Genomic DNA, 144,179 nt, shown 5'->3' with positions numbered 1-144,179 from the left:
CCCCAGCTGCAGCATACTGCCAGGTTTTCTACAGTGATGAGGAGGAAGGGGATGATGAGGTCACTGACTCCACGTGGGTGCATGATAGGAGAGAGGAGGAGGAGGCACATCTCTAATGAGGCAGGATGCCCTCCAGGGGCCAGCTTAAGGGCAGCACACCGACTGCATCACAACGCAGAGCTCCGCATGTGCAGGACGCTGCTGTCTCTCCGCGTTATTCCAAAAGTTCTTTGGTGTGGGCCTTTTTTGAGACGAGTGTATCAGATCGCACCGCTGCTATTTGCAACATATGTCGCAAGCGTATCTCGTGTGGCCAAAACATCACCTGCTTGGGCACCACATGCTTGACCAGACATATGGCGACCTGCTATGCAGTTCCTTGGCAAGCATGCCTCAAAGACCCACACCAAAGAACAAAGCGGATCTCTCCTTGCTCCTCATCTGCTGGGATCTCCAACCCAACTATACCTTCAGTCCTCTCTGAAGCCTGCACTGATAGGACTGAAGGTGTAGAAATAGGTGTGTCACAGCCAAGTACTCTACTATCGGAACACCGACTCCAGATTGTACCAGGCAAATTTCCCTGCCCCAGCTGCTGCAGCGCCGAAAAAAGTTTTCTCCCAGCCATCCACATGCCCAGCGGTTGAATACTAGCTTAGCTAAATTGCTAGCACTTCAACTGCTGCCTTTAGATAGATTCTGACCCCTTCCGTGAGTTTGTGGAATGTGCGGTACCTCAGTGGCAGGTTCCCAAATGCCACTTTTTCTCACAGAAGGCGATTCTGGCATGTGGAAGGCAATGTCAGTGGTAAGGTGCATATTACCGCTGACTCATGGTTCAGCAGGCATGGACAGGGACGTTACCTATCTTTCACGGCGCATTGGGTGACTCTGCTGGCAGCTGGGAAGGATGCAGGACAAGGTACAGTAGTGTTGGAGGTTGTTCTGCCACCACGCCTCCAAAATGCTACTACTGGTGATTGTGACACACCTCTCTCCTCCACCCCCTCCTCTTCTTCCTCTGTGGCCTCTTCCTGGGCTGATGTGTCCTCGGAACCAGCGGTGCTCCGTAGGCGTTCAAGGGGCTACACAGGTATGCAGGCAAAGAGATGCCATGCGGTGCTTGAGCTGGTGTGCTTGGGGGACAGGAGCCACACTGGATCAGAGGTTCTGTCAGCTCTGCAGGGGCAGGCTCAGAGGTGGTTGACGCCAAGCCAGCTTGAGCCAGGAATGGTGGTTTGCGACAATGACACAAACCTCCTATCTGCCCTGTGACAGGGACAACTGACCCATGTGCCCTGTTTTGCTCATGTCCTTAACTTGGTGGTGCAGCGGGTCTTGCGCAGGTACCCGGGCTTACAGCATGTCCTGAAGCAGGCCGGGAAACTCTGTGTGCATTTCTGACGGTCATATAATGCCAGTGCTCGGCTGGCAGACCTCCAAAAGGAATACAACCTGCCCAAGAACCGCCTAATCTGTGACATGCCCACCAGGTGGAACTCTACGTTGGCCATGCTGCAGCGGCTGCAAACGCAGCAGAGGGCCATCAATGAGTATCTGTGCCAATATGGGACCAGAACAGGGTCAGGGGATATTGTATTTTCCCCCCACGCCAGTGGGCCATGATCAGGGATGCATGCATTGTCCTGTCACCATTTGAGGAGGCCACAAGGATGGTGAGCAGTGACAGTGCATGCATCAGTGACACTGTCCCTCTTATCCACCTGTTGGAGCACACGCTACGTGGAATAATGGACATGGCCCTTGAGGCAGAACAGAGGGAGGAAGAGGAGGACTTCCTTACCTCTCAAGGCCCACTTTATTCAGACAGTGTTCCTGCTTGCCTGCCTATCACACAGGAAGAGGAGGAGGAGGAGGAGGAGGAGGAGAATTGTTTCAGCATGGAGGTGGAGCCTAGCACTCAGCATCAGTCTTCAAGGGATCAATTTTCTGGTGTTTTCATATTAATACCACAGGCAGTGGCTGATCAGCAAGTATTTTCACTTGGTGTACTGTGTCCTCTGCACAGTGTGCACCTAAAGTTACATCAATACATTTGCTGGTGTTCTCATATTAATACCACAGGCAGTGATCTGCAAGTATTTTCACTTGGTGTACTGTGTCCTCAGCACAGTGTGCACCTAAAGCCACGTGAATACAATTGCTGTTGTTATCATATTAATACCAAAGGCAGTGGCTGATCAGCAAGTATTTTCACTTGGTGTACTGTGTCCTCTGCACAGTGTGCACCTAAAGCTACATCAATACATTTGCTGGTGTTCTCATATTAATACCACAAGCAGTGACTGATCAGCAAGTATTTTCACTTGGTGTACTGTGTCCTCAGCACAGTGTGCACCTAAAGCCACGTGAATACAATTGCTGTTGTTGTCATTTTAATACCACAGGCAGTGGCTGATCAGCAAGTATTTTCACTTGGTATACTGTGCCCTCTGAACAGTGTGCACCTAAAGTCACGTGAATACAATTGTTGTTGTTCTCATATTAATACCACAGGCAGTGGCTGATCAGCAAGTATTTTCACTTGGTGTACTGTGTCCTCTGCACAGTGTGCACCTAAAGCTACGTCAATACATTTGCTGGTGTTCTCATATTAATACCACAGGCAGTGACTGATCAGCAAGTATTTTCACTTGGTGTACTGTGTCCTCTGCACAGTGTGCACCTAAAGCTACGTCAAAGTATACATACAAATACATTTGCTGCGCATGCTCAGAAGCAAGTTATGAGATGGGAGCGCTCATTCTGGTAAAACTACCGTTCATAATAGAGTAAGCACACTCATCACGCTGTAACAGACAAAAAAGCGTGAATTGTCTTTTACTAACACAGAATCAGCTAAAGTAGCCCAAAGGCGAATAGAACTTCCCCTTTAAAGTGCCATTGTACGTGTTGTACGTCACCACGCTTTGCTAGATAATTTTTTAAAAACAATGGTGTGTAGGCAACATTTTTTTTAATGATGAAGTTGGGAAAACTTTGTTTTTTAGACATGCTGAAAAACAAAGTTTTCTTTCATGCTGAAAAATGATCGTGTGTACGTGGCATTAGGCCCAATTTTTCTGCCTCTGTTTAACCACTTCCAGACCGCCGCATGTATATGTACGTCGGCAGAATGGCACGTACAGGCACATTGGCGTACCTGTACGTCCCTGCCTAGACGTGGGTCGGGGGTCTGATCGGGACCCCCCCCGCTACATGGGCGGTCGGATTCCCGCGGGGAGCGTTCCGGGATGACGGCGCGGCTATTCGTTTATAGCTGCCCCATCGCGATCGCTCCCTGGAGCTGAAGAACGGGGAGAGCCGTATGTAAACACGGCTTCCCGGTGCTTCACTGTGGCGGCTGCATCGATCGAGTGATCCCTTTTATAGGGAGACTCGATCGATGACGTCAGTCCTACAGCTACACCCCCCTACAGTTGTAAACACACACTAGGTGAACCCTAACTCCTACAGCGCCCCCTGTGGTTAACTCCCAAACTGCAACTGTCATTTTCACAATAAGTAATGAAATTTAAATGCATTTTTTGCTGTGAAAATGACAATGGTCCCAAAAATGTGTCAAAATTGTCCGAAGTGTCCGCCATAATGTCGCAGTCACGAAAAAAATCACTGATCGCCGCCATTAGTAGTAAAAAAAAAAAAAATAATAAAGCTATCCCCTATTTTGTAAACGCTATAAATTTTGCGCAAACGCAAATTTTCGATAAACGCTTATTGCGATTTTTTTTTTACCAAAAATATGTAGAAGAATATGTATCGGCCTAAACTGAGGGAAAAAAAATGTTTATATATGTTTTTGGGGGATATTTATTATAGCAAAAAGTAAAAAATATTGAATTTTTTTCAAAATTGTCGCTCTATTTTTGTTTATAGTGCAAAAAATAAAAACGATGTTTTTTTTTTATGTTTTAGGTGATCAAATACCACCAAAAGAAAGCTCTATTTGTGGGGAAAAAAGGACGCCAATTTTGTTTGGGAGCCACGTTGCACGACTGCGCAATTGTCTGTTAAAGCGACGCAGTGCCGAATTGTAAAAACCCCTTGGGTCATTTAGCAGCATATTGGTCCGGTCCTTAAGTGGTTAACAGGGGCATGTAATTACAATTTTTGATGCAATACCTTGCAGCAGGGCTTATTGCTGCGCTCCAACTAGAGTATCTGTGAGGGGTTGCAGTGTTATGGCACCAGCACCAGTGCCTAAGGCCTAATTTTTCTGCCCCTGTTTAACAGGGGTGTGTAATTAACATTTTTGATGCAATACTTTGCAGCAGGGCTTATTTCTGCGCTCCAACTAGAGTATCTGTGAGGGGTTGCAGTATTGTGGCACCAACACTAGTGCCTAAGGCTGGGTTCACACTACTACACTACTTTCATCCTACTTTGCTCTGTGTTCAATGTTTCCCTATGAGAGCGTCTTGTAGCGTCCTACACAAGTCGGTCTGACTTTGAAAATGCTCCCTGTACTACTTTTGGTCCTACATTGATCCTACTTCAGGCCCATTGAATATCATTGAAGTCGGACCAAAGTAGTATCCTGTTCATGAAAGTAGGATGGATGTAGGACCAATGTAGGATAAATGTAGGACCAATGTAGGCTGGGTTCACACTACTACACACCACTACCTGAGGCTGGGTTCACACTACTACACTACTTTCATCCTACTTTGCTCTGCTACATTGGTCCTACATTTATCCTACATTGGTCCTACATCCATCCTACTTTCATGAACAGGATACTACTTTGGTCCGACTTCAATGATATTCAATGGGCCTGAAGTAGGATCAATGTAGGACCAAAAGTAGTACAGGGAGCATTTTCAAAGTCGGACCGACTTGTGTAGGACACTACAAGACGCTCTCATAGGGAAACATTGAACACAGAGCAAAGTAGGATGAAAGTAGTGTAGTAGTGTGAACCCAGCCTCAGGCCCAATTTGTCTGCCCCTGTTAAACAGGGGTGTGTAATTACAATTATACATCAGACAGGAGGCTCATATCTTATGCATTATCTTTCTTTAATAATGCCCATAGCAGAAATACAGTAAACATTTATTGTAACTTAAAAAATTCAAAGAACTACCCTTCCCAGCAGTCCCTGGGCCAGTGTAGCCCCTCCCAGACCGTAGCCTATATAAGGGACTGTCTGAGGTAACCTATTCCTCTTTCTTTCTGCTCATAGCCAGAACTCAGATAAGTACATTACTCTATGTTTATAATTTTTATGTAGGCTTGCTTGTTATTTGGTTATCAGCAGCCTTTTTAATTTGTGTAGATCCTAATGTCACATCGTCTTTCCACAGGGTGCTGGGGATCCCCCCCCCCCTCCCACCCCGGCTTTTATTACAGCTACGGAGGTTTTTCCCTCCTCCGCTATTCCCTTCAACTTCCACCTGTATCTGTATATACCCTCTGATCCCCTCAGACCTTCATCTGTGTGTTGTTCTATCAACCTTCTGTCTTATGAAGCACAACTGATATTTCTAAAAATGATAAACGTTTAGTTTTTGCTGTATGCTTTTCCCACTTTGCTATCTGTGCCACCCGTTTTGTAGAGAACGCGGTTTCCTCTGATGTGTACATCTTACAGTCATTGGGCTTCTTTATTTGTTTATTTTACAATATACCGCTGCTTTGCTTCTTTTGTTTCCCCCCGGTGCGCTCTGCACACTGCTCGTTTTCTGACTGGAGGTAGGACAGCGCCATTTTAACATCTCGGCGCCTTTTTTCCTACCTCCCTTCTTCTTCTCCTCAGAGCGTCTCATCTCTGAGGGGGGCGTGGCGGTGAGGATCTCCCTGCACCAATCGCGCTATTGTCGCAAATCGACGGCGCCATTGCTGCGGACCTGTCCTGGGGACCCCATCCTCCGTGTGCTAGACCGTCTCTCCCCATCGCCGCCACGCCAGGGTGCGGGCGGCTGTATGGTTGGAACTCTGTGTAGATCTCACTGATCTATGCGAATCACGTTAGGCCGTAGTCTCGCGAGACTACGGCCCCGAGCCTCACGTCTAGCTCCCCTTGTGGTGGGGAATATCTCCCCTCATCTAACTTCTGTCACTCACACCTAGCTGGTGGGGAATTCCTCCCCTCCCCTGCTTCTGTCACTCCTTCACCTTCAGTTACATTAACATCAGTTCTTGTTCTGGGAATTTATTCCCCTGTAGTCTATTCTACATATAATGAATATATTAATACATGTAAATAAATAATAAATTTAAATAATTATACGAATGAATAAATTATTGACTTATTAAATAAATATAAATAAATCAATGAACATAAATGTCTATAAATAAATAATTTAAATAAATAAATATATAAATATATATAATAAACAAATTTAAAATATAAACTATTAAACTATATATATAAATAATTGAATAAATAAATACATATATATATATAAATAAACAAATTATAACAATAATTGAATGAATTATAGAAATTACTATACAAGTTATAGTACATAACTTCCATATCTTCCTGTGCTGCACGGCCGTGTTGTCCGCAGACAGCTGACTCTTCTCCTGTGGCTGGCGACAGATCCTTTACTCCCTACTGGTGCCACTGAAGTGGTGGACGCAGCCCTGGAAGGCCCTACCTACCTCAGTGCTGCACTGGTTCCTGAGCTGGTCGGTAGGTCCGTCCAGACTACCAGGGCATCGGTTGTTCCAACCCACATGCACCCCTATGTCCGGATCTCCCGGCAAGGATATAACGCCCCTGAGTAGGGCATGGCGTCCCGTATGCGCCGTCACATTAATGTGGCCTCCGTCTCCCCGGCAGGGGAAGTAATTAACATGCCCCAGGCAGTACCCTCCCAGGACTGCCGACCCATTGACTCCCCGGCAGGGGAAGTACATAACATGCCCCAGGCAGTACCTTCCCAGGACTGCCGACCCACGGACTCCCCGGCAGGGGAAGTAAATAACATGCCCCAGGCAGTACCCTCCCGGGCCTGCCAACCCACTGCCTTCCCAGACTCCAATCGACCCCGAGCCTCGGGGAGATGCACATGCAGAGGCAGCGATCCGCTAGACGGACTGAGCCAGACTCCTCGTGGACTCTTCCAGAGTCGTCCGCGGAGTACGAGGCGGCTAACACCTTTGAGTCTGAGGATGAAAATGATGATGATAATGATGATTATGTGAGCAGTGGGCACATGGCGCTCCATGACGACGCCAACCCTAGGTCCCAGAGTAAAACCTTATTGGACTCTTGTGGAGTACCATTTTCGATCAGGAGGTGATTGGCCACCCACACTCCGGTGACTGGGCACCTCTACCTGAGGTGATCCAATAGATCGAATGCTGGACCCGGAGATCGATCGGTACGCTAACCGGACAAGTTGAGGGTGGAATACTCACCCTTCCATTACCAAATACGGTGGTGCTCACTCCAGAGGTGGATCCCATAATCATTCAGTATTCCAGGAAGGGAATAGAGAGGGCCTTTGGGACCTCACAATACTGGGTCTTAGATCTCTGGACCTATCACCTAACCCTACGCCTTAGTGAGCAGGCTACCGCCTCTGTAAGCCGGTTGACCTAGCACAATGGGATCACGCTAATTGATGATATCTTTAAGACGGTAGGACAAATGGAGTTATATTACCAGGCATATACCTGGTTCACCATCCCATTCGGTTTTTCAAACCTAAACACCGTCCTAATGGACAACAGGTTGCTAGACCTTGGACCAAACAGCCGATAGTAGGGATGGACCCGCTCTCTTTGAACTTCCTCAACAACATCTTCCCGATCAGGAAGAAGAAAGGCGGTTTTTCGTCCGGTGGGAGCTTGAGAAATCTCACCAACTTACTGCCCTGTGGAACAAGGGTGAGGTTGAACATCTACTTGAACGACCTACTTCTAATGGCTGGTTCCCCTCGCCTAGCGAGCGAACACGCCTCCTGGATGGTCGGATCGCTTCGCGATCTGGGACTCCTCATAGATCACGAACACCTATTATCTCCCCATTTCAGGAGATAGAGTTTTTGGGGTTCTTGGTGGACACCAACCGAGCGACCCTTCGGCTACCCATACCCAATTAGCCGCCATCCGCAAAGACATCAGTATCATGCTGGGCAGCAGCGGGTGTCCTTACGCGGACTGACTCGCTTAGTCGGCCTGTTCCCGGTGTCAATCCAGGCCACTCTCCAGCCCCTCTTCACTGTCGAACCCTCCAGAGACTCGAGACTCTACATCTTCGCTAGGGGCTTCGCTATACAAACTAAGTGAAGCCATGGTGGACCTACGGTAGTGGTTACGTCATGCCGTCAAACGGAACGGCGAGACATTTTCAACTCCTCACCGGATTTTGTCATAGGGTCGGATACCAGCCGCCTCGGCTGGGGTGCTCGGTGCAGTCCCTCGTCCTCCGGTAGGACGTGGTCCGCAGAGAACCCTCGGCTGCACATCAACACGTGCACCCCTGACGGCCTTTTTTGCCATCGGAAGTCTGTTGCCACGCACGTCCATCTGCTGTGTGCTATTGCGTTCAGACAACGTACCCGCAGTCCGGTACATCGATCGCTTGGTGGGCCCCTGATCCAGAATCCTAGCAGATCTAGTAAGACTTCGGGCACTTCTGCCTGGAATGCAACATCGTCCCGATTGCGGGATATGCCACAGACTATCCCTATAGGGTGGCAGATTGGATTCTCGTTACCTGACCGATTCCAACGATTGGCGACCGCACCGGTCAGGGTCCCTGATCCTCGCTCACTTCGCGGATCCTTCTCTATGGACCTGTTCGTTCCCCGTATCAACCACCAGTTTCCGCGCTCTTACAACCGGAGGCGCACCATGTGGACGCCCTCCACCAAACGTGGTCACAGGGGACACATTACGCGTTCCCCTGTTCCCGGTGACCCTCAGGGTCCTCCTTCACTTAGCGAGCCGGAGGGCATCAGTCGTGCGGTTCACTCCGTGGTGGCCGACGCAGCCATGGTTTCCCCTCCTTCTGAGGATGACGGTGGAACTCCCCAGGTTGTTTCCTCATTCCCCCCACCTCCTCGCTGGTCCGAACGGGGATCTGCACCCTCTACTCACGAAGCACATCCTACCTCTCCTCACATGGTTAGTATCGGGGTTCCGGTCGCAGACTACGACCTTTTGGGAACAGCTAGGGATTCCCTGCCTTGGACTGGGCCCCGGGACTAGATCGGCATCTCGATCTACCTGGGGACTCTGGGTTACTTGGTGTGATCAACGACGGGTAGACCCCGTTCAAGCGCCAGGGTCTGTAATAGCCAATTATCGGGCGGACTCTTTGGATCCGTTGGTGTGTCAATTTTGAAGGCGTTAAGTTTAAATCGCCCAATGTACCAGCACACTTGGGATTTTTCCAAGGTCATGATCATGTTCTCGGGCTGGGGGACGTTGACACTCTGTTTTGAGGTTACTGTCTTTCGAGCTTACCGTCTTCTTGTATCTGATTTCCATCATCGTGGGTCAGACGTCAAGGCTTTGGACATATCCAGGCGTCATTCCTCGCCTCAGAGACTCAAGTCTTTTTCCGTCGTGCGTTGGACCAGACGGTACTTCGATCGGTTTTCTACCCGTTCTTCCCCGCACATCCACAACTGTATGTGGTCCGCTGTCTACAGACTTGTATGTCCTTGACAGCCTCGCTGCGATCTTCGCAAGTCTTTCAACTCCTCGTTTCCTACGTTAATCCTCTCTTCCCGGTTTCCTCTGTGACTTACTATAGCGGCGGACTGTTGTCAGCGACCGCTTTTCCGCCAATCCCGCTTTGAACAGGAGGTACACATATCTATGTCAGTGTTGTGGATTATTTTGATTGTTATTGGTCATATGCATTGTTATAGCTTTGAACTTGCATAAGATATGAGCCTCCTGTCTGATGTATAATTCGAGATTTTCCTAGCTTGTGACGGAAAATATTAATTATATGAAGACAGGAGGCGAGTATCTTCCCTCCCAACCCAACCCTGTCACGAGGTTGTCTCTCTCTCGTTCTAGACTGATGAACCACGCACCCTGCAAGTCGGAGGCTGGTACGCCCCGGGAGTTCGTTTTCACTATCCCCGTTGGGATTGCTGTCCGTTTCGATCCATGGGTTTAGTTCACCGCAGATGGAGGTTCCTACTGTGTTCCAGATCCGGAGTCGGGATGCCGTTGACTGAATACGTTGGTCCATGTTCTGGAGGACAACTGACCGGTCGGCTCCGAATGGTTTGGGTTTCCTATAGTCCCCGTTGGGATGAAGCTGGTCCGGATGAAGTTGGTCCGTGTTGGCCTTGTCCTTCGTTTCCTCCAGATTCGGATGTTGTGTTCCGGTCGGAAGGTTCCCGGCAGCCGCGGAGATGTCCAATTGGACTTTCGGTTCCTGTTTACACTAATTCGCATGAAGAAAGAGGAATAGGTTACCTCAGACAGTCCCTTATATAGGCTACGGTCTGGGAGGGGCTACACTGGCCCAGGGACTGCTGGGAAGGGTAGTTCTTTGAATTTTTTAAGTTACAATAAATGTTTACTGTATTTCTGCTATGGGCATTATTAAAGAAAGATAATGCATAAGATACTCGCCTCCTGTCTTCATATAATTAATATTTTCCGTCACAAGCTAGGAAAATCTCGAATTATTGATGCAATATTTTGCAGCAGGGCTCATTAGTGCGCTCTAACTAGAGTATCTGTGAGGTGTTGCTGTGTTGTGGAACCAGTGCCTAAGGCCCAATTTGTCTGCCCCTGTTCAACAGGGGCATGTAATTACAATTCTTGATCTAATATTTCACAGCAGGGCCCATTCCTGCGCCCACCAAGAGTAACTGTGAGGGCTTACAGTGTTGTGGCACCAGCACCACCACCACCACCACCAACAACAAAGGCCCAATTTTTCTGCCCCTGTTCAACAGAGGGGCGTGTAATTACAATTCTTGATCTAATATTTCACAGCAGGGCCCATTCCTGCGCCCACCAAGAGTAACTGTAAGGGCTTACAGTGTTGTGGCACCAGCACCACCACCACCAACAAAGGCCCAATTTTTCTGCCCCTGTTTAACAGGGGCATGTAATTACAGTTTGTGACCTAATATTTCACAGCAGGGCCCATTCCTGCGCCCACCAAGAATAACTGTGAGGACTTACAGTGTTGTGGCACCAATGCCAGCACCAAAGACCCAATTTTTCTACCACTGTTCAACAATGGCATTTCTTGATATAATAGTTCACAGCAGGGCGTTCCATCGCCCACCAAGACTAACAGTGAGGGCTTACAGTGTTGTGGCAACACCAACACCTAGGGTCCAAATTTCTGCAGAGTATATACGGCAGGCCCCTACTTTCAAACATCCAACTTACAAACGACTCCTACTTGCAAACGGAAGGAGACAACAGGAAGTGAGAGGAAATCTACCCCTAGGAAGGAAAATTCTCTTCTGTAAGAGGTGTCTCCTGTCCACTAATGCTTTATCACCAATCCTTGTTTCACAAAAAAAAAAAAGAATTTTCGAAAAAACATTTGTCATTGGGACAGAAAGTGAGATGCAATCTTCTGAACAGATGCGCACAGACAGCAAAACAAATGTTACAGGGGTGATGACTCTTCTCTATGTTTTCCAAAAAGCTTAAAAATTAATTTTTTGGCTGGAGCTACACTTTAAAAAAGTACCAGTTCAAAATTACAAACAGATTCTACTTAACAACAAACCTACAGTCCCTGTCTTGTTTGCACCGCCTGTATACTGCTGTTCAAAGTGTATAGGGCCAAAGGGGCTGGCAATGACCTGGGCGGAGGGGGGGGGGGAAACCCATGCTATTTTTCTCAATGATTTTCATCCATATTGCAGGGACCAGACATTACATTAAAGCCGCAAGCAGTTTTAAATGACTTTTTTCCTATAGTAATATCATTTTGTGCAGGGACAGTTCTAAACACGTGCCACTTCACAGGCATACTATAGACACCCAGCAGATACGATATTTAAAGGAATTAAAAAATATGTTTTCACCTTAACCACTTGACTACTGGGCACTTAACCACTTAAGGACCCATTCATGCCGATATACGTCTGCAGAATGGCACGGCTGGGCACAATCACGTACCTGTACGTGTCTCTTTAAGCCCAGCCGTGGGGTTGTGAGCACGCCGCCGGCGGAGCACTCGCGACCCGGTCCGAAGCTCTGTGACCGCGCCCGCAGGGACCCGATCGCCGCCAGCTTCCCGCGATCGATCACGGGAGCTAAAGAACAGGGAGAGGTGTGTGTAAACACACCTTCCCCATTCTTCATTGTGGCAGTCTCAGTGATCGTCTGTTCTCTGATATAGAAAAAGACGATCACTGATGTCACACATCCAGCCCCGCCCCCTACAGTTAGAAACACATATGAGGTCACACTTAACCCCTACAGTGCCCCCTAGTGGTTAACTCCTAAATTGTAATTTTCACAGTAAACAGTGCATTTTTATAGCACTTTTTGCTGTGAAAATGACAATGGTCCCAAAAATGTGTCAAAATTGTCCGATGTGCCCGCCATAATGTCGCAGTCATGAAAAAAAACGTTGATCGCCGCTATTAGTAGTAAAAAAAAAATATTAATAAAAATGCAATAAAACTATCCCCTATTTTGTAAACGCTATAAATTGTGCGCAAACCAATCGATAAACGCTTATTACGATTTTTTTACCAAAAATAGGTAGAAGAATACATATCGGCCTAAACTGAGGAAAAACATTTTTTTTATATATATATTTTTGGGGGATATTTATTATAGTAAAAAGTAAAAAATATTGAATTTTTTTCAAAATTGTCGCTCTATTTTTGTTTATAGCACAAAAAATAAAAACCGCTGAGGTGATCAAATGCCACCAAAATAAAGCTCTATTTGTGGGAAAAAAGGACGCCAATTTTGTTTGGGGCCACGTTGCACAACCGCAAAATTGACAGTTAAAGCGACGCAGTGCAGAATCGCAAAAAGGGGCAAGGTCCTTAACCTGCATAATGGTCCGGGTCTTAAGTGGTTAAACCCACTTAATAACCAGACCAACTTTCAGCTTTCGGTACTCTCACATTTTGAATGACAATTACTCAGTCATACAACACTGTAACCAAATGAAATTTTTGTCCTTTTTTTCACACAAATAGAGTTTTCTTTTGGTGGTATTTAATCACACTTGGGTTTTTTATTTTTTGCGCTATAAGAGAAAAAAGACTGAAAATTCTGTAAAAAAATGAATTTTCGTTCTTTAGTGTTAAAAAATTTAGCAAATTAGTAATTTTTCTTCATAAATTTTGGCCAAAATTTATACTGCTTCATATCTTTGGTAAAGATAAGTACAAATTGGTGTATATTAGTTGGTCTTTGTGAAAGTTATAGAGTCCACAAGCTATGGTGCCAATATCTGAAAATTGATCACACCTGAAGTACAAATACCCCCCAAATGACCCCTTTTTGGAAGGAAGACCTTCCAAGGTATTTAGAAAGAGGCATGCTGAATTTTTTGAAGTTGTCATTTTTTCCCCCAATTCTTTGCAAAAAACATTTTTCTTTCTGTAGCGCTACCTCCTCAGGAGCCGCTGATTGTTTTGGGATTGGCGTAATAAGTTACCTCTATAAGATGTCTAGGGGTGAAGGTAGTCAGTAGAGCAGTAATTGAATGTCCAGTCTGCAGGTGAAGTTTTCTGAATGCTTTATTTCTTGGTCCAACACGACCAACATCAACTTGAGGTAGACAGAAAAGGTTGATGAAATAAAGTAACTTAGCAGGTATCAGGCTTTGGATAAGGAAAAGCAGTCCTGCTCTTCTACAGCTGTAACGATACGTCGCCACTCTAGCCAGAGTGGGTGAAGTGCCCCCAGACAGACCTCTGCCACAGGCCTGGCAGCCAGGGTGTCACTTAAGGTTGCTGGGAGGAACAAGTCTCTGCCACCGACTTGGCTCTGATTAAATTAGGATGCCAGATGAAACCTCTGCCACAGGCTCAATGCTGACAATGTGAACAGCAGAGTGAATCCTTCCAATAGATCACGTCAGGGTCACCGGTTGACAGTGCGAGTGTACCTGTCAATGTCCGGTCACCAGATCCCCGATGGTTCGTTCAAGCCCTTTTGGATAACCTGCCTCCGGGTTCTCCTCAAGCCGATCCCCCACCGAACGGCATACAGCCTGGGATCTCCTCAGTAGAAGTGGGGACCCAGTAAGTCACTGGGGCTCCTTTGTGGCACCAGTCGCTCCAGGCCAGGAGGGCCCAGAGTCAGGAACTCCGCGTTGCGCGCGACCTCAGGCCAGGTAGGCCATAGTGGTGGGGCCCGCGATGTGCGCATACCCTAAAGGTGGGTGCCGCACCCGGAACCAGGAACCCGTGAAGAACACAGAACAACGGCCTCCGCCACAGAAATACCCTCTTCCAGCATGCACAGCGAGGCCCAACTCCTCTCATTGGCTGCTGGGAGGAAGCGGCTCCGCCTGGACCTCTCTGGCGCCATCTACTGCCCAGGGATGGCACCACATCCCTGAACTGCAGACTGACCCACAGAACAATCCTGAATTTGGCGATAGCCAAATTTAACAAAATTAAGAATGAGAGCAACTTATCTCTCTCATTCTCCCACTAACTTTAGCGTTGTGCCCTTTCTGAAAGTAAAGGGGGCGCTACATTTCTTTTCTTTTTTTTCTCACTAAATATTAGCAGGTTATTTCTAACACACAGCATATGCATACCACAAATTACATGGCGATACCACATGTGTGAGACTTTTACACAGTGGGGCCACATACAGAGGCCCAATATGGAGGCAGCACCTTCAGGTGTTCTGGAGCACCCAGGCCAATTCTGACATTTCTCTCCACAATTTATTTGCTAGAAAATTACATAGAACCCCAAAACATTATATATGCTTTTTTAGCAAAGACCTTAGAGCAGGGGTGCCCAACCAGTGGCCCGGGGGCCACATGTGGCCCGCGGAGCCCTCTGATGTGGCCCTCGACCTCCTGCTCTGGGATGGCAGGTTGGCAAGCCCAGATCATGGGTTACCAACCTGCCACCCCAGAGCAGCAGTTTTTTGAATGAAGCCGCTGGTAGAGGAAGCAAGTGGCTGCGGAGCAGAGCCACATAAGCCGATGCTTCCTGTATATTGCCGGCTCCTGTCACAGGTGGAGTGATACCAAAATGCACTCCGCCTGGGACAGCAACAGCCAGCGACACCTGAATGGAAGACGGTTATTAAAGGTAAGTTTACTACTAAATTCACAGTATATATGGGTATCTGCAGTGGTTACTGGGCTGCTTTTAAACTGATCCGCAGGTGCAGTGCAGCAGCGGGTTACCCGCACTGAGCCATAGACTTCTGTTATTACCTGTTTTCGAGATAGATGTTCTCCCGCCACTTCCGGGTATGGGCTGCGGGACTGGGCGTTCCTATTTGATTGACAGCCTTCCGACCGTCGCATACAGCGCGTCACGAGTTTCCGAAAGTAGCCGAACGTCGGTGCGCAGGCGCCGTATAGAGCCGCACCAACGTTCGGCTTCTTTCGGCAACTGGTGACGCGCTGTATGCGACCGTCGAAAGGCTGTCAATCAAATAGGAACGCCCAGTCCCGAAGATCATACCCGGAAGTGGCGGGAGAACATCTATCTCGAAAACGGTAAGTACGGCATTGGTTTTAAAAAAAATACCCGTTTCTGCTCCCCTTAATTAGCCTCAATCTAATGTTAAAAAAAATTTTTTGGGTGAACTCCCGCTTTAAAAATCCCCATAGGCGACGCTTTAAATATTTTTACTGGTTATATGTTTTTAGCTACAGAGGGGGTCTAAGGCCAAAATTATTGCTCTTGCTCTAACGTTCGCAGAGATACCTCACATGTGTGGTTTGAAGGTCGTTTTCATATGTGGGCGGGACTTACGTATGCGTTTGCTTCTGTATGCGAGCTCATGAGGACAGGGGTGCTTTAAAAAATATATATTATATTTTATTGTTCATTTTACTTTATTTATTTTAGTTTGACACTTTTTTCCACAAAAATATTTTTTTTGATCACTTTTATTTCAATAGGAATAAACATCCCTTGTAATAGGAATATGGCATGACAGGTCCTCTTTACAGTGAGATGTGGGGTTAATAAGACCCCACATCTCACCTCTAGGCTGGGAAGCCTGAAATAATAATTAAAAAAAAGATCCTGGCTTCGATGGTAGTGGTGAGTCGGTAGAAGCACCGGAGGACTGCGGGGGGGCGTCCCTTCTCGCCTCTCGTAAGAACGATCAAGCAGTGTAACAACCACTAAGATCATTCTTATGGTGTAGGGAATCGCCGTCTGAAAAAGCTGATATCTGAATGATGCCTGTAGCTGCAGGCATTATTCAGATATCCCCTCACAAAGTCAAGGACATCATATGATGGCGGGCGGGCGGGAAGTGGGTATTGCAGAGTATTGCAGCTTATTGCGGAGTTGTGTGGTGTATTGCAGAGTATTGCGGAGTATTGCAGAGTATTGCTGGGTATTGCGGAGTATTGCTGGGTATTGCAAAGTATTTCTGGGTATTGCGGAGTATTGCTGGGTACTACAGAGTATTGCGGGGTATTGCAGTGTATTGCGGAGTATTGCACAGGGTATTGCAGAGTATTGCACAGGGTATTGCACAGTATTGCACAGGGTATTGCAGAGTATTGCACAGGGTATTGCAGAGGGTATTGCAGAGTATTGCACAGGGTATTGCAGAGTATTGCACAGGGTATTGCAGAGTATTGCACAGGGTATGGCAGAGTATTGCACTGGGTATGGCAGAGTATTGCACTGGGTATGGCAGAGTATTGCACTGGGTATTGCAGAGTATTGCACTGGGTATGGCAGAGTATTGCACAGTATGGGCAGGGATGGCTGGATCTGTGACTGCAACTGTCACAGATCCCCAGCCCATAGTGCTGCTGCCTCCGCTCTCCCCCCTCTCCTTTCACACTGTGCCGATCGGTACAGAGAGGGGAGGGAGGAACCGGCGTCATCACATGATGCCGGTTTGTTTACAAGTGATCGCTCCGTCATTGGACGGAGCGATCACGTGGTAAACGTCCGCTATTAGCGGCGATTTACCGTGATCCTTTGGACCCGGCGGTCACAGAGACTGCCGTGTGCGCGCCCCAGGGCACGTGCGGGAGCGCGATTCTGGGAGGACGTTATATAACGTCCTTCCAGAGTAAAGGAACCACCCTGCTGCCGTTGTTCGGCAGTGGGTGGTGGTTAAGTGGTTAAACATCATTAAAATCAAATCATCATTAAAAACAGCGCATCAATACCGAGATACAGAGTCAAGGCTTACATTCAGGGTACAGGATCTGCTTCCGAATTTGCCGTGGAAGTGTTGCCAAGCCAGCATGACCAGACCTTTTAAAACTTGTTAGGACACCCCCTGTTGGTGTATGTAGCTTTATAAAATGGTAAACTAGCATTCATTAGGCCTTTCCAGAAAGGAATGGTAGGAGGAGCGGGTTTCTTCTAGTTAATAGTAATGGCTTTATGAGCGTAAAACACTGGTAGATTAGTATATTAATAAGTGTTCTTCTTGCCAATGTGGTCGTTAATTGTTCTACCAACCCCAACAAACAGTATCTAGCGTGTGAAAGAATTCTCCAGGTTGATACGGACATCCAGTTCAGGGCTGGCTGCCACCATCAGCTACCCATATATGTGAGATGCAGGCTTCTTTAAGTTTTGCACTCAGAGAATGGATTCCAGCAACGAGTGTGAAAAACAGACCAGCTGGCCCAAAAACTGGCATCTGAAGGCATGGGAAACCTGAAGGTATCTAAAGTAAAAAAATAATTAAAAATGTAGACCAGGCTTGTGGGTCTGGGACAGTGAAAAAATATGGGAGGGTGATATTAAGCCACAAGGGGGTATGTGGATAGAGGGTGGTAGAGGGGAGTGCCTGTATGTCTTCAATCACTTTCCAGACCGGAGAAGTTGTACGCATAGAGGGCTAAGGGGGTGAGGGGACTTATTACCTCTGAATAACAGGACCCATAGGGCCTCTAGGGATTTGACTATTGCTATTTACAACACTACAGCTGAATTTGTGAGGTCAGGCTGCAACCACCAATGAACCATTACCGATGTCCCGCCCCTTATGACATCCATCATGCACTGGGCAGGAAAGTCATAAGGGGATGGGCCTCCATATGACATCACCTGGTGACCCCCTCCCATGCCAATAAAAGTATTGGCACACCGCACACCTAGCACTAGAGCGGGAGAGAGCGTTGCGTCAACATCGGAAGAAGAACAGAGCGAGAAGACCCGGCAAAAGAGCGAGAACACATCGGAGAAGACCCGGCAGAGGCAGAAGTTTGAAGCCGTTCATAAGTAAGAGTCGTTCGTAAGTCGGGTGTTCGTAAGTCGGGGAATGCCTGTAGTGATAGCGCGGCAGTACCCACCACAGCTTAATATTTATGTTTTATTAATTTGTTATTTGTGTTGTTATTTGCTTTTGGGGTTAGCTGCATTTCTTTACATTCAGCTCAATATCCCAAATGTTGGGTTGTCACCAGAACAAGAATAGAGGGTAAATTTCAAAATGTGAAACTAGTTGCGAGTACAACCAGGGATTTCTTTCACTTCCTGTTCCTATTGTGGCTATAAGGAGAGCCCCCCTTTTTATTTCTCCTGTATACCAGGGGTCTCCAAATTATGGCCTGCGGCCCGGGCCACAACCAGCCTGATTTTATCAGCTAGGGTCAGTGTTTTATCCTTAAAGTGGTTGTAAAGGCTTAAAGTTTTTTACCTTACTGCAGTCTATGCATGAAGGTAAAACACCCTTCTGCATGCATTCCCCCCCAAATACTTACCTGTGCCCGATCTCAATCCAGCGATGTGCATAAGAGCTGAGGTTCTCCTGGGTCTTTCGCTCCTGATTGGCTCAGATACAGCAGTAGGAACCATTGGTTGCCATCAATCAGAGCCATTGAGGAGAAAGTGTGTGTGGAGGGCTGAGCTGGTTCTGTGTGTCTTTTGGACACACTGAACCGGCTCAAGAGAGAGCACACACGAGTGCCCCAATAGCAAGCAGCTTGCTATGCAGCACTCGGCAGGGGATGGAGTCAGGAGCGCCAGCGGGGCACCTGAGAAGAGGAGGATTGGGGCTGCTCTGTGTAATATCATTGTACAGAGCAGGTAAGTATAACATGCTTGTTATTTTAAAACAAAACAAAAAAGGCTTTACACTCATTTTAATATGCACAGATTGAAGGGTCAGCAAAAACTGGTCTCTGCTTTAACCTCTTCCTTTAAAACAGGGGACTCTGCTGGGAACCCTGCTGTAATTGGGATCTGATGTAAGAGGGACTCTGATGAAGACAGTGATTAAGGAGGCTCTGATGTAAGGGGAAGCTCTGAAGTGAGGGGGACTCTGTTGGGGACCCTGATGTAATGGGGACTCTGGTAAGGACCTGATGTAAGGAGATTCTGATGGGGACTTTGATGTAAGGAGGGATTTGAATTAAGGGGACTCTGATGGAGACCCTGATGTAATGGGGACTCTGGTGGGGACCTGATGTAGGGAGATTCTGATAGGAACTTTGATGTAAGGGAGACTCCTATGTAATGAATGAATGAATGAATGAAAACTTATATAGCGCAACACATGCGAACTTAATCGCCTCTGGGCGCTTGTTGTTCCTGTCTCCTTTGGTATCAAAAGAGATGAGTCTTGATCTTTCTCCTGAACGCCAAGTGGTTCTCCTCCAACCGAATGCTGGTTGGTAAAGCGTTCCATAGTCTAGGCCCTTGGACCGCGAATCTCCTTTCTCCTTTGGACTTGTAGTTGGTAAGGGGGTCTCTGATGTAATGGGGACTCTGGTGGGGACCTGATGTAAAGGGGACTTTGATGTAAAGGGGCTCTGATGTAAGGAGGGCTTTGAAGTAAGGGAGACTCTGATAGAGACCCTGATGTAATGGGGACTCTGGTGGGGACCTGATGTAGGGAGATTCTGGTAGGGACTTTGATGTAAGGGTTACTCCTATGTAAGGGGGACTCTGGTGGGGACCCTGATGTGAGGGGGACACTTACAGGGACTCTGATGTAATAGTGGACTTTGGTGGGGACCCTGATATAAGGGGGACATTAATGGGGACCCTGATGTAAGAGTGGACTCTGGTCGGGACCCTGATGCAAGAGTGGACTCTGGTGGGGACTCTGATGTAGGAGTAGACTCTGGTGGGGACCCTGGTGTAAGGGGGACACTAATGGGGACCCTGATGTGAGAATGTACTCTGGTGGGTACCCTAATGTAAGAGTGCACTCTGGTGGGGACCCTTATGCAAGAGTGGACTCTGGTGGGGACCCTGATGTAAGGGGGACACTAATAAGGACCCTGATGTAAGAGTGGACTCTGGTGGGGACCCTGATGTAAGAGTGGACTCTGGTGGAGACCCTAATGTAAGGGGGACATTAATGGGGATCCTGATGTGAGAGTGGACTCTGATGGGGACCCTAATGTAAGAATGGACTCTAGTGGGGACCCTGATGTAAGGGGGACATTAATGGGGACCCTGATGTAAGAGTGGACTCTGGTGGGGACCCTGATGTAAGAGTGGACTCTGGTGGGGACCCTGATGTAAGAGTGAACTCTGGTGGGAACCCTGATGTAAGAGTGGACTCTAGTGGGGACCCTGATGCAAGGGGGACAGTAATGGGGACCCTCATGTGAGAGTGGACTCTGGTGAGGACCCTGATGTAAGAGTGAACTCTGGTGGGAACCCTGATGTAAGAGTGGACTCTAGTGGGGACCCTGATGTAAGGGGGGCACTAATGGGGACCCTCATGTGAGAGTGGACTCTGGTGAGAACCCTGATGTAGGAGATGACTCTGGTGGGGACCCTGATGTAAGAGGTGACTTTGGTGGGGACCCTGATGTAAGAGTCGATCTGGTGGGGACTCTGATGTAAGTGGGACACTAATGGGGACCCTGATGTGAGAGTGGACCGTGGTGAGGACCCTGATGTAAGAGTGGACGCTGGTGGGGACCCTAATGTAAGAGTGGACTCTGGTGGGGACCGTGATGTAAGGGAGACACTAATGGGGACCCTGATGTGAGAGTGGACTCTGGTGGGGACCCTGATGTAAGAGTGGACCTTGGTGGGGACCCTGATGTAAGGGGAAAACTAATGGGGACCCTGATGTGAGGGCGGCTTAAAATATAGATCACGATTCTCACACGATTCTCGCAGCGTATCATCTTTCACATTAAAAAAAAAAAAAAAAATTGGGCTAAGTTTACTGTTTAGTTTTTTTTCATTGAAGTGTATTTTTTCCCAAAAAAATGCATTTGAAAGACTGCTGGGCAAATACAGTGTGACATAAAATATTGCAGCAATTGCCATTTTATTCTCTAGGAATTTTCTAGCAAAAAAATAGGACCCAGCAGCCTTTGACCTTAGGGTATTATATCCTTCCTTCCAGGAGAGACTAGGCAGAAAACAGCACTTTAAGTGTTAAAAACACTTTCCTCAGTACAGCTCCTCCCAGGGGGCGTGGTCCCCCGGGTATAACCCACACTCTGCCTCAGCAGCTCCAGTTCGTAACAAGCAGTACAAACAAAAGGAGGGGTGGGTGCTGTGTCCGTCCATGAACTCAGAGAAATGGATTTTACGGTGAGTACAAAAATCCTATTTTCTCTTCCGATCATGGACGGACACAGCAGCCTTTGACCTTAGGGACGTCCCCAAGCAGTGTCAAAAAAATTAGAGGGGTGGGAAAACAAGCCAGCAAACCAAGCTACACCCCAAACAAAAACCGGAGTTTCTCAACAGAGGAACCCCAACCTTAAACTGCCGCCTGTAACACCTTGCGGCCAAAAGAGGCATCTGAAGATGCACTCACATCCACCTTGTAAAATTTTGAGAAGGTGTGGATTGACGACCAGGTCGCTGCCTTACACACCTGTAACACAGAGGCTTGATGACGGAAAGCCCAAGAGGCACCGATTGCCCTGGTCGAATGCGCCGTAACCTGAAAAGGAGGCACCCGCCCCTTCAGGGCATAGGCCTGGAGCACAACCTGTCTGATCCAACTAGAAATGGTGGCCGAACGAGACCGCCAGATCTTTTTTAGGACCACTCACTGACACGAACAGTGAGTTCGACTTCCAGAACGGAGCAGTAGCAGATAAGTACACACGTAAGGCCCGAACCACATCCAGGGAATGTAAAGTGGCCTCCTTCTGGTTTTTCGGCCGAGGACATAAGGATGGTAACACAATGTCCTCATTAATGTGAAAAGCCAAAACGACCTTTGGGAGAAAAGATGGCTGCGGCCGCAGCACCACCTTATCCTCATGGATGACCAAGTAGGGAGCCTTGCAGGACAAGGCCACCAGTTCAGACACCCGTCTGACTGAGGTAATTCCTACCAGAAAAAACACCTTCTGTGACAGAGTCAACAAAGGGATCTTTCGAATGTCTCCAAAGTGAGCTTCTTGAAGCACCGAGAGGACTAAATTCAGGTCCCATGGGGGCAGTGGAGGACGCACAGGAGGGGCCACATGCCAGACCCCCTGCACAAACGTACGCACCAAGGAGTGCGCTGCCAAGGGTCACTGAAAGTAAACAGCTAGAGCCGAAATCTGACTCTTAACCGTACTCAAGGCGAGAGCCTGATCCACTCCACGCTGCAAGAACAGCAGAATCCGGGACACCACGTATGTACGGGGGTGCCATTTCATCCCTTCACACATAGAGATGTAGGCCTTCCACGTACGATGGTAAATCCTTCGTGAAGTAGACTTCCGTGCACGCAGCATGGTAGAGACCACCGAGCCAGACAGGCCCCGGTCCTTCAGTACCTGGCTCTCAACAGCCACGCTGTTAAAGCCAGTGACTGTAAAGCAGGGTGGAAGATCGGACCCTGCGACAGAAGATCTTCTCTCAGGGGTAGACGCCAAGGGGCGTCTGCCACCAGACGCACCAGGTTCACGTACCAGGAGCGGCGCGACCAATCTGGGGCAATCAGGATTGTTGGAATCCCTTCGGCTTCCACTCTGCGCAGCAGGCGAGGAAGAAGCTTCAGAGGAGGAAAGGCGTAAATTAGGCGATAGTGACCCCAAGGTGCCACCAACGCGTCTGACGCGTCCGCCCACGGGTACTTTGACCTGGCCACGAACCGTGATACCTTCCGATTGAGACGGGATGCTAGAAGGTCCACGTCTGGAGTGCCCCACTTTTGGCACAGACTCTGAAACACCTCCGGGTGAAGTGACAACTCTCCCTGGTCTAGTGTTTGGCGACTTATGTAGTCGGCTTGCCAATTCTTTACTCCCGGGAAGGGACACGGCCGATAGAGCCGGAACAGACCTTTCGGCCCACCGAAGGATGTGCGCGACTTCCATCACTGCAGCTGAGCTCTGTGTGCCTCCCTGATTGACGTACACCACGGCCGTGGCGTTGTCGGACTGGATCCTGACCGGTCGGTCCTGCAGATCCAGGGACCACCTGGCAAGGCACAACTTGATTGCTCGGAGCTCCAGTACATTGATTGGAAGGAGGGACTCCTCCTGAGTCTAGTGCCCCTGGGCTGATTGGGTGCCCCAAACGCCCCCCCAACGTCCCATGGCACGGCAGAAACGACTTGCTGGTCCGAAGCACCGGAGATGTCAGCCACCACACCAGGGAGGACTTGACCAGATGACTCATCTGAATCTGGTAATCCAGAGATGAAGGGAGCTTGTCCCAACGTGACAAAATTTCCTTCTGTAGCACCCGGGTGTGGAATTGGGCATACGGAACTGCCTTGAAAGAGGCAACCATCAGACCCAGAACCCTCATGCAGAATCGAAGAGATGACCACTTCTGGGTCGACAACTGCTGCACCGCAGATTGTAGTGTCTGAAGTTTCTCCGTTGGGAGAAAAACTCTCACGGCATCCAGGACTAGCCCCAGGTATTCCAGTCGCTGAGACGGTACCAACACTGACTTCTGGATATTCAGAAGCCAGCCAAACTCTCGGAGAGTCTGACACGTGATAGACACGTCCTCTTCTAACTCTGAGCTTGAGGAAGCTCTCAGGAGAAGGTCGTCCAGATATCCTACGATAGCGATCCCACGTTGCCTCAGCAGGGCCAGAATCGGGGTGAGCACCTTGGTGAAAACCCATGGTGCCGAGGCCAGGCCGAACAGGAGGGCCACAAATTGAAAGTGGTCCTCCCCGATCGCAAAGCGCAGAAATCTCTGGTGCTTTGTGCATATGGGAACATGTAGGTATGCGTCCATGATATCCAAGGACGCCATAAAATCCCCCTGATGGAGCGCTGCCACTACCGAGCGAATCGACTCCATGCTGAATTTTTGCACTTTGACAAAACAATTGAGGGCCTTGAGGTCCAGGATTGGACGAACCCCTTCCTTCTTGGGAACTACAAACAGATTGGAGTAAAACCCCTGAAATCGTTCCATCGAGGGAACCGGCACAATCATTCCCCTGACCAGAAGATCCTGGACAGCCCCTGACTGATCCTTCCGGCGATTCGGAGGAAGCTGGAGGTTGGAAGGAAAAAATCTGTTTGGTGGACAAGAAAGAAACTCTATCTTGTACCCCGAGGAAACCACTTCGCAAACCCAACGGTTGGAAAGAAGAGACCTCCACCGAGCCGCAAATTCACGAAGCCGCCCCCCACCCGAGACACGGGCGGGGGCAGACCTTCATGCGGAAGCAGGTTTGTCCGCAGGCTTGTTAGGCTTGCGGTACCAGGTGCGCTTCTGCCCTGCAGCGGGGGTCTTAGCACCTTAAAAACTTTTACCTGCTGCACTGCGCGGGCGAAAAAAACACTTGGGGGTAGTAAAGGAGGGCCCTTGCTTACGGCGAGGCTCCTTGCCCTTCCCAGACTGTGGGAGCAGTGTGCTCTTACCACCTGTGGCATCCTTTATGATGTCATCCAGGGACACCCCAAAAAGCCGTTCACCCTTAAAGGGTAAATCCACCAAGGCCTTCTTTGAGGACTGGTCCGCAGACCAACACTTCAGCCACACAAGGCAATGTAGTACCACCGCGTAGGCGGAGGCTCTGGAGAGCAAAGGGAGCGTATCCAGGGCCGACTCACAGACAAACTTCAGGCCCTAAACCAACTGTTCAGCCAGGTCCACACAGGTCTCAGAAGCATTCTGCGCTTCCAGCTCCTGTAGCAAGAACTTTGCCCGTTCGGTAAGTGTCTGCGGCACCAGAGTCCCGGCCAAAACCGGTCTTACTGCCGAACCCACTACTGTGAACATGGAGCGGGCCACAGCCTCCACTCTCCTATCTGCAGGGTCCTTAAAGGCGGGAGCCCCTTCCACAGGCAACGTGGTGGCTTTGCTCAATCTGGACATGGGAGGGTCCACTGACGGAGGAGAAATCCACTTTTTTTAAAAAGTCCGCTACAAAGGGATAACGGGTCGCAAAGTATTTTGGAACAGCAAAAGCCCTCATCATCTGACATGACAGAACCAGAGCCAGACGCAATAGCAGGGCCTGATTCTGTGTCAGAGACATCCCCAGAAGCAGGCTCAGGGAGGGGGCGCTTTTTACCCCCCTTCTGGCCACTTGTCGCTTCAATCCTGGCGAGAAATGCCTCAAGGACTGCCGTCATAGCCTCTACAGAGGCGGCAGGGGCACTAAAGGTTAACTCAGGCATTGTTGGGGTAGAAGCCTCTGGTTCAGGTTCCATGGTACCCAACCGCTTATGCCTCCCTAGCACTGCAAGGCAGAAAACCCACCGGTCACCTCCCGGCTGCAAAACAGAAGGCAGGGGACCCCCAGGGAACTCACCACCCCACCCGGTTGCAGTGTGAGCTGAAGCAAAAATGTATAAGAAAGAACCGGGACGGCCGCACTCCAAAAATAAAAATTTGTTCCTTTTAATAAAAACTGGTCACAACATGGATGTCACAGCAAAAAATCAGGAAAAAGGGCTAACGCGTTTCACACTCTCAGTGCTTATTCATATCTAAGCGTTTGGACCCCAAGTGTTTGGACTCCACTTTGCAGTTCTCTGGGACCTCTGAGCGGTAAACTTTCTTTCTTTTCCCAGTGTGAGCTGAAGCGCTGAGAAGTGCTGAGAAGTGCTGGCTGCGCTGTCCCTCAGGAAGTGATTTGCGGGCTTTTGCTGCGCTATTCCAGGCACTGAGGCCAAGACTTTTCCAAGATGGCCGCCGCATGAGGTAAACAACAGCATGCGGGCCACAAGAAAATGGCCACCGAGCTATGTAAACCGTGTCCGCGGCAAAATGGCAGCCATACACGTTTTAAAAAAATACAGTGACACAGCAAAAACACGGCCCAGCACATACAGCAACTCCCCTAACGTAAAAAACAACAGCACCTCACAGTACACAGTCCCCGGTAGTGATAGAACCCCAGGAGGGCCCCCCCCCCTTACAGCCACCACCCAGCATGGGGAAGGAGGGAGAGGAAGGGAGAGAGGAAAGCAGGGTGGACCCTCATTCGACCTCCCCAGGGAAGCGCCAGCCATACCATCTTGCCAGGGCAAGGGGCCTACTTACCCGTCCTGCGACCACCGGCTGGAGGCATTCCCGGACAGAACCAACGTCCGCTAAACGGCATGGCTGTCGGCCAGACACACTGTGACAAGGCCATAGAGACCGGTCATATGTGTGCCCTGGAACATGTAGTTCCCCGGCCAACCCTGGAGCAACGGGGCATGTCGTGGACGACCCAGAGCTGAGCTGAGGGCCGGCACACGCTCGATGGCCGAACATGGGGGGACTACAAAGATTGAGATCCAGCCTGTCACCCAGTCGGCAGTTGATAGTAGACTTCAGAGTCAAAAATGCAGGAACAAAACAAAATAAAACGAAAAAATCTCAAAAAAATTCCAGAGTACATGGACTCCAGAAGGCCATGTCTCTCCTGACGCTAGGCAGAAAAAAAATGGAGCTGCTGAGGCAGAGTGTGGGTTATACCCAGGGGACCATGCCCCCTGGGAGGAGCTGTACTGAGGAAAGTGTTTTTAACACTTAAAGTGCTGTTTTCTGCCTAGTCTCTCCTGGAAGGAAGGAAGGATATAATACCCTAAGGTCAAAGGCTGCTGTGTCCGTCCATGAACGGAAGAGAAATATTGATTTTAACTTAAGAAACAAGTGTCAGAAAAAGATTTGGACTTTAAGTGGTTAAACTTCCTGCATTTACTCAGAAGTTTGCTCTAAGAAGGAAGTTAGTTACAATGTTTCATGTTGTTACAAACTTGTAATGAGGACCCTGATGTAAGATTGGACGCTGGTGTGAGTCCTGATGTAAGAGTGGACTCTGGTGGGGACCCTGATGTAAGGGGGACACTAATGGGGACCCTGATGTAAGGGGGACACTAATGGGGACCCTGATGTGAGAGTGGACTCTGGTGGGGACCCTGATATAAGGGGGACAGTAAAGGGACCCTGATGTAAGAGGGACACTAATGGGGACCCTGATGTGAGAGTGGACTCTGGGGGGGACCCTGATGTAAGGGGGACACTAATGGGGACCCTGATGTGAGAGTGGACTCTGGTGGGGACCCTGATGTAAGGGGGACACTAATGGGGACCCTGATGTGAGAGTGGACTCTGGTGGGGACCCTGATGTAAGGGGACAGTAAAGGGACCCTGATGTAAGAGGGACACTAATGGGGACCCTGATGTAAGAGTGGACTCTGGTGGGGACCCTGATGTAAGGGGGACAGTAATGGGGATCCTGATGTAAGGGGACAGTAATGAGGATCCTGATGTAAGGGGGACAGTAATGGGGACCCTGATGTAAGGGGGACAGTAAAGGGACCCTGATGTAAGGAGGACACTAATGGGGACCCTGATGTGAGAGTGGACTCTGGTGGGGACCCTGATGTAAGGGGGACAGTAATGGGGACCCTGATGTAAGGGGACAGTAATGGGGACCCTGATGTAAGGGGACAGTAATGGGGATCCTGATGTAAGGGGACAGTAATGGGGACCCTGATGTAAGGGGACAGTAATGGGGATCCTGATGTAAGGGGGGCAGTAATGGGGACCCTGATGTAAGGGGACAGTAATGGGATCCTGATGTAAGGGGACAGTAATGGGGACCCTGATGTAAGGGGGACAGTAATGGGGATCCTGATGTAAGGGGGACAGTAAAGGGGACCCTGACGTAAGGGGGACAGTAATGGGGACCCTGATGTAAGGGGACAGTAATGGGGATCCTGATGTAAGGGGACAGTAATGGGGATCCTGATGTAAGGGGACAGTAATGGGGACCCTGATGTAAGGGGACAGTAATGGGATCCTGATGTAAGGGGACAGTAATGGGGACCCTGATGTAAGGGGGACAGTAATGGGGATCCTGATGTAAGGGGGACAGTAAAGGGGACCCTGACGTAAGGGGGACAGTAATGGGGACCCTGATGTAAGGGGACAGTAATGGGGATCCTGATGTAAGGGGACAGTAATGGGGACCCTGATGTAAGGGGACAGTAATGGGGACCCTGATGTAAGGGGACAGTAATGGGGACCCTGACGTAAGGGGGACAGTAAAGGGGACGCTGATGTTAGAATTATGCCTGTAATAAATAATAAAATAAATAAGGGATGAAGGGGGTGTTTTTGTGGTGGTGAATGTTAGTAAAATACACTATATGGCCCTCATGGTGAGAAGCCTGTAGTATACTATTATCACAGAGAATAAAAGTCCGTTTGGAATGATTATTTAGGGTTCTATCATGTCATATAACACCAGTTACCTCTCTATCACATTAAACTTGGATTTGTGGTTACGTATAAATGGAGTGTGAAGCCGTGTGTGGTCCCTCATCCTCCAGCCATGCTCTACAAGCCATATCCCACAGCAGCTGCCCGCTCAGACGGCTGGAGTATGCGAGAGGCGCGCCCCCGTGCCCGGCTGGAATATTCCGACAACAATGGGAGCATCAGGCGGGAGCGCGCCTCCTCCTCCTCCAGCTGGATCGAACTTCAGAGTTCGAATGGGACCGTCTCGGAGGGGGGCGGGGCCACGGCACTTTAGTGAATGGGAGGTGTGGACGGCGGAGTGTATTTGTTATTACATACTTCCTGTGGTATATTTATGAGGCAGGATTCCATTTCCGGGAGCAGATAGCAGCCCGTAGCTCCCCTCCCCTGTCTGTATGTGTATATAAGATCACCGACTGGGCGGAGCTGCGGGGAGAGGGGACCCTGTCTAGGTTATTACACCCCTCCTCCTCCCTCCCTACAGACACACTCAACTGAGAGGTGGATGGGGGACACCTACCCCCCCACCCCCCCACTACAGGAGATTGATATCATCGCTCTATGATTGTCCTCCATATCAGCACAACTTATTAGACACTTCAGACACAGCACGTCCTCCAGGCATTCCTATGGAGATCCATCTGCAGGTAGGTACCCTGCTGGGGGTGGGCTGTGGAGGAGGAGGAGGAGGGGGGGTGTTATATATTACTTCTCTTATTACATGACCTATTTAAGCTTCGCCTGTATGAATGAAGCATAGAGTGGAGTGTGAGGAGTGCTAGCTCCGGGGACTAGTTCTTGTGACGTCATCGGCATTAGAGCATGAGCCTCAGTTTCAGCACCACGGGGCTGGAGGATGACTGGAGCCCTGCTGTGTGTGTCTCATTGTGTCTAATGGGTCCACATCATCCTATACACAGGATCCAGACACTCACAACTTCACTACTACTACTACTTGTCTACTACTTCCTCAGCCCTCCTTCATGTCTCCTCTAACAAAGAGGCTGCCTGTCCTCCATACTGCTCATATTATATAAGGACCTTCTACTCCTACTGACACTAAATCATATCCTTATCCTCCAATAATAATAATAATGATAATCCTCCACAAATAACCCACCAACATCCTCATTAACCACTGACCCTACAGAAGATTTTACCCCCCCACTTCAGGACCAGGCTATTTTATTTTTTTTGCTATTGGGCACTGCGCTACTTTAACTGGCGATTGCGCACTCATGCAACACCGTCTAAAAATAAAATGTATATATTTTTGTTTTACACAAATACATTTTTTTTTGGGGTGGTACTTGATCACCACTGGTTTATTTTACATTTTTTTTATATATTTATAAAAAAAATATATAATAATAATTAAAAGACAAAAACAAGTTTATTCTTTTTTTGGTTATTGTTATAAAATTTAGCAAATGAATAATCTTTCTTCATAAATTTAGGGTAGACTTTAGTCTACTACATTTGTTTGGTGTATATTATTTAGTCTGTGTCATATAAACGATACCGCCTTAAAGTGATACTAAAGGTAAATTATTATAAAAAAAAGAGGTTTATACCTACGTGCTCTGTGCAGCCATATTGCACAGAGCGGTCCCTTACCTCCTCATTGGCTGTTCTCTGGGTGCTCTCCACTATTCCTTCGGGACAGTTCACGTCATATAAATGCAGTCAGGATGCGTTGCAGATGCTTCTCTGCATGTGCATTTTTGATGCGTTCCAGTGCGTTTTTTGATGCAGTCCGTTGCACCCCCCCTTTTTTTTTTTACGGTCAGTTCACAGCATAGAGATGCATTCTAGAAGCTTTTCTGTATGCATGTTTTTGGTGCGTTGCAGTGTGTTTTTAATGCGTTTTTTGATGCAGTGCATTTTTTCTCCTGCTCTTTTTTTTCTTAACCTTAACGCGGAATTCCACCCAAAAGTGGATCTTCCACTCATTTGTCTCCCCCCGCCCATCTCTGGTTTGGGGGGGATCTGATACCTGACAGGTATCCTGTGCCCACTTCCGGAAGATCTCACTGTGGCGAATTACGCCAGCAGCTCGGCTTCCTCCCTCCTCCTTCCCCCATCGCCAGGCCAGTAGGAGAGAGGAGCGGAGCAGAGCGCATTCGCAGTAGGGTTTCAGGCGTGGAGCTGTAAGTACACTGTCGGGTACCCTTACCCTCAATGGTGGTGGCAGCACCCGACAACTGATGGAAACATCGTCTGGGGTGCTGACATCGCTGGCCTCCAGGACAGGCAAGAGTCAAAATACTAAAAGTCAGCAGCTGCAATATGTGTAGCTGCTGTCTTTTATTTTTTGCAGTGGTGGGCGGACCTCCGCTTTAAATAAGGACATGCATGTTCGAGTGCATCTGGTGCGTTCCAGTGTTATTTTGGTGCGTTGAGGTGCTTTAGACCCCTTTCACACTGGAGCGGTTTGCAGGCGCTATTGCGCTAAAAATGGGGCCTGCAAACCGACCCTAAACAGCGGCTGCCGTTTCATCAGGCTGAAAGCCCCCGAGGGCTTTCACACTGGAGCAGTTTGCTAGGAGGACCACTCCAAAAGTCCTGCTAGATGCATCTTTGGAGCGGTCGTTTGGCCTCCTGGCTCTTTTTTTAACATCCTCCAATCCACGGGGATGTTAAGGAATGAGCCTGGATGCCGGCCGAGGTTCGGAGATTTCTGTCTGTAAGGATTGCGCCTGCGCAGTCCTTACAGGAACCATCTGGATAGGGGAACCATAACGACAAGTCACCGGCAGTATTTACCCTTTTTTCGGCTGCTAGCGAGGGTTAAAACCGCACCACTAGCGGCCGAATATCGCAGCAATTCCGACAGTATAGTATAAAAATAGCGGCGCTATACTGCCACCGCACCTCCTGCCCCAGTGTGAAAGATGCCTTAAAGTGCATTCCGGTGCGTTTTTGATGCATTGTACAGCATTCCAGTACAGTCCAGTGCAGGAAAAATGCAGCATGTTCTACTTTGTTTTCTGGAACTTCAAGCACCGGTGTGAGCTATGCCATTCAAAATCATATAACCTACTTTCCAGGCAATTTTTATGCAGAAAAAAAACATACTGGACTGCATGTGGTGTGAACTGGCCCTCAACTCTAAAGTGCTTTTGGTGCGTTTAGGTGCATTTCAGTGCAGTGCCTTTTAGAGCGTTCCAGTACAGTCCAGTGCACGAACAATGTAACGTGTTTTTTTTTTTTTTTCTGTAACCAGGAACTGCAAGCACCGTTGTGAACTATACCATTTAAAACCATATAAACTACTTTGCAGACATTTTTGTTGCACGAAATAAAATGCACTGGACTGCATATGGTGTGAGCTGGCCATCAGACAAATTTATATCTTTTTTTTTTTTTTTTTTTTTTTTCATTGAAATAGAGCTTTGTTTTGGTGGTATTTGATCACCACCATTTTTTTTTTTATCTTTTGGGATATAAATGGAAAAAAGACCAAAAATTTTGAGGAAAAATATAAATTTACTTTCTGCTATAAAACATATCCCATAAAATCAAATTTCTTCATGAATTTAGACCAAAATGTATTCTGTGCATGTCTTTTGATAAAAAAATCCCACTAAAGGGCATATTGATTGGTTTGTGTGAAAGTTATAGCGCCTACAAACTATGGGATGGATACTGGAATTTGTGTGTATGGGGGGGGGGGGGGGTTTCTACTAATGGCGGAGATCAGCAACTTATAACAAGACGATGCGCAGCGGAAAATCTGACACTAACTGACGTGGAGGAGAACTGACTGACACTGACATCACCAGTGACATTATTACAGTGAACAGTAATAATACTATACACTGTCACTGTACTAATGACACTGACTGGGAAGGGGTTACCATTCAAGGAATATCAAAAGGTTAAAGTGTTACTAAACCCAGGAGGACCCTGCATTCACTATATCTGGTCTCCCACGGTACACATGGAAATGCAATAGTTTTAGTAAATATGAACTGCTACATACCTTTTCTCATCAGCAGTATGACTTCTTATGACAGTCTTATGACTTCTATAATTGTCTGGGTAAATCTTGTTCATTTTACATTCACTGTCCAATGAGGCTGCAGGACCCCTGACCCTCTGTCTGACAGTGCTGATTGGCCTTGTGCTGATCACATGCACTCCCAAGAAAAAAAAACCTCTAGCAATACACGCCAAATTGAGCATGTGCGGCTTGTCCCCTAGCCTCTGTTGTATCAGGAGATGGATTGGGGACAGTGGAACAAGGGAAGGATCAGAGGAGACAGGATGAAACAGCCTTTTTACACAATTCAGATGATTAACCCCTTAGGTTCCACAGTGAGTATAAGAGGCATGCTTTACTGCACTGTTGTGGGTTTAGTAACACTTTAAAAGTGTAATGTGTGTAACGTGTGTTGATCTTTACTACAGATCTGTTTCTCATCAGCCATGAGAAACTGAGAGATTGCTCCCTCGGTACAGAGATAAAGAACAGTGGTAAACAACACAGAGCTCTGGGCTGTGATTGCCCACAGCCGATCAGCAGATTCCAGGTGTGAATCATTGGCCGGGACTTGCTGACAGGCTCCCACTGTGTACAATCCGCACTTGTTTTGTGAAGCGCTGCGCAAACTGTCTGTGCTATATAAATCCTGTATAATAATATATCCCAAAAGGAAAACACCTGCCGTTGTAACTGCTTATAAAATGTGAGCTGGAGTTTGGCTTTAATGTGTTAGTGTATTCAAATCTGCTAGTACATCTAACGCTACCCTTGCCTCGGACTGACAATGCTGCTGGCAGCTGTGCCTCCCGTTCTCATTCATCCAGAGTGGTGTCTGTATAATACAGGACGTATGTTACAGGGCATCCATAGACACAATGCCAGTAAGCCATGCCCTCGCTCCCTCCTCACAGGAGTCTGCCTGACAGCAGGAGGAGCCATAGGCTACTGTGAGGCCCTGTACACACGAGGAGACATGTCCGATGAAATCGGTCCGCAGACCGTTTTCATTGGACATGTCTCCTGGGATATTTTGGTCTGATGTGTGTACACACCATCAGACCAAAATCCCTGCGGATAGTGAACGCGGTGACGTGGCGGTGACTGTGACGCGGCGACGTACGCAAACCAGGAAGTTCAATGCTTCCACGCATGCGTCCAATGAATTCGACGCATGCGCGGGATTTCGGTCCGCTGGTTAGACGTACTAACCAGCGGACATGTCCGACGGACAGGTTTCCAGCTGACAAGTTTCTAAGCATGCTAAGAAACTTTTGTCTGCTGGAAACCTGTCTGCTAGGCCAGGAAACCTGTCCGCTAGGCCGTACACACTGTCGGACATGTCCGCGGAAACTGGTTCGCGGACCAGTTTCAGCGGACATGTTCGGTCGTGTGTACAGGGCCTCAGTGTCTCCTGTGAGACCAGGAAGCGAGGAGAGTGGTGCTGCAGCCTGGACAGTGCTGGATTAGTGAGAGGGGATAGGTAGGTGTTTAGGGATGGGGGGTTGTTAGGATAGGTGTTTTTTTTTTTTTTTTCATCAGAGGAGTTGGGAGTGTTTACCGTAATGCAGAAAATGTATTAAGTAAAAAAAAACAAAAACATTTTGACTTTGGGACCCCTTTAAATTACTGCTGCTAAAGAAAGACAGTAAAGAGGGTGGGCTTTAACCTCCCTGGCGGTAAACCCGAGCGTGACTCGGGGTTTTGGTTTTTCATGTTAGGATCGGTAACCCCGAGTCACGCTTGGGCTGGACGTGCAGAGTGTGCAGCGGCGCGGCTTACCTTCTCGCTGGATCCACAGGCAAGTTACTTACCTTGTCCCTGGATCCAGCGATGCCACCCCGCTGTGTGAGCGAGCGGGACCTCCTCGCTCGATTCACAGTCTCCCCGTGTGCCGCCGATCTCCGTTCCCTGCGACGTTACGACGCACGGGAGCGGAGAACGGCGCCAAATTCAAAAAAGTAAACAAACACTTTACATACAGTATACTGTAATCTTATAGATTACAGTACTGTATGTAAAAAATACACACACCCCTTGTCCCTAGTGGTCTGCCCAGTGTCCTGCATGTACTTTTATAAAAAATAAAAAATGTCATTTCTGCCTAAAAACTGTAGATTGTCCAAAAGTGTCCCTTTATGTAAAAAATGGTTTTAGATCAGCTAGAAAACAGCGATAATAAATTATAATCACTTGCAGAAATGTGCGATAGCGATTTGTGGGGAAATTCGTCATAAAAAAAAAAAATAATGACAGTGACAATTCTGCAACTGAGCACATTTCAGTGATTTTGAGTTGATTACATTATTGAATAATTTTTATTATAATTATATTATTATTTGTTAAAATTATTTATAATTATTTATTATATTATAATTTATAATTTTGTTTTAAAAAAAAATCATACCCGGGATGCCTACAAGACTCTTGCTTTGTCAGATTTAAGTGAGTTATTTCTAAAAATGACAGGCCTACATTATAAAACTCCAAATTTCCTTGCAAAATAATTGTACCGCTTTTGGTACGTAATTCCAGACAGAATCATACCGCCAGGGAGGTTAAGGTCCACATGCCACAGATATGCATCCACAGACAGCTCTCAATCTCAATGATCAGTTGCTGGCAGGACATGCTCCTGATGACATTGTCACTGTCACAGCCAATCACAGTGGTCAAATTAACAGGAAGTACACGCCGACCCCCCCTCCCCCTTTTTAAGACCTGCTTAAAGGGACACTGCAGTAGGATTGCACTAGTTTCAGTGCGAAACGCGTCAGCAGTCATGTTTTATTTTATTTTGCTGTGACTTGTAGTGCTGTCCTTCTTTTAATAAAAGGCTACCATTTGTTCAGAGTGCGGCTGTCCAGAGACAATCTTTGTTCCAGCATTGGGTTAATGGCTTTGTAATATATTTTGCATGAAATAGTTTCTGAGGCCTCGTACACACGACCGAACATGTCTGCTGAAACTGATCCGCGGACCAGTTTCAGCGGACATGTTCGGTCGTGTGTACGGCCGACCAGACAATTTTCCGGCGGATCGGACAGGTTTCCAGCGGACAAATGTTTCTTAGCATGCTAAGAAACATGTCCGCTGGAAGCCAGTCCGTCGGACATGTTCGGTCGTCTGTACGACTTACCGGACATGTCCGCTCGGCCGAAAGCCCTCGCATGCGTCAAAGTGATTCAACGCATGCGTGGAAGCATTGACCTTCCAGGGTCGTGCACGTCGCCGCGTCATCGTCGCAGCGACGGTGCGGCCACGTCACCGCGTATCCTGTCCTCGCGGATTTCGGTTTGATGGTGTGTACAACCATCAGACTGAAATCTTCGAGCGGACATGTCCGATGAAAACGGTCCGCGGACCGTTTTCATCGGACATGTCCCCTCGTGTGTACGAGGCCTGACTGTTTTTCGGCCTCGTTGTAATGTCTATGGTAAGCTCTTTAACTTGCACATGATTGGATGATGGAAGTCGGCAGAGCTTTGCCTCATTTTCTAAGCTCTAAAGCAGTGTTTCTCAACCTTTTTCAGTCAAGGCAGCCTATAAAATTATAGACAATCTCAATGCACCCTTTAAAATTCTGGACAATCTCGAGGCACCCCATTCTAAAATGTAAAAAACGATTCTGTTAGCTTTACATACTTCAGCAACATCAACACACGCAGGACACCCAATGTTAGAGGTGAATTTTTTTCTTCCAAAGCAAATACTTTTCCACACTGGTACTGACTAGTATTCTAATGTTTCGCCTCTCCTTCAGTTTCTCTCCATCAATCAGCTAATACGACCCCAGTGCTGAGGGAGAGGGGCATAGAAGGGTCAAACATGGATGCTGTGGAGGCAACAGACTTCTCCTTATTAACGGATGAGGTCATTAGTTGCTAGGATGTTATTGTCTAGAAAGTCGTAATGGTGAATAATGAAAACCCATGGCTAAAAGGCAGGCTTGATCCACCTGTTGGCTTGTATACAATTTTAGGCATTTTGCCAAGGCACCCCTGAAGAAACATCAAGGCACCCTGGTTGGAACAGGTGTGTTTTTGCACCAAATCACTTTATAGAGGAACTTCACTGGTGTTATGCACAATTCACATACTCACATACCCAGCCAGCAAATCTAGCATTGTCCTGTTTTCATCCCCCACGTTCCGTTGTTCTATGCTGCCATCTTCTTTCCTGGCATTATCAGGAGCCAGCTACCTCTTCCCGGCTCAGGCAGCCAAGCTCCCTAATGACACAACACTAGCTTCACCCTCCTCCAGCCACAGAACATGAACATCCTGGGGTCCCCAAAGACTTCAGAACCTGTTGGCAGCTTGGTCACTGTGCTGAGCAGAACACTGTAGCCAACTGACACATTTATGTGTTTAGGTTCACTTGCCACATTCATTCATATGTGTGTTATACTGGCAGAAAGACCCTAATCCTTCTGATGGAGACTCATTTACTAAATAAGTTGAAAATATTCATACAATAACTTGTGTGACTGTTCAATTCAATGGATTCTTCATGTGAAAAGCCAATTCCTGTTTAACTAGTTTCATCTGCACATGATTGGAAAGCTTATATGGCTATTCACACAGATTCTCAACCTTTTTAGTAAATCAATCTCATTGTATTAGGTGCCATTTGTTTTTTTAAATTTGAGAACACTCATATTTATCATGCAACACCAATGATTTTATTAGTTTTACTGCAGCTCATTCACACAGGCAATAAAAACTTGTAGCCGGATTCAGGTAGAGCGGCGTACATTTGAGCGGGCGTAGCGCAGCTCATTTGCGCTACGCCGACGTAACATAGAGCGGCAAGGCCAGTAAATGGGCCGGCATAAGCCCGCCTAATTCAAAGTAGGCAGGTAGTGGGCGTGATGTATTAAAATGAATCGTAACCCCATGTAAATGAATGGCCGAACGAACAGCGCATGTGCGCGCATGCTCAGAATCACGTCGCATATACTCCCTAAGATACGACGGCTCAATGCGTTCGACGTGAATGTAACCTACGCCCAGCCCCATTCACGTACGACTTACGTGAACAACGTAAAATACGACGGCTGTTCTGTCGTCCATAACTTTGCATGGGTTGCGCCACCTATAGAGGTGTTTTATCTTTACGCCGGACATACGCCTTACGTAAACGGCGTAGCTTACTGCGACGGGCGCAAGTACGTTCGTGAATTGGCGTATCTAGGTCATTTACATATTCGACGCATAAAACAATGGAAGCGGCCAGCGTAAATATGCGCCCAAGATACGATGGCGTAGGAGACTCACGTCGGTCGTAGGAAGCCAAAATTCAGGCGTATCTTGTACTGTGAATTAGGCGCATAGATACGACTACGCATCCGTGGACTTACGCGGCGTATCATTAGATACGTTGGCGTAAGTCTTTGTGAATCCGGGCCATAGCGTTTAGCTGGTTTAAACTGAAAGAAAGATTGTGACTAAAATATGATCCCAAAGTACTTGTGTTTATGCGTGTATGTGCATAAAATCTGCAGACCTACACATGTAGCTCTGCCAGCAAGACCCTTACTTTCATGCAGAAAATACGAGTCTAAATGCAGCATTTTTTTCTGCCTGCAGGAATGAGCCCTACAGTAACGCGGGAGCCTCCCTCTTGCGGATTTCGCTTTTTCAGCGGAGGATCCCAGATGACAGGTCCTATCCACTCCTCTCTATGGCGGCCTGTCTGTTTGCATCCGATCCGCCAAACGGATGGAAAATAGGCCCACCGTCCGTCTGGATTTAGCGGGTAGGATCAGATTGGATGTCGATGGATGTCAGCGGACATGTGCCGCTCCATAGAGGAGACTCCAAGGTCCAATCAGGTCTGCCTAAAAAACTGGTAGGTGGACCTAATCGGAAAGCCCATGTGAAAGGACCCTAAGTTAGAGAACAAGAGCATTTTTTTCCCACAATATTTTTATTGAGAAAAAGCTTTGCATACAAAAAAAACAGTAAACAGACATCAGTAGTGATGAATATCATAAACACAGGTCATCCAAGCCACAATCAAGTAGGCCCAGTATATACCATAAGCAGACAAATAATACCTAAGTTAGGTTGTCAATATAATAATACATTCCACTAGGAAGATTGGTGAAGGTAAAACCACCAGCACTCAAGAGCCTATGGAACAGGCAATGTGAAATCCAAAAGATTGGTAAAATGAAAAATACAGTAATCGGAAAAAAAAATTGATTCGATTAAAATTTGACCCACCAGATGGGCAAAGAACAGTAATAGGCAAAATGGAGTATAAGAAAAAAAAAAAGACATGATGGAAGCAAGAGAGGAGAAGAGCAAAAAAAGGGGGGGGGGGTAAAAAGGGGGAGGGGTGTGTCCCCCCCTCCCCTTGGGGTGTCCGTGGCGAACACGGGCAAGCACGATGAAGAATCTACGAATCTAAAAAACACAAGGGGCGGAAAATTGACAGGAACTGAGCTAGCCAGCGTTGCCAAATTCTCAAATTTGTCCTGAGTATCTACAAGTATCGCCGCAAAGGAGCGTAATATTTGCCATGTAGCTTTGTGAAATAGATTGTCTTGTCTCAGAGGGAATGACTGTTTTTGGAATACAGCAGAGAGCCCTGGTTCACACTGGTTTTGCCGTTATACAGGTTTTGTCTAAAAATATACAGTAGAGCCTATCAGGCAGGTCTTAATTAAAGCCCCATTTCATATGTAGGTTGTCAGCTACTGGTGGATTGAATAAAGGTTTAGGATTGGAATTCTAATGAGATTGCAGTCTTGATTTGGCTGATACGATTATGGCTTTGCAATTTCACATTTTGGTTATGCTTTGCTTAGGGGACGTGACATATGAAAGCATGCTGATCTTCTCATTGAGATTAGTTGTATCAAAGTATCAAAGCAAGATCATGTGAAAACTGCAAAGAGAAAATAAACGATTCATCTCCCTTCAAATGTAACTAAATTAATTATGTAAATTATAAACAATGTTCTGTTCAGAAATCAAGGTATGCATATATATATATATATATATATATATATATATATATATATATATATATATATATATATATATATATATATATATAATTTTTTTTTTCAAACTTAGGTGTGAATACAGGACTTTTGGTGTGCAATTTCCCTTTGTGCTGGTAACCTAATCTGTCTTAGATTCCAGACTTTCATAATAGAGCTGTAAGACAGGACAGATACTGAATGTTCCCTAGACAGGCCAAGTCAGATTTCACGATCGGAAAAGAGAAATAGCTAGTAGAAGTCTCATTCAATAAACGTGTTCTGTAATGTTGGAGACGATTCGCACTTCTTCAGTTCTGATCGATGTAAGAAACGTATACCAGCATTCATAGCCTTTTTTAGAATAGCAAAATCAATTTTTTTATGATCTTATTTAACCACTTCAATACAGGGCACTTTCACCCCCTTCCTGCCAAGGCCAATATTCAGCTTTCAGCGCTGTTGCACTTTTGAAAGAAAATTCTGCGGTCATGCAACACTTTACCCATGTGAAATTTTTATAATTTTTCCAATCACAATTAGAGCTTTCTTTTGGTGGTATTTGATCACCACTGGATTTTTTTATTTGCTAAATAAATAAAAAAAGACCAAAATATATTTAAAAAAAAATGTAAATAAAGTTTTCTCCTTCACTGATGGGAACTGATGAGGTGGCACTGATGGGCACTGATGGTAAGGCAATAATATGCTGCACTGATGGCCATTGATAAGCAGCACTGATACGCAGCAATGATGGGCACTGGTAGGTGACACTGATTGGCACTGATAGGTGGCACTGATGGGCAGCAATTATTGGTGGCACTAATGAGCACTGATGGATGGTACTAGTGGGAAATGATGGGCACTGATAGCAGTAGTGAGGAGGCACTGACCAGCATTACTGATGGACATGGATTGACATCCCTGGTGGGCATGGATTGGTACTCTAGGTGGGTACTGCTGATGGGTCTGCACTAATAATCAATGCGCTGATTATCAGCGCAGACCCCTTTGTCGGGAGAGCCACTAAACGTCTCTCCTCTACTTGCGCCCTGTCAGCACGAATAGAGGAAAAGCGGAAATCCAGTATTTTTTTTTGCATGCTTTCTTTCCATATAGAAAATGAAGAGTTTACTAAAGTGACAAATTCTTGTAGGACAGGATAAAAACTCAAAAGTAATGTCATGTGTAGTGTATTTGTATTGTATTTTCGAAAGACAACTGTGCTGTTTAAACAAAAATCGTAGGATCCGATATCGTACGAGAATTTTTTGTGCTTGTCCTTTCGGATAATATTGGATGAACTGTCGTGATCAGCTCTCGAAAGCTGTGTATTAATGATCAGATTATCATATGATTGCTTTTGAAAGTGGTATTTTTTGTACAATTTTCTGATCGTGTGTACAAGCCATAAGGTCCCTATCTTACATGCGCACACGTAAACTAGGGCCAATTTAGACAGGAGCCAATTATAGTGATTATAAATGATCACCTAGTAAAACAACCCATTCAGTTTCAAATAGAAAGGAAAGGCAATATATTTTTGTATAGATATAGAAAAATTATAAATAACTTTTTTTTTTTTTTATAAGTGATCACATTTCCTCTGTTCTCAGCTGCATAAGAGCTGAGGGGAGGAGAAGCAGCAGCATACAGCTTCCCAGTGGATGGCTGTGCTCCGGGGGCTTGTGAGGACTAGTCTGATCATTGGAGGCTACACTGAAGCCTTGTACACACGACCGAGGAACTCAACGGGAAACACATCGTTTTCCTCGTCGAGTTCCTTGTTAGGCTGTCGAGGAACTCGACAAGGCAAGTTTCTCCATTCCCGTCGAGGAAATAGAGAACTTGCTCTCTTTTTGGCTCGTCGAGTTTCTCGACAGTTTCCTCGACGAAAATGTACACACGACCGGTTTCCTCGGCAAAAAAATATCTCCCAGCAAGTTTCTTGCTGGTTTTTGCCGAGAAACTCGGTTGTGTGTACGAGGCCTGAGTTGCCAGCATAGATAGAGAATTGACCACTGTGTGCTCTCCTGCTTAGTGTGGTCAGTGTTTAATAGGAAAGCAGAGGGACTAGCAGGAAAACCAGGGATTTCACATAAAGGAAGCAATACAAAGAGAACAGAAGACTTTCTCATACAAGATACCATAGTTCAGCAGGCACATATCAGCAATATGGAGTGTTGGGGTAACAAATGCTTTAACCACTTAAAGACCGGGCTTTTTCTGGCACTTTTTGTTTAACAAAAATGTAACAAGCAGGTTTCATTGCTAAAAAATTAGTTAGAACCCCCAAACATATTTCTTTTTTTTTTTTAAAGCAGAGGCCCTAGAGAATAAATAGGTGGGTTTTGCATTTTTTTTGTCACACTGTATTTGCATCTTAATGCAATAAAGCACAATACATACCCCAATTTTTTGTAAAATATAAAAGATGATGTTATGCAGAGTAAATAAATACCCAACCTGCCGCGCGTTACATTTTTTTTTTTTTTACACTGTTACTTTAAAAAAAAAAAAAAATGTCTTGATCACTTTCATTGCTGTCACAAGAAATGTAAACATCCTTGTGACAGCAATAGGCATGTAGCAGGCACTGTTTATAGAGGTATCTGGGGTCCCTTCTCTGCACCTCCAACTGGAGGACCTCCGAGCGCTGGAAGTGACTGCTTTCTTTTATATTGAAGCATGGAGTTACACCTTGCATTTGAAAATGTTTGGTAAATAGTTGCTGAAGCAACCTGCAGACCAGATATAGAGACAGCACTTTAGTTAGACATTACAGTGCTAACATATGAAAAATATGGTAAATGTAACATTTTGTGATGTGTATAGCATCTGCTTGGTTTTTACTTATCATAATAACACTTTCCCTGGAATTCCTGAAGATCGGCACAGGCAGATTTTGTGTGTCTCTCATGCGTTCTAAAAATGGTGCCGAATGCGCAAAAATCACATACCTGTCTAGAACTTTTAGAATTCACCTAAGACACTTTTGCGAAATCTGTCTAAGACAGTTTTTTTCTCTGTATGCCAAAATAGTTGGTCTTAATTAGCTCCACTTTTACATTTGGTGCAATACAATGTAAAAATTGTGCATTCAATGCAACAAGATGTAAAAGTATTGCATTCAGTGTGACACAATGTAAAATTGTTGCATTCAATGCGACACTATGTAAAATTGCATTCAATGTGACACAATGTGAAAGTGGCTCATTTTAGAACTACTTGAATTTGGTGCACAAATTGCTGTCATAACCAAAAGTCATGCGTCATGAATTTTATACAATACATTGCCAAGAAGGATTAACATAAGAAAATTAGCGCAACAGCTTTATTGAGTCTCCCCCCTCCCCTTGAGTTTAAACATTAATCAGGAAAACAGGTTAATTTTTTTTTTTTTTTAATTAATCTTTTTTTATTTTAAAACAAAATAATACAATACATAGTACATAATACAAAAGCGATAATACAACCCGACCATCACAATCCTACTTATTATTATACATCCCCTATTAGGCATATATCTCTTTCGTTCATATCTCCCCCCCCCCCCCCCCCCCCGGAATCCCGGGAAGGGCATCCAAGAAAAACAAGGACAACAACAAAACACAAACAAAGAAGGAGAAAAAAAAAAAAAGGAAAGAGGAGGAAAAAAATAAATAAATTAAGAATCAGGATTTTCCTTTCCACCAACCCCTCTCTACAGTCCTGTATAGCCATACACATATCCCTTTAACATTCCCGGTCTTCTCGATCTTCTTCTATAACGTTCGACCAGACCCTCCTTAGGCCTCTCCTCTGGCGTCCGTATAGGACTTCCAGGGTGTCCACGTTCTTAAATATTTTTCCTTTTGGTATTGTGCTGTCAGGACTAACTCTTCTAATTTACTTATTTCTTTAACTCTACCTATCCACATCTCCACTGTTGGTGGGCTTGATGACTTCCACTTCTTCGTTATACATGCCTTTGCAGCGTCTAAGAGGTGGCGTATGATTGTTTCCCTGTAATCTTTCTGATATTTGATTTAAATGTAGAAGGTAGAATTCTGGGTCTTCCGGGATCTCGTGTTTTGAACAGAGCTGAATAGCTCTTTTAATCTCTAACCAAAAACTCCTCAACATAGGGCAATCCCAGAATATATGTAACATCATTCCTTTGGTTTCCTGGCACCTCCAACATTTATTGGTTACCTCTGGGAAAATTTTATTTAGTCTTTCTGGTGTCCTATACCATCTCGTAAAGATCTTATAATTTGTCTCTTGTATTCTCACGCAAATTGATGTCTCGTGTGCTCGCCTATATATACATTGACACTGTTCCGGACTAAATGTCTTTTCTAGTTCTCTTTCCCATTCTTGAACGCACTTTGGAGGGTGGACTCCTGATTGCACTAGTAACTCATAGCTTATTGAGAGAGTATGTGATAGCGTTCCTCTTTCATTACACATTTTCTCAAACCTCATGAGGGGTCTTTCGAAGCTCTCAGGATTCGGCAAGGTATTCAAGAAATGGACCATCTGAAGTGCGCTCCAGAATTTTAGACGAAATACCTTTCCTGTTTCCATCAGTTCCTCTATTGTTACCCATCTCCCCATTTGGATATACCTCGCTACTTGTGTGCACTCCCAATGGGAAGAGGGGGTTACCTATCACTGGGTATAATGGAGAGGTCCTAGGCTCAATACCTATCATAGGTAGTACTGTTGCGCAAATCCTCACCGTGTTGCCCACTATCGGATTTTTGTTTGTTTCTTTTGGCGACGAGGCAAACCACCATGGTGCTCTTTCAAGGGGTATTTTATATTGTGCCTGTTCAATTTGTACCCATAGTTTCGTGTCATAGACACGAAACAGGTTAATTTCTATGAGCAACAATCAATTTTATAATTTTCTTGCAGGGTACCTGTACTTTAATATAGACTTCTATTAGATCAGGCAGTTTTGATGCATTTTCTGAAAGAGCACCAACCTTCCTGCAAGTTTATAGCAAAAGAGCAAGTACCGGTAACCCGCACAAAATCACTGCGCTGCAAGGAAACCACACTGGAGCAGTGAAAAAGGGCCTTACCCTGTGTTTTAGCATGCTGTGCATACTAGCTCATTATGCCTTTTGTCTTGCAGGGTTTTTTTTTTTAAGTGGGTTTACTTTCTCTTTAATGTTTCCAAACACTGCTAAAAGGGGTGCTTTTATTGGTGCCTGTGTCTCTGCAGAAAGAACTTTTTCTTACTTCTGTCCCCTCTTAGGCTGGCTTCACATCTCCACGTTGTGGCAACCTGTGGTAAAGATGCACTATATTGCATGGTCGGTGTACATTGCAGTACCATTAATTATTGATGGCATTAAAAGGCACTACAGTGTATTGGGTTGTGGCGTGTTGGCAGCCCATTCAAAATTAATGGTCTGTGTTAACCCAATCCATGTATCTCAATGTATCCTTTCTATATATGCACAGTACATGGGGCAAGCGATTGCAGCCCCCCCCCCCCCCCTCGGCCTACCTGTAGGTCACCAGGCATATTAGTGCAGTGTGGTGAAGGGTGCAAGGTACCAGCACCCAGCACAAGATGCAGCAGCTGAGTCTGCAGGCGGAAGAGGGAAGTGGGACAGGGGAAGCGGGCAGAGTTCAGGACAGGGAGAAACCCGGAAAATTAAGGCTGCTGGTTGAGGTGCATATCTTCCTCTATACTGACAAGTGGAAATCTACTGCTCCACTGATAATCTACTGCTCTACTGATGGAAGTTCTGAGGTCAGTATGAGACGTGGTCATATGTGTTAAGTGTACTGAAATGAATGGTATAGTGTACCGAGTGTATTGAAATAAATTATGCCTGTGTACAGGGAAGTGCATGGCGAAGTTTAACCATTTAAAGACCAAACCTTTTCTGACAGTCGTTGCTTACAAGTAAAAAATCATTATTTTCTGCTAGAAAATTACTTGGAACACCTAAACATGTTATATTTTATCAGAGACCCTAGAGAATAAAATAATCCACTTTAATTAAAATAAAATCGAAACATTAAAGTTAGCCCAATTTTTTTGTATAATGTGAAAGAAGATGTTACACCATGAGAATTGTGAGAGAATTGTGATCTTTATTCTAAGCAAAAAAACTGTGATTCTCATTTTAGCCAGAATCGTGCAGCTCTACATGGAAGTGTAATTTTTGTCTGCTTCTTTTCTCCTCTGCTACCAGCTTGAATCATTTCTGCCAAATTTTCATGACACCAAGAGAAAGAAGGTGACAGGGGAGGGAGCCCCAGCACATGGCCTGTGATTGACAGCCTCAGCTCTGTTTCTATGAGCTATGTGAAGGGGGGAGGGGGTGTCCCTTCCCTCCAATCAGCTCCCAGAGCTATCCCCACTGAGCGTTACAGTCTGTAACTTCAGCTCCCCACCCTCTTTTTTTTGACAGCTAAGACACTTTATTTTTATTTATTTTTGGACTTTGAACAGATGTAGAGAAAACTGAAGATAAACAGGTACATGTAGGAGGTTTTGTTTCATCTCTGTATCACCTAAGGCCAATCACTTCACTGGGTATATGTGAGGGTTTACAACCACTTTCAGTCATCAGGAATCAGTGAGAAGCATGCCCCTTTTTTACACTGTTGGCAATGGAAGAATGCAAGCCTTACAGTGGAAGTCAGAATGCTACCTGTTCAAGAAGCTTAAAAGATCATTGGTGTCCTGTAGCTGGCACTGGACCCACAACTATGCAGGCACCATCAGAGATAAGGACAATCAGCCACTGCTGAAGGAACCCCTAGTAACCTCTTGTGGAACCCTGGTTGAGAATGGCTGCTCTAGTGTGTACTTATTATCACAATAATTATAATGTGGACTATTTATTGTGTTTTACACTTTTAGTTGTGTTCCTAGTGTTATGTTGAACATCACTGGCAATGTGCCATTGTGCATTTCCCAACAGATGGGTTACATTACACATTTTGGCATGTACTTTCACTTTTTCTTCATGCAGATGGAACTACATGATACTTTTCCCTTGATGGTATGCCAGGTGCACTGCTGCACAGTAGCATTCTGTTCTGTATGCTGGCTGATTTTACACTATCTGTTTTCATTCTGTATGTATTGATGCTGCATCGAAGCACTTTTTTGAGATGGTGGATATAATTCTCAGGTCTTCTTTAATTCTCTGTGTATGGATGCTGCACAGTAGCACTTCTCTTGTTTGGTAAACTAGGAGTAATCCCCCCTAGTGTCTGTTATTATCATAGTAATTATTTAGATGGTTGGATTTTGTTGTGTTGTAGTTTTAGTTGTGTGTTTTGTGTTTTATATTGCTTATTACTGGATGGTAGCACGTTGTATTTTACCTGCATGGAGAAAAGTAAACCTAAGTAATAATTTGTAGTATATAACAACATTTATGTAACCCATTTGATGGATGGGTTACATACATGCATTTTCTCCATGCAGGTAAACTGCATAGAACTTTTGTCTTTGCCGGTGTCGCGTCACGTTCGGCTCCCCATCACAGATTGCTCTGGAAGTGACGTTCCCCACACTCCTGCACATTAATGATAGAGTGAGAAGGGGGCAAGCGGCCATCTTGTTACACCCACCAGAGTTTTAGATTTCAGTTATTTTCAACACAAAACAGAGCTTATATGCTTAAATACAGTATTTTGGAAATCCAATGGACTGTTTTTAAAAGCAGCAGCAAACCTGCTGACGTTATTCTGATGTTCACATTTAACATGTAAACAGTCCGTCGGATTTACAAATACTGTATTTAAGCATATAAGCTCAGTTTTGTGTTAAAAATAACTGTGAAATCTAAAACTCCATTGGGTGTAACAAGATGTCCGCTTGCCCCCTTCTCACTAACATTACTGTGCCAGGAGTGTGGGGTGTAGCAAGGTGGCGGCGACCGAATGTCACTTCCGGAGCAGTCTGTGATGGGGAAACAAATGTGACAAGACGCCGGTATAGCATTTCTCAGTATCTGCAAGTATGGGTACTGCACAGTAGCACTTCTGTAGTTCTGTATGCTGGGTGGTTTTACAGTATATGTTGCTATTCTGTATGTATGAACACTGCACATTACCACATCTCTTGTTCTGTAACCTGGGTGTAATTATCAGTACACGTTTTAATTTTGTAAGTATGTATGTGGTAACACTTCTCCTGATATTATGTTAACAATAATTGAGGCCTTCTTTGACCAAACGTTTTCTTAATATGGCTCATAATGTCACATGCCTGTCCTGTTGTATGAAGAGGTCACTGAGTTACTGCATTTTAATATATGATCATATTCCAACAAAAATATGTTTTGTGGGTCCAGTAAAAACCAATTATGTAAAGTTATCATTGTGTTTATATTTAAATGCATGTTACTCCGGTTAGTAGCTGTATGAACCAGTAAAATTACCTGGTTTTACACTCCAACCTACCCCATTAAGGACCAAACCACATGTTAATCAAATATTATAATACACAGAGGAGGTCTTATGCTTCTGAGCTTTAAAGGGGTTGTAAAGGTAAAAAAAAAAATCCTAAATAGCTTCCTTTACCTCAGTGCAGTCCTCCTTCACTTACCTCATCCTTCCATTTTGCTTTTAAATGTTCTTATTTCTTCTGAGAAATCCTCACTTCCTGTTCTTGTGTCTGTAACTACACACAGTAATGCAAGGCTTTCTCCCTGGTGTGGAGAAAGCCTCTTGAGGGGACGAGCAGGAGTGTCATGACGCCCACTAAAACACAGCTCCTTTCTCTAACTGCAAAGTAGAGTGTCCTGACTTGCCTGCTCGCCCCCTCCCCCCTCAAGAGGCTTTCTCCACACCAGGGAGATAGCCTCACATTAATGTGTGGAGTTACAGACAGACGAATAGGAAGTGAGGATTTCTCAGAAGAAAGGGACATTCAAAAGCAAAATCGAAAGATGAGGTAAGTGAAGGAGGACTGCACTAAGGTAAAGGAAGCTATTTAGGATTTTTTTTTTTTACATTTACAACCCCTTTAAAGGGACATATGTTGCTAATTGCTAACTTGCATGTTCTATAAACTGCCCCACTTTCTTTATCACCCAATAAAATATTGCCTCCGGTTGATTTTTATCTGTGTACAAAGACCCTGTGGCATCCAAAAAAATGTGTCAGCAAAGGGCATACCTGGAAAGAAGACGCTGAATACATCACTTGGTTGCAGCCTGCATTAATGCATGGTGCCACGTTGCAGAAAAGTGGTCCCTTGAAGTCCACTTTATAAGCCATTTTTCCTGGGGCTATAAAGGGGTCCCCATCAGCTCTCACTAGTTCCTCTCTAGAAACCAGTAAATAGCAAGTAACCTGAGAGAGCGATACTCCTAGAAGTGTTGGTTCCTCAGTGGTACCAGTTGTCTACAATGTAGCAACATTCAGGGCAAAGTGTTTAGCATCTTTTCAGGTGTGATATAGAATTAGCCTCTAGAGAAATATACATGTAGTGTAAGGTTAATTAATAGCACCATCATCCAGAAATCAGAATTGAATAAGGATTGGCTTTTGGACCCCAAACCAAAAACCAAACAAATGGGGGGGTTAGGGCAATTGGACTATTGCGGTACAATAAGCAATTCTAAAATGCAAGTGTGAAGGAAGGTATACATTGTATTAACACAAAAGACAATAAAATACAAACAAGGATACAATTTAAAATAGTGATGTCCATATGTATCACCACAGTAATCAACCCCTAAGGGGGGGGGGGAGCCACAATGGGAATGGGGGTCATTGAGGGTGTCTCTACTAGTTTTGCGGCCATAACCACTTCGTCAGGAGAACAATCTGAAATTAACTGACAAACAATCAATGAATAAACAAGTGACAGGCATAGAGATACAGTCAAGCCTGACATAATGATAAAATATATGGGGGAAGGGTTGAGCTGCTTACCTTCTTTTCATAGAAAAGAAAAAACAAGGTGCGCTAAATTAACAAAAATATAATTAATCCTGAGGATCATGAAATAAATAGTCCATGAATATTAAAATACATGCAAAAATAGGAAAAATGTGGCAATGAACATAGTCTATGAAGAAAAAAACGTAGATCCTGTTTACCAGTGCAGTGAAAGAAAAAAATAATTTGAAAGCAGTCCACAGGTGTCGATCGTATTCAATAGTGACAATCCTAAAAGAAAGAGATCCTCCACCATAGAAATAGTGTGTCTGCTTACCAGAACTCCGGCGGTCTCTTAATTAAAAGAAGACCCCAGAAGGCGTTTGGATTAACCCTGTGGTAGTTGGGATATGGATGGGCTGAGTGTGACGTCTAACCCCGTCTCAAACCAGTGGATGGAATACTTGGATAACGAATACAATGGAAAATATAAAAGGACCGCAATAGTGTGATACCATTTATTAAAAAGAAGACAAAAACACACTTACATGGATGCAGTGTAAATTAGGCATGTCAAATTGGCGCTCCGGCCGGAAGCAATCCAAAAAACACCCGTCCAATAGGTAGGAATAGTGCACTCAACGGGGGGTGATCCGATGCGACACACGGACACACAGGCCTCACTCACTGACCCGGCAGCTGGAGTATCACTCGGACAATTGTAGCATAAAGTCTCTGCCACAGACCCTCCTTAGCGAACTTGAACTTGAGAAAGAGCCTCTGCCCCAGACTCCCCTTGGTGAGCCTCAGAAAGACACCTCTACCACAGGTCCTCTCTGGATTGAATTCATGGAGATATCCCCGTTTAGATGAGTTACGCCTGGATCTCCTTCAACTTGCCGCCCAGGTACCGACTGACAGGTGGTTAATCCCTCAGTGTCCAGCTACCTCGATCCCCGGTGGTTTGTCCAGGCCCTTTTGGACCGCCAGCCTCTCAATGGCGCTCCTCAGACTGACTCCCCACCTAACAGTAGTACAGCTTGGGATCCTCAAAGGCGGGAATCCAGTCACTCACTGGGTCCCCATCACTGTTCAGATGCTCCGGGTCAGCATGGTCCTGGGAACCAGGAACACCGCGTGGCACCGGCCAGGTAGGCGTGATGTGGCCACCCTAAAGGTGGGTGCCACACTGGATGAAGAAGACCCGGACCAAATGGCGTCTGCCTCATAAATACCCCTCCCCAGCATGGACAAACCCTCCTGATTGGCTGCTGGGAAAGAGCACCCAAACCTTGACTCCACTGCTGCCACCTGCAGCACAGCCAAGTTGAGACAGAGACACTGTTTTGCATTTAACAATCTGGATCAGAGTTTAACTACACTCTGATCTACCCTTAAATTTACTATACTATACTATAAAATACATAGGCGCTACAGTAGCTATGCAATTAAATTTATACCTGTAATTCAGCTTTAAATTAACATAAAATGTTCTCTTTTGTGTCTCCCTGATCCATTCTGGCTAGGTGAAATGAACACATTCTAGAGTGAAAACGTCATTAGTAATTCAGCCTCTGTGTATTATGCGCCAGACATATCAGAATTATTGGTGCTTCCTCACTGGTGATTACTGTGAACAGTCATGGATTAATTGCTCACTCATAGAGCATAGTTTACAGTGGAAGCACTCATTATTACGCTGATGTTAACCCTTACACAGCCCTTGACCTTGCAGTATCTGCTCCCTTTTGCATATATATACAGTTATTAAGACTGATTAGGCTTGTACAGCTGTATTACACTTCAATAGATTCAATTACTGCTGTATGGTAGAACACTTTAAAATACAATTTACTTTTGCCATTCATGCTGCTATATTGTTAACAGTGGAGACAGGAGCTCTTGACTGTGCTCTTTGCTTGGACAGTGGAGGTACTAGCTCATAGTCGCAAAGCTCAAACCGTTTTTAGCATTCTTTTTTATATTAACCTGGACATTAACAGTCTCTGCAGTAATGTTAACTTCTTGTAACTGTTGCATGTCTAACATAACTGTATTTGCAATGTAAGATAAGGTATCCAAGTTGATGTATATCCAACAGCTCAGCATTCTGGTATACTAAATGCATGCATACTATACTAGAGCACCCCAATCCTAGAGCCCCCCTTCTTACCTTGAGGACCTTCCAACAGTATGATATGTAATCTAAAAATAAATGGGTTGCCCAGACTATTATACATTCAGACAATTCTGCTACATATCCCCCAATACTTCCTCTGTGTACTTCAAATGGATTTTCTCTCCACCCTTTTTATAGGACGAGACACCATAGACTAGACCAGTCCCAGTTTACTTTCTTAACCTCCCTGGCTGTATGATTATTTCAGATTTTAGGTGGTGAAAGCGGTACCATTATTTGCAAGGAAATTTGGCGTTTTATAATGTAGGCCTGTAATTCTTAGGAATAACTCACTTAAATCTGACCAAACAAGAGTCTAGTAGGCATCCCGGGTATGACATTTTTTTAAAAACAAAATTATAAATTATAATATAATAAATAATTCTAAATAATTATAACAAATAATAATATAATTATAATAAAAATTATTCAATAATGTAATCAAATCAAAATCACTGAAATTTGCTCAGTTGCAGAATTGTTGCTGTCATTACTTTTATTTTTTTATGACGAATTTCCCCACAAATCGCTATTGCTCAATTCTGCAAGTGATTATAATTTATTATCGCTGTTTTCTAGCTGCTCTAAAACCATTTTTGACATAAAGGGACACTTTTGGTTGCTATGGACAATCTCCAGTTTGCAGGCAGAAAGAACAGTTTTTGATATACAAAAGTACATGTAGGGCACTGGGCAGACCACTAGGGACAAGGGGGGTGTGTATTTTTTACATACAGTACTGTAATCTATAAGATTACAGTATACTGTATGTAATGTGTTTGTTTACTTTTTTGAATTTGGCGCCGTTCTCCGCCCCCGTGCGTCATAACGTCGCAGGGAACGGAGATCGGTGGCACACAGGCACTGTGAATCGAGCAAGGAGGACACCGCTCGCTCACACAGCGCCGCAGCATCGCAGGATCCAGGGACAAGGTAAGTAAACACTGTCTGTGGATGCTGCGAGGCGAGCCCGAGTCTGACTCGGGGTTACCGATCGCAGCACAAAAATTTAACCCCGAGTCAGACTCGGGAATACCGCCAAGAGGGTTAAAGTGGAGCTCCGGACGAAATTACACTTTTTAAATAAAAATACCCTTATAATACACAAGCTTAATGTATTCTAGTACAGTTAGTCTGTAAACTAAGGTCCGTAAAAGGTTATTACAGCATTTTGAAAGTTTATAAACTAGCATTAGACCGTGGCCATCTTAAGTGTGGGCATATGAAGCCAGACTGTATTACTTCCTGGATTTCAGCTTTGCAGATCTCGCACATGCTCAGTGCTGCACAAGCAGTGTAATAGGTTTCAGGTCAGGTTTCCACAGCAACGGCAGTGTCAGACGAAGTTGCCGCCCCTTATGCAAACTTCTCCTGAAATAACCCATTAAAAGTTGATATGCGGGGGGATAGGGATTGCCGATCGCTGAAAGTAAATGACATTAAAATTTGATAATAAAAAAAAATGACATCACCCATTAAAAATTGATAAGCGGGCATGGGGGGGGATTGCCGATCGCCGAAGTTGATAACCCGGGGGGGAGGTGTTGCCGATCGCTGAAAGTAAATGGAGAGAAATGGCAATCAATCGCCGAATATAAATGACACTGACATTGCACATTAAAAGTTGATAAGCAGGGGGGGGTTCTGCCACCGATCGCTTAAAGTAAATGACAATCAATGACATCGCCCATTAAAAGGTTCACAAGCGGGGGGGAGGGGGGGTGCCATTGATCGCATATATATGACAATGACATCGCAATGACAACTTCTAAAATGTCATGCCGTCGATCGCTGAAAGTAAATTAGGAAGGAATCACGTACGGGTACGTGATTGTGCCCAGCCATGCAAATTCTGCCAACGTATATCGGCGTTCGGCGGTCCTTAAGTGGTTAAACTGATCGATACCGCCTGAAATTCGGCCTGTGTGTACTGGGCTTAAGGGTAAGGACCCAGCCATTGGAAGTGTTGCCTCCACCAGTAGGTCATGTCCACATCAAGCAGGTAGTGATGGATCCCAGGATATGGGATATGTAAACAGAAGAAGAGAAAACCATGACTGTGTTTTTTTTCATACTAGTGGATAGTTAGAGTGAGATAAGGAGGTAGGAATGGAAGGGGGTTGATAAAATCCTAAAATTGTGCTTTAGTATTCCGTGAACCTAGAATTTTTTTTCTTCTATTTTACATATATAAAGTCAACACCATGATTTCCTCCTCTCCCACGCCCCCTCCTTTCTCACCTTCCCTCAAGCCTCAGCACCAGCAGGGTGCTCAAATAGTGATTTATAAGCACAATTTTTTTACCGTAGCACTGTAAGTCTAGATCGGCATGATCGCACACCCTTTGCGACTGTCGGCTTGTAGTTCTCAAGGAACTGCCAGGGTGCTTTTGAGCACTCTAGTAGTTCATTGATTCTTCGTGTCAGTGTGAAACTGCTTGTCCGTACGAGGTATGGGCAGACAGCTTACACTGACAGTCTGTAGGAGTCCTACGTGGCATCAGTCATCCCTGGGTCTCCCATATACAATGCTGCACCCAAATTTGTTAAAACGCTAGTATCTTTCATTGTGTACCTTCACATCAGTTTTTGTTTTATAAACAAAAATGTTACATAATTGTTTATGTTGCCATATGGATAATAAATACATGCTCAAAATGATGTCAGTTGTGCCATTCCTCGGTTCCATATCTTCAAATCTTTATATTTTAGTAAAAAAAACTCTCTCCAAAGGCTAACATAGCCTTTGTTATTATGCTAACCTTATGCGCTAGAGATTATGGAACAATTATTTGAATTATTTATAGTGCTAGGGGCTCATATTCTATTCTCAGAAAAGGACAAGAGTGACCATTAGCTGTTTGTTGCCTTTGGCTCTCGGGAAGTTCCCTGTTGCTTTGTGCCTTGCTTAGATTTGATTGCTTAAACCATCATACTAATGATGTCTTATTGCATATCTTAGCTTACCAAAGAAAGTAATTTCATTTCTGCTTTAATATTTCAATTGCATTATTTCATGCTCCTAAATGGCACGAAATCTGCCTTTTAATATTGTAAACGTTGTGTTTATTGGGAATAACATAAAACAAAATGATACAGTTCTAATACATTTAGTAATGCTGTGTTCTGCCTACTAAAATGGTTATTTAAAATATTTTTATTTGTTCTTCTCTGGTCAGGTTTGCTATGTATGTCAGTAATCAGTAGGCCAGCACAATTGGCATGAAGATCAATGACATTTATCTAATTTGCCTTTTAGTAAAGACTGGCTGTAGTCATATTAGTTAAAGAGAAAATTTGATGGGTTGCTATGAATATGTGCTTTAATCTTTCTATTATTATAAAATCTTAGTAGAGAGTACATGTAGAAGAGAATTAAAACACACACACCATGAGTGAATTAAAGTCTTGTTTTTTTTTTTTTTTTTTTTAAATAACAAACATGTTATACTTACTATGCATCAGTAACACGTTTGCGCCCAGGGGACACTATGCATCAGTTACATAAGGTTGTGCCCAGGGGACACTATGCATCAGTTACATAAGGTTGTGCCCAGGGGACACTATGCATCAGTTACATAAGGTTGTGCCCAGGGGACACTATGCATCAGTTACATAAGGTTGTGCACAGGGGACACTATGCATCAGTTACATAGGGTTGCGCACAGGGGACACTATGCATCAGTTACATAAGGGTTGCGCACAGGGGACACTATGCATCAGTTACATAAGGCTTCGCACAGGGGACACTATGCATCAGTTACATAAGGTTGTGCACAGGGGACACTATGCATCAGTTACATAAGGGTTGCGCACAGGGGACACTATGCATCAGTTACATAAGGCTTTGCACAGGGGACACTATGCATCAGTTACATAAGGTTGTGCCCAGGGGACACTATGCATCAGTTACATAAGGTTGCGCACAGGGGACACTATGCATCAGTTACATAAGGGTTGTGCACAGGGGACACTATGCATCAGTTACATAAGGCTTCGCACAGGGGACACTATGCATCAGTTACATAAGGTTGTGCACAGGGGACACTATGCATCAGTTACATAAGGTTGTGCACAGGGGACACTATGCATCAGTTACATAAGGTTGTGCACAGGGGACACTATGCATCAGTTACATAAGGTTGTGCCCAGGGGACACTATGCATCAGTTACATAGGGTTGCGCACAGGGGACACTATGCATCAGTTACATAAGGGTTGTGCCCAGGGGACACTATGCATCAGTTACATAAGGCTTCGCACAGGGGACACTATGCATCAGTTACATAAGGTTGTGCACAGGGGACACTATGCATCAGTTACATAAGGGTTGCGCACAGGGGACACTATGCATCAGTTACATAAGGCTTTGCACAGGGGACACTATGCATCAGTTACATAAGGTTGTGCCCAGGGGACACTATGCATCAGTTACATAAGGTTGCGCACAGGGGACACTATGCATCAGTTACATAAGGGTTGTGCACAGGGGACACTATGCATCAGTTACATAAGGCTTCGCACAGGGGACACTATGCATCAGTTACATAAGGTTGTGCACAGGGGACACTATGCATCAGTTACATAAGGTTGTGCACAGGGGACACTATGCATCAGTTACATAAGGTTGTGCACAGGGGACACTATGCATCAGTTACATAAGGTTGTGCCCAGGGGACACTATGCATCAGTTACATAGGGTTGCGCACAGGGGACACTATGCATCAGTTACATAAGGGTTGTGCCCAGGGGACACTATGCATCAGTTACATAAGGCTTCGCACAGGGGACACTATGCATCAGTTACATAAGGTTGTGCACAGGGGACACTATGCATCAGTTACATAAGGTTGTGCACAGGGGACACTATGCATCAGTTACATAAGGTTGTGCCCAGGGGACACTATGCATCAGTTACATAGGGTTGCGCACAGGGGACACTATGCATCAGTTACATAAGGGTTGTGCCCAGGGGACACTATGCATCAGTTACATAAGGTTGTGCACAGGGGACACTATGGATCAGTTACATAAGGTTGTGCACAGGGGACACTATGCATCAGTTACATAAGGTTGTGCACAGGGGACACTATGGATCAGTTACATAAGGTTGTGCACAGGGGACACTATGCATCAGTTACATAGGGTTGCGCACAGGGGACACTATGCATCAGTTACATAAGGGTTGTGCCCAGGGGACACTATGCATCAGTTACATAAGGGTTGCGCACAGGGGACACTATGCATCAGTTACATAAGGCTTCGCACAGGGGACACTATGGATCAGTTACATAAGGTTGTGCACAGGGGACACTATGCATCAGTTACATAAGGTTGTGCACAGGGGACACTATGGATCAGTTACATAAGGTTGTGCACAGGGGACACTATGCATCAGTTACATAAGGTTGTGCACAGGGGACACTATGGATCAGTTACATAAGGTTGTGCACAGGGGACACTATGCATCAGTTACATAAGGTTGTGCCCAGGGGACACTATGCATCAGTTACATAGGGTTGCGCACAGGGGACACTATGCATCAGTTACATAAGGGTTGTGCCCAGGGGACACTATGCATCAGTTACATAAGGTTGTGCACAGGGGACACTATGGATCAGTTACATAAGGTTGTGCACAGGGGACACTATGCATCAGTTACATAAGGTTGTGCACAGGGGACACTATGGATCAGTTACATAAGGTTGTGCACAGGGGACACTATGCATCAGTTACATAAGGTTGTGCACAGGGGACACTATGCATCAGTTACATAAGGTTGTGCACAGGGGACACTATGCATCAGTTACATAAGGTTGTGCACAGGGGACACTATGCATCAGTTACATAAGGTTGTGCACAGGGGACACTATGCATCAGTTACATAAGGTTGTGCACAGGGAACACTATGCATCAGTTACATAAGGTTGTGCACAGGGGACACTATGCATCAGTTACATAAGGTTGTGCACAGGGGACACTATGCATCAGTTACATAGGGTTGCGCACAGGGGACACTATGCATCAGTTACATAAGGGTTGTGCCCAGGGGACACTATGCATCAGTTACATAAGGGTTGCGCACAGGGGACACTATGCATCAGTTACATAAGGCTTCGCACAGGGGACACTATGGATCAGTTACATAAGGTTGTGCACAGGGGACACTATGCATCAGTTACATAAGGTTGTGCACAGGGGACACTATGGATCAGTTACATAAGGTTGTGCACAGGGGACACTATGCATCAGTTACATAAGGTTGTGCACAGGGGACACTATGGATCAGTTACATAAGGTTGTGCACAGGGGACACTATGCATCAGTTACATAAGGTTGTGCCCAGGGGACACTATGCATCAGTTACATAGGGTTGCGCACAGGGGACACTATGCATCAGTTACATAAGGGTTGTGCCCAGGGGACACTATGCATCAGTTACATAAGGTTGTGCACAGGGGACACTATGGATCAGTTACATAAGGTTGTGCACAGGGGACACTATGCATCAGTTACATAAGGTTGTGCACAGGGGACACTATGGATCAGTTACATAAGGTTGTGCACAGGGGACACTATGCATCAGTTACATAAGGTTGTGCACAGGGGACACTATGCATCAGTTACATAAGGTTGTGCACAGGGGACACTATGCATCAGTTACATAAGGTTGTGCACAGGGGACACTATGCATCAGTTACATAAGGTTGTGCACAGGGGACACTATGCATCAGTTACATAAGGTTGTGCACAGGGAACACTATGCATCAGTTACATAAGGTTGTGCACAGGGGACACTATGCATCAGTTACATAAGGTTGTGCACAGGGGACACTATGCATCAGTTACACATACAGTATGTGCATGAATAGGACATTATGGGGTTGATTTACTAAAACTGGAGAGTGCAAAATATGGTGCATTTCTGCATAGAAAACAATCGGCTTACCCATTTTTATTGTCAAAGCTTAATCAAACAAGCTGAAGTTAGAAGTTGATTGGCTACCATGCACAGCTGCACTACATTTAGCACTCTGCAGTTTTAGCAAACCAACCCATATGCATCTGTTACATGTGAGTGTGTGAACAGAGTACATTATGCAATATTTATTTGCTGTTCTTAACCAGGATTTGTCTGGGTCTGTTTTTACTGATATATTTACACACAGGCTTTTATTGAGTGGTTGTAAATGTGTCAGTTAAATAACATAGGGAAATGCTGATTGCAATGGGGACTGGCTGCATTAACACACCGCACACATGTAAATGGACTCTTAGTAGTGGTGCACCAATTTCAGAAAAATCAGGATGCACTTGAACAGACAGTTTTATTTAATTTAATTAATGTGGCTGGCATTTTGCATTGAAGTTGATGGGATGCGATTTTGCATTGTAGTCAATAGGGGAGCGTTTTTGCATTGAAGCCAATGGGATGCAATTTTGCATTGCAGTCAGTCATTGTAGAGCGTGCAGGCAACTTTGTCTTAGCTCATTATAAGAATGCGGTGCCAAATCTAGCGAATTATGGGGAAGATTTACTAAAATTGGGGCACTCAGAATCTGGTGCAGCTGTGCATTGTAGCCAATCAGCTTCAAACTTCAGCTTGTTCAACCAAGCTTTGACAATAAAACCCGGAAGCTGATTGGTTTCTATGCAGAGCTGCACTAGCAGCCTCTTTAGTAATTCAACCCCTGTGCTCTTTAACCTTTTTTTGTTCAGGCAATGGTTAGTACTGCTGATAAAAAATCTTGCCAGCCCCATGCGCACGTGTGATGGTAGCCTTAGTGCCTTTAGTTCTGTAACCTAGGACTTTCTATTATGCAAATATCAGTTTCTTCAAAGAAAGTTGCTCTCTGGCGCGCCCCCTCTCCCCTCCTGCACTTTACTATTGGTCCATTGGCATGAACAGCAGCCTCATTGGCTGTAGTAAGTGGTCATAGTTTGGTGTAGGCCAAAGCCTGACTCTTCTGGGTTATGGCTCCCATGGCACTCAGCAGCTGAAGATACGCACCTTTCTGTTTAGTTCTGTAGTTACTTTAGGTTCAAGATATTTTACTTTAAGGGATTTTATGTGTTACAGAAGGAATTTCAGTTGTTGTTTTTATCCCTAGGTTTTAGTATTTCTGTATTTCTTAGGGTATCCTAGCCAACTAACAAAGTATGTTTGCTGCTGGAATAGGGTCAGCTCTGCCAGAAATATTTCTACAATACAGGATAGGAAGGGTAATCAGACTGTGTCTGACATCGTCATGTTTCTCTTATGTGGATCGTGCCCGTTGCCGCTCTCTTTTGACCTTTGCAAGTAGGCCAGATAAACAATATCAGCGGTGTTTAGATTTCAGACTGGTTTGCTTAGCAACTAATTTAATGCAAGAATACGCTTGTATAAATAATACGTGTTGAAGATCGACTGTCTTCTTACAGCTTTCCTTTACTAGGAATAATGACTGTAAATATAAAAATACACTTTCTTAGGAGAAAAGGAAGAAGAGGAAGACTGTGTACTTGCTATGTCATCTCCGTCAAAAAAAATACCCACACAAGGCAAAGTAACTGGCACAATGCACAGCAAAGTCTTATCACCTACTCTGTTCAATTACTGACCAAAATGCATATATCACTAAATTCCTTGAAAATTTGCAATGTGTGTCAGAGATGACCAAATGCATCTAAAAAGCAGCACTTTGAAAGAGTACACCATAAAAAATAAACAGATGTGAATGCAGCCTGTCATTGAGTTTGGTGTGTGCTCCCTTTTAAATGTCTCAAGTGCAGCGTCTTTTCCTACCTGTTTGGTCAGTCTCTCGTCACCTGTGTTTCATCTTTCCTGTGTTTGTATGTCCTTACCAGTCAGTCCAAGTTCACACTGCTCCAACATGACTTCCATTTAGACTTTGCCCTATAACTTCTGACCAATTTTTATCCGATAATCCTCTGCATTGTGTAAAAAGGCTGCTTGATCTTTTAGGCCCCGTACACACGAGGAGACATGTCTGATGAAAACGGTCCGCGGACCGTTTTCATCGGACATGTCTCCTGGGAGCTTTTGGTCTGATGTGTGTACACACCATCAGACCAAAATCCCCGCGGACAGAGAAAGCGGTGACGTAGAAGACACCGACGTTCTCAAACACGGAAGTGCAATGCTTCCACGCATGCGTGGAATCAATTCGACGCATGCGCGGGATTTTGGGACGCTGGTTACACGTCATAACCAGCGGACATGTCCGATTAGGTGTACTAACCATCAGACATGTCCGACGGACATGTTTCCAACGGACAAGTTTCTTAGCTTGCTAAGAAACTTTTGTCCGCTGGAAACATGTCCGCTAGGCCGTACACACGGTCGGACATGTCCGCGGAAACTGGTCCGCGGACCAGTTTCAGCGGACATGTTCGACCGTGTGTACGCGGCCTCATGCACAGTTCATCCCCCTCCTGCACGGCCCCCCTGGACAAGTCCGGATAAGACAGAGCCTTTGGAGTCAGGCTGCACATGCACAGTTTGGTGTGTATTGCTAGAGAGTTTTTTTTTTTGGGGGAGAGTGCATGTGATCAGCACAGGGCCAGTCAGCACTGTCCAGACAGAGGGAGCCCTGCAGCCTCATAGGACAGTTCAGTGCAGTATGAAAACTTCTCCTACAAGCTTCACCAGGAACTGATAGAAATCACAAGACTGCTATACTACTGATGAGAAAGGCATTTAGCTGTTTATATTTACTAAAATAATTGCATTTCCATGCTCTGTGTACATTTAATAGCATTTAACTGATCCGACTTTAGAATAGGTTTAAGCGGACCTTCAGTATTTTTTTTTCAACTTTCCATCTATTAAATCCTCTGTCCTTGTTTTTTTAACTTTGGTTAGTTAAAGTGGTTGTTAAGCCACTCTAACCTGTATACAGCATCAGGACTGCCTCCTATTGTAGTATCCCCTCTGTGTGTGATTTATAAAAATATAAATGCTGCAAATACCTAATTTCATTGCCGAGATTGCGATCACATGACTGGCCAGCTTTCTCCTTTCCTTCTCTGAAGCCCCATACACACTATCAGTTTTCCTGCAGGTTTTCTCTTCACGTTTACCAAAACCATGTAGTGCAAGGGCCTGCTTGATTGCATACAAATTGAAACTCTTGAGGTTGGACCTCATATTAGATGGTTTTGGTAAATCTGAAGAGAAAACCTGCAGGAAAACTGCCCACCTGCAGTGGGCAGAGCTGATATTCCTCTGCTGATGTAAGTCTGGAGGAGAGGAGGAAAGAGCTGGCTGGTCATGTGATCCCAATCTCGGCTCTTACATGAGGTATTTACAGCATTTAAATTTGGAAATCATTCACAGGGGGGGAACACTGCAATAGGAGGCAGTGCTGATGGTGTATACAGGTTAGTGTTATGAGAGCAGCAGGAGGGGGAGGCACAGCTCACACACAGAGGGGGAGGAGGAAACAGGAGCAGAGAGGATTGCAGCCTGCTGATGACAGAGGCACGTAGACTGACTACAGTGTCTGGTCTCGGCAGCCATGATACACCGTGGTCAGTTTACAGATGGGTGGGGAGAAACTGGCAGGATCAGACAGTTTTTTTAAGGGTTACAAGGAGTCAAATGACACGGGACAAGCACTGTGTCATATAACATGCTTTAAAAGAGCAGGATCATTTTTTTTTGGGGGGGGGGGGGGGTTAACAAACACTTTAAACATTTTTTTTTCTGACAGTAAATACCTTATAGAGCCCACTTCCTGTTTCTTGTCTGGTCATTAGCTTAGGCTTATGACATCATGCACAGCTCTCCCACTCTCGTGAGAGTTTTCCAGGAAGGGAGGGAAGATGAGTCATAAGAGGGCCAATGAGAGCTGCAGAGCTGGAGGCGTGCCTCTGTGTGTAAATCCAGGAAGTGCACAGGCAGCAGCTTCAGCTGCCCACAGTTAAAATGATGCAGCCAGACTTAGTGGAGGGATATTTCTGCAGCATATTTGGCAAGTACAGAATCAGTATATATATAAAATAATATGCAAAGTGGTTGGAGGGAAGCTTCAGAATGGCAAAGATGTTTTTATTACAAATTATGTGAGCAGACTGCAGTTCCTCTTTAAACGGCTCTCATAGGGAAACATTGAATTTGACATGTCATGCGACTTGTGCTCTCAAAATTCGGATCTCATGTTGCACCGGTGTGAACCAGGCCTTAGGGTATTCTTCTGATTACTGGCTCTAGAACTTCAGTCTCTGTTTGTCCCTGTGTCAGGGTAAGCTACTTAACCACTGGTCGCTATGTAAGTGAGTCCTAAAGTTTACACTGGCATATGCAAAGACAAGCCAGTGAAATGAGCATATGCCAGTGGAGCAATAAGCTAATGTAAAGCTCAGTTCAACGGAGCTTATTATTTAATGCCAAAGTGCGGTAACTACATAGTGTCCTAACCCATGGCAACACATGAGATATTAGCTTTTTGTATATTAATGATTTTGATTGGTTAGTATGGCTTATTTTGATTGCATTTTTACATTTAATGTTTAATCTTTTTTTTTATTAGTATTGCAATAAAACATAAAAAGACAAATCGACAAAAACAATAGCATGTCAGTAAATACAAAAGGGTCAGAGGAACTTGATCTTAGCAGTGTTCGCCATTGTAGGTAGTGCATAGCAAGAATACAAATGTCAAGATTAGGAAGCATCCCACATTTCCATAATATATTTAAGATCAAATAAGATACAGAGACATGGGTCTTAATAGTGGGGGGGGGGGGGGGGGGGGCAACAAAACCCATAGCTTTGTATTAGGGGTGTGATGGGCACACATAGGGGGTTATTTACGAAAGGCAAATCCACTTTGCACTACAAGTGCTCTTGGAAGTGCAGTCGCTGTAGATCTGAGGGGAAGCTCTGCTGATTTTACCATCCAATCGTCTGCAAGCTAAAATGCTGTTTTTTATTTTCCATGCATGTCCCCCTCGGATCTATAGCGACTGCACTTGAAAGTGCACTTGTAGTGCAAAGTGGACTTACCTTTCGTAAATAACCCCTATAATTCCATAGAGACCGCACCACTGGAAGTATTTTGATAGAGGAGCAAAATTAGTATATCCAGGAGCAGCAAAACAAAAAAAAAAAAACAGCAAAAAAAGGGGAGGGGATGGGGAGAGGGAAGGGGAAAAAAAAGATAAATGATCAATAAAAAATAGGGGAAAGGGAAAAAAGGCCATGAGTATCTATAGAAACGATAGAAGAGAACATAGGCTGATGAGAGGATCCCGGGACAACCCAACATTCTACAGCAGAGTAGAGGTAAACGCATCAAAGGTGGAAATTATCCCAAACAGTCCAAATTAGTTTGAGAGTCGTATTTGTCTTCATCCCATGCTACCATATTCTCCAAGTGTTCAATTTGGGTAATTTCACAAGCCCAAGCGGCTAAGGTTGGTGGGTCGGGTTGGCGCCAACATTTGGCAATAACAGAACGAGCTGCGGTTAAGAAAAATCTAATCAGACTCTTTTAGATCTGTTTATAGCATGTTTACATTTTATATGATAAGCTTGTCAGAAATTTTAAGTGAACCTTCGCTCATAAAATAAATAAATGATATTCCTCCCTACAAACCCATCCCCCCACCTTCCCCACTATCTTAAAAGCTGATTTAATTCACTTTATCTTGCACACTGCACCCTGCCTCCCATCGACATTCTTGCTTAGGGGAGCATAACATCTCCCCAGCTGCTGGAGCCTCCTGGGATATGCATGTCACAAATCCCAGGAAGCATCAGCTTCAACACAGCTGACTGTGCATCATCAGGAGGCTGCCTGAACCAAGAATCGACAGTTGACTCCCAATGATGTCAGAAAAGAAGGTGGCGGTACAGGACCCAGCATGCAGCAACAAACCAGGGGTCCACAGCAGGACACTGCTTGATTCAATGGCTGTGTGAGTATGCTTGTCCTAAAAAAAAAACAAGTGGAGGAGAGAAGAGGGGGGAAAAAAATAACGGGCAAGTGAAGTTGCGCTTTACGTAGAAAACCACTTTATAATGTGTCTAAAGCAAGGCGAATGAGAAATGTTATCTTTATTGGACAGCTTTTGAAGATATTACTGGAATCTGCTTTCATATATTTAAGTAGTTTTGTTGATATAAATATGTTAAGATGCTTCAAGTGCTAGGAATTCCAAAGGATTGCAAAAGATCACCAGGAGGCTGCATAAAAGGCATATTTAGGCCTCATGTACATAGGATGTTTTTATTTTCAACTCTTAGAAGCCAGCGGCATTTTTGCAGAAAAACCACCTGAAGCTTGTACAAGTGTTCAGGTGCATTTACAGGCATCAAGCTTGGGTGTTAATTCATTTCATTGGCCAGAGTAAATATTTTATTTTGGCCATTGAAATGAATTAACGCTCAAGTGCTAAATGTGTTTAGAGGCGTTTACATGCGTTAAACTTTTTTTTTTTTTTTTTTTGCCCAAACTCTGCTGCTCCTGGATGCACTGGAGGAGTGTTTTTCATCCTGTTCCTGAACTCTCCTGCCAGTAAACACTGCTAAAAGTCTATCTGTTATTATAGGTGTCACCGGCGCAAAAGAAATATATTACAATTATACGTGATCTGCTACAATACTGTGTAAACTTTCAAAAGAGGGATTAAATGTGCATATGAAGAAAAAGTGTTAATGCACTGATCTAATTGTCCAAATAATACAATCTCTGGGAGTGTTATATAAACTGTGAACTAATTTAGTGCACAAACAACCATATATAAAATATTATATCAGGTACAACAACATACTTGATATACTGTGTGGATAAACATACGTGAATCAATCAATCTTATACAAAAAATACATAAGTAAAAAAAGATATATATATATATATATATATATATATATATATATATATATATATATATATATATATATATTGCATGGATAGTGCAGTGAACGCAATACTTGAAATGTGACCAAAGGTTAGTTGTCAGCATAAACATCAATGCACCATAATACTCCTGTGAAGAAAAAAATGGCCACTAATGATGCTCTAAACAAACAAAAGCAAAAACAAAAAAACAAAAAAAAAAAACAGAGTCCCAAGTATAAAATGCGCAAGCAGCACTTGAAAAGTCCAACACTGGAATGGCAGACAATATTGGTATTACACAATAAATTCCAATGAAGTAAGGGGGTTCAATGCTGGTATTGCTGGTTACATATAAAAAGGTGCAACTGTCTCTTCCACCCGACAAAGATGTGCCACCATCACCAATGGTTAAACTCAACACTCACCAGACCCCGGATAATAAAAGGCCCCAAAATGGTATCTTTCTTTGTCCGTCACTGGGTGTTTCCTCCTTCTCCCTCTTACAAGATATCCTTATTTCCTCAAAAGCAAGGGGCTCATCATAGTGTAGTATGTAAAAAACGTATTTATTAAAATAATAAAAACAGTGCACTTACAAGAAAAAGTGCCTCTGACCGGCACTGAGTATCTCTGGCAGTGTCAAACGTTATAGCCGCTGACCAGCGTTTGTGTTGTGTCTCGGAAGGTGTGCATACCCCGCTCCTGCTCTCATGTATTGCTACAAACGGTCCCAGCGCGTTGGTGTGCTTCCCCCTCCATGTGCGGCCAGACAGCTTCAACTTCAAGCTGTCTGTTTTTATTATTTTATTAAATAAGTTTTTTTACATACTACACTATGATGAGCCCCTTGTTTTTGAGGAAATAAGGATATCTTGTAAGAGGGAGAAGGAGGAAACACCCAGTGAAGGACAAAGAAAGATACAATTTTGGGGCCTTTTATTATCCGGGGTCTGGTGAGTGTTGAGTTTAACCATTGGTGATGGTGGCACATCTTTGTCGGGTGGAAGAGACAGTTGCACCTTTTTATATGTAACCAGCAATACCAGCATTGAACCCCCTTACTTCATTGGAATTTATTGTGTAATAGCAATATTGTCTGCCGTTCCAGTGTTGGACTTTTCAAGTGCTGCTTGCGCATTTTATACTTGGGAGTCTCTGTTTTTGTTTTTGTTTTGTTTTTGTTTGTTTAGAGCATCATTAGTGGCCATTTTTTTCTTCACAGGAGTATTATGGTGCATTGATGTTTATGCTGACAACTAACCTTTGGTCACATTTCAAGTATTGCGTTCACTGCACTATGCATGCAATATATATAAATATATATATTTTTTTACTTATGTATTTTTTGTATAAGATTGATTGATTCACATATGTTTATCCACACAGTATATCAAGTATGTTGTTGTACCTGATATAATATTTTATATATGGTTGTTTGTGCACTAAATTAGTTCACAGTTTATATAACACTCCCAGAGATTGTATTCTTTGGACAATTAGATCAGCGCAGTAACACTTTTTCTTCAAAAGTCTATCTGTGCATGGACACATAGGCTAACATAAAGGGGAGTTTAAAAGAAGGGGAAAAAAAACACCAGCCGCACCTAGGAGCATCTGCAAAAAAGACCAGTGTGCACGAGGCCTTAGGTGTTTTTTATGTGTTAAGGTTTAAATAGGTGCCTTAAATGTTTATAAAATAATTATTGTTTAACTGGTTCTAAATAGATCTGAATTCTTTATTCATTTGTCTATTTTAACTTACAGGAAGATACTTCTTGATTTACCAAAATGGAAGACTGTCTTCATACATCTTCAGAAAACCTTGCCAAATTAGTGAGTTGGGCTCATAGTCATGGGACAATTTGTAGCCTTATTCCAAACCTAAAGCACTTACTTTCTGAGGGCTCCCATGGAACTCTTACAGCTATGTGGGGATGCAGTGCTGGCCATGCATACCACTGGCCATTGACTACAACATGTAGGGCTGGTCCTCAGGAGAGAGTCTGTTTCCAGGACAGTAGAAGCTTCAACTCAGATAGTCCTAGTATAATAGGTGTGCCCTCAGAGACTCAGACAAGTCCTTTGGATAGGTACCCTGGGAGACCAGTAAAATCAAAACTTGACTGTAATAGAACAAGAGACTCCTGTGACTTTTCCTACTGTAGCGAACCTTCAGAGCTGGATGAGCCTGTAGAAGAATATGAAGATGAAACCACATTATTTGACATGGTATGTGAATCTTCTGCAACAGATGATGACAGTGACTTTGAAGGCAGAGTCCAGCGGTCACCTAATGTTACCCGCAAGAGGTCCAGTGGTGGTGGTATCCATTCTCTTTCTGGATCTCAGTCGCACATTGTGGATGAGGACAGTAATGATCTGATTGTGAAAAAAATTAAACAGGAAAAACCTGAAGACTACTATATTGTTGCTAATGCTGAACTTACTGGAGGTGTTGATGGTCCTTCACTGGCCCTGACACAAATGGCCAAGCCGAAGAACCAAACTGCCAACACAGACCCTTTTGTGGGACCATCCAAACCGCCTAACATTTTGCCACCATCACTAAATAACGAGCTTGAAGTACAAGCTATTGCACCTTCTTCACTGGTCCTGCAAAGACCCACACCTCAAAAGCCTGTGAGACCACAATTGTCCTCCCAAAGCAAAATACCATCTACCCCTCCAGCTGTCAATCAGCAGAAGGGAATACAGCTGCCAGTCAGTACTTCCACAGGAAATCCTAGCCAACCTATTAACATACCTTTATCAGCACTTCAGTTGCCAGGACAGGAAAAGAAAGAGGTCACTGAAGAGCTTCTCCCACCTGTACTGAAGCCATCGTTATCCAGTGACATGGCCCTCTCCCCGTCAATGAATGCAGAGCCTGAAGTAAGTTCCAGCCAGCAGCAGCCAAATACCACCCCTAATATCACCTCAGAGGCAACAGCACAGTCCATTCCAGGTATGTAAGTGTACATTTGACCGATAATGCTGTTCTATACATTGTTTGAATCCTATAGAATGTATTGATGAACATAATGAAACATTACATAGCATTAGACTTGATGAAAATTGTATTATTGTATCTTATTACCTTTTTATCCGTTAGCCAATTTTCACACGTCAGTTTTATTATATGTACAGTATAGTTTTGCTTTAGTAGACTATCCTACAAAATCATGCATAGCTTTACTTTGGACTGATACTGCTATTCATTTGGTGAAAATTATCATTTCCATCAATTGAAAGTACCTGTTAAAGCACACTTTAAAGGGGTTGTAAAGGTTTGGCTTTTATTTTCTAAATAGGTTCCTTTAAGCTAGTGCATTGTTGGTTCACTTACCTTTTCCTTCGATTTCCCTTCTAAATGTTTTTTTTCTTTGTTTGAATTTATCACTTCCTGTTTCTCCTCAGTAAGCTTTCCACCATCATCTGAAGGGTGGAAAGTCATTTAGAACAGCTTACTGAACACCTTACTGAGGAGGAACAGGAAGTGAGAAGTTCAGACAAAGAAAACAAAGAAAAAAACATTTAGAAGGGAAATCGAAGGAAAAGGTAAGTGAACCAACAATGCACTAGCTTAAAGGAACCTATTTAAAAAATAAAAATCAAACCTTGACAACCCCTTTAAGGATCAATTGTTACAAGTAATGCATAAAGCAATTGCATGTCTTGCTTTAATCAAGCTTTGTGTGTTCAATATAAACATACCTCATAAGTGCACTTTCTAATTAATGAAGTAATATGATCTTATCTTCTTATGATCTTAAAGCCCCCTTTTAATGTAGAATTCCGAGATAAACCTAACTAGTCTGAAAAATGTTCCCTCCCCCTCCTAACACCTATGTGTTCAGATCAGCCCGATTTGGTCTAGTCACATGATCAGGCTTCCGTGTCAGTCAGCGGTACCTGCAGGGAAGAGAAAAGAGCAGCAACAGTTGATGGGCCATAGGAGCTTATGGGTGAAGTCACCACTGCAGGCTTTACTAGCTGTTGCCGAACGCTTTCTCCTCTCCCCTGCAGCCACGGCTGGCTGACACAGGGAAGCATGTGACCAGACCAAAGCTGGCTGAAAATAGGTAATTATATATAGTACATCTTTTTTACACAAGTTGAGCATATGTGTTAGGAGGTCAATGGGCCATGTATTAGACTAGTTAGGTAAATCCTGGAATTGTACTTTAGGTTTAGGTGAGCTTTTCTTTGCTTCGGTAAAACAATTAAACACACATGGAATAAAATAATGAGTTTACAGAACATCCAAATAAAATCATAGTAGGTTTGTCTGAACAAAGATTTTCGCACAGGTGCCTCCACTAAGTGGAATCTGCTTGCTCAGTGGAGGATCTCTCTGCTGATCCCTGCTGAGCAGACGGATGACAGGTCTGTGTCCGCTCTGCAGAACAGACATAGTCTGATGCAATCTGATCCGTTGGACAGATGGGGAATAGGACCAACAATGGTATGTTTTTGGCGGACAGGATCGGATGGCGGCAGGTGCCAGCAGGGTGTCAGCAAATGTGTCTGCGGAAATCTTTCACTACATAGAAGAGACTGGAAGGTCCAATTAGGTCCACCTGAAAAATTTACAGATCTGATCGGACAGCCCGTGTGAAAGAGGCCCAAGGCAACAATGTCATATTTTAACTCTATAATCATAAAAAGTATCCAATACTCACCCAAAAGCTTTGGTGTAATCCACATGTTGCTGTTTAGGGACCTTATTTGTGTTTTTTATTTCATTATATATTTATGTGAATAATATAATGCCTAAGTTACAGGTTTTTTTTTTCCACAAAAAGTTATGTAGTGCTGGTGCTGGAGCCTATTCTGTAGTGCCGATGCAGGAGCTAGGAGAATGAATGACTGCTCAGGTGGGGTACATGGGCAAGAACAGCTGCTTGGCACTTGTTTGTGTTGGGCCCTCATATCTTGTCTCCTCTCATTTAGCAGTGCTCAGAATATATGGTCAGACAGCATGCTGTCCAGGAGCAGTCTTAGCTCAAAAGCTTTGGGCTCTACCCTCATTTTCTCACCACCCACCATGCTATTGCCTCACTCCTACACCTCCATTCACACCCTATAGCCCCTCTCAACACACGCCATGCCTGCACCTGTATTCTTTCACCACCCGTTGTGTCTGCACCTCCCCACCCTTCTATTGCCGCTTCCTGCGCCTGTAGCTACCCCTTGCCTTACAAAAAAGTGCACCTGTTACCCCCTACTTTACCAACTGCCATGCCCTGCAGCTCCTCTTTCCTCATCACACAGTGCCCCTTTGCTTCGCTATTCCTGTCTTTAAGCCTCCAGTGCTGCAGTATTTAACAGCTTTGGGTCTCCAGGCAGAACTTCAGTACAGCTGGTCTGGCAGGGTTAGGCCTCTTCCTTCCTCCTTCTCCATTGAGAACAATTATTTCACTGATTAAAATGCCTGTAACAAGATCTGGAAATAGGAGAGATTCTGATCAGTCGCATGATTCTCTCCCACATTCACAGATCGTGTTACAGACAGAAATCAATGACAGCACTTTCTCAGTAGAGGAAGGGGAATGATTGGGCATGTCCTTGTCTGATCATCTCTACAGCTGCTCTGCAGGAAGACCTAAAGTTGTTAACCACCATTGCAGCACCAGGAGTTGAGAGACAGGAAGAGGACAGGCATTTCTGCACAGAAGATTTCTCAAGGATCCAGCTGTCTGCACAACATTGGGCATACCTCATTACAAGTACGTGATGTGACTAAAGCTGCAGAAGGGTGTAAAGTGGGATAGCGATGTTCAGAGGATTAGTTGAAATAAGAGTTAGCACAGGGATCAATAGGGCCAGTGTTAAGGGGCCTTTGTTTGCTTCAGTTTTTTTATTTTATTCCTGTACACTTCTATTGGAGTTTTAAACCCACTTGAAGCAGATCAAATACAGGAAGGGATGTTAATTGCTGGTCAACTGTACTTGTAAATGAACAATATCAGAAGTGCCTTGAACTGATGTCCAGCTGATGCCATCAACACATGTCCAGCTGATGCCATCAAGTCCAAAGCCCATCAACAGAGCCTCCCTTAGGGCTCTTTCACACGGAGCGGATCCGTATTGATCTGCCCCGTGTGTATCCGTCTGCTCAGCGGGGATCATCCGTAAATCCCCGCTGAGCTGTCGGCGGACAGGGCGGTCCCCGCACACTGTGCAGAGACCGCCCTGTCTTTCCTCCGCTCTCCCCTATGGGGAATCTGATGAATACGGACCGTGTGTCCGTATTCATCCGATCCGTTCCGCCAGACGGAAGAAAAAAATGGTTTTCTTTCGTCTGAAAAAGCGGATCTTTGCGTAAACGGACTTGTAAAAAACGTACCGTTTGTCCGCCCGTGTGAAAGGGCCCTTAAGGAGATAAAACATTTTCCAAGAACAGTACACTAGAGAGGCCAAGACTGAAAATATTGTGAGAGAAAGCCCAGATGAACATGCAAGCACTATGGGTTTTAATAAAAGGGATCAGGCCATGCCATCCCTGGCTGCAAACTGGCCGTGTCCAAGGCAAGTCAGAGTTTCTAATCAGACAACCAGTTACATGTGAACAGCGGCAGGGCTAGCCATTGTTTTGTACGTGGTACAAATGTGGTTGCGACGCTACTTCCCACAGATGTTCGCATATAAGGTACACATAGAAATAGATTCTCGCCAACGGCCACCAGTAAGAGCTGGCCCCCAGTCTACAAAAAGAAAGCTTGAGGCCTGATGCCTCACACTCTTGTTGTTGCTGCTGTTTAACTGCCATAAGGACGTCTGCCTATTAAGATAAATTGGTGACTCCAGGATGTACAAGGTTCCATATGAGGTTTACCATCAGGACTGTTTCATGAGACACATGGGATTTAAACCCTGGTCCCAGTACATAAACACTTTTAAAGCTTACACCAAAACTGAGAATACACCCTTGGAAGCTGGGTAAGGCAACTTTCGTGGCAAACAAATCTTGCAAGAATAAATAAATAATATAGCATATGCAATTGCGACAAGAGCCATATTGTACTATATGGTTATTAAAAAGTACCTTTGCTTTTTAACCTGCGGTGCTGTCAGTTTCTGTAAAATGCAATGCAATATGGCTACCTGTAATTTCTTGCTTGTATGATTTGCGCACTGATTTTCCCAGAAGTCTACACTAAGATGCCAATCTCATTTTGGGCATCCTTGCATCCTCTGCAACATGCATTTCAGTTTTGTTGAGATACTCCCAAATGGTTAATCATGTCTAAAAGGACACAGACCCTGCCAATTTCCTCATTGGAGCCCTGCAAGTACAGCAGCTGATCAATAATCAAAAGGTCACTCCCATTCACTGGGCACATGGACACAGACAAACAAACAGCCATTTCTTCAGAATAACAACAGGTAGGAATCTGAAAAAAAATTTTTATTTTTTTTTAATCCCTGGAATTTTTCATAGATAACCTAGAGGATAATGTTTATTTTTTAACATAAGTGGAGTCTTAAAATCTTTTATTGATCTCCCTTCCCTCTCTATACTGCCTCGGCTGTGACATAATCAGGTGAATTTCCACTGATTTTAATAAGAGAATCATAAGTCTGTTGTTTACTTAACCACATTATACTTCACAGATTCCATCAAAAGGGGTGGGGTAAAAATGATTGCTACTTTAGAGGAACAATGTAAAGAGAATAATGTAAAAAATGGATATAAAAAAAAAATGAAAATATCTGACAGAATCACAGCTGGCAAAGAGGACTAATTATAATCTGTCTCACCTGGATATATCGGCAGGGCCCCTCAGCGCTCAATTGAAGTCACACATGTATGAGATTTATAAAATACTGTTTGTGAATTATTAAAAAAAAGATTGGTTATACGCGTGAGAGGCTATAAAAAACATGCAAAGTTGGACAGAGAGCATAAAGGCATGATCGGATAGAGAAATTATCCCCTTGTTCAAGACAGTGGAGCTTTAAATATTTTCATTTATGTGCACTGACATGCCTTGTTCATTATAACAGTTACGTTTCCCTGGTTATTATTATTACCAGGTATTGTATTACCTGGTTCTATTTAACTGGTGCAACAAGAAGCCATTCAAATTGATGAATTAATAATATAATAAATGTTTTTTATACTTGTAACAGACATATTACGTAGATAGTCATCATGTGCCCCCTGGTGCAAGGGTTTGTAAGGTGTCCATCAAATGAATATCTACATCAGGGATATGCAATTAGCGGACCTCCAGCTGTTGCTAAACTACAAGTCCCATGAGGCATAGCAAGACTCTCACAGCCACAAGCATGACACCCAGAGGCAGAGGCATGATGGGACATGTAGTTTTGCAACAGCTGGAGGTCTGCTAATTGCATATGCCTGATCTACATCAAAATCTACTTAAAGGGGTTGTAAAAGGAAAAAAAAATGTCATAATAAGCATCCTTTACCTGCAGACATTCCTCTTTTCACTTCCTCATTGTTCGTTTTTGCTCAGAAGCTGCTCTATTTCTTCTCTGTTCTGTTCACTTCCTGCTTGTCTGATTGTAACTCACCACAGTGAAGGGAGGCTTTACTGCGGTGGTCAGTGACGTGCTCGCCCCCTCCTGGGAACTACATCTGTGCGGCAGTACACTCTCTACGTGGTAGAGACTTCAAGTAGGTGTGAATTACTGGGCCTTGCCGCAATGCATACTGGGAAATGTAGTTCTTACATGAACGAGTGCTGCAAACCAGGAAGTGAATGAGAGAACAGAAACTAGAACGCCGGAGGTGATATAGATGAAGAAATTTAATAGGTATTTACTAGTTATTTTTTTTGTAAATTCTTTATTTAGGAAGGAAGAACATACAGAAATACAGAGACACCCTTAATGTATATTACAGTGAGTTTAGCATTCCCCACACCCTCATACACGTAGGAAACATCACATATAAGAAAGAAATATGGTAATCGAGGGAGCTCACAGTGTTTTTCCAAGGAGCAGGAGTCCTCTGCATTCCGCATGGCCATTTTTGCGGGATCCGCCCATTTTTTTTCTTAAGAGAAACAGGATAAATTGAGTTTGAGCCCAGTGACAACCGGCTCTCAAGTTCGACATAGTGAAGATAAAGGAGATTAAAGTAAGAAACGAAAGATAGAGGGAGAAAAGAGGGAGAGGGGGAAAAGAAGAAAAAAAAAGAAAGGGGGGGGGAGAGTAAAGGAAAATACCACCGTCCAGCCGCAGTCATCCCAGCTGGGTAGCATTTGGGGTCAACCCCCTTCAGGGGGACCGGGCCATCAACCGTCCGTACTCTTCTGAGTAAATTAATTCGTGCCAGTGGAACCATATTTTGGAAAATTTTTCATTCAGGTCTTTTTCCGTGGCTACCAAGTCCTCCATTGCGTGGATATCCGCCACTCTCCTCCAACCAACCGGCCACTGACGGAGGTTGGGTCTGCTTCCAGTTCAGGGGGATGCAGCATTTCGCCGCTGTGATCAGGAGCGGCAGTATGGATCTTCTATAGGCCTTACCCGGGATCCTGTGGTGATGCAGAAGGAAGAACTCAGGGCATAACGGTATCACCCGATCTGTGAATTAATGTGTGATCCGATGGACCTCTGTCCAAAAGGATCGCAGGAGGCGATACGACCAAAAAACATGAAGGAGCGTTCCGACCTCCTCGCCGCATCTCCAACATAGGTCAGTGCTCTGAGGGAACATCTTGTGTATCTTTTCCTGTGTGTAATACCAACGGGACAGGACTTTATATCCCGTCTCTTGGAGCCTTGCACAAATAGAGGTCTTATGAGTGAAAAGGATGATCCGATCAACTTGTTTGTCCGTAAGTTGTAGGTCCAACTCGCGCTCCCATCTGGAGACATAAGGTCTGTGTTCCGGGGGCGGAGAAACCAGTAATTGGTAAGTCAAAGAGATCGCATGCCTCAGCGGGGATTGGTCTAAGCTTAGTAGTTCAAAGGGGGTTAATTGTCTCCCAAAGACCTTTGGGGAAGGCAGCGAGCTAGTGTAATGGGAAAGCTGTACCTTTTGCCAGAAAGATAGCCCAGTCAGGGCTGGATCTTCCAAGATTTGCTTCCTGCTTTTCCATTGACCATTGGAAAGGAATTGTCTTGCCTGGGATCTCTCAACACGTTTTAAGTCCTGGAATCTAGGGTCGTTAAGTCCCGGGCTGCAGGCCGGTTTGCCAACCACCGGGGTGAGTGAGGATGGAAGTGGATCAATCGACAGGTCACGAAACGCCTTCAAAGCCGTCCGGACCGTCACCCCACCGTAGGATGGCTGGAGACCTGCCTCGGTAGGGGCAGCTGGCACCAGGGCAGCGAGTCCAGCCGCGTCCCCGTCAGGGATTGCTCTTTGCTCTATTTGCACCCATTGTTTCAAGGCGCTGTGGCAGCTCCAATCAGAATGCGGGTAAAATGACATGCTGTGTGGTAAAGAGTGGCATCTGACAAGGCCACACCTCCCTTCAGCTTTGGTAGTCGAAGAACCGTTTGCGCTAACCTCTGGGGTTTCTGGGACCACACAAACTGGGTGAGCACTCTATTCACTGTTCTTAGAAAGGAGGTAGGAACCTGTATAGGGAGGGCTTGAAAATGATACAGCAATCTAGGCAATATATTCATTTTAAATATGCCATAGCGGCCAAACCAAGAGAACATACCATGCTGCCACTCCTGCAGGTCCTTTTTAATGGCTGTCAGAAGAGGAGGGAAATTTAGGGGGAATATATCCTCCATCTTACCGGGCAGGAGGATGCCCAGGTCCTTAATGTGGGACTTAGCCCACTTGAAAGGAAAGTCCAGTCGAACCAACGCAGCTAGTGAGGGGGGCAAGGTGACATCAAGCGCCTCCGACTTCTGATAGTTGATACGGAACATTGGAAGTTTGGAATAGACACTAGGGGATTAGTCAGAAAAAAGAGCAAATCATCTGAAAATCCCACTATCTTCGGGGACAAGGTGGCGTCTAGACGGGGGCCCGTGATATTGGGGTTGTCTCTGACGAGACGCAGAAAGGGTTCAAGGGTAAGAATAAATATCAAAGGTGATAGGGGACAACCTTGTCTTGTCCCGTTCGTTATCTGGAATGAAGAGGAGACCTTGACCTGGGCCGACGGGTGGAAATATATTGCTTGCACCCACTTCATCATGTGTTCCCTCAGGCCTATATGTCGGAGAGTTTCGAACAGGAAGGGCCAGCTCACCCTGTCGAACGCTTTCTCTGCGTCCGTCGAGAGGAGCAACAGTGGGATCTTTCTAATCCAAGCAGCGTGTATCATATTGATAGCTTTGATAGTATTATTGCGCGCTTCTCTAGTGGGGACAAATCTGACCTGGTCAGGGTGGATCAGCTGCGGCATCAGGCCTATGAGACACATGGATAGGATTTTTGTAAACACCTTGAGATCCACATTTAGTAGTGAGATCGGACGATAGTTTTGGCATCATAGCGGTTCTTTCCCCTTCTTTGGGATCACTGCAATGTGGGCCCTCAAAGCATCTCCCGGGAGGGGCGTTTCCTCACCAGTTGCGTTGTAGGCGGAGACAAAATCTGGGGCCAATAGGTCCCCAAACGTCCTATAATAGAGGAGGGAATAGCTGCCCGGGGCCTTGCCCAGGGGCATCTGGGCCATTGCTAAATGTACCTCCTCCACTGAAATCGGTTTTTCAAGATCGGACAGCTCCACTTCCGAAAGCCGAGGAAGGCCAGACTTGCGTATGTACTCTCGGATTTTCTTCCGCTCGACTGATCTTTCCCCCTCAGATTTTGGGCATGGGAGATTATACAAGGCAGTATAGTACTCCCGTAATAGGTCAGCGATGCCTTCCGTAGTGTGGACCTTGTCGTGGACGTCATTAAGAAGTTCAGGGACAAACGTACAAGCTCTCTGGGCTCTCAGAGCCCGTGCCAGCAGCTTACCGCACTTGTTGCTGTGTTCATAGTAGGTGCAGCGGCATTTAGCGATCACCTCCTTGGCCTTAAATAGGGCCAGGGACCTGAACTGGTTTCTCAGAGCAGTTAGCTCCACAAGGGTCCGGGCAGCCAATGATTGTTTATGAACGGCCTCTAAGGATCTAATTTTCTCCAGAAGATCGACAATTTGTTTCGATCTTTCCTTCTTGATACGCGACCCTATTTTGATCAAGAGGCCCCTGATGTAGCATTTGTGTGTCTCCCAAACTACTGTAGGAGCAACTTCAGGGCCCACATTTGTGGAGAAGTATTGTCGCAGTTCCATGGACACCTCCCTGGCCACCTCTGGCATCTGGATCAGCGAATCGTTGAGCTTCCAAATCCGCTGCTTCACTGAGGGCAGACGCAGGTCAATGTCTACAAGAAGCGGGGCGTGGTCTGAGAAGGTGATAGAGCCAATTGAGGCCGAGGCAACCCTAGATAAGAGCGATTGAGGCAACATGAACAGATTGATCCTGGTGTACAAGTCGTGGGGGTGCGAGAAGAAAGTGTAGTCTGCGGCTCGGGTGGAGGATACGCCACACGTCTACCAAGTGGAACGCATGGAAGTTCTTCTTAAGTCTCTTCAGCGTTGCATAAGAGAGTTGCGATGTATTCCTGGAGGAGTCCAGAGCTGGGTCCATGACAAAGTTCATGTCCCCACCCAGCATCACTGCCCCTTCAGCAAAATGACTTAACATGATCAGAATTGGGTCCAAAAAAGCAATCTGATTCGAGTTGGGGAGGTATAGATTGACCAAGGTCACCAGGGTTCCCCCCAGCGTTCCCTTCACAAAAAGAGCCCTTCCCTCTGCATCGCTCCACTGGTCCTTCAGCTGCCAAGGGGTAGTGCCCCGGATCAGAATACACACCCCCTTCGACTTAGAGTCAGAGGAACAACCATGGCAAACCATTGGGAAAAGGCGATCATGAAGTTTTGGTAGTTTGTCTACACGGAAATGAAGGAAACACACGTGGGCCTTCATATGTGTCAGATTTGTCTGCACCATGGAGCGTTTCTCCGGGGTGTTTAACCCTTTCACGTTGATGGAGACGAGACAAATGAGCTCTGTTTTACCCGTGGGCATGGCCGCGGTGGGAAGAGGCTTAATAATAATAAATAAAAAAAGGGGGGGGAGGCAAAAGAGGGGAAAGGAGTAGGAGGGGGAGGCAAAAGAGGGGAAAGGAGTAGGAGAAGAGGAAGAATAGAGAGTGAGAGTAGGAGGAAAATATGTCAAAAAGTACTATACCGCCAAAGGCGTGGATGAGACCCCGTCTCAAAGCACCCCAGAGGCTCTCAAGCAGAGCCAATGAATAGGTGCCACCCTATTGGAGGAAGGTGGTTGTACACAGCATGGGTCAGGAGCTCCCTATCCCAACCCAAACTACAGTGAAACTTTCAATGTAAACAGCAAAAGAGGAAAAAAGCAAAAACAAAAGGAAGACAAGCAGGCACAGTTGTCTGGTATGGACCAAGGAAAAAAAAGAAAACATACAAAACCAAATATACGGTCCAGCCCTGGAGAAGGGTGCCGGCATCTCAGGCAGTCAGGTCCCCAACCCGCTCCCCCCGCCCACATAGATTAACGTTATGAACAACTACAACAGGGGATTTACTCATTTTTTTAACAGAATCATTACACTATTCTGTCTGTCTACCTTGCAGACATTAATTTTAGCGAAAAAAAAGGTTTCCTTTACAACTCCTTTAAGTGGACCCTATAACGCGGTATGGGAAACTTGTATTCCGTGCATGTTTCCCTTACTGCGTTCAAAACACACTGCAGTTGCAGTCTGCAGCAGGTGTCAATTTTAAGTTAATGACACTCCAAACACAGGTCGCAAACACGGTGCCTTCACATAATACAGACGTATCATGTGATCCAGTTGCAGTGCATCTTTTAAGTTAGCAAACGCACTACTTTTGGTGCAGTCCAATGTGATTCAGCTCATTCACTGCACTACACCACATGTGAATCGCACAGGAACGCTCTGTGTTCCTGGTGTGAACCAGCCCCTTGTAGCGTCTTAAGCTTCATACACACGGTCGGACATCAAACAAACTTTCCCTTGGATTTTTGTCCGAAGGGAGTTGTCCGGTCACACACATAGCATACACGCTCTGACTTTTTCGGCAACAAACATGAACGTAGTGACGTTTCAACGTACTGACGAGCATTTAAAAGAGGAAGTTCAATTCTCCGGTGTCACCCTTTGGGCTCCTTCTGCTAATTGAGTTAGTAGAGGTTTCGTCTGTGTGCATTTGCGATTTTCAGTTTTGTGCAATTTTGTTCGTTTCTGAACGTCCGTTCATCAAGCAGACATGTTGCGCAAACTTGACCCACAAAAAAAATATATAAAAATATGTTTGATTCATATAACCAAAATACACTAATCCAAAGTAAAGACATTTGTTTTTACTCCATCAGTATCCCCAACAAAGCAGCTTTTAGTATTATCACATTCTAAAGAAGAAGAGAATGTGCGCTGATTTTCTTGATTTCAGAACTTGCCGCGTCACAAATGTGCTCTTTCAAATACTAGTTCTACCAGACAGAACGCTTCCGGCTGGTCTTTGCTTCTGAGCATGCGCGTTTGTACTTTGTACAAAGTCCGGACTTTTGTTGACGTAAAGTTTGTCCGTTTGCAGACCGAACTTTTTATCCGATGAAACCTGAAAAAGTTTGTCCGATGGAGCGTACACACGGTCGGACTATTTTGAAAACGTGCTAATTTTGAAGTTTGTTGGCAAAAAGTCCGACCGTGTGTACGGGCCTTTACAAACACAATTTAATAAATCTAAAAAATAAATAAATAAATACAGCTCTGAAGGTCAGTGCATGTGCAAATATCAAATCTCTCCAACAATGAATAAGCCCTACAATCAGCCGAACGACACTACACAGCCTAATATACAGTTGTATTCAAAATTATTCAACCCCCACTAAAATTGATTGTTTTGCCCAGTTTGACATTGATTTTGATCATTCAGTCATCCTGCTTGAAATTAAATCAAAGAGGCACGTGTAGGTCAGACAAATATAACATAACATTTATAATGAAATAACCACAAATGTCTTTTCTGTGCTCACATCATTATCAGTTTTATTCAACCCCCAGTTGACATTCAATCTTAGTACTTAGTACAACATCCTTTTACAGTTATAACAGCTTTTAAACGTGAAGCATAGCTTGACACAAGTGTCTTGCAGCGATCTACGGGTATCTTCGCCCATTCGTCATGGGCAAAAGCCTCCAGTTCAGTCACATTCTTAGGGTTGCGCACTGCAACTGCTTTCTTTAAGTCCCACCAGAGGTTCTCAATCGGATTTAAGTCTGGTGACTGCGATGGCCACTCCAAAATGTTCCAGCCTTTAATCTGCAACCATGCTCTAGTGGACTTGGAGGTATGCTTGGGATCATTGTCCTGTTGAAAGGTCCAACGTCTCCCAAGCCTCAGGTTTGTGACGGACTGCATCACATTGTTATCCACTATCTCCTGGTACTGAAGAGAATTCATGGTACCTTGCACACGCTGAAGCTTCCCTGTACCTGCAGAAGCAAAACAGACCCAAAGCATGATTGACCCCCCGCCATGCTTCACAGTAGGCAAGGTGTTCTTTTCATCATAGGCCTTGTTCTTCCTCCTCCAAACACTAATTTTGTTTCATCAGTCCACAGAACACAATCCCAAAACTTCTGTGGTTTGTCCACATGACTTTTGGCATACTGCAGTCGACTCTTCTTATTCTTTGGAGACAGCAAGGGGGTGCGCCTGGGAGTTCTGGCATGGAGGCCTTCATTACGCAGTGTGCGCCGTATTGTCTGAGCAGAAACTTCAGTACCCACATCTGACAAATCTTTTCTCAGTTCCTCAGCAGTCACAAGGGGACTTTTCTCCACTCTACGCTTCAGGTAGCGCACAGCAGTCGAAGTCAGCATCTTCTTTCTGCCACGACCAGGTAGCGTTTCAACAGTGCCCTTTGCCTTGAATTTGCGAATGATGCTTCCTATGGTGTCTCTTGGTATGTTTAACATCTTTGCAATCTTCTTATAGCCATTCCTGTGAAGAGTAATCACCTCTTCTCTTGTCTCCCTGGACCATTCTCTTGACTTCATCATGTTGGTAACCACACCAGTAAATGTCTAGAAGGAGCCGAGTATCACAGTCATTTTAAAGCTGCCTGATTGGTGCTTATTAGGCTTTATTGCTGCTCCCTGACATCCACAGATGTTTTCAATACCTGATTGAAGAACAGAGGTTCATTGAAATGTTTTCAGAGTGGTAGTCTTTAAGGGGTTGAATAATTGTGTAAATGAAGAATTCACAAAATAAACATTTACTACTGTATTACAAAACCAATTGATGTCATTTTAGCTGCATGTGGTTCTTTAAGGCCTCATTTCCACTGGCGTTTTTACAGCCACGTTTCTGAGCGTTTTTTACAGCTTAAAAACGCCTGTCCATGTTATTCTATGGCTTCATTCCCACATAGGCGTTTTTGAGCTGCAAGTGGCATAGACGTTTTTGAGCTGTAAAAAAAACGCGGGACCAGGGCGTTCTGAAGCTCCAGAGTAGAGCTGTAAAAACGCCAGACGTTAAAAAACGCGCATAAACGCTCAAAAACGCGACCGCGGCATTTTTGAAGCTGCAGCTTTCAAAATAAACATGGACGGGCGTTTTTAAGCTGTAAAAAAGCCTAACAGTGGCTGTAAAAACGCCAGTGGAAATGAAGCCTTAGAAGTCCTTGTAGGATTTCATTCTGAATACAATTACAAATGTACACTAAATTCCCTAAAACCCTTTACAGCATTGGGGGGTTGAATAATTTTGAACACAACTGTACAATCACATGAAAACAAAAAAATCCAATGGCGAATTGTTCAAAAATGTCCTCCACCCAATTTTACTTTAGCTATATGTATCAAATCTCCCCAACATAAGGTGTAATATTAAAAACATCCAGACAGTATTCAACAATCCAGTAAAGCAGGGATCTCCAAACTATGGCCTGCCAGCTGTTGTGGAACTACATGTCCCATTAGGCATAGTCAAACTCTGATATTCAGAAATATTTCACCTTATATTGTGGAGATTAGATACATATAAGTAAAGTAGAAATTGGATGGTGGAAACTTTACCATTTAATTTTTTTGTTTTCATACTATTGTATATTACACTGTGGGTGTCATTTGGATGAATATAGGGCTCATTTCATGATGAAGAGATTTGATATTTGCACATGCACTGTATTTTTTTTTTTTTTTTATGTTTGAGTTTTTTTTTATATGTTTTTTTTTTTTTTTTTTTTTTAATACAGCTGAAATTGGCAATATTTCACTTGAGGTTAGTTGAGATTATAGTACAGTAGCGTGGAAGGGTATTCTGATTACATTCAATATATCACTGATAGTCATATTTCTTCCAACTTTAAAGCCCAATTATTAGCCAAAACTAAAAAGAAGAAAAAAACAGACAAGTAGAGGCAAGAGGAATGCAGAGGGAGGGAGGTGTGTCAGTCTGCATTTGTTTTGCTTTCGACAGGTTGCAGTTATGAAGCATCCATCTCCTTTTTTGCTGTTATCGGATCGGCCAGGGTAGGAGTGGAGGTTGGGCAGGTTGAACTTAATCACTAGGGTTAGAAAGTGATAAAGTAGGGTAAAAAGGGACAAAGTACTACTAGATAATTGTATTGATAGATCTTTTTTAAGTGACAATGAAGGTTTAGAGTTTTTTCAGATAAAGGGGGGTGGGAAGGAGTTGGATTTTATCCCAGGGTTGTACTTTACCATGTACTGTATATTAAATTAATAGCTTACAAAGTGTGAAATTGTTTTTAATATGTGTTGGCCATTTTAGGAAGCTATTCAGCTATCCAGTCTAACTAAAACCTAGGGATAGAGATGTTTAATATTACTGTATAACCGGTTTCCGAAGCTGATATTACTGCAGATATGCAAATTAGCCTCTCCTAAAGCAGATTCTGAGAATAATGCATTGCCTGTGCTTCGGAATCAACGAGAGTCGGTGCCTGCCTCGTTGTGTCTGTATAACTTATTGACAGCTATGACATGCTTATGTGCAGAACTGGCTAAATAATTCCTCTAAATTCTCCAGTGTCTAAATGATCTCTAGCACCATGGGGACTACATAGACTGTTTTCTTTCTCCGATTTCGAAAGAGATGTTTTCCTAAAATGACTTTGGAGTCATATTGTGTTACTAGCGTAGATATAAATATAAACCGTATTCTTTACTTGGGGGATAAAGTAATTGTTTGTCTCTGGTATGGCAAATTATTTCATTGTAATCCCAGAGGAGCAACAAGATGATGCATTACTGAGCGCTCACAGACGACACGTGATAGAAAACCAATCCTGTAACAAAATCGCCGCACTGCATTGCATCCGGCTGACAGGTGATAACAAATAATGGATCTGCGTCGCTGCACCTGTTATATTACTGTACAGCAGTTATTAGTTTACCATCTATGTTTAATGTGCACAGCTCTACAGCCTAAACTACAAACTGGAGTCTTAGCTTTAACACTATCCCTGGTATAGATGCACATTTTATATCTGTGTTGGTGTCTTTATAAATCTAGATAATGAGCTGTGCTTTGTGTACATTTTGTTCTTATAAGGAAAGCTGTATGTCACATTTTTAGCAGTCACAACAATTATGCCCCTGTATGAGGACCTTGCTTGTCCATGTAATTTGAGACATCAAAAGTCCTTTGTGTGTTCTGCTCTTGGTATACTCAGATCCTGTTTTATGGAGACATGAATAACCACACGTGTAACTATAGGCATAGTAAAGAAAACAACATATGTGATGCAGAGTGTCCATAGAATTAACACAACAGTGTTTGTTTTTCTGAGTCCCTTATATAATGTAGTTTTGTTGTATATTGCTTCTGCCAGCAGTTCTGTTCTTTTCCCACTAATAACAGGCCAGCAAAAGTAGCATTTAGGCCTCATGCACACTGGACATTCGACCATCTCTCCTGGACACCTTTCCTCCTGGCAGAAGCATTTTGTCAGCAAAAAAGTTTGCCAATAGTATAACACGTGTACCACGTTTAAGCCCATTTAGGCATGTCAAGCTCTTGGGCTTTTATTAATTTTATTGGCCAAGATAATAACTTATTCTGGCCATTGAAATTAATTAACACTGAGTGTTAACGTGCATTTACATACATCAGGCCCTTTTTCTGACAAAATGCTGCTGCTTACGGACGCACACACAGTGGGGTTTTCTTCTGCCTCTCCAGAGATGTGCAATTCCTATTGCTCAACATGCAGTTCCAGGTCCTGAGCGAGATTTTTTTTACAATTAGCTCTGCTGTGGGCAAACTGATGGTTAGCTCTCTTATAAAAACAATCCAAGTGGCTAACTTGCCACTGGATTCCTTTTACAAGTAGCAGGAGGGAAACTCCCCTCGCTGGTGGTGAAATGAGTCGGTGATGAGCCGTGCAGTGTGCACATGTTGGCGGAGACATGGGGGGCCGGGGCCTGGGGGCGGCTCAGCCTGTCTGTGCCAGCACTGTTGCTTATAAGAGTGGCGGGTTGTGGAGCAACGCAGAGCCACGAGGAGAGGAGGAGAGCAGAGCCATCAGTACTCTGACTCCTGGAGGGTTCGGGGCGGCCGTGGCCTTCCCAGCCAAAGAGGTGTTGGTGGAGGATGACGAGGCCTCGGCCAAGCCAGAGGGGAGTCCAGAGAGTGGCAGAGCCAGGTGAGGGGGGCCAGGGGGGCAGCTGGACTTCCCTGGAAGGAGGCCTATCACCTGTATAATGCAAAGGAACCTCTCACAGCAAAGGAACCTCTCCAACCTGACATACCCAGTTCTGGATACTAGGAGGATAGACTAGGACCATAAGACCCCCAGCCCTACCATCTATACAGCACAGGGGCTCCTCTGTAAATGACCTGGAGGACTACATGTTGACTATCTCACCTGAGGACCCCACTGACACCATGAGCCACACATATAGTTAGAAGTCCTAGCACAAGAGCTTCTCTCTGTCTGCCATCTTTATCTTTGGATTCTCCCATTCTTATCCCTGAACTCCTCCATCCTTCAATTCTTATTCTGGACTCCTCCATCCTGCAGTACCTATCTCCAGACTCCACCACCTTTCCTTTCATATCCACGGATTCCTCCATTCCTATCTCCAGGCTCTTCTATCCTTCAGTTCCTATACCCAATTCATATTTCTGGACTCTTCTAGACTTCCTTTCTTATACATGGACTCCTCCATCCTTCATTTTCTATCCATGGATTATTCCATCCTTTAGTTCCTATCTCCAGACTCTTCCATCCTTCCATTCTTTATCCATGGACACCTCCAAGTAGCATTTTTCAAGGGAGGTCTGCAGTGGTAGCAGACCTTAATTTTCTTAATACGATGGTTTGGGCTAATTCAGAAGCACTAGGTGGGCAGGCTGTGTGCACTGTATACTGTTAAAGGACTTCAAGTGTTTACCAGTTTTGCTCCTCCTATGCTGCTCTGGAAAATCACTGTTATGCAAATTTCATATTTCATGGCAGTGATAACGTATTGAATTAAAAAACTGCTTTATCCGGGTACTGAGTTTTTCTTTCGGCTTGTTCTGCACCACGAGCAAATCTAAATCAAGATATGTTAATTCTGCTGTCTCTTCTGTACTACCATTGTATAGTCTGCAACCTCAATCTAGTTTTCAGTTGAAGCATCTGAAAGAAGCTGGCCTAATTAAACTGACAGTGCTGAGCTTGATGAAAGTTAGCTGAGGACAATAATATTTATAGTATGATAAGGATTATAGTATGATAAGGATTATATTTTTCCATCTATAAGCAATTATTTTGGTGTTAGTCACTTCCAGCATACATTTGCGAGTTTTCATATAACAAAATTATTACAATACATTTTAATGAAACATAAATGCGAAACAACTCCAAGGACAAGCGAGTAGCATTGATTGGCTTGTTTAGAAAAACTGTCTATAGATATCAGATGTGATCAGAAGTGCAAAAATGATCCACCTGTCGCACATAGGTTTTTATCCATATTATTTGCATGTTCTTCCTTTGCTTTTATGAATTTCCTGCCACACTCCAAAGACATGCTTCCGAAGACATGCTGGCAGGATAAATGGCACCTGACAAAACTGGTCCTAGTATGTGTGTATGAATGTAAGTTAGGGACCTTAGATTGTAAGCTCTCTGATAGCTTGGACTGATGTGAATGTACACTATATGTAAAGTGCAGTGTAAATTGGTCGGTGTTATATAAATACCTATAATATAATTATTTAGGCTTGTAAATAGGGAGAAAGAAGTGCAGAGCAGACACTGCAGACAATCCCGGCACTGGTCTATCTCAGGGTAAATATAAGTGATCAGACAACATTGGTCCCCCACTGCCCTCTGAATTGTGTCAGGCCTCGTACACACGACCGAGGAACTCGTCGTAAATGAAACATAGTTTTCCTCGACGATTTCCTTGTCAGGCTTTTCGAGAATCTTGACAAGCTTTCTTTGCGTACACACTGTCAAAACAAAATCTCGTCGTTCTCAAACGCGGTGACGTACAACGGCACTATAAAGGGGAAGTTCCATTCCACTGGCACCACCCTTGGGGCTGCTTTTACTAATCTCATGTTACTGCGTGTTAAGTAAACATTTAGTCTCATACTTCTAAGCATGCGCGGGTTTCTAAGCATACGAGGAGAAACACAACGAGGAAATTGAGACTCCCGACGAGGAAAAAGAGAACTTGTTCTCTTTTTTTCTCGTCAAGTTCCACGACAGTTTTCTCGACGAAAAACATACACACAACCGTTTTCCTCGGCAAAAAAGCTCTGCCACCAAGTTTCTTGATGAATTCTGTCGAGGAAAACGGTTGTGTGTACGAGGCCTCAGCCTTAACTGTTAACAACTGTCCACAGACATGAGAAAGCTGTCAAAATGCCATCTCTTACTGCATGTCTAATGCTGGCCAACAAAACAGTTGATTGATCTTGGTATTTAAAAAAAGAGGCAGGACACCACAGGAATTAAGACGTATGCACACCCCAATAATTGTAGTGGTTCTAAAGGCAGAAGGTTTTTTACTTTAATGCATTTTTTGTAGTTAGGTAAAAAACCTTCTGGGTGTAGCGCCCCCCCCAGCCCCCCCCCCCTTATACTTGTCTGAGCTCCATCTCAATCTAGGGATGTGCGGCAGCGGCTCTCCCAGGTCTCCTTCTCTTTATTGGCTCACACAGTTATCAGTTACATCATTCCCAGCCATCTCCAAAACTACTGCCATGCTGTGTGATGGAGGAGAGAAGGAGGTTTCTCATAGTTCTGTCCTATGCTGACAATCATAGGTGTGCATGGGGGTGTGCCAGGTGTACGGTGCCGATCCCTTCCTCTGCCCAGGCATCCCCCAAATGGCAGTGCTGCTGGCTTCCCTTCCCCCCAGTTGTGGGATGTGTCAGGATGGAGAGTAAACACATACACTCACTGTGTTCAATCATAACAGAAGCATAGTTAACTGTGTTTATTATGCTTCAGTTTGACAAACAGGAATTTGCTCTGCACAGAGCACTTCCTATCCATTTACTGTCCAGTGCAGCAGAGGCTGCAGAGTATGACGTGTGTGTGTGTGAGCTTTTGGGGTGCACACCCTAATGCAATAGTCTGCGGACACCTATGCTGACAATGCTGCTTTTCCATAGGTACAGACAGTGAGAGTGTGGTCACCCTAGGATAGGATACTGCGGGCCATTTAGGGGCATGTTCTCATGGGATTTCAAGTGCCCAGCCATCCAAGGGACAGAGGAGAGATGCACGTACATACCGCAGCTTCCAGAAGTGTCAGAAGTCAGGGCCAAGGTATTCTTTCAAACAGCAATTTTATTTTGAAAAACATCTTTGCAGGTGTTTTGACTTTGGGGGGGCGGGACTTTTGTCTAACAAAATTGCTGAAGTACTGTGTGTTCTAAACCTTTGCCAGTTTTTATATAAAATGCTGTTTGTAGCTTTAAACAAAACTTAGAAGCTGATTGGTTTCTAGGCAGAACTGTGCACTCTCCACTTTTAGTAAATCTCTCCCTGTGCGACATCATCAGTTAACATGTTTCTGCCATAAATTACTTGTTTTTACCTTTCATTCTTTCTTTACATCTGCTAATCTCTTATACAGTATAACGAAACACTTTCAATGGTAATTTTATAAAACTGAAAGGGATCAAATAAGAGATGTTCATTGTTAGGGTTTACATATACTTTGAAGCTCCTTTTTTTTTTTATGATGTTGTGCATATAGAATTATATGTTGTGTTTTAACTGCTAGCTTTACTGAGCATTATCATGAGCTCTGTGTTAATTGATGTGCCAGACCTTTCATAGTATGAAATCAGTCGTGTTGCCTCATATGTGGAGTAGAGATTGCCCGATTGTCCATTATTTTGTCAGATGGCTTTAACCATACTGCATCTTTTTCGGACAAGGTGGAGATAAAATAACCTTGTTATAATGTAAACAACATATCTGGTGACGTTTGCACCAATTTTACCAGTTTGCTTGCTTGGTTTTAAGAAAGCGAGTATACATCTTGCTGCTGTTAACAAAACATTGTGCTTTCCATTATCCTCCTGGCCTCTTGAAGACTACCATTAATATTTGTCTCCACTTGTTGATTCATCCTAATTACATGTCAAGGACTACATGACTGGTCCCTTCATTCTTTTATAAGGATACGTGTTTACATGTAGAGCTCTGTAATGTGAACCACTCATCTTATGTTTGCTTTTATCTTCTTGTTGCTCTTGTGGTGACTTTCACATATAAAAAGTTATCAGACTGTTCTGGAGTTTGAATAATGTCAGTAACATTTCCATAAAGTAATTTCAGGTTAATGAACCCTGTTAAAATATACTCCCTCTCTTTTTCATTTTATGTTTTTTTTTGTTTTTTAAAGACAAGCCAGACACTAAATTCAATCATTGAAACTTTAATTTTATCCAGGAATTGGTGCAGCTGTGGTAAAAAACAACTCAGGCTGTCGTTATTCAGTGCATCCCGATTCCTCATGCTAATCCCATGTCCTTATGGTGGGACACAGCCTCTTGTCATATGAATTCAAACTTTGCTTCCTCCCTCTGAGGCCCCGTACACACGACCGAGGAACTCGACGTGCCAAACACATCGAGTTCCTCGTCGAGTTCAGTGTGGAAGCCGCCGAGGAGCTCGGCGGGCCGACTTTCCTCATTGAACAACGAGGAAATAGAGAACATGTTCTCTTTTCAGCCCGACGAGTTCCTCGACGGGTTCCTCGCTGAAAAGTGTACACACGACCGAGTTTCTCGGCAGAATCCAGCTCCGACCGAGTTTCTGGCTGAATTCTGCCGAGAAACTCAGTCGTGTGTACGGGGCCTCACAGTCCTAAGTATTGTTGAGACCACTCAGACAGATCAAACACAGATTCATAAACCTAGATAAGGCATGGCAGTGGAGTACAAAAAAGGCATGTAGCTGTAGGTTTCAAAGTATGGTCCAAGATCTTTGCATCTGGCATAAGTGGGAAGGATCAGACCAATCTGTACAAGTTTACAGTGGATCAGGGTTGCCAACTTTCAGTAAATTTACAAACAGTTTGTAAAATCCATAATTGTTGAATCTGTAAATGAATGTCAGTTATGGACATGCAGCCTATATTTCTGTAATAGACATTCAAGGACAGATGCCAAAATTTCGGATTTTACAAACTGTTCACAAATTTACTGAAAGTTAGCAACCCTGCAGTGGATTGGTCTGATTTGTGCAAGCCAGATCCTTAAGATTACTCTCATGTTCCACTTTGCTTCTGTGTGTGCAAATGATGTAATGGATACCTATCATCTCCTGTATACTGTTTGACCCAGGAAGGAGCTTTTTTGCAATCTGAAGGAAAGTGTGGTTAATGGGTACTTCCCATTTGGAGTGGAAGAGGTTAGTGGTTGTTCTGTGGTATGGCATTAGTAAGAGTCAGGAAAGTGTAGAAAGACTGCTATACTGTGGTGTATGCAGTGTCATGTACAGTATAATATAAGTAAACATGCAAACATAAAAATTACCCCTGTGATTTGAGAGTCCCAGTAGTCATCAAGTGGCAGCGCATTAACCAAATTGGCAAGAAAGGTTTAAGTCTGCAGTTTTTAACAGCATTTAGCAAATCTGATACATGTTGAACTGTTGATATTCTTCACTTTGCCTACCATTACTGCTATTTTGTTTACTGGTCGGCTTGACTTTTCAAGTGCATGCCAGCAAAATTTACATTTATTTATTGTTAACTTTTTTAACTTTAAAACTTTGCCAACAGAGAAGACCACCAGCTGCCAACCATTTGGTCATTGTAAAGTCTATATTGATGCAGCAGATCTAATACTTGGTGCCTTTTTTTTGCAATGTGCCAATAGTGTTTGTGGCCTACTGCAGTTCACATGTGCTTGCACCATACTACCACACTGGTTGCCAACAAAGGAAACTTTAAGTGACTTTTTTGTGGTAAAGGGTATCTAACAAGTATCTGTTCTGCATTTTGTGTACACATGTTCCACTCCCATAACAGAAAAATAATGGAAAATAAATAATCTAGAGATAAGTCCTGAAGGTCCTTACCACATCCCAAAATTATACTTGGGAAGGAAAAGGAAATGCCCCAAGGGATAGTATGGGTAGGGAACCATGGCAAGATCACCAGAAAATTAGTACAAGGAGTATAAAAATATATACATTTTTATTTCATGTATGAAAATAAACATATAAAAACAGTCATTGAAACAGACCATAAATGTTGAAATACAGCTACTAGCGTTGCCATACACAATGCGTTTTATAGACATCAACTCGCAAATAAACTATGGTAGCAGCAACAACCTTACATGTTTTTTTGGAAAGCATAAAAATATTTTCTCCTTTTTATGATGTGTGTACTTCCTTCTTCAGGGGTTGGAGAGCGTGCTGCTATATTTCTAAGAAAAGGTGTGTGTGTGTGTGTGTGTGTATATATATATATATATATATATATATATATATACAGTACAGACCAAAAGTTTGGACACACCTTCTCATTCAAAGAGTTTTCTTTATTTTCATGACTATGAAAATTGTAGATTCACACTGAAGGCATCAAAACTATGAATTAACACATGTGGAATTATACATAACAAAAAAGTGTGAAACAACTGGAAATATATTTCATATTCTAGGTTCTTCAAAGTAGCCACCTTTTGCAGCAGACACATCTCTAGAACTGTTAAGAGGAGACTGTGTGAATCAGGCCTTCACGGTAGAATATCTGCTAGGAAACCACTGCTAAAGAAAGGCAACAAGCAGAAGAGACTTGTTTGTGCTAAAGAACACAAGGAATGGACATTAGACCAGTGGAAATCTGTGCTTTGGTCTGATGAGTCCAAACTTGAGATCATTGGTTTCAACCCCCGTGTCTGTGTGCGACACAGAAAAGATGAACGGATGCACTCTACATGCCTGGTTCCCACCGTGAAGCATGGAGGAGGAGGTGTGGGGGTGCTTTGCTGGTGACACTGTTGGGGATTTATTCAAAATTTAAGGCATACTGAACCAGCATGGCTACCAAGCATCTTGCAGCGGCATGCTATTCCATCCGGTTTGCGTTTAGTTGGACCATCATTTATTTTTCAACAGGACAATCACCCCAAACACACCTCCAGGCTGTGTAAGGGCTATTTGACCAAGAAGGAGAATGATGGGGTGCTGCGCCAGGTGACTACCTCTTGAAGCTCATCAAGAGAATGCCAAGAGTGTGCCAAGCAGTAATCAAAGCAAAAGGTGGCTACTTTGAAGAACCTTTTTTGTTATGTATAATTCCACATGTGTTAATTCATAGTTTTGATGCCTTCAGTGTGAATCTACAATTTTCATAGTCCTAAAACTCTTTGAATGAGAAGGTGTGTCCAAACTTTTGGTCTGTCTGTACTGTACATATGTATAAATGTATAAGCAAAACAAACAGTCATTTTACATGCAATCACTAATTTCAGAAAGGCAGACATATATTATTTATACAGGTAAGTACTCACAAATCATGTGTTCCTAACGGTAAGTGATGCACAGAATCATTGCAGATAGCTGGTGTTGCACGTCTAGAGGTCCACTCGGTTGCGTAACAATCACTTAACAGTCATATGGTATAAGAATAGTATTTGTTCCCCAGTAACTGCGGTCTTGCTGCACTCTTTTGTAACAGGGTAGATCAGATCTGGTACCGATTTTTATTGAAGAGTGACCCAAATTCTGCCCTTAAAGTGGAGCAAGTCAGGGCTCACAGGAACCAGAGAAAAGAGGGCGCAAATCTAACAGGTAGAAGAAAAGGAAAGGTATTTGTTGTACAATTTGATATGTATAAATATATTGTACAACAAATACCTTTTGTTTGCATCACTTACATGACTTGTGAGTTCTTACCTGTATAAATAATATATGTGTCTGCCTTTCTGAAATTAATGATTGCATGTAAAATTACTGTGCGTTTTGCTTATACATTCATGCATCCATCTCTCCCCACTACATTGTTGTACATTTGTTAAAAGAGAACTACGCTCAGTTTTCATCATTCTGTAAGCAGAGAGCCGGGGACTGTCAGTATCCGGCTCTCTGCTCTGCCCCTCCGGTGCTCGCTGGAGCGCAGGTGCTTTGGAGGGGACAGGAGCGGCTGGCTTAAGCTCTCAGTGGATCGCTGAGAAGCTGAGCCAGCTGTAGGTCCAGGCTTCTGGGTGGATCCTGTCCATATGGTCGGGATCTTTTCAAAGCCTGGGCCGGCTCTGTAACGCCAGCTGACAGTGGGCTTTAGCTCACTGTCAGCTGAAACTGGATCAAAGGAGTATAGTTCATTCTGCTTTGGCTTTACTTCTCCTTTTATTCTTACCCTATTTTATTGCCCTTTATTGAGGCTCTGCTTGGTTACATCACTAGGGAAAATTTTATGAAGTAGGATAGGGCTAAGCCATCTTGGTCTAGTCTTATATGGACTGTTTTCTTATATGGAAAGATGTGCTCATTCAGACTGCCAAACTGCTGGGACTTTCCTCCCCAATATATATTTTCCCACTTGCAGAAAACACATGGTGAATGGACATGTCTATTTACCATAAAGAAAATCGGAAAACCTCCTAAATTATAACAGAAATTTTCAATTTGCAAATCTGCCATTGCGAGAGATAATCTTATTAGTCACAAAATATGCATTGTGCACATCTAATTCAAAACAACATGTAGCCCATCTCCCATTTATAGTGTATATTCATTTTTTTTTATTATTATTATTTGACTTTAAAAACTGTTTATAGCACATTGCTTCAGGCTTGTCTGGAGATGTGGATTGTGGTTATCAAGGCAAGAAGAAACTTTGGGACCATGGTATCAAGATAACTTAACTGAAGATATTGGATGCAAAGAGGAGATCAGCTAACAGGATCCACATCATCATTGCAACACTAATATTTAGAGACCCTGGGGCCTAGAGCAAATGTAAAATGGCAGCTCAGCATAACACATCCCTGATAAGTGATTGTGCCTAATTGAAGAAGAAAACACATGAACCATGCAGCAAGTCCTGTATGCCGTACTTAAGAAGGTGCAGATAAGGTTACAGACAATTGAGGAGAGGAGTTCCACCATGTAACCTACCGTAATTAACCTGTATTATAACGAATCCATGAAAGCCAGGTTTTATTTGCGCCAAACATCATTTGAATCATCTAGTAGAAATGATATCTGATAAAAGTGATATATGTTCTTATCCCTAACGTTATTTTGTATTCCTCATCATTTTGTTACCACAAGAATAATTGCAACGTATGCCTCTTTTGCCTTGGTAAATAAAGTAATTTATCTTGTTTGTCAGTTAATGGATTGTTTGTCTTTTAGGTTGTAATTAAATTGGCCATAGAATTACATGGTTTCTTCTATCGTAGCTGTCTGCTGCTAGCTATATGAAAATATTTAATTGTTAATTTTTACGTAGACCTGAACTGGATATAAATGTCATTCATATCAGAAATTTCATTTATTAATGAAAATACTTTGCTCCTGACCTGCCCACTACTTTTCTGCTAACATTGATGTGGTATTTAAGCATTCTTTTTGAGCTTTTTGAGCATTGTTGTTTTTTTTTTTTTCAGTCTAGCTGTAGAGGAGCCCTGCACACATACTACATATGGCTGCACAAAGAAATGAATTGCATGCTCAATAGTTATACATGTGGCTCTGTTTTGGGATTTTAAGGAAACTTTGCCAAAGCAAACCCATGGGTAAGCTCTAATACTAATTGGAAAGGCATCAGCCTAATCGTTTATAGGGTGATAAGCATAACATAAGTGCCGGTTCACACTACCGCGACTTGGGATCTGACTTTTGTCGCCCCACATGAGAAATTCCATTGAAGTGAATGGGAGCCGTCTTAATGTACACTACTGAAGTCGCTCCGACTTCAGAAAAGGTTCCTGTACTACTTCAAGGCGACTTCTACGCAACATGTACACATAGATTTTAATGGAAGTTGCCTTCAAGTCGGATCTCTGTCTTAACTGAAGCAACTTTACAGGAAGAAAAAATTGTTTATTCACCTCCATCCCACAGAGATGATTATTATGTTGTTGGCCACAGTCAAAGTGGCCTGTTCTGGAGGCAACTTTAAGTTGCGTTGTAAGTTGCTTCAAGTCGCACTGAAGTTGCCTTGCAAAGTCACACTGTAAGTCGGGTTGCCCCTGTGTGAACCGGCACTAAGTGTCCGTTGTTGCAAAGTTGTTGTGGTTTAATAGAAATGGATGTGGGTAAATGGGTGGGGTTTGACAGGTGAAATTATTATAATGGATATAGTTGTCAACATAAAAAAAAGATATCAGGACACTCTATTGTTATTAGGAGATGTGTATATATTCCAGCGACAGTGGCAAGGATTCAAGAAGCAATTGCGCCTGTGTAACCATAAGTTACACGGCGCAATTGCTTACTTGCTCCGGTGTAACGAGTGCTCCTGATTCAGGAACCTTGTTACACCGACTGCAGCCTAAAATCTGCGCGGCATAAGGCTCTTATGCCTCGCAGATTTTAGGCTGTATTCTTGCGTGTGCCGCTAGGGGGCACTCCCATTGTGATCAGCGTGTAGTATGCAAATTGCATACTACCAACTGATTCACAAACTTGCGCGGGCCCCGCGCAAGCCAGGTACGGAGTTTCCGTACGGCAACTTTAGCGCAAGGCTGCCCTTTCTAATAGCAGGGGCAACCAATACTAAAGTATAGCCGCCGCTCCCGCGCCGTGAAATTTGAATTTCACGGCGTTTGCGTAAGTGATGCGTGAATGGCGCTGGACGCCATTCACGTTCACTTTGAAGCAAATGACGTCCTTGCGACGTCATTTGCCGCAATGCACGTCGGGAAAGTTTCCCGATGGAGCATGCGCTGTACGCTCGGCGCGGGAGCGCGCCTAATTTAAATGATTCCCGCCCCTCGCAATTACAACGCAATTCACGGAGCTACTGCTCCGTGAATCGAGGGCAGCGCAAAATATCTGCGCGGGCGCAGGGCAAAATCGTTGCCCTGTGCCCGCGCAAATATAGCGCAATTCTACCTGAATCTGGGCCACTGAGTGCAAGGAGTAGAAACTTCCTTGATTTTAGGGTGTGGGGAACAATGCACATACGATGAAGATTTCTAACCTTGCCTTCAGAAACCTCTGCTCATTTCAGCAAATATCAAGTGCTCCTCTATTTAATCCATGCATATGTAATTGAAGAGAAAGTAGCCTCATTATGCAACTTCTTGATGTGATATTCATATGAACAGCTAAATAGGTTATATTGTGTATCTCTATTCCTACCTTTAAGATCGACTATAGTGTTTGCTATTCAGAAAACCAAGAAATCTTGTATTTAATTAAATTTGATGAAGATGTTCCAGGTGGCTTTTTCTGTGATTTGGTTTCTGCAGCTTATACAGATTTAATTTTTCAGCCAATCTATCATCTCCAGGTCAGTTATATATATATTGTAAGAGGTTTAGCAATCTAGCCATTCAGCTTACGTTTCTTAATGGCAAGTCAGAGATTCTGCATTTACTGTAATTTATATGATCAGTTGTAGTGTTGTAATAAAACATACTGTAAACCTGACATATGTAGTGTACCAAACTGAAACTCCCAATGCAGTAAGCCTAAAATTAACCTGTGAGTTGTTACCTGACAGACAAGGCTAAAGGATGCTATTTACAGATTACAAGAAGCATGTTCATTCTAAGGCAAGCCAACAATGGATCAGAGCCTAAGCTGTGACAGGTACCAGCTATCCTAGAATTCCCTGTTGACACTTCCAAGGATAGCATGTTCTATACAGCAGGTTGCCTATGGTTGGACCTTAAGGGCTCTTTCACACGTCCGTTCCGTTCGTCCGTTTTTTGGACATCCGTTAACGGACCGCAATGCTTCCCTATGGGTTAACGTCCGTTAGCGGATGAGCATCCGCTAACGTCCGTTAGCATCCGTCTGCGTTAAGTTCCGTTTTTTTGGACGGAAGAAAACCCTATTTTTCTTCCGTCAAAAAAACGGAACGGACGAAAAATGGATTATCCGTTTACCATCCGATCCGCTAACGCCGTGATACCGGCCCCCCACCCTAAGTGAATGGATATGGGGTACATCGTACCCCTACCCATTCACCTGGAGGCAAAAAGTTAAAGTTAATAAACACGACACAAGGGTTTTTAAAATAATTTATTAGTCTGCTCCGGAGGCCCCCCTGTCTTCTTTATTAGCTCTTTCACCAGGTGGGGCTTCTTCTTTGACGTCTTCGGGTGGGGGCCGCTCTTCTTCTTCGCCGCCGTCTGGTTCTCTTCCACCGCCGGGGGGGGGTCGCTTTTATAAAAGCGCCCCCCCCCCGGCGGGTTTCCTCCGACGTCTTCGGCGGGGGGTGGTGTGCTTCTCAGGGGGGGGTCTTCTCCGCTATCTGGGGGGTCTTCTCCACTCTCCGGGGGTCTTCTTCTATGTTCGCCGCTCTCCGCTGTTGACTTCGCACACCCCGGTTCTTCCTCCCGCTGTCCGGTGCCTTCTCCTTCAGCGCTGAACGTCTTCTTCTTCTTCTGTGCTGTGACGTTGTCGTCTTCTTCTTCTCTTCTCCCGATGTTGACACGTCGCCTCTTCTCGCTGCAATGACAGGTGCGCGGCTTGCATCGGACTTATATAGGCCTCACAGTCCCATTATGCTCCGGTACCTACCCACGTGGGTAGGTATCACATGGGTAGGTACGGAGCATGATGGGACTGTGAAGCCTATATAAGTCAGATGCAAGCCGCACACCTGTCATTGCAGCGAGAAGAGGCGACGTGTCAACATCGGGAGAAGAGAAGAAGAAGAAGACGACGTCACAGCACAGAAGAAGAAGAAGAAGACGTTCAGCGCTGAAGGAGAAGGCACCGGACAGCGGGAGGAAGAACCGGGGTGCGCCGAGTCAACAGCGGAGAGCGGCGAACATAGAAGAAGACCCCCGGAGAGTGGAGAAGACCCCCCGGATAGCGGAGAAGACCCCCCCGGATAGCGGAAGAAAAAGCACACCACCCCCCGCCGAAGACGTCGGAGGAAACTCGCCGGGGGGGGGGGGCGCTTTTATAAAAGCGACCCCCCCGGCGGTGAAAGAGAACCAGACGGCGGCGAAGAAGAACGGCCCCCACCCGAAGACGTCAAAGAAGAAGCCCCCCCTGGTGAAAGAGCTAATAAAGAAGACAGGGGGGGCCTCCGGAGCAGACTAATAAATTATTTTAAAAACCCTTGTGTCGTGTTTATTAACTTTAACTTGTTGCCTCCAGGTGAATGGGTAGGGGTACGATGTACCCCATATCCATTCACTTAGGGTGGGGGGCCGGTATCTGGGGGCCCCCTTATTAAAGGGGGCTCCCAGATTCCGATAAGCCTCCCGCCCGCATACCCCGACAACCAACGGCCAGGGTTGTCGGGAAGGGGCCCTGTCCTCATCAACATGGGGACAGGGTGCTCTGGGGTGGGGGGGCCGCAGTGCGCCCCCCCCTGCCCCAGAGCACCCAACCCCCCCATGTTGAGGGCATGCAGCCCGGTCTGGCTCAGGAGGGGGGGGCGCTCGCTCGTCCCCACTCCTTTCCTGGCCGGCCGGGTAGCGTGCTTTGGATACGGGTCTGGTATGGATTGTAGGGGGACTCCCTACGCCGTTTTTTCGGCGTAGGAGGGGTCTCCTTACAACCCATACCAGACCTAAGGGCCCGGTATGCTCCTGAAGGGGGAACCCCTGCCGGATTTTTATTTAAAATCCGGCGGGGACTTTCCCCTCAGGATTCATAACAAACGCCGCACACGTGTAGAATTGGCGGGAATCCAAGTCGGATCTCCCGTCGCTTCTATGACGTGCTTGCTGGAATGTGCTTTTACTATTCCAGCGAGTGCGAGATGTCGGCACCCTGTCGCCGAGAATCAGCGCGATGCCGTCGTGCTAAAAACACATTCTCGGCGGCAGGCACTGTATGTAAAAAGCCCCCCCAAAAGAAAAAAAAAAACGGATGGAAAAACTGATGGAAAACTGACGAAAAACGGACGAAAAACTGATGGAAAAACGGATCAACTGATGAAAAAAAAACTGATCTAAAAAACTGAGCTGACGTGTGAAAGAGCCCTTAGGCTGGGTTCACACTACGGTTTTCCCGTCCGTCAGCCGCATACGATTTATATGAAAAAACGTATGCGGCTGAAACGGACGGGAACGTATGGAACCGCGCATATGTGCGTTTTCCATTGACATTAATGTTAAAGGAAAACGTATGCGTTTGCCATACTGTTTTAAAAACGACCGCAAAACCGTGGTTGAACACGGTTTTGCGTACGTTTAAAAAACGTTTTGCCAGCAAATCGTACGCACCCGGATGCATCTGAGTGCATACGATTTGCAATGCATTGTCTATCTATACGTTTTCCCGTCCGGGCCCGTACGTTTTCAATACTGAAATCGTATGCGGCTGACGGACGAGAAAACCGTAGTGTGAACCCAGCCTAAGTTTGGTACAGTTGGTGAACTAGTTACAGTTTCAAGATGAGTATTTTGGGGAAATATGTATTTAAATTAGTGTTTTATATTTTCACGGAGAAATATTTTATTACGGTTGTTGCAGAAAATCATTGAAGGCCACAAATCGAAATGGAAAGGTAATTCAGATTGATTCTGTTGTAATTATATATATATATATATAGCTTTTAATAATACTGGGGACAAAAGCCCTGTGCAGTTGCTGATATGCACAAATATTGATTGACTAATTTATTATGTGACATAATTCAGCACTGTTGATTCTCGATGTGGGCCTTTCAGTATTGAAGACAAGTCAAAATCATAAAGATGTCCCTAAAGTGTCTCTAAAATCCAAGATATCCCTAACATTAAAGCACATCATAATCCTTAAAGTGTTAGTAAACCCACAACAGTAAAATCAGTCTGTATATGCAGTAAAGCATGCTTGTTATACTCACTGTGAAACCTAAGGGGTTAATCCTCGGCATTGTGTAAAAAGGCTGTTTTATCCTGTCTTCTCTGATTCTCCCCTTTTTTTACTGTCCCCAATCCATCTCCTGATAGAGCAGAGCCTTTGGAGTCAGGCTGCACATGCTTAGTTTAGTGTGTATTGCTAGAGTTTTTTTTTTTTTCTTGGGAGAGTGCATGTGGTCCGGGGCTTTGAAATTACGGCAGCTGGATCTCCAAAACATACCCCATCAGGAGGGACGTTTCGAAGCATTCCAATTGGTTGGCATGTCACATGAGCAGCGCCGACCAATCAGAGCCTGCATAGCTCATCCTGTCAGTGGGAAGAAGAAAATGTGTGAATTCCGAGGGGATTTCTAAGCCCCAGACCCCTGAAGCGGCCATACCAGGGCTCAGAAAGGGAGATCGCTGCTCAACAGGTCCGCTGGACTGGGTCTGGGAAGCTGGCCAAAGTTGAGTCAATTTTTTCCATCAACCAACGGGTTGATGGAAAAAACTGACCTGATTCCCCCATCCACACTTTTACTGGCAGCCACTTACCGAGCGGCATTTATCTGACAGACTGGTTGTACAGAAGTAATTTTAATAGGCAGATCACTAGAGTGTCTATGCATGGATCGAAATTTGTCCGGTCCCCGCTGAACCGCCCTTACAAAGTAGGCACAGTCCGTTTCCTTTCATTAACCACTTCAGCCCCAGAAGAATTGGCTGTCCAATGACCGGGCCATTTTTTGCGATTCGGCACTGTGTCGTTTTGGCGGACAATTGCACGGTTTTGCGATGTTGCACCCAAACAAAATTTACATCCTTTTATCTTTCCACAAATAGAGCTTTCTTTTGGTGGTATTTGGTCACCTCTGCAGTTTTTATTTTTTGCGCCATAAAGAGCGACACTTTTGAAAAGAAAGCAATATTTTTTACTTTTTTCTGTAATAAATATGCCCCAAAAATATATAAAAAAAAATGTTTTCCTCAATTTAGGCCAATATGTATTCTTCTACATATTTTTGGTAAAAAAAATCGCAATAAGCGTATATTGATTGGTTTGCGCAAAAGTAATAGCGTCTACAAAATAGGGGATAGTTTTATGGCATTTTTATTATTCATTTTTTTTACTAGTAATGGCGGAGATCTGTGATTTTTATCGTGACTGCGATATTGTGGCGGACACATCGGACACTTTTGACACTATTTTGGGACCATTGTCATTTATACAGCGATCAGTGCTATAAAAATGCACTGATTACTGTTTAAATGACACTGGCAGGGAAGGGGTTAACGACTAGGGGGCGAGGAAGGGGTTAAGTGTGTCCTAAGGAGTAATTCTAACTGTGAGGGGCTGGGCTACGACAGTGATCACTGCTCCTGATGACGGGAGCAGTAGATCATTGTCCTGTCACTAGGCAGAACAGGGAAATGCCTTGCATCTCCCCATTCGGCTGCTCCATGACACGATCGCGGGACACCGGCGGACATCGAGTCCGCGGGTCCAGTGGGCACGGTCACAGAGCTCACGTTGCTTTGCCTGCCTGTGCCATTCCACCGATGTATATCTACGTGAGGCAGTCGGCAAGTGGTTAACATGCAATGCAGGATTAAAACCTTGAGGCAAGGAAAGGTATTACAGGTATTACGAACACAATAAGGACTGTAGGTTTGTTCATAAGTCAAAGTTGTTCGTAAGTCGCAACACTGCATTTGTAAGTGTAACTTCCGGTTGGAACACTGCATTCGTAAGTGTAATGTCCACCTGTGCATGGATGTGGAATGTTCTGGGAGCTTGTTATGTTATCTGGGGCTCTTCTAGCCAGGTAGTACTGCATTGTGGGATTTGTCCAGAGGTGCTCAGAGGTATCCAGGACCAGCGTAGAGCACAGGTGGCCGGCATTTGAGGCCGTTCTTAAGTAGGAGTCGTTCGTAAATCGGGTGTTTATAACTCAGAGACTGCCTGTATATGTGGACATTATACTTCAGCTTTAAGCTTCCTCCAAACGCAATATAAAACAACCAAAACTTAACATTTAGCTTAACATTTAGAGCCCAACTCTGGATATAATTAAAAAAGTCCCCCAGCAGGGGTTTAAAAACAAAGAAGAACATTTAAGTCTGCCCTAATCACAGAATGATTTTACATGCATTTTTGATGGATGAACAGCTATGTGAATTTTTTATAACTACACCCCTTATGCCGCGTACACACGACCATTTTTCATGACGTGGAAAATGCCATTTTTTAAAATGGTCATTAAAAATGATCGTGTGTAGGCTCCAGAGCATTTTTCTCAACGTGAAAAATAGGCATTAAAAATTTAGAACATGCTCTAAATTTTCGTGTTGTATTTCACGTCGTGAAAAACGGTCGTGTGTAGGCTTTAACAACGCAAGCTCAGAAGCAAGTTATGAATTTGTAATGGAGATAGCACATTCGTCACGCTGTAACAGATTGAAAAGCACGAGGACTGAAAAGCGCGAATCGTCTCTCACCAAACTTTTACTAACATGAAATCAGCCCAAAGGGTGGCGCCATCTGAATGGAACTTCCCCTTTATAGTGCTGTCGTACGTGTTGTACGTCACCGCGCTTTGCTCGAACATTTTTTTTTCACGATCATGTGTATGCAAGGCAGGCTTGACAAGAATCACGTCGAAATTTTTCTAGGGCATTAAAATTGGTCGTGTGTACGCGGCTTCAGTGTTAACGATCTACATTTTTGCTACCGATAAATTTCCATACAAGTTTGTTAATTTATGAAAAGCTGTTTATATACAGTACAGACCAAAAGTTTGGACACACCTTCTCATTCAAAGAGTTTTCTTTATTTTCATGACTATGAAAATTGTAGATTCACACTGAAGGCATCAAAACTATGAATTAACACATGTGGATTTATACATAACAAAAAAGTGTGAAACAACTGAAAATATATTTCATATTCTAGGTTATTCAAAGTAGCCACCTTTTGCAGCAGACACATCTCTAGAACTGTTAAGAGGAGACTGTGTGAATCAGGCCTTCATGGTAGAATATCTGCTAGGAAACCACTGCTAAAGAAAGGCAACAAGCAGAAGAGACTTGTTTGGGCTAAAGAACACAAGGAATGGACATTAGACTAGTGGAAATCTGTGCTTTGGTCTGATGAGTCCAAACTTGAGATCTTTGGTTCCAACCCCCGTGTCTTTGTGCGACGCAGAAAAGGTGAACGGATGGACTCTACATGCCTGGTTCCCACCGTGAAGCATGGAGGAGGAGGTGTGATGGTGTGGGGGTGCTTTGCTGGTGACACTGTTGGGGATTTATTCAAAATTGAAGGCATACTGAACCAGCATGGCTAGCACAGCTTAGACGCTCACTTCACAGTGGGCATTTGGCGCCTAATTAAGCTCAAAAATCAATCAATCAATCACAGCATCTTGCAGCGGCATGCTATTCCATCCGGTTTGCATTTAGTTGGACCATCATTTATTTTTCAACAGGACAATGACCCCAAATACACCTCCAGGCTGTGTAAGGGCTATTTGACCAAGAAGGAGAGTGATGGGGTGCTGCGCCAGGTGACTACCTCTTGAAGCTCATCAAGAGAATGCCAAGAGTGTGCAAAGCAGTAATCAAAGCAAAAGGTGTATAATTCCACATGTGTTAATTCATAGTTTTGATGCCTTCAGTGTGAATCTACAATTTGAAAATAAAGAAAACTCTTTGAATGAGAAGGTGTGTCCAAACTTTTGGTCTGTACTGTATTTGAAACTGTATTTGATATTATCTCATCATTATGTATTTAAATACTTGAGCAATATATTGTTACAGCTTTTTATAACACTGCATATGTGTGGATAGGCAAATTTATTTCAACAAGAGGGCTGGAGGCAGAGAAAGCACCTGCCATGAATGCAGTAGTGTATTTAGGTTTTGTGCTGCCCTAGGCCTGACTAAACTTGTACACCCCCTAATTTAATTATGACCCACCCCTTTCTGTCAAGGCCACCCCCTTTTCTGTTTAAGACTTGCCCTGAAATTTTCGAGTGGGGACACTAGTTCTGAGGGCCTGGGTGGGGGTGGGGGGGCAATGGATTACCTTAATTTGCATAGATTTCCTCTCACTTCCTCTTTGGCTATGGAGCTGTTTGGCTATTGGCTATAACCCTACCTTACTCTATCCAAGATGAAAAAAAAAGTGTTGCCTATAGTTCTACTTTAAGCACAAATTTCTGATAATTTTATGGAGAGGACTAAGTAGATATAACCATGCCAATGCTACAGCAGAAAACATACAGCACAGTGAGGAAGGTGTGTGGTCTACAATGATAGGACAGTCAAAATTAAAAAAGGCAGAAGCAGCGCAACCCACTGTTGCGGAATGCCGGCCTCCCTCATACTGGAGGCAGTGCAGCCGCTTTATGGGGCGCTAGACTAATTTGCCTCTCAGCCCAGTCCGCCCCATAAGACTGAAGCTACACTAAGGCCCCGTACACACGATAGAATCCATCCGCTGAAAAATCTCAGCGGATCGGTTTCAGCGGATAGATTCCATGGTGTGTACATTCCTGCGGATATTTATCCGCGGAAATTTCCCAATTCCAGCAGATAAAAATTTGTAGACATGTCTACAAATCTATCCGCTTGAATTGGCTCCCGCGGATCGATCCGGTGGTCTGTACAGACTCACCGGATCGATCCGTCCGAAGGGATCCCCCGCATGCGTCGTAATGATTCGACGCATGCGTGGAATTCCTTTTATGACAGCGTCGCGCACGTCGCCGCGTCATCATCGCGGCGACGGCACGACACGTCATCGCGAGGGGATTTCGACGCGGATTTCGATCCGATGGTGAGTACACTCCATCGGATCCAAATCCGTGGAAATCCTCGAGAGGATTTATCCGCGGATACCGTCCGGTGGACCGTATCCGCGGATAAATCCTCTTGTGTGTACTAGGCCTAAGGCACCGTACACACGGTCGAACCGAACCGATGAGAATGAACCGAAGTTCAGTTTCATCGGACCAAACCGACCATGTGTATAGGCCATCGGTCTGTTTTCCTTCGGTCCAAAATTTTAAAACATGCTTCAAAACCGAACCGATGGACCGCTGCCCCATCGGACCAAACCGATGGTTAGTACAGAAAAGCATCGGTTCAAAACCCGTGCATGCTCACAATCAAGTCGACGCATGCTTGGAAGCATTGAACTTCATTTTATTCAGCACGTCGTGTGTTTGACGTTACCGCGTTCTGACCCGATCGGATTTTGGACTGACGGTGTGTACACATATCAGGCCGTACGGCCACTTCAGAGGTGAACCAATGAAAACGGTCCGACGGACCAGTCACATCGGTTTGGTCAGATTGTGTGTACAAGGCCTGACAGTGTAGTGCAAACTGGCGGGGACTCTTCATGCTGCCCCCCTGCAAAATGCTGCCCTAGGCCTGGGCCTTGTTGGCATAGGCCAGGATACAGCATTGCATGAATGCCATCTAGTGAGAAACCTTTTAATTGTTCTGGCAAGTAAAGTTAGATCTGATTGGTCGCCATGCCACTGCACTTTGTGCATACTTTTTAGCCCATAAGGAATTTACTTACTCTCTCTTCTATAGGATATTGTAATTAAACACAGTTGTGTAAGAAGCTTTCTAAAGAGAATTTGTGACTTATGCCCTCTACACACGATCAGATTTTCCGTCGGAAAAACCTTGGATGTTTTTCCTGACGGAATTCCGCTCAAGCTTGGCTTGCATACACACGGTCACACAAAAGTTCTCTGAACTTTCGACCATCAAGAACGCGTGGCGTACAACACTATGACGAGCCAAGAAAATTAAGTTCAATGCTTCCGAGCATGCGTCAAATTGTTTCCAAGCATCCGTCTGAATTTTGCGCGTCGGAATTGCTACAGACGATCGGATTTTCCGATAAGAATTTTTTCCGTCGGAAAATTTGAGAACCACCTCTCAATCTTTCCGACAGCAAAAGTCCGATAGAGCATACACATGGTTGGAATTTCTGTTCATAAGCTCACATCACTTTTGCTGGTGGAATTTCCGATCGTGTGTACGTGGCATTAGGCACATCACGTCGTTGACAGATGAAAAATGGATCAATGCATCTCTATGGAAAAATGGATGTTAACAGATGATCATCCATTTACATCTGCATCCGTCAACATCCATTTTTATTTTTTTTAACGGATCAAAGCCCTATTTTTGTTCTGTTAAACGGATGAAAAATGGATGTAAATGGTATGGTCGGTTTTTTGTGTCCGTTTTTGCATTGGTAGTGGATGTAAAAAACTGATGTAAACTTTTTTTTTCTTTGAGCCTAGGTTCACACTGATGCAATGCAGGAAAAGCAGTGAATCCTGTGCGTTTCCCACATGACATTGAAATCGCACAGCATTCATGCGATCTGCTGCGGGTGTCAATGTCAAATTAAAGACACTCCAAAACACAGTGCAATTGCCAGTATTGACTCGATACAAAATGAATGGCTCAAATTGCACTTTACAGACATCATACAGACATCGCATGTGATTTGCACAAAAATGCAGTGTGATTCCTGTGCTAATCACATATGGTGTCCCGCACCGCAAAAGTGTGAACCAAGGCTGAAAAAATATGACTTAACCGATAAAATGAACAGTCCACTTGTGTGATAGGGGCCTTACTAATTATGCACACTGAGTGAATTACTAATAAATGTCTGCATTTTGCTGCCTTTAAGCTCCGTACACATGGCCCGAATGTCGGGAGACATCGGTCGGTTCAATCAAAAACCGGCCAACATTCGGCCCATGTTTGGTTGGCTGGTCGACTTCTGTCAGATGAGCTTGCTGGAAAACCAGCAGTCGACTGGCTCCCGATTAACGCTCTCAGCTAATGGCAGAGAGCGCTGATCAGTGTTCTGGCGGGGATCGTCCTTCAGCGATGAGAGATCACTGTACTAACTTTGGTGCTTATTACAGCAGCTCAAACTGTAGCTGTCAGTTTTTTTTTTTTCGTTCAACCCAATAAACGTGTAATGTGTACCAGGCATTAGGTTCTGTGTGTAGCTGTGTACAGTCACTTACAGTTGTCTGTAGGTTGCTTACATAGAAGCAGCAAGCCATGGTTCTAATATTCCCTAATATAAACACAGGGCCAGATTCTCGTAGGAGCGCGTAACTTTGTGCAGGCGTAACGTATCTGATTTACGTTACGCCTCCGCAACTTAGACGGGCAAGTGCAGTATTCTCAAAGCACTTGCTCCGTAAGTTGCGGCGGCGTATCGTAAATCGGCCGGTGTAAGCCCGCCTAATTCAAATGTGGGACAGAGGGGCGTGTTTTATGTCAATGCTATGTGACCCAACGTGATTGACGTTTTTCATGAACGGCGCATGCGGCATCCGTGGAAATCTCCCAGTGTGCATTGCTCCTAATACGCCGCAAGGACGTATTGGTTTTGCCGTGAACATAAATTACTTCCAGCCCCATTCACGGACGAGTTACGCAAACGACGAAAATTTTTTCAAATTTCGCCGCGGGAACGACGCCCATACTTAACATTGGTACGCCGCACTTACGCCACCATATAGCAGGGGTAACTTTACGCCGGGAAAAGACTAACGTAAACGGCATAACTGTACTGCGTCGGCCGGGCGTACGTTCGTGAATTTGCGTATCTAGCTGATTTACATATTTCGACGCGTAAATCAGCGTACACGCCCCTAGCGGCCAGCGTAAATATGCAGTTACGATCCCACGGCGTAAGAGACTTACGCCAGTCGGATCTAATAGAAATCTCTGCGTAACTGATTCTATGAATCAGGCGCATAGATACGACCAGCCGGACTCAGAGATACGACGGCGTATCTGGAGATACGCCGTCGTATCTCCTCTGAGAATCTGGCCCACAGTCTCTTCAAAAACCTATACAAATATCATGGTAATCATTCTGTTTATTCTTTGAACCAGCAGCCCCCTATATATTGTGGGAAATGGGAAATAATGAAAGCTACCCTTTAAAAAATAGAAATAGAAGTACTGAATAGCAGCATCTAATATCAAGTAATATTAGCCTTTTTGTCCCTTTTTAAATGTGTTCTCTTTTTTTTGGTGCTTCAGAGGTTTACAGCTGGTTTGATCATTCTGCCTTTGTGGAAGCTGCATGTGGATTGCTTTAATGTATTGGCTAATAATTGTTATGGTTGTGAATAAAAAAAAACAAAAAACTGAAAGTTGAATTTAATGAAATGGAACCAGTACAACCTCTGGTTTCACAAATGGAGCACATATAAATTGGCTTAACAATTCACTTAACACACATGATGCAGTGGGATTAAAAGTTAAGTAAATGCTCAGACACTTCCCACTACTAAAAGTATGATGACCTCCAATGCCGATATTTTTCCCTTGCCAGTCTACATGCACTAATAGTGCCCAGTGACTCGAAGACTTTTCACAGAATTTTTTCTTGCCATGCTCTAGTACATCATTTGTGAAATTACAGACGTTGGCTGTCCAAACGTGAGCCAGGTATGTAAGAATGTAATAAACACAAAATTACATTTTAGAACAAAGTAAAGCTTGACAATTTTGATACAGACTAACTCACCACCCTGTTTTTTTCTTCTTTCCATGTCCCCTAATTCCATTTTTTTCATCTATTCTTTATCCTTTTGCCTTTTCTTTTGCCTATTTTTTATTTAATTTTTTAAATTTCTCCAATTCTATCATACCATTTATACCCACCCCTTTCCCCCCCCATTTCAGTGTCTTTAGATGAAGATGATGCCACAGCTGAGCTGAATCGGGAACAGAATGAGAAAACAATTCGTAGCACACAAACAGCCCTACGCAACTTCAGGGACTTTATTATTTCCAAATATCCCATGGAGACCAGGGAAATATATACAATTCCTTGCAAAGAATTAGATGACTACCTGGCTTCTTTCTTTGTGGATGCTAGGCAGAAAGATGGATCTGATTATGAGCCAAACAGCTTGGCCAACTATCAGTGTGGCTTGGAAAGGTACCTGAAGGAGCATCGGTATAGTTATAGCATTACCAGAGACAAAGAGTTCAAAAGGTCCCAAGAGGCCTTAAAACAAAAGCAAATTGAACTACGATGTAAAGGAAAAGGAAACAAACCACACAAGTCCATGAAACTTACCTTTGCTGATGAACTTATTCTTAGAAAGAGAGGCCTATTAAGTCGATATAATCCTGAGGGTCTACTGAATCTTGTTTGGTTGAATAACACAAAAGCTTTTGGACACTGCACTGGCTTTCATGGCTCAACACTTAAATGGGGCGATGTCAGACTTCGAGTACTAGAAACTGGACTTGAATTTCTTGAGTGGATGGGTCAGGAAAGCCCTGATTCTAAGGTCAAAAGAGCAGGGACAGAATGTAGAGTTTATGCCACCCCACATTCACCACAGACCTGCCCTGTTCAGGATTACAAGGAATATGCACAAAGGCGACCTCCAGCAATGCGGTATGAAGATGCTCCTTTCTATCTGTCCATTAAGCCTGTGGTCAACTTGGCTGCCCTTCACTGGTACAACTGCCAAGCTCTTGGCAAAAATAAATTAGCCAAAATGGTGAAAACAATGTGTGAAAAGGGTAACATTCCTGGAAGGAAAACAAATTTCAGTGTGTATCAAAGTTGTAGCACCTTGTCAGAAGCCCAAAGCAATCAGCTGGTGCTAATCTGTAATAATTTGAGCCAGCAAGCTGCCCAGTCTATGGCTAGTCACTCTGGGCCAGGAAACTTTATTGTTTCAGCCTCTTATGACTCTTCCTCGGACACTGCCTAAGCAGTAACTGTGATAGGATAGTGCCAAGGCATATTTAGGACTGGTTCTGAATTCTAAACTGTGATTTTATGTTTGACCAGCCTGTTCTCACTTATACGACGAATTCACTTTAAAAACAGAAATAAAATGTATTATATTTATATATTTTTTGTTTTCATCACAGATCTCTTAATAGACCTAGTTTTTGTATTGCACTTAGAATATTATTTATATTGTAGTGTTCCGCCAAAACGCATGCAAAGTCCTGACAAGGAAACAAAAATTAAAGCAGCTCCTACAAGATTAAAAATAACCTAAACAGACTGATAAGAAAACCCAAGTAATAAGTATGCCTTGACTGAGGACACAGCACAAATGGCTAAAATGTCAAATAAGGGTGCTATTATTGTAAACTTTAATCCTTGAAGAAGCGACTTGAGTTGGCTCAGCTGCAAGCTCCTGAATGCCTGTCTGATGGGAAATGAAGAAATGATACTGATTTAGCAGTATATATAGAGGCCTTTTTATCTTCTGCACTTAAATTAAGCAGCTTCGGCTGTCTCTTTCTGTATTTATCAGAAATTGAAAAAGTTTAACTTTTTTTATTTAATATTTTATTTTTTTGGACTTGTGTAGAATTTGTACGATTGTAGCACTGGGACAGGAGTTTATTTATAGCAATATGCAGTGGTGTCCATGGCGTAAAGACTGTTCTTCAATGCATCTGCACTGTGGTGAGCCTGAGCCCAGCCACAACTGAATACGTTTGTCTGAATATGTTCGGGTCTCTGAGGCATGTAAAAACTACTGAAATGTCATGTTTTGACCTCCAAATACAAAAAAAACTCTGTGTATTTTCTGTGTGATGTCAAGTGTCTTCTGTGAACAGTGTTTCTTATTGAATTTTCATAACCTTTCTGATACATTGTCAAACAATGTCAATTATTATTTATTAAAATCCACAGACAATTAGCAGACTAAAATGTCAGGGTTGGTCTTTTTTCTGCACCCCAAAACCATCAAATATATCCATCAAACATTCTTATTTTTAAATGTTTTATAATGTACATTTTACATTTTTATAATATATTATGAAAAATTTGTGGTGTGAAAGACAACTCCAAACAGAAGTGAAAAGTACGTTTCAGCATGTGCACCTGTTTCTGAACAAAATTAGCCTAACTTTACAAGTAGGTCCTAATCTAAAGTCCACCCCTAGTTTTTAGATATATTTTTTACCCTTTAAGAAGAAAAAAAGGTGTACTTCTCTCCCAGCCTGGCTGCTGCGAAGTACGTAATTTTCTCTTCTGTGATTGTCCCAGAAGTGGTGGCCATTTAGAAAGCGCTGTGTGACTCGCGCACGTGTAGTAGGAAACTGGCTGTGAAGCCTTAAGGCTCCACTGCTGGTTTACCTTAGTTGCGAAGGCTGCCCCTGCACCCGAGGCGGTGAACGAATCACTTTAGTAAGTGCCCTTATTAAATGTCAGCAGCTACAAAGGCCCCTTAATTGGCGAATCACACCATTGTCCACAACCGCCTTGAAACCTATATTGGAACCCCTGTTCTATTGTTCACAAGGCTCAGCAGACTAATTCGTATTTCAAATAAGTTTGTTTGCACATAACATAATTGTGTTTTATGGCCGCTGCCATATTTTTATTTAAAACGTGAAATCTGTATAAATTCTTTCCAGAGATACCAGGAATTCTAGAATAGTACATTTTAATTTGCAATTGCTTCTAGCAGGGACACTGGTTATATATTGTTAATTACTATTCTGTATTGCACATGATTTGAATGGCAATTGCCTTAAGCTAGCAAGCCAAAGTTAGATTTTAAATTGGTTGATTCATCAAAAATTGGCAGCAACCATGGGATAGCTGGACCCACCCTATCTATCTCTGTAAGCTAAATTTGGCAGGGGTGCCCTCACATTTTGGCCTTGTGTATAAGTTGACCAGACATGCCCAGCTTACAGTCCCCATTTTTAGAAGGCTGTCTCAACTTTTAAAATGGCCCAGGATGTGTCAGCGATTCCCTGACTGGCTGCTGTTTTAGGGTTGAGAAGCTGCTCAGCCTGGGCATGGTTGAGAAGCTGTAAATCTATCTCTCTTGCTATTTTCCTCTCTTTTCCACCTCTTAACTGAACAGTATGGCCCGGTAGAGGGGAGAGGAAGCTAAAATGTGATTGGCTGTACTGACTTTGGCCCCATCCCCCCGGACCCACATGAACCAGTACAGGGATAAGAGCAAATTACTCTGAAAGTGTGTTTGACTGCTGGAGGGCTTGTGCTCAAGCACAGGCTAAGTGTGGGGGCCACACTGAGGGGATGGAAATAATGTGGGGCAACTGAGAATTTGTGGGGGGAAATTAGGTGTGTTACCTGCTCCTCTCTGGTGCCTGTTCTACATTAACTGTCTTCCCTTTACTACCTGTCCTCCCTACCATCAACTGCCTCCCTCTCTAATGCTTGTTCCAGCCATCAACTCCCCCACCCCTTCCTATAATACGTGAACCTATCATCACTTTCCTCCCTCTGTAATGCCTGTCCTTACCATCAATGGCCTTCCTCTGTACTGCCTGTCCCACCTTCAAATGCTCTCCTCTGTATTACCTGTCCAAACCATAAACTGCCCCCCTCCAAATTGCCTGGTCCTCTTTTCCTTTGTGTTGCTTGTTTTTTTCCTATTACTGACACTGATGCAGTGACATTTTTCCTCACACTGATGCTAGGTCATTTCTTCTTTTGTCACTGTTAGTAGTATTTGGTGAGTACAAGACCTGCAGCATATTTGTTTAGTCAGTGTATACAGTGAATATGCACATGAGGTTAACTCAGAAGGAGAAGATTGGCATCTAGTATGTAGACCATATTAATAATACATGAACCACATTTGGTAGCTAATGAACCTTTACAGGCATACATACCAAATTAAATCTGTATACGTTTTCATAATTTTTACATTTATATAAAATTTGCTGAGATAATGTCAAGTAACTTTTTACATCCCAATTTCCACTACCAGTTGTATAAGATTGTGTGCCTGTTGTGCTCAATACACACACACAATCAGAAACAATACACGGTTACAGCCTCATCAGTCTTATTGAGTCATCCAGAAATGTGTCAATGTAGCTAGGTAAAACTCTGAGTTCTACCCTAAATGTCTAATGAACCATATAATCAGCATGAAATCTGTTCCAGATATTTCTGGACAGAGCTGTATGCTTACAGAAAACTCAAATCAAACCAACTTACACCATAATGTTTCCAATGGACTACATGTATAATTTGTATAATTTGGTGAAACTTTCCTGGCTTGATTCTATGCCTACACTTGAAGAGTAAAGCTGCTATGAGTTTGTACTGAGGAGTTCTTAACCTTCCAAATTCATATACTGGGAACATTTTACCTACTTAATTTATAAACTGCAGGGTTTACATCTACTTAAAACTTAATATACTGAGAAGATTTTATCAATTTAACAACTAAAAATCACCTTTAGTACAAAAGGCACATTATGTACAATTTAAAATTGATATGCTAGTCAGGCAAATTTGTTAGCTTGAAATTAATTTGGGAATCTTGTCATGTTTAAGTAGAGCTATAAACTTTGTTGCTGAATTAAAACTGCAGTAATTTACTGGAAAATATAGCTCCAAGGTATACAAGTCTAAGTACATTTTTGTCTTGTGTCTACTGTATGTTTTATGGTAAAAGCTGAATACATTTTTGGTGAAAAAGTACTAAAACACAGTATTTTGATGATCTCAGGTATTCCCTTTCTATAATATGTGTTATATGAAATAATATACAGTACCCAATAATGTGATTATCCAGCTACCCCAAATGTTGTTCATTGACCATTCTTAAAATTATATATTTACAATCGGACCATTAGCAGCAGTTTTCCCAGTTATTGTCTTCTAACATTAACATTTGGAACTTGGCTTAATAAGTTACTTTTTAATGCAACATTTTACAACTTGGTTCGGCAGTTAGCAGAACTCTTTGTACCAATACTATACAACACCACTGGGGTGTTAAATATTGTCTTCCCTCCCTGGCCACTGTGGTTCTCCCACCCCCCCAACCACTAGACACTGCAGGACATATTTGTAAATTTGTAGGGTTCAATGGGAGGAACCACAGGGGTGGAGAGAGAACATGCTATTTCATACACCTGGAACTTTGTTCTGCAAGAAGGGTAAGTTTCAGCCTGTGGACAGGTAGGTATAACTGTTTCTTTCACAGGGTATTACTATTCTGACATTTTAGAACTCTCTTTAAGTGTGGCCATAAGCAACCAGATGGAAAGCTTAGCCAAGAGTTAGATGGTGTGGGACTACCCAAGGGAGGTTATGAAGCTCTTAGGGCCACAAGAAATGTTTGCTAGGCGAACATCAATTTCACAGCTTCTATGAGTGGTGAGGTGTTAGACGCAAGGTTTTAATGCTGTCTGTGTCACCATTAGGGAGATTCACCCTGTGTAACTGTACTCATGACCAATGTCACTGGGACTAAAAGTAAGGGAAATCCAACATTTTGAGTTGCCATCAAAACTGGATTAGAGGGGAAATTTTTCAATGGGGAAATTTTTGCTGGTGACATCTGTTTTAAAAAGGGGATTACTCTTTACTCTCACATGTTACTCTTTACTATCACAATTTTAAAGATAAAGGTTCTCTTTCTGTGAAGCAAAAAGTCCTCAATAAGACAAAGATGGGAGAAAAAAAAATTACATTGGTTTTAACCCTCCCCTGCTCTATCCATAATGAAATGTAAAAAAAGGTTTGACTTTACATTTTACATGCTTGGTATTATTGATAATTTTTTTTTTTTTATGTATTCATAAGAATTCAGACAAAAGACAGTTTCAGAATATACTATACTTTAACCTCCCTGGCGGTATGATTATTTCAGATTTTAGGTGCTGAAAGCGGTACCATTATTTTGCAAGGAAATTTGTTTTTTTTTACATTGTAGGCCTGTAATCCTTAGGAATAACTCACTTAAATCTGTCCAAACAAGAGTCTAGTAGGCATCCCGGGTATGAAAATGTTTGAAAAACAAAATCATAAATTATAATATAATAAATAATTATAACAAATAATAATATAAATATAATAAAAATTATTCAATAATGTAATCAACTCAAAATCACTGAAATTTGCTCAGTTGCAGAATTGTCCCTGTCTTTACTTTTATTTTTCTTATAACGAATTTCCCCACAAATCGCTATCGCTCAATTCTGCAAGTGATTATAATTTATTATCACTGTTTTCTAGCTGCTCTAAAATCACTTTTGACATAAAGGGACACTTTTTGGTTGCTATAGACAATCTACAGTTTGCAGGCAGAAAGAACAGTTTTTATTATATAAAAGAACATGTAGGGCACTGAGCAGACCACTAGGGACAAAGGGGTGTGTATTTTTTACATACAGTACTGTAATCTATAAGATTACAGTATACTGTATATAATGTGTTTATTTACTTTTTTGAATTTGGTGCCGTTCTCTGCCCCCGTGCGTCATAACGGCGCAGGGAACGGAGATCGGCGGCACACAGGGACACTGTGTGAGGACCCGCTAGCTCACACAGCGGGGAGGCATCGCAGGATCCAGGGACAAAGTAAGTAACTTTGTCTGTGGCTGCTGCGAGGCGAGCTTGAGTCTGGCTCGGGGTTACCGCTTTTGGTACAGAAATCTTACCCCGAGCCAGACTCGGGAATACCGCCAGGGGGGTTAAAGGTTACCGTTATTGGCACGGTTGTCTATAGCATAAATTAAATACATGCTATTGTATTTTTCTGGTGCAGGTTATGTTTATAGTGTTATGGAAAATGTCATTAACCATTACATATTTTTGCAAAAATACATTTAGTTGTTCCCATATATCTTTATATATTATTTTTAGACAGCAGGGTGCCTCTCTGTAGCAGTTTCTCTTTGGTAGATTTGCTAAAGGATTATTTAATGTTTACTTAGTAAATAAGGTGACACTGTTTTCACTTTGAATTCCCAACCATATTCAAGGTGATTTTAAAAAGATTGTTTTTGCCCACACATGATTGGATAGTTGAAGTGACCACAAATTTACCCAATTTACTAGGCTAAGTGAACATTCATTGCACAAACTGAACATTTTCTTGCCACCTTAGATATAAATCAACCTCAGTACCTCAAGAGGAAATGGTAACATTATCTCCTCAACTGTTAAGATGTAATTTTAAAAGGTGTTGAGTGTCGTTGGTTAGGAAATTCCTTACTTAATGCATGCAAGAACATCGTATCAAAACTGAATGTATAAAGCAACATGTATTTTCATGATATTTTACAGTTCTATGCAGTAATTTTGTTTTTATTTGTGTGATACTTCTGTTCATTTTGTATGTGGATTTTTTTTCCTTCAATGTTATATTTAAATGCTAAAAACAAAAGAAAAAATAATTTAAATGTGCGTGTGTTGTATATAGCAGCCAATCACATGCTTTATGTTCTATCCACATCTCGAAAAATGACTTGGTTACATAGGTTGAAAAAAGACATATGTCCAGTGAGTTTACCCAAAAGGCAAAAATAAATAAATGAAACACCACATCCCCAGTGCCCTATGCTTGCAATTGATGTATGATGTTCTCTAATCGTAAAAAAAAATACTTTCTGATTCCCCAAGGTAATTGGGTACTCCCTGGATCAACCGTGGTATCTCTCTTGTTAATATTATTAGTCAGTTAGATTTTGTATGAAACATTTAGCCTTTTTTTTGGAGCAGTCTTCAGAGTTGGCTAGATCTAGTCCATTCAGACATTTATTTCAAATTTTCACAGTGTGTACTGTAGAGAAATGTATGTGATAGCTAAACATCTTTTCCCCCAGGTACAAAGAGTGCCCCTTGTCATGTACAATGCCCATACAGTAAACAGTTGCACTTTAAAGCTGTATTAAACCCTAAACCAAAAATGTAATATATTGCAGCTTACCAATCATTAGATGTGGTGGCTGCATTTGTTTTATTTATTAGGCTTTGTGCCTCTGTTTTCACTTGGTGATCTGGCCAGTAACACGCCTCCTGTATTAGTGGTCAGAGTGCCCCCACTCTGGATGAAGGAACATAGAGGGCACCTTTGGACAGAAGCATTGTTAATTTAGGGGAGGGTAGTGTTAAATATACTAGCAGATTTAGCCCTGGTTCACACTGGTGTGATTTGACAAGTCAAATTGCATGTCAAATCTGTGGCAATTGCCAGCAATGACACTGTCCTAATTGGTGCAACGCCGCATCTGCAGTGCTGCACCAATTCCAAAAAGTAGTTTCTGTACTACTTTTTGTGACTTTCGGGCTGTGATTTACATTGACATCTGTGCAGTAATCGGGACTCAGCTGAACTCGCACGGCTTCATTCCCGCAGCCCAGTGTGAACCTTGGCTTAAATACACTTACAAATTGAAGCCAAACTCCAGCTTTGTAAGCAGTTACAGCAACAGCTTTGATATTTTTGGGATAAAAGTTTTATATAAATGAATAAAAGTTGCTAATTTAAAGCATCCGTCAGTGGTAAATAGTTAGGCTAAGCCTAACTGCAGGACAGCTTGTTTTGTAGAAAAACAACAGACTTACTGGCTGTATCACCAGGTGAAATAAAAAAAGAAAACAATGAAGCCAGCAAATCTAAAGCCCCCATACACACGATCAGACTTTTTGACAACAAACTTCAAAATGAGCAGGTTTTCAAATAAATCGGACAAACTTTTTTGGTTTTTATTGGACAAAAGTTCGCTCTGCAAACAGACAAACTTTAGGGCAACAAAAGTCCTACTGTGCAAAGTCCTATCGTGTGTACAGAAATCCATCACACTGTAGTCCAAAGTACAAACACGCATGCCCAGAACCAATGTTAAAATCAACCAACAATATCAGAAGTTGTCCAAAGGGTGGCGGAAAAGAGCAGAAAAAATCACATGATTTTAGGAAAGTTTGCAGAAAAAGTCCTGCCGTGTGTATGCTATGGGTGTTCCCGGCCAACGCTCTTCAAACAAAAATCCACAGAAAAGTTTGAAGTCCTACCGTGTGCATGGGACTTTCAAATTGGTAAGCTGCAATAGAATAAATGTTTGCTTTTGGGTTCAATACCAGTTTAAACCTTTTTCTGGCCAAGCAGTTGCCCAATGAAACTCAGTGCACTCAGGTCAAATATATCTTGTAGGCCTTTATTCCACTACCTAGGATCAGAGGGGTTAATAAGGCAAATAGGCTGTCCATCTTGCAAGGAATTTGCACTTTGAAGGGAAGTGAGTTCTGCTGACTTTCATTGTCCAATCATGTGCAAGCTGAAATACTTTTTTTTTTATTCTATTTGCATGTGATTGGGTATTCTTTGTAAAATTAATTGTCACTGCATTCAATAAGCAAAGTAACAATTCCCTTGCAAACTGAAAATGTATTTGAAAAGTGAACAGCCTATTTCCCTTTAGTAAGTCAGTATTTCAGTTTAGGGCATGTAAACAGTAGAGGAATGCAAAATGAAATGTGTTTAAACTTTGCTTGTGCAAAATGAGTGTATGTATTATGTTTATTCTTAGAACTTGCATAGTGTTCAAATACTGAGCTGAAGTTACTTTGATTACACTACATGTGTTCTGTTTATTTGAGTGATAATTGATTTCTCAATAAATATTTCATTCTTGTCATTAATATTTAAATATTAAGGCTGAAATTTAAAATAATCAGGTTAATTTACATATATCATGCATGAAAGGAAAAAATACGTTTTTAGACTTTCCTCTTTCATCATACATTGTCTGCCTTCTGTTATAGAACAGAAAATATTTTACTACTTATCAGTTTCATTAATTTATTTATTTATTTGATGCTATTTTGCAGCATACTCAACCAAGCTCAATAGATTTCCAATCTTTCATTTCCACGATGACCTGAAGGATCTGTGCATCAGTGCAGTGAGCTCAAATACGACCAAAGCTACCCTGTATGCTTTAAATGTGTGGCGGTACTGGTGTATGACAAGAGGGCTTAAGGACTGCATGGACTTCACCAAGGTTAGAGTGTGTTTTATAGGCCCAGCAGGACAATTATTTTTTGACATTACTACTGCTAATAAAAAGCACTGTTTAGCTAAATGCAATGCAGATTACTTTAGGATGCACCTATTATTAGTATACTAGTTCTCCATATCCAAAACCATCAGTAGTAAATTTAAGCATGTGATTTTTCACTGCAGAGAGCGAATATGAATTTTTCTGTAAGCATCCGTGCCCCCACAGCTTTCACTTTCCTCTCATATATTTTTTAACCCAAGAAGTAACCTGTCCCTTTCACTCTTTAACACAACCTACTCCCTAAAATAATTCCTAAACACCCCCTAACACCCAACCTAAAACTTAAAATGAACACTTACATAATTACACTAATCTAATACATAACACTATCACATCCTTTTAACTCTTAATAACTACTGTATTTATCGGGGTATTGCGTGCTCCGGCGTATAGCGCGCACCCCTAATGTGGACCCGCAATTCCTGTAAAATTTTTTTTTAGTAATTACAGTTTTGGTGTCTTGCGCGGCATCCATCGGCGGCCTTCGTCGGGTCCGGCGTCCGTCTGCGGCTTTGGTGGTGTCCTCCCGGCTTCTCCCGCGCTGTCTCCCCGTCGAATCGCCGCTTCCCGCGCTCAGTTTGAATGCCTGCGCCGACATATACCGAGTGCAGTACACTCGGCTACATTCGGCCAGGCTCGGCTTCGCTCGTGCTCACGCTCTGTGACGTTTATGCGTGAGCATGAGCGAAGCCGAGCCTGGCCGAATGTAGCCGAGTGTACTGCACTTGGTATATGTCAGCGCAGGCATTCAAACTGAGCGCGGGTATCTGCGTATATCGCGCACCCACAATTTTCCCCTTATTTTAAGGGGAAAAAAGTGCGCGGTATACGCCGATAAATACGGTATATAATTACCTCCTTACCCCTGACCTCGGTCCTGACTTAATTATTACTCTCCCTTAGCCTAACACTAAAGACAACATTTCAACCAGAATGTTTGCTTCAGTATTTACTTTATTTTTCTGGTAGTTCCATGATTTGTGCTGAGTCGGCGCAGGAATGGAGTGCATGTGAGTTATTATTATTGCCAATTTATATTCTTGTAACAGCTGCCCCCCTTTTTTCTACCATTAGATTATAAATGCACACAGAAACTTTTAGTAGTTTAATTGTTTGACATGCGAGTAGCATTTAAAAGAAAAGTAGCCCCCAAACATATGACAGCCATCCAACTTTGATTGGTCAACAACTTGTGCCTATGCTGGCAGGCCATGCCACCAATTTGTTTTTGGATTGAGCATTGATTGGGACGGTTAGAATGCCTGTCTTGATCACTATTGCTCTCTCTGTGATAGGTGTTGATAGAAGTGGTTACCTGTTTTGCTAAGCTCCCCCCTCTCCTCTGCATTCATTAAAACTTGCTAGATCAACAGCAATGGCCTTTACTACATGTGAATTAAAGCCTATTTTTTTGGAGGTAAGTTGGAAAGCCAACACCAAACACTATTGCTCTCTCTGTGATAGGTCTGGGCAGAAGTGGTTGCCTGCATTTGTCAGCTCACCCCCCCCCCCCCCCACCCTGCATTTACAAAAAAAAATGCTAGATCAATAGCAGTGGCCTCTACCACATGTTAGTTAAAATGATATTAAAGCCTATTTTTTTAAATAAAATAAGGTCATACTTACCTGCTTTGTGCAGTGATATTGCACAGAGCGGTTCCTTACCTCCCTTTTCTGGGGTCCCATGCCAACACTCTCTGCTATGGGGTGCCCCCATAGCAAACAGTGAGACAAGGAAGTGAAAGGGGGGGGGACAGGAGCAGTTAGTAGAGTTTTTTTTTTTTTTAGCTTAATGCAAAGAATGCATTAAGCAAAAAATAAATACAAATGATGTCCAATTCACACCAGTGCATTTTAGCACAGCTGTAAATGCAGATCAACATAAGGACATCTAAAAAAACAATAATTTGCAATGGGGGAAATTTACTAAAACTGGAGCACTCAGAATCTGGTGCAGCTGTGCATGGTAGCCAATCAGCTTCTCATTTCTATTTGTTCAATTAAGCCCTGACAATAAAATCTGGTAGCTGATTGGTTTATATGCAGAGCTGCAACAAATTTTGCACTCTCCCGTTTTAATAAATCTCCCCCACAGTGTCATATTCACACCATAACAATGCGTTGTGCTAAAATGGAAAATGTATGTCAGTGGACATCAGTGCACGTTAAATGTGACTAAAATGCATGGAACTGTACATGCATTTTAGCGCACATTAGTATACATTAGACCTTAGACTTTATAACAACTTTAAGTGTTCCCAATGCCTTTTCATTGTTCAAGCTGTTTTTTTTTTTTTTTGGGGGGGGGGGATAATGGAAGGACAAGAGGATTGTGTTTTGCAGCAGTCCCCACTGGAAATATTTTAGACACTTCCTGGAAGTTAGAGCAAAACCTCCCCCATTGGGGACACAGGCCACAATAAATACCCGATATGGGTTCTATGCCCATTAACACTATCCAAAACTAAAAATGGAAAACGTTTTGCCTAGACTTGAACTTTAAGGGGTAGATCCACAAAGAAAGTACGCCGGCGTATCTAGTGATACGCCGGCGTAATTTCAAAATTCCCGAATCCTCAAAACAAGATACAACGGCATCTGGGTTAGATCCGACAGGCGTACGTCTTCGTACGCCTTCGGATCTTAGATGCAATTTTTTGACGTCCGCTAGGTGGCCTTCCCGTCGTAATCCGCGTTGAGTATGCAAATAAGCTATTTCCGACGATCCACGAACGTACGAGTGGCCGTCGCATTCTTTTACATCGTTTCCGTTCGGCTTTTTCCGGCATATAGTTAAAGCTGCTATCTGGTGGCGTACTCAGTATGGCCGTCGTTCCCGCGTCTAATTTTGAAAATTTTACGTTGTTTGCGTAAGTCGTCCGTGAATGGGGCTGGACGCCATTTACGTTCACGTCGAAACCAATGATGTCCTTGCGACGTAATTTGGAGCAATGCACCCTGGGAGTTTTGATGGACGGGGCATGCGCAGTTCGTTCGGCGTGGGGACGCGCTTCGTTTAAATGAAACACGCCCCCTACTCGCCGCATTTGAATTCCTTGCCCTTCCCCTGCGAGAGATACCCTACGGCGCAAATTCTTTCAGGATTCAAAGAATAGCAAAGTAAGTTACAGCGGCCTAGCGTATCTCACATACGCTGCGCCCACGCAGATGTATGTGGATCTGCCCCTAAGTGTCCATTGTTCAGCATAGCAGTTATACTAAGATAATATTTTAGATTCATTAGAGAAAGTAATATTACCATGTATTAATAAGTGTTTACTGTACGCTCTGCTTTAGAATGTTATAATGTCATATATTTTAGAACCCCTTTTCACAATTTTTTGTTTATTTGTATTTAAGGTTCCTGCTGTTAAGCTAAACGAACTTCTAGAGGATTTTTATGTGACAGTAAAAAAAACTGATGGGTCAGATTTTTTGGCAACATCACTCCATGCAATACGTAGAGGATTAGACCGAATCTTAAAGAATTCTGGAGCTGGATTTTCTATCACTAGCAGTGTCTTTAATTCTTCATCACAGAAACTTAAAGAAAAGTTAAGATTGCTCAACAAAGCTGGAATGTCGGGCTCCAGGTCACGTAACATTGTCTATTTCTCACTAGCAGATGAAGAGGAGATGTGGAGGACTGGGTGTCTAGGTGATGATGGGCCTGTGCCTTTGTTATCCTCTGTGGTAAAGTACAACAGTCAGTTCCTGAACATGAGGACTTTACAAGAACATGCTGACCTAATGTATGGGGATATTGAATTTCTCAAGGATGCAAATAATAGACCTTTCTTTGCTAGAACAGATAGTGTCAAAAGAGACAAGCAAGCAAATCCCAGTAAAATGTGTTATGGACAGATCTTCCATGAACATTCAAAGGGACATCAAAGATGTCCTTACTGTCTCCTCTATAAGTACATGTATACCCATCGTCCTCCATCTCAGATGGAACCAAATTCACCATTTTACCTAACTGCTCGAAAAGAGGTCAGCGGAATGGAAAAAATCTGGTATGAAGAGCAAAGAATGGGGCTAAGATCGTTGCGTGGCATTGTCCCAAAGTTGGCCAAACGTGTGAAGCTAGACAACTGTGATAATTACACCTTTGTTTCATTTACTCAGACATTCAGAAAGTTTGGTCCAATCAATAACTATTAAGATTTTCCAAATAACTGAAGCTAACTACTTGAACAGCAGATTGGATCATGTAGACAGTAACTGAACTGCAACTCCTTGTTTTTGTATAATTTTGTTCATGTTTGGGATAAGTAAAAAGCTAACGGTATGCAGTATAGATCACGTGATCAGTATGAACAGTGCTAAATTCCAATGCATCAAAATATATAGTGCCTTTTAGCACCTGCATTTAAATAAAGATATAAAGGGGTGAGAAAAGGATTTAGCACAACCATTTCTAAAAAAAAAACTAAACCTAAAAAAACAAACTCTGTACCTCGCAAATTTTCTAGCTGAGTTTTCAAGGTAAGTAATAAGTATGTTAAGTGCTTTCAAGCACTCAGAGACAAGCAAAGCAACTTCTGCTAAAAATATCTCTCCTACTGAAGTGAATTAAACTCTATTTAAATTACTTAAATTATGTCATATACTGGCCAAGAGATAATTATGTTGGGTATCACACATCTTCAAGCACAGAATAAAAGATGCTTATCTTGTGCTTTTTCTATAATGATGTAATAGAAATGCAGGTTATGGACCAGTTAATGAGGCACTTTGGCCTTCATTATGATATTTCTTCGGTATCCTCTTGGATTAATGTGTAGAGAAAAAAATGTTTTAGCAATATCATAAAAAAATACAAAAAATATAGTTGTAGTCATGTTGAATTTTAAGGATAAGTGTACTTTCTGACAAAGTGCACTTATCTTGTTTGGTCTTTTTTTTTGTTCCACCACCCCCTCAAGAGATGTATACTTAACCTTGATCAGATCGGGGTAAGTATACATCTCTGGAGGGAGGAGGTGGGATCAATTAGGTCAGCTTAAATGAGCTAACAGAATAAGTGCATTTTGTCTGAAAGTCAAATATGTTTTGAAAAAGTCATCATACAATTCTGGCCCATTACAACTAGCAGTGCTAAAGGGCAAATGCTTCTCGGCCCATCAAGTTTTGGAATCCAGTCGTGACTATTTCCCACCACTATTTACCAGCTTTGTGCTCACATTAGATTCTGTACAGAATTTCTGTTAGAATAATAGTTCTATAAATATCTACAAACCATTTATATAATGTCGGCATAGTACACATTGCTTACAGAGAACTTTTAACCATTCATATCACTCACTGCCCTGATGGAGCTAACTGTCTAAACTCACACTCTTACAACTAAAGTGTATCTAAACCCTAAAGTTTATTAATCCTTATGTCGTGTACACACGGTCGGAATTTCCGCCAAAAGTTTGATGTGAGCTTTGGTCGGAAATTTCGACCATGTGTAGGCCCCATCTGACTTTTTCTGTTGGAATTTCCGACAGCTGATTCTCAAATTTTCAGACGGGAAAAGTTCTGTATGTAATTTCCGACACGCAAAAAAAACACGCAAGCTCGGAATCATTGAACTTCATTTTTCTTGGCTCGTTGTAGTGTTGTACGTCACAGCGTTCTTAACGGTCAGAATTTTGTGTGGCCGTGTGTATGCAACACAAATTTGAGCCAAAATTTGATTCGGCATTCGATGTGATGGCTGCATTCATTTATTTTTTTAGCTTTTTTCCCTTTATTTTCACCTGGTGATTCTGCCAATAAATCTGTTTTTTTTTTCAACCTTTTATAAGGCTACTTTCACACTGAGGTGCTTTGCAGGCACTATAGCGCTAAAAATATAGCGCCCTAAAAGAGCCTCTCCTTTCACTCCAGTGTGAAAGTCAGAGGGCTTTCACACTGGGGCACTGCACTGGCAGGACTGTAAAAAGAGTCCTGCTAGCAGCATCTTTGAGGCGCTTTAGGAGCAGTGTATACAAAAGAGATAAGTATAACATAACATTTAGGCTGGGTTCACACTTATGCAATGCCAGACATTGCATGTGATTTGCACTGCATTGCTGTACACATCATATGCGATGTCTGTGCAATGCAAATTCAGCCATATACAGTAGTTTGTATGGCTGAAATTGCATTTGCACAAAAATGGATCAAGGACCCTTTTTTTTGTCCGCACTGGAATCAGATCGCATGGGTGTTCAGCAGTTTGCAGATGTCAGTGTGAACTGCCTGCGAGAATTGTGTTGGTTCCCGCATTACACCAGTGTAAATCGAGATGTACTTAAGAAGTATGGAGATGAACAGAATCAAATAGTCGTATCTCACAAGCCATAGTCTATTGTCTTTTATTACTAATTATTTTATTACATTATGTTTTTGGGTTTAGATATTCTTTAGGCTTGCACAGTCACATTGGGGTGAAAGCCAATGAATCAAATTTTTGGAAAATAGAAAATGAAAGAAAAGACTATAAACTCAAAGAGTATACAAACTCTGTGCTTTCACCTGTGATCCTTAGGGATTAAAAGCATGTATACCCTTTTGGAGGTAAAAACAGGTAAATTAAAGCGGAGCCCCACGCAAAAGGGGAAGCCCCGCTTATTTGCTTGAAAAAACAAACACAATGACGGCGCAAAAGAGGGAGATTTGAACCATAAAACCACAAAAAGTGGATAAATAAATTGTTATAAAAAGGGAAGGGGAGGAAGGGAAACAAAAAGACCAGTAACTGGATAATAATAAAAAGGATGGTAATGAAAGTCCCAATATTTAAAGTTCATATATAAACAGTTCAAAATGACATATACATCGTGGCAGCACTTTGGAGAGTGAAGCAAGACTCTGTTAATAGCAAAAACAAAAAGAAAAAATGCGCCTACTAAGTGCAGTATGTCTGATAATATGGAATTTATTAATTCATTAAAATAGCCAAATGGCTACTCACTAAAAAGTAGTACAAAATGCGCTCATAAGAAGGGAAGTGTAGTCACTGTGGATAGTCAGCCGATGATGGTGGCTTTTCTGGTGAAGATATTGTTGGTTGCTGTCCAGGAAAGAAGCGAGACAGAGCACTGCAGGAACAGCGAATCCCGGAAGTCCCTGTTCGGCGGTGTGCATTTCAGCCTGGAGCGCACACGGCTCTCGGCAACAGGAAGTGACGTCAGACTGGGGCTCGTAGTGATGACGCGTTTCAATGCTTCCGCATTTTCATCAGATCTAATGGGAGGAGGAGACTGGCATACTTATATATGCTCTGTAGAACGAGATGGGGCTGTGTGAGCTGCATGCCATGTCAAGGCACTCCGTGTACTTGCTGCTTATTTGCTTGCCTCCCCTCTCTGTTGCCACATTTGGCACATTTCGAGGGGAGCGGGTACCTGGTTTTGACAGGGTAAAACCGTTGCACGGCAAGCTATTACATTTCTGGCCCTTCCTCCCGCTGCCTCCTAAGACACACAGAGGTCCCAGAAGACGGCGGGACTATTCAGAAAGTGCAGCGCAACTTGCGCATTCGCAGTAGGAAACATGTTGTGAAGTCGTAAGACTTTACTTTCTGTTTCCCTTACTACAGATACTAACGCCTGCACCCAAAGCCGACTGATGAATTGGCTAGGGGTGCCGACATTGTGGGATCCCTGGACAAGTAAGTGTTTTTATATTAAAAGTCAGCAGCTAAATGCAAGTATTTGTAGCTGCTGACTTTTACATTTTTGTTTTTTTTAACATACTGGGACCCCTCTTTAAGTAGTAATATTTAAAGTAGAACTCCAGCCATAGCTTTGGATAGAGTGGGAAAAGGTCAGTTCCTCTGATCTTATTGCTTTGTCCTTGTTAGGCAAATTTCCCTAAAATGGACACAAACAACACAAGTTAGAATAACCATCAATGGAAAATCCCTACAACAGGGACACAGACAAAAAACAAAAAAGTAGTTGAGTGTGGAAGGGATAGAAAGTCTATCACTATTTATAATGATATTATTGCCTTCCTCTCCTAATGATAACTGCTTCCTCTTATGTCTTGTCCTCAGTCAGAGGAACAGGAAATGTGTAAAAATCTCCCCAGACATTACAGACTGAAATAAGAACCTGACAAAAACTGGTGTTCTGTGCATACTCATACAGGCAGACCCGTTGCTATAAATTGGAAGACTGCAGCCACTGCTACTATGGTGACATCCATGTGGATGCAGTAGCATGGCCCTAAACACCTGTGCATCCCATGGCTGCCACACAGCGTATGCATTCTTATGCCCTGTGTGAACGAGGCCTAAAACTAAAAATTGCACTGTTTCGGGGGCTTAAAAGGCTAGTTTAGTATGATCCATATTCAACATACAGTATTTCTTAAAAAAATACAGTTCTACAATAATCATTGTGTGTGGATGACTGGGATAGAGACATTCGACTATAAGCTCCTGTAGCCCAGACACTGATTGTAATGGTTTTATGTACTCTGCAATGTGCCATGTGCTGTGTTGGTGCTATATAAATAAGGAAAAAATACAGTGATGTACAGAATTGTCCTTAAACCAGTTCCTGATCCGACAAGATAAATGGAAAGTGCAGGTCATGAAACTGTTTGTAATCTGCGTTCCAGGAATGAGGTTTGTTCTTGATGATAAGCACATGTATCATTGGGTTGTGTTGACAATAACATAACACGCGTGTCATTCATGATGAAATTTGTAGAGTAAATGAAAAAGATGGATCCAAGTTTGTCCAGGACTAGCATGGGGTACTTACATTTAAATTTTATAACTGACTTAAACAAGGAAAAAATAAAAAGCATTCTAACAATAGACATCGTAGCTTTACTTTAAATGAAAAATATGAACTTTATGTATGTACTGGACTAAATATTATTTTTAGTCTAATCAAAGATGGAAGCAGAAGTGCCTCAGTTTTATGTAATTATCTTGATAACAATAAGATTATGGAGTCAACTGTTGTCTTTGTCTTGTCCTATGTCTGAAAAAGGATCTGTTTTCAAATCATTGTACACTGGATCTGCACGCACTGCAGTTAGTTTAACAAAAAAAAAAAGTCATAGATAATAAAAAATAACTGTCTGTGTATATCTCAACTTTTTTTAATCCTGCACTCACTTATTCTAAATCGAAATGACTTATATTTCTCCATTATATGCCATTTATTGCTCAGCACAGACAATCTCACTGTCAGGCTTATTTCAGATTTCAGTGGCTGACGATGATAATATAAAAAATGATTGTAGACATTGAAACAGGCATTAACACAGTGTAAAGAAACATTGGTGGAGATTTACTAAAACTGGTGTACACAGAATCTGGTGCAGATGTACATGGTAACCAATCAGCTTCTAACTTTAGCTTGTTCAATTGAGCTTTGACAATAAAACCTAGAAGCCGATTGGTTACCATGCACAACTGCACCAGATTCTGTGTGCTCCAGTTTTAGTAAATCTCCCCTATTTTTGTTTACTGAATATATATATATATATATATATATATATATATATATATATATATATATATATAGTGTCAAGGAGTTTTTTAAGCATCTTTCATCTTTTTAGAATTTTTTTCTGTTCATGTGGAGTCTTTTATGTGGACTTAAATACGTTTCTTGTACAGCAGCATACAGTTGGTATAGAAAAGAATGCCCCTCCCCCTTAAAAAATAATCACATTTTGCAGAGTTGCCATCAAAATATTGACACAAGGGGGTGATCCTTTTTCCAACTCAGTGATTCTGTTTAAAAAAAATAATACTTCTGACTTGTTGGTGTGATATCTTTCACTTGGATGTTATAAGTTGCACTGAGTAAATACAGCTTGATAAAACAAAAACAATGTCTTTCTTAATTTCAGGCTTCAAAGCAACAAAATGTGATTATTTTGAAGGGGGTGAGGTGATTCTTTTCCATACCCACTGTATTTGAGCATCACCTATGTTTAGTGAAGATTACATACAGCAAATATACTGTTTACTTTCCAAGGGCAGTTACACGTTTAGGTCATTTTCTACAGAGGTTAGTGAATGTGGTGAAATATCACTTTGCAATAATGCCAAATCATGTGCAAAAAACATTTTAAAAATATATTTTTTTTTTGCTTGCACATAATTGGATGATGGAGGTCAACAGAGATTCACTTTGTTCACTAAACTCTGGGGAAAATTCCCTTCCAAAGTGAACAGTTGATCTGCCTTTAATAAATTACTGCTTGTGAGTTCATTCTGTATGCTTTTAGGGGAAAATGGCTTGTTTTGCTTTGACGTGCTTCAGGATTTTTTTTAAAGCGGTAGTTCACCCCCCCCGACACGATTTTACCATCGAGACAGGCATTGTAGCGCGAGCTACAGTATGCCTGTCCCGATTTTTTTTAACCCCGGACTCACCTTGTAATCGGACATCGTAGATTTCGGCTCCCGCGGGGAATGGGTGTGCCTATGGAGAGGGAGGATGATTGACGGCCGGCCCTGGCACGTCACTCTCCCCGAAGACAGCCGGAGTAGGTCTCGGCTCTTCACGGCGCCTGCGCACAGGCTATGCGCACGCGTCGTGAAGAGCCAAGCCTATTTCGGCTATTTCCGGAGAAGCGTGACGCGCCAGAGCCGGCCGTCAATCATCCTCCGTCTCCATAGGCACGCCCATTCCCCGGTATCTTCGATCTACGCGTACAAGGTGAGTACGGGGGTAAAAAATTCGGGACAGGCATACTGTAGCTCGCGCTACAATGCCTGATTTTATGGTAAAAGAAAAAAAAAATGTTTTCGTTGATAGGGTGAACCCCCGCTTTAAGGTTTCACATTCATTTTTTTTAAAAAGACAAGCAATTCAAGTACAAAAAAACTGTCTATGTATACAAACCTGTGGAGCTCCAGACCACCCAAGCTTCTTTGTGGAAAGGAACCTTTTTGCCCCTCGTCTTGTATCTTAAAATATGTAATTGTATATGAGGCACTTTTTTCAATACATTTTTGAATTTTAGAGATAGTCATAGATCTTGCATAGTGATTGGTCTTCAGGATATAACTGCTCAATAATATCAGGCAGATGTGCATAATATTTTACATGATTCTGCATGTCAGACTCTGCAGACACAAATAGCTGGCTCCAATACACTCTTTCCCTGGGACCTTCTGGATGAGAGCATGCAACTTGCCGAATGGGTCGAAATCAGAAAAATCATGAATCGGTTGTCATGTATTTAATCTCTTGAAAGGTGAGTGTTATTAACTGTTTTTAATGACTGGCCAGGGTAAGGCTAGCCATTACACATCAGGATTTCTCTTTTAGCCCCACACATTTAGTCACACAGTAGCAGGAGAGCATGCAGTTTGATTAGGGAAATAAATCTAAGAGCAATGTAAGAGAGAGAGAGAGAGAAGTCATTTTTTTCAAAGAAAAACACATAAGGCATGATCTTACATATAAAAAATTGTGTAGTGCTCCTAAAATATCTAACCACCCTTATTTAGAGTTCATCTACCTTGTACATACAATATAAATACATAAAAGCTGCAATCAACTCCAAAAAGTGAAATGTGCTACTGTATAAACCATAAAATTAATAAAGCACACAAACCCTTTTGAGAACCCTTCATGTAGCTCTCCAATATATTATACTTGAAAAACCAAAGTACTAGTGCAAATTTAACAATTGCACCAGAACACACAATTAAACAGATACATGTGTCCATATATAGTCCATAAAAGAAATCTGTTGTGCTTAACACTTCTTAATAACTTCAACTCCGGAAAGGTTTTACCCTCTCCCTGACCAGGCCATTTTTTGCGATACTGCACTATGTTGCTTTAACTGACTATTGTGTGGTCGTGCGACACTGTATCCAAACTTTTTCCCATAAATAGAGCTTTCTTTTGGTGGTATTTGATCACCTCTGCGGTTTTTATTTTTTGCGCTATAAACCAAAAAAGACCGACAATTTTGAAAAAAAAAAAAAAATATTTTTTAAAACATATCCAATTAAAAAAATTAAAAAAATCAAATTTCTTCATCAATTTAGGCCAATATGTATACCGCTACATGTTTTTTGTAAAATAAACCCCAATAAGCATGTATCGATTCGTTTGCGCAGTAAGTTATAGCGTCTACAAACTATGGATAGATTTATGGACTTTTTATTTATTTTCTTTTTTTACTAGTAATGGCAGCAAGCATTGATCTGACTGTGACATTGCAGTGGACAAATCTGACACTAATGCCGGGTACACACGAGAGGATTTATCCGCGGAAACGGTGCTCCGGACCGTATCCGCGGATAAATCCTCTGGCGGATTTTGATCTCCTGGTTGTACTAACCAGGAGATCAAAATCCCAGCGGAATTCCGTCCGCGGTGACGTGTCGCGCTGTCGCCGCGATGATGACGCGGCGACGTGCGCGACGCTGTCATATAAGGATATCCACGCATGCGTCGAATCATTACGACACATGCGAGGGATGTGTTCGGACGGATCGATCCGGTGAGTCTGTACAGACCACCGGATCGATCCGCTGGAGCCGATTCCAGCGGATAGATTTCTTAGCATGCTAAGAAATTTTTATCCGCTGGAAATCGGTCGGCCCAAAAAAAATCTGCGGAAAAAGATCCGCTGGGTTGTACACACCAGCGGATCTATCCGCTGGAACTGATCCGCAGATCAATTCCAGCGGATAGATCCTCTCGTGTGTACGGGGCCTTAGTGACGTTTTTTGGGGACCAGTGACACTAATACAGTGATTAGTGCAAAAAAAAATGCACCGTCACTGTAATAATGACACTGGCAGGGAAAGGGTTAACATTAGGGGCGATCAAAGGGTTAAATGTGTTCCCTGTGAGTGTTTTCTAACTGTGTGGGGGATTGTTGCACTGTAGGAAGACAGGGAGCCGTGTTTCTGCTTAGCAGAAACACAAGATCTCCATCTTCCTTACTAGAAGAACGACAATCTGGCTTGTTTACATAGGCAAACCGCCATTCTGCTGCTCTCCAAACGATGTCCGACGGACAAGCTGATTGGATCCCGCTGTGTCCTGTCACAGCGGGAACAGGGCTCCTGTGGCAGGCGCATACGCCCCTGAGCCCTTACAGGTACGTGATTTTGCGCTTAAGGACGGCAAAGTAAATTTACATGGGGCACGTTTACTGTCCTGCCGCAGTAAATGTACATGGGGCGGTTAGATGTGCTCTCATGCTCTCATTTGCTGCCAGTGAATCACATTTCCACCATGAAACCACCTCTTTGGCCCTTTTGCATGGAAGCTCACCTCCTTTGGTGAACCCCCCTTTTTAGGCAAGATTAGTCACAGGTGTTTGTTTTTCTCTTATGAAAATTATGTAATGAGGCACTCTCTCGTGCATCTCAGTTGCGCTCACCATACAGCTTATTTAAATGGTCCGGCAAGAACTCCCAAGGAGATAAGAAAACCCAGATAGTGTGTATCATCACTTTATCTAAAAACCATATTACAGGCATACCCCAGTTTTAAGTACACCATTGGGGTTTATTTACTATCGCTGTAAAGTGCAAAATCAGGCTCACTTCTGCATAGAAACCAATGAGCTTCTAACCCTAGCTTGTTTAATTAGGCTTGGTAATAAAATTTGGAATCTAATTGGTTTCTATGCAGAAGTGAGTATGATTTTGCACTTTCTAGCGATAGTAAAAAAAAAAACATTGTGTACTTAAAACTGGGGTATGGCTGTATATAATACATTCATAGCTTGCAAGTTAAAAAGTGCTTGTCAAAGTATGCAGTATCGCCAGATAATCTTCCTCACTCGTCCTATGGACTTTCTCAAATGTAGACTGGGCTGCATGCTTGTGCAATTAAATAACTGCCATACCACTTGGTTGCTAAGCACCCATTTATTTACTATATTACATACACAGCAGCCCTAAATATGATAGACTCGCTGCCCATATTTACCTGGCCACTATGACAGAGGAATAGATGAGGCATACTTTATTTAGATAAAAATAGTTTATTATGTCACAGACAAGATACAGGAATATAGGACGATGCCATGTAAGTGTTTTTTTTTTTTTTTTTTTTTTTTTTTAATAATTGACAATTAGATTTCAACATATGTCATACAGTGGTTTAAAACATAAACAAAAGAGAATAAAGAAATAAAAGGGAATTAGTAGTCACCAACAGCTGTGGAATGGGCATGTAGGTCTACATATTACAAAATTTACACACAAACCACAGACATAGATCAACAAGGAACAGTACAGCGTATCGGACAGAGGTAGCGCTGAAGTAATTACAGCACAGACTTCTCTAACAAAACAGACCATCAATTGGGTCCCATGTAAGTGTTTTTAATAGGTTGTAATGCAAGATGGAGAAACTAGACAGGTTTGATCCTCCTAAAATATAAAGACAGTTTGTACTTCCTATTTGCTATGTCAGAGAGGCAGATCTGATCTTGGATAAACAAATCACAAGGTATTTTTTTCTCAAACTTTATAGCTAAACAATTGTAAAAAAAATTATGATGCAGACTTTCTGAAGTCCTTTTGCTATTCCACTATTCCAGAGAGAGAGAACTAGCAGATTTAATTTAAAATACAAATAAAAATTATTTTGACACTGTTTTGAAGGACACCTTTTAAAACTTTATCATATAGGCCACAATTTTGGAATGAGATAGTGAAATCAGATTGTACCTTGAAATCTAAAATTTGTGTCTTCTTTTGAAGCCTAAAAATTTGACAGTTTTGTAGCACTGTTGTTGAGCCAGAATGAACAGACTGCTATTTATGAGCATTTGAACAAGCATTTAGCATTTTTTAATACTGACAGTGGAAAAAGCACACAGGTTTGCATTATAGTTAAAAAGTCTGTTTGAACAGGTTGGCAGGTTAGCATCCGTAAAAAAAATATATATATATATATCTATATATATCTATATATATATATATATATATATATATATATATATATATATATATATTTGTGTCTTTTTGGACAATGACAAAAGCATACAGGTGTGCACCATAGCTAGAAAGCGTTTTTAAACTGACCATAATTTCTGAGCGATTGAACGGGCATTTAGCATCTTGACAATGGAAACAATATACAGGTTTGAACCACAGTTAAAAAGGCTATAGAAAATTGAAAAACACCGCTCCAGGTGGATCCGCTGAACTCACAGCTGCTAACACACTTTTATTCAGGTACAGGTCCACTTTTAGGGCTCTTTCACACGGAGCCCAACCGTATTGATCTGCCCAACGTCCACAATCCCATAGGGATGCATTACAAGAACGTAAACGGACTTGTAAAAAACGGTCCGTTCGTCCGCCCGTGTGAAAGGGCCCTTATCTGCCTTCATAGAAAAAAGGTCCAATCACCTTCACCTCTGAGATCACCTTTATAGGTGATAAACGAAAGCAGTAGTAAACCGCAATTTTTCCCAAAAACTATTTCCCCTGCAAAAAATAGCATAATGTGCTAGTATGCATCGCGCTCCGCCCTCGAGGCCGCTTGATTGGCCGAGCCGCAATTTTGTCAATCCCATGCAGGAGTCACGGCCGTGACATAGCTCTCTCAAAGAACACCAGTGATGGAATTAGCATACAGGTTTGCACCACAACTAGAAAGCTTTTTTAAATAGGCCACAATTTCTGAGAGATTGAGCAGGCATTTAAAAGTTATTTTTTTAACACCGACAATGGAAATAGCATATGGGTTTGCACCACAGCTAGAATGCCTATTTGAACAGGCTGAAATTTCTGAGAGCTTGAACAGATATTTAGCATCAGAAAATAAACAATTAGTGTGTTAGTTCTGCAAATGGAAGCAACAGTAAGAGCCAGTTCACACTGGGGCGACTTGCGAGTGAATGGGAGCGGTGTTAATACACACGACTCAAGGCGATCCGACTTCAGAAAAGGTTCCTGTACTACTTGTAGGCGATTTGTAAAAAACGGTCTGTACCCATTGATTTCAATGGAAGTCGCCTCAGAAGTCGGATCACTGTCTTAACTGAAGCGACTTTCCAGGAAGATAACATACATTTCTCAGGCAAACCTCTCCTGCCCCCCTCTCTCTCCCAGAGCTGATTGTTGTTTTATTGGCCACTGGAAAGTCTCCTGTCCTGGAGAAGACTTCAAGTTGTGTTGTAAATCGCCCCAGATCGCCCTGTGGTTCATGTTCAAGTCGTGTCGGAGTCGCCTCTGAAAGTCGCGCTGGAAGTCGTGTCGCCCTAGTGTGAACCGACTCTTACTTATCATTGTGTACAGTTCACAAATTTGATAGAAAAAACAGGCAGGCATTTTACACCCGGAAATTTTATACCAGTGCCTTTGTTTTGGACACTGAAGATGGAAACAACAAACATCTTTGCAACAAAACATGGAAGCCTTCTTTGTCAAGGCCTTAAATTATGGGTCAGAAAGTAACCAGATGCAATTTGCTAAAAAATGGGTGCGATGCACTGGCAGGATGTAAAAAAAAGTCCTGCAAGCAGCTTCTTTGCAGCGCTTTAGGAGTGGTGAATACAAAGCGCCCCTGCCCAGCACCACCAGTGGTTAAAAGCGCCCCACTAGCGTCCGAAAAGGGCCGCAAAAATGGCGGCAAATCGCGGCTAAAAAAAGTGGCGCTTTACCGGTTAACACTCAGGTGCTGCGAGTGTGAGAGCACTCTTAAACAATGATATGCTGCTGTTTTCACACAGCATGGGTGCAGCACATGGTACATGCAGTTTTCACTCAGGTTACCTGCTCTTTGCCATAGACTTCCATTAGATCGGGCGGTTTTGGTGCATTTTCTGAAAGCACACCAAAAGTCCTGCAAGCACGAAAACAACGGGTACACTATGCTGCGCCCATGATGATCAGTGTGACAGGAGTTTTAAGCCGCGTACACACGACCATTTTTAATGTCATGGAAAAAAAAGTTTTTCTTGACGTGATTCTTGTCAAGCCTGCCTTGCATACACACGATCGTGAAGAAAAAATGCTTGAGCAAAGCGCGATGACGTACAACACGTACGACGGCACTATAAAGGGGAATTTCCATTCTTTTGGTGACACCCTTTGGGCTGATTATGCAAATTTCTCTTCTCATAACCTGCTTCTGAGCATGCGCGTTCCCCCCCCCCCGTCGTTAACGCCTACACACTACCGCTTTTCACGATGTGAAGAACGCCCACCTGAAAAACGCAGAGAAAAAATAGAGCATGTTCTAAATTTTTAATGGCCATTTTTCACGTCGTTTTTAATGACCAATTTAAAAAATTGCATTTTTCTCGTCATGAAAAACGGTCGTATGTACGCAGCATTAGGGTATTAATGGGGCCTTGTCTCCATTAATTAACCCAACATGAAAATATTTGCAGAGGAGAAGATTGACCCTGGCCACAAATGATATGTTTTCTGCTACCGTCCCACAGCCATGACAATATTGGGGGTTTGGTGGTGCCTGACAACTGCAACCCCACAGAAAAATTCCTGCAGAGCACAGGATGGACCCTGCTTTTACAAACATTCACCATATCTGCAACTATTACACATCTTCAAAAAAAATTGGTTTTGGGTGTTGGTGGTGTCCAAACTCTGTAACCCCACAGATAAAATCCTTCAAAGCACAAGATGGACCCTTTCAAACATAATTCACAGTATTTGCAACTGTAAAACAGCTGCCATATTAAATTTGTCATGGCAAAGAACACCAGGTATGGTTAAATTTTTAGACGTTAATGGTAGCAGTGAACTGTTGGTATAAAGATATAAAACCACCCCTAATATCCTGTACCACCACTGCGCCAAAAAAAAAATGTGAAGTAAAAGCTGCCACTTAAAAAATAAATAGTGATAAACTGAATTTCAACCTATAAACCAAACTGTAAAAATAGGACAAAAATGTAGCGCTCATGAGATCAGTACCCAAGTACCAATCACTAAATAACTGTAAACAAATCACTAGTGATAAAACGAATATATATATATATATATATATATATATATATATATATATATATATATATATATAGTCCCACGTGACATGTGACTAATTAATAAATAAATGAATAGTCCATAAAGTGAAGTGATATTCAAACAAGATTCAATTTTCTTAAAATCTTCCCATGAATAAGTCAAAGTGACGAAACATCGGGGGGCGTGGCTGCATGACGGGAATCAACACTGATGTGAGACCCTCCAGCTAAGCACGGATACGATCAGCACGGTCTGGGATCCAGGAGGGGGTGAGAGACCTTGATTGAGCGCATATCTCAGGTCCATTGTGACCGCAAAGCACTGCAGAGCTATCATATACACATGTTTACTGTGATTTTTCAAGGCTGGTTTTTAAAGTTTGTCATGTGAGTGCAATGATTGAAGTGTTTGTGTGGATTTTAATAAATAGGTCGTTACTATTTTACACTATTGGAGCACTTTTTCTTATTTACATGTATGGATAAACCTTGAAGCCTCGTACACACGGCCGAGGAACTCGACGTGCCAAACACATCGAGTTCCTCGGCCAGTTCAGCACTGAAGCCGCCGAGGAGCTCGGCGGGACGAGAGCTCCCATAGAACAACGAGGAAATAGAGAACATGTTCTCTATTTCCTCGCCGAGCTCCTCGTCGGCTTCCTCGGCCGAAAGTGTACACACGACCAGTTTCCTCGGCAGAATTCAGCCAGAAACTCGGTCGGAAGCTGAATTCTGCCGAGGAAACTGGTCGTGTGTACGGGGCCTGAGTTGAAACACAGTTGTTTATTGGATGGTCGTTTTGTCCACACACAGTGGATGGTTGTTTAACCCTTTGGAGTTCTAATTAACAAGCTCTTGAGCCGCAACAAGAGAGTGGGAGGCAATTTTAGCTGGTGAGTGCGATTCCAGAGGGGTGGTGTCACAAGCACGGCGGCGGGGTGGAAGATTTTAAGGAGATTGAATCTTGTTTGAATATCACTTCACTTTATGGACTATTAATTTATTTATTAATTAGTCACATATCACATGGGACTATTTATATATTTATTCGTTTTATCACTAGTGATTTGTTTACAGATTTGTTTACAGATCTCATGAGTGCTACATTTTTGTCCTATTTTCACAGTTTGGTTTATAGGTTGAAATTCAGTTTATCGTTAATGGTAGCAGGCCTACAGCAGTGGCAGGAGATATTAACGGAGGCAGTTAGATGGATGTGCTAACAGTGGCTGGGTGTGCTCATAGAGGCCGGGCAGGTTAATGGTGGCAGGATGTCAGATATATTTTGTGGCCTGCAACAGTGAAAGGAGTAGCTTTGGATGGTTTTTGGAGGGTTGTAGGACCCTTAAATATGTATTTAACAGCATCTGCAGCACAGACTTGGTAGCTGCTGCTAATCCAAGCAGTTTCATTTTTACACATTTCAGTCAAGCCAACAGTGTCCATTGACAGGCTCTCTATTTTGTCTGGTACAAAGCCCCCTTAACCGCTGAATGCACATTCAGAGAACATGCTGGCCTGGGCAGCTCAGCAGCTCAATTGTATACTGGACAAAAACTGGCAAGTGGTCAATCTTTGTGACCCAGTAGTCATGGGTTCATCTACTCAGGGGGTCTCTACATTCAGTCTTGCCCCCAAATAATTTGCCACCATGTGATGCAGCCACTGCAGATAGGTGTAGGCAACAGACAGACCAGCGCACTGAGGACTATTTTTTTTTAAAAGCATTGTTTAGACAACAACCCTTATTGCAGCTCCTTCTTTCACCCATGGGATGCTTAGATACATCTTGTCTGTGAGACATTATCTTGCCAACCTTTGAAAATTAGTTACATAGGTTTCTCTGTAGTACAGCATCCATACGTTTCATCCTCTGCTCCTTTTGTGAGAGAAGGATAGGCTCTGTGATTTTACCCTTAAAACATGGATCAAGGTAGGCTGCCAATCAGAAATGTTGCCTCTCCTTAATCCCACAAATCCTAGGTTCCTTTTACAGACTCTGGGGCATGAGGGAGCTCATGCACCCCAAATTACTGGAGGTGGAGGAAACTGAGTCCTTGTGGTCGCTGAAGTTGACATTGTCCTGAGTTACCTCCTCCCAGCCACATGTTACTCCCTAGGTTTGGGAGGCATGAAACCCACCCTTGGAAGATTGCCCTATGTCATCGTCAGCCTCAATGCCCCCACGACAACCACCCTCCTAATCCTGTTCCTCCTGTGCTTGCTGTGTCCTCACAGGGAGGTCTGAATAGAGCAGGCCATGAAATGCAAAGAAGTCCCCCTCTTCCTTTCTACTGCTCTTCCTTAAGTGCCCTGTCCAAGATGCCACCCAGTGCGTACTCCAGCGGCAACACAACTGGTACCATGCCACTGATGCACCCATTGTCACGTCTTACAATTCTTGTCACCACCGCAGATGGTGACAATACAGAAGCCAGTCCTCATGCCATATTCGCACAGGTTCTCAATAGCCCTCTGCTGCATGTGCAGCCACAGCCATATGGCCAGTCGAGTTTCACCTGGTGGGCATGTCATCAATCCGGAGGTTTAAGGGTAGATTTTACCCAGCCGAACAATGGCTGGGTAGGACCACCTGTAATGGCTAAAAATTCTTCTGGCCTGCCTCAGAAGTTTGTAATCTAAGGTACCAATTCCGCAACTGCTGCACCACCAAATTGAGGACTTGCGTTAGGCAATGTATACAGTGGCGTATCTAGGGTATGGCAGCCATGGAAAGTGCCATGGGCGCCATATGAAGGGGGCGCTGGTGAGTGGCTGGGTAACAAGGCACTTATCAGGGTCTGAGGGTCTCTTCTTCCCTCCAGGCTCCCAAGCATAGGCAGGATCTTCTTTTCAGCACCTTTGCTAATGGACAATGTCAGCGCTGCGAGTGGGACTATTTCTCATTTGGCTGTGTTACTTACTCCTGTGAGTGCAGTCATGGAGTAAGCATGCAGGAGTCGCATTTCCCAATGCTACCTCTATAGTTCTGGCTAAAGCAGCCCTGACAGCTGAATATCACTCGGCCGCCTGCTGTCAGGGATACTATAGTGGTGGCATTGGGGCCGGTGTATTTCTCGACAGGACACCTGGACTGTCAGAAGATGTCTCTGGCAGGCCTTGTGTACCAGGCTCGGGGTCCTATCAGTGCAAAAGCAGAGCCCAGCCAGGAGGGATGGCTGTACTGCCAGTGCTTTATGCTGAGACTGATCCTCTTGATGAAGCTTCAGGCAAATGTTTCATGCATTCCCCTCTCCCTGCAGGCCATGGCTCCTGAGTAGTCTAAATCATATTTTTTTGTGCCTCATGAGATCGATCCCAGGGCCCAGGCTGCAAAATGGAGGGATTATTTTTTCTAATTTGGCTTGCCGGAATATCAACTCCTCCCCGCTTGTATGCAGTTAATGGCAATAAAGTTCCAGCCAAGCGGAGTGATATCTAATAAACATATCATGGTAATGATAATGGGACAGTGAAATGCATCCTTGGCACTCATTTAGGGCTCATTTACACAGGGCACAGACATCCATCTCCCACGCAGATTCTTTTACTGGCACTGTGTTGCGTGCATCCTCATGCCAGTGTCCCATTTATTTATTTTGGGACACATGGCTGCATGGACACAGACACTGTGTCCCAATATGTCTTGAGGGTGCATGTCCTACTAGAAATGGAACATCAGCATGAGGATGCACACAACATTGTGCCGGTAAAAGTCTCTGCATGAGACATGGGTGCCTGTCATATAAACTAAAAGGCTCTGTGCTGTTATGGGGTTGTCATGACTGACCTGACCCCTGTCTAGAAATACTTGTCTTTGGCACACTGCTTTAAGGGGGAACTCTGCAGACTCTGGGGTAAAGGGGAATGCTGATGTAAGTGAGATCTCTGGACTCTGTAATAACCAGAGATCCCCTTTGTGTCAGAGTCCCCCCCCCCCTTACAGTGTATATAAAGATGACACCAGAGTCCACAACATTCTTTAGATCAGATTTCCCAGTGTGAAGGGGAACTCTGTGGATTCCGATGTAATGGGGGCTCTAAGGGGGGGGGGGGGGACTGTGATATAAGATATAACGCTATTAACTCTGGTGTAAGGGGTAATTAAAGAGCTTGACTTGTAGTTTTGTTAGTTGTTTTTTGTTAATGTTATCTGAAAGATGGGTTTCAAATGTTTTGACCAGGGTGCAGTTTCAGTGCTTGCCATAGGCACCATTTTCACTAGAAACGCCTCTAAATGTATATGTGTCAACTTTCTCTGCCAGAGGGCGAACAGCAGGTTTGTGCTGTTGATGCACACCATCATGTCTAGCACAAGTTGCCATGGGGTTAACCACCCCTGGGCCTGTCACTGCAGAGCTGAAAGAATCTATGCTCACAGTGTGGCTCCTGTCCCTTAGGCATACCAGCTGCTGCACTGCTTGGCATAATTTAGTCTGAGCTGTAGAATAACCTCTTAAACACTTAAGGGGGAGTGATGGACCAAAATTCAAAATTCACCAGCTGGAAAGGCAGAAGTTGTTAAGCCAGAAATTTGGCCAAGTTGGCATTTAGGTGCTGAGCATGAGGGTTTTTTTTCCTCTAGCAGCTGGGGCAGAGAAACATGCTTGCCAGCTGGTGGGGTGGTTGGGATTGAACGAATCAGAGAAAGGTTGCAGTCAATGCTTGCCCCTACTTTGCAAGCAGGTCCTCTTCCCCACTAGAGAAGCCATAGGGTAAACCTTTGACAGCCCTTGATATACTGTCATCCCTACCACTGGAGGCTGCCGAGAGGAACTAATGCATAGTAGGGGAAGAGATAGAAAGGGAGGACCTGGAGGAGGAGAAATGCAGACTTTTTCATGATGGCATAACATGCTGGTGCTGTTCCCAATGAGCTGCACGGTGAAAGGCCAGATGCCTCTTAATACAGTGTGACCCAAATGGCCAACAGTATTGCCATGCTTGATTCGCTGGATTAGCAGAGACTTCAAATAACAATGGTGAGATCTGCTGCCCACGTGCTGACCACACAGGTGAGCTCTGGGGAGCAAACTAAGGGAAAACAGTTCCCTGCACTCATGGAGCTCTGCCATGTGGTGGAATAGGGAAACTTCTCCCTTCCCTTCTCTGTGAGCTGCCCCTGGATGACATCCTTCCTTCCTGAGGTTGCATCTTTCCCTCGCTTTTTTTCCTTTGCTCTATCGGGCACCCAAGTGCGGTCAAACACCTTGTTATCATCCCCTTCCTCCTCATCTTTGCAGCCAACTTATGGTAGTATTCTGTGACTGTGGGAACATCACTGCCAATTAGTTCTTTCTGCCCTGTGTCCTCTCCTTCTAGGCTCCTGTTGCTCTCCTCCTCAGCCCATTTTTTGCATTCTTTTGCAGCAAGTAGCCCATACTGTGCTTAAATAATTCAGCAGATTGCTCAGACAGTTGACTGGGCAACGGAAGGAGTGACAGGGGAATAAATTAATGAAGGCTTGATTAGTCATTCCACCACCTCCTCCATATGCTTTGGCTGTATAGCAGGACCAGCGACTGAAAAAAACAGCAAATGTGCTCTGCTTGTAGATGTCCACAATCACTGTGGTAATAGCTGCACAGGAATGTCTGCCTCTCCCCGGTGGCCTGCCAGACATGATGGTAATGTGGAGCTTATTCCTTACTTTTATTTGCAGCTATTGAAAGAGCTGTATGGGGGTAAGTGGTTCTTTGGTGCACTATAAACTGAGGTACTTGGGTGCATTGTAAATTGTGGTACTTTGGTGGACTAAACACCTCAATAATGTGCAGTGCTCCACTGCAAAGGGAAGCTGTTGTAGTGACAACAACACCTAACAAAATAAAGGCCAAATAAATCTAAGTTCAAACATAAAAGAACATTAAAGGAATTAATCCCATGTACTTATCCAAAAACACTACATGCAAAATATACCCTTTTAGGATCTTAGGAAATCACAGTAAATGCAGAAGTACAGGATACAGTACTATACAAAGCAATGAGTACTGTTAAAAGCACAAAGCAGTAGTAGCACAGTACACTAAGCAACTTTTTCTGCCTAAAAGCAATATCAGCTGTCCCTCACTAAACTCCCAACATAGGTCTGCTGGGAAAACAGCTTTTTATATTGAGTGGGCTGCAAAATAGGTCAAAACCATCATTAGCCAAAGTCTTGCATTTGAAGACATTGGCCGGTGATGGATTTGGCAATGTATTATGGGACCTTCACCTAAACAAAACTTCCCAAAAGACCAGGATTCCAAAGAACATCCGAACAGCTAATGTTCAGTCTGAACTAGTCCAGACCCTCCACTTAGCTTCATCCCTAGGTATTAACGCCTTTTACATTTTAACCTGCAGCCAGCTATAACACTATGGGTCCTCCCACAAATACACTGCTCCAAAAAATTCAAGGAACACTTTTGAATCAGAACTCCTGGGATATTGATCTGGTCAGTTAGGTAGCAGAAGGGGAGGGGTGTATACAGAGGGGGTTGTTAATCAGTTTCAGCTGCTTTGCCATTAATTGAAATGAACAACAGGTGCTCTAGATGGGCAACAATGAGAGGACCTCCAAAACAGGAATGTTTTTTCAGGTGGAGGTGTCTGACATTTTTTTCCCCAACTCATATTTTCTGACTGTTTTTCACTAGTTTTTCATTTGGCTAGGGTCAGTGTCACTACTGGTAGAACGAGGCGATACTTGGACCCTATAAAGGTTGCACAGGCAGTCCAACTCCTCTAGGAAGGCACATCAATACGTGTCATTGCCAGAAGGTTTGCCGTGTCTCCCAGCACAGTCTCAAGAGCATGTAGGAGATTCCAAGAGACAGGCAGTTACTCTAGGAGAGCTGGACAGAGCCGTAGAAGGTCCTTAACCCATCAGCAGGACCAGTATCTGCCCCGTTGCGCAAGGAGGAACAGGATGAGCACTGCCAGAGCCCTACAAAATGACCTCCAGCAGGCCACTGGTGTGAATGTCTCTGACCAAACAATCAGAAACAGACTTCATGGGGGTGACCTGAGAGCCCGACGCCCTCTAATTTGCTCTGTGCTCACTGCTGGACACTGTGGAGCTCGATTGGCATTTTCCATTGAACACCATAATTGGCAGGTCCACCACTGGTGCCCCATGCTTTTCACAGATGAGAGTAGGTTCACCTTGAGCATATGTGACAGACGTGAAAGGGTCTGGAGAAGCCGCGGAGAACATCTTTCAGCATGACCCGTTTTGTGATGGGTCAGTGATGGTCTGGGGAGGCAAATCCATGGAGGGACGCAGAGACCTCTACAGGCTA

The 144,179-nt window shown here is 43.5% G+C and overlaps 1 protein-coding gene across 3 annotated transcripts; it reads left to right on the top strand.

Annotated features, from left to right (window-relative positions):
* The first annotated feature begins 29,016 nt into the window (after positions 1-29,016).
* KIAA1958 (KIAA1958 ortholog) lies at positions 29,017-124,423 on the top strand. 3 transcript variants are annotated; one of them, XM_040361216.1, is made up of 5 exons: positions 29,017-29,368; positions 67,346-68,546; positions 108,811-108,902; positions 118,726-118,899; positions 122,320-124,423. In XM_040361216.1, exons 2-5 carry the CDS (start codon positions 67,370-67,372, stop codon positions 123,121-123,123), a joined length of 2,247 nt encoding a protein of 748 aa, XP_040217150.1. In that variant the 5' UTR covers positions 29,017-29,368; positions 67,346-67,369; the 3' UTR covers positions 123,124-124,423. The 3 variants fall into 3 exon arrangements, with proteins under 3 accessions (XP_040217150.1, XP_040217143.1, XP_040217134.1); XM_040361209.1 differs by lacking the exon at positions 108,811-108,902 and having other exon boundaries at positions 29,020-29,368; positions 118,727-118,899; XM_040361200.1 differs by lacking the exons at positions 118,726-118,899; positions 122,320-124,423 and having other exon boundaries at positions 29,034-29,368; positions 108,811-110,821.
* The last annotated feature ends 19,756 nt before the right edge of the window (positions 124,424-144,179 follow it).

This window comes from Rana temporaria, chromosome 1 (genome assembly GCF_905171775.1).
Source record: "Rana temporaria chromosome 1, aRanTem1.1, whole genome shotgun sequence".
Classification (NCBI taxonomy): domain Eukaryota; kingdom Metazoa; phylum Chordata; class Amphibia; order Anura; family Ranidae; genus Rana; species Rana temporaria.
The sequence above is the reverse complement of the archived record's forward strand: the minus strand, read 5'-3'. Positions and strand labels throughout refer to the sequence as shown.

What these genes read in the sequence shown, in the direction of transcription:
- KIAA1958 (XM_040361216.1), top strand. Translation starts at nt 67,370, where the DNA reads ATGGAAGACTGTCTTCATACATCTTCAGAAAACCTTGCCAAATTAGTG. An exon ending in AACAGCACAGTCCATTCCAG is followed by an intron (nt 68,547 to 108,810) that starts GTATGTAAGTGT and finishes CCCCCATTTCAG; the next exon opens with TGTCTTTAGATGAAGATGAT. An exon ending in AAACAGCCCTACGCAACTTC is followed by an intron (nt 108,903 to 118,725) that starts AGGGACTTTATT and finishes TGCTATTTTGCA; the next exon opens with GCATACTCAACCAAGCTCAA.